Source organism: Boleophthalmus pectinirostris, unplaced genomic scaffold, assembly GCF_026225935.1.
Source record: "Boleophthalmus pectinirostris isolate CB_2022bp ecotype Guang Dong unplaced genomic scaffold, ASM2622593v1 HiC_scaffold_7, whole genome shotgun sequence".
Classification (NCBI taxonomy): domain Eukaryota; kingdom Metazoa; phylum Chordata; class Actinopteri; order Gobiiformes; family Gobiidae; genus Boleophthalmus; species Boleophthalmus pectinirostris.
Genome location: NW_026571473.1, coordinates 40,462,734 through 40,563,696, shown reverse-complemented (window position 1 = coordinate 40,563,696; position 100,963 = coordinate 40,462,734). Strand labels below are relative to the sequence as shown.

The 100,963-nt window shown below is 45.1% G+C and overlaps 2 protein-coding genes, 1 long non-coding RNA gene and 2 other non-coding genes across 5 annotated transcripts; 3 read left to right on the top strand and 2 right to left on the bottom strand.

Moving 5' to 3' along the window:
- The first annotated feature begins 6,327 nt into the window (after positions 1-6,327).
- dph5 (diphthamide biosynthesis 5) lies at positions 6,328-29,735 on the top strand. Its single transcript, XM_055164823.1, has 7 exons — positions 6,328-6,523; positions 8,068-8,192; positions 13,027-13,135; positions 18,121-18,241; positions 26,289-26,328; positions 27,079-27,182; positions 29,388-29,735. The coding sequence occupies exons 1-7, from the start codon at positions 6,386-6,388 to the stop codon at positions 29,618-29,620; spliced, it is 870 nt and encodes a 289-aa protein (XP_055020798.1). The 5' UTR covers positions 6,328-6,385; the 3' UTR covers positions 29,621-29,735.
- Positions 29,736-31,310: 1,575 nt separating this feature from the next.
- trnas-aga (transfer RNA serine (anticodon AGA)) lies at positions 31,311-31,392 on the top strand. The gene has a single exon. It is a non-coding gene; the product is annotated as a tRNA-Ser (tRNA).
- A 2,850-nt stretch (positions 31,393-34,242) lies between these two features.
- trnas-aga (transfer RNA serine (anticodon AGA)) lies at positions 34,243-34,324 on the top strand. Its single transcript has one exon. It is a non-coding gene; the product is annotated as a tRNA-Ser (tRNA).
- Positions 34,325-38,034: 3,710 nt separating this feature from the next.
- Positions 38,035-76,047, bottom strand: slc30a7 (solute carrier family 30 member 7). Its single transcript, XM_055164820.1, is given in 13 exon segments — positions 38,035-38,491; positions 44,045-44,194; positions 46,043-46,133; positions 55,501-55,636; positions 60,437-60,484; positions 60,606-60,719; positions 60,722-60,901; positions 62,943-62,990; positions 62,993-63,074; positions 65,175-65,262; positions 68,137-68,250; positions 75,487-75,588; positions 75,894-76,047. Coding segments are annotated over 13 exon segments (1,281 nt in total). The 5' UTR covers positions 75,974-76,047; the 3' UTR covers positions 38,035-38,443.
- Positions 76,048-80,170: 4,123 nt separating this feature from the next.
- Positions 80,171-86,161, bottom strand: LOC129412053 (uncharacterized). Its single transcript, XR_008633551.1, has 3 exons — positions 83,078-86,161; positions 80,777-82,313; positions 80,171-80,697 (listed from the first exon to the last, which is right to left on the bottom strand). It is a non-coding gene; the product is annotated as an uncharacterized LOC129412053 (long non-coding RNA).
- Between the last annotated feature and the right edge of the window lie 14,802 nt (positions 86,162-100,963).

Sequence of the window (100,963 nt, the reverse complement as noted above, 5' to 3'; positions counted from 1 at the left end):
AAGGAACGGAGCGAGGAGAGAGCAGAGAGGAGAGAAAAGAGAGAGAGGAGAGGAGATAGAGGAGGAGAGAAGAGAAATGAAGAGAGGAGACAGAGAGACAAAGAGAGAGAGAAAAAGAAGAAGGGAGGAGAGAAGAAAGGAGAGAGAGAGAGAAGAGAGGAGAAAGAGAAAAGAGAGAGAGGAGAGGAGAGAAATGAAGAGAGGAAACAGAGGAGACAGAGAGACAAAGAGAGAGATAGAAAGAAGAAGGGAGGAGAGAAGAAAGGAGAGAGAAGAGAGGAGAGAGAGAGAGAAAAGAGAAGTGAGAGAGGAGAGAGAGAAGAGAGACAAAGAGAAAGAAGAAGGGAGGAGAGAAGAAAGGAGAGAGGAAACGAGAAAGGAGAGGAGATACACAAAAACAGAGAGACAAAGAGAGAGAGAAAGAAGAAGGGAGGAGAGGAGGAGAGAGAGGAAAGAAAGACACAAATTGAGAGATTAAGAGAGAAAGAAGGGATTTATCTGGAGAGAGGAAGGAGAGATCGAGGGCTGAGGACTAAAACTCACTCGTAAATCACTGAGGAGCTTCTCGGGCTTCCACCTGATGATGTCATGAGGTGGTTCAGTGTTTTTGCGGTGCATTTCTAACAGAGTGAATCCTGTTTTCCACCCCTGTTCTGCTGAAAAAGACACAAATACAGCGCCCCCTGCTGGACACGACGGACAAAACGGCTCAAAACGCTTCACGAATACACAAACGTTCTACAAAACGAGTAAAAAAAACAACACTTTATGGAGTTAAACGAGTGACAGGTTCATTCTGGAACACGACACGGCGTCTGGGAGGGCATCTGACGCACACACAGCCCGGTAATCGAATGACTTCCTGTTGAAATATTCATGTCAGATGTAATACGCTTAAAGCTCCGTCCTGGATTGAATCGATCGGTGAGTTTCCTGTTTATGTTCCTCATTAAAGTTTCATCTGCAGCATTAAAAAACTAAACGTCGAGTGAAAACAAAACCTGAAGAACAAAACCCGAACGACTAAACCCGAACGACTAAACCCGAACGACAAAACCTGAACGACAAAACCCGAACGAACAAAACCCGACAAAACCCGAACGATAAAACCCAACGACAAAACCCGAAAGACAAAACCCGAACGACAAAACCCGACAAAACCTGAACGACAAAAACCGAATGACAAAACCCAACGACAAAACCCGAACGACAAAACCCGAACGACAAAACCCGAACGACAAAACCCGAACGACAAAACCCGACAAAACCCGAACGACAAAACCCAACGACAAAACCCAACGACAAAACCCGACAAAAACCCGAACGATGAAAACCCAACGACAAAACCCGAACGAAAAAACCCGACAAAACCCCGAACGACAAAACCCGAAGACGACAAAAACCCGAACAAACCCGACAAAACGACAAAACCTGAAGAACAAAACCTGAATGACAAAACCCAACGACAAAACTGAAAAACCGACAAAACCCAACGACAAAACCCGACAAAACCCGACAAAACGACAAAACCGAACGACAAAACCCGAAAACGACAAAACCCAAACCCACGACAAAACCCGAACGACAAAACCTGAACGACAAAACCCAAACGACAAAACCTGAAGAACAAAACCCGAACGAACGACAAAACCTGAAGAAACAAAACCCGAACGACAAAACGACAAAACCTGAACGAAAACAAAACCTGAACGACAAAACCCGAACGACAAAACCCGACAAAACCTGAACGTCAAAACCCGAACAACAAAACCCGAAACGACAAAACTGAAACGACAAAACCCGAACGACAAAACCCAACGACAAAACCCAACGACAAAACCCAACGACAAAACCTGACAAAAACCTGAACAAAACCCGACAAAACAACCTGAAGAACAAAACCCGAATGACAAAACCTGAAGAACAAAACCCGAACGACAAACCTGAAGAACAAAACCCGAACGAAAAACCTGAACGACAAAACCCGAACGACAAAACAAAACCGAACGACAAAACCCAACGACAAAACCCAAACGAAAAACCCGAACACAAAACCCGACAAAACCTGAACGTCAAAACCCGAACGACAAAACCGGACAAAACCCGACAAAACCCGAACGACAAAACCTGAAGAACAAAACCCGACAAAACCCGAACGACAAAACCCGACAAAACCTGAACGAACAAAACCCGACAAAACCGAACGACAAAACCCAACGACAAAACCTGAACGACAAAAACCCAACGACAAACCCAACGACAAAACCCAACGACAAAACCCAACGACAAAACCCGACGACAAAACCTGAACGACAAAACCTGAACGACAAAACCCGAACGACAAAACCCTGACAAAACCCGAACGACAAAACCCGAAACACAAAACCCAAACGACAAAACCTGAAGAACAAAACCCGAACGACAAAACCTGAAGAACAAAACCCGAACGACAAAACCTGAAGAACAAAACCCGAACGAAAAAACCTGAACGACCAAAACCCGAACGACAAAACCCGAACGACAAAACCCAACGACAAAACCCAACGACAAAACCCGAACGACAAAACCCGACAAAACCTGAACGTCAAAACCCGAACGACAAAACCGGACAAAACCCGACAAAACCCGAACGACAAAACCTGAAGAACAAAACCCGACAAAACCCGAACGACAAAACCCGACAAAACCTGAAGAACAAAAAAACCCGACAAAACCCGAACGACAAAACCCAACGACAAAATCTGAACGAAACAAAACCCAACGACAAAACCCAACGACAAAACCCAACGACAAAACCCAACGACAAAACCCGACGACAAAACCTGAACGACAAAACCTGAACGACAAAACCCGAACGACAAAACCTGACAAAACCCGAACGACAAAACCCGAAACACAAAACCCAAACGACAAAACCTGAAGAACAAAACCCGAACGACAAAACCTGAAGAACAAAACCCGAACGACAAAACCTGAAGAACAAAACCCGAACGAAAAAACCTGAACGACAAAACCCGAACGACAAAACCCGAACGAACAAAAACCTGAAGAACAAAACCCGAACGACAAAACCTGAAGAACAAAACCCGAACGAAAACAAAACAAAACCGAACGAAAAAACCTGAACGACAAAACCCGAACGACAAAACCCGAACGACAAAACCCAACGACAAAACCCAACGACAAAACCCGAACGACAAAACCCGACAAAACCTGAACGTCAAAACCCGAACGACAAAACCGGACAAAACCCGACAAAACCCGAACGACAAAACCTGAAGAACAAAACCCGACAAAACCCGAACGACAAAACCCGACAAAACCTGAAGAACAAAACCCGACAAAACCCGAACGAACAAAACCCAACGACAAAAAATCTGAACGACAAAACCCAACGACAAAAACCCAACGACAAAACCCAACGACAAAACCCGAACGACAAAACCCGACGACAAAACCTGAACGACAAAACCTGAACGACAAAACCCGAACGACAAAACCTGACAAAACCCGAACGACAAACCCGAAACACAAAACCAAACGACAAAACCTGAAGAACAAAACCCGAACGACAAAACCTGAAGAACAAAACCCGAACGACAAAACCTGAAGAACAAAACCCGAACGAAAAAACCTGAACGACAAAACCCGAACGACAAAACCCGAACGACAAAACCCAACGACAAAACCCAACGACAAAACCCGAACGACAAAACCCGACAAAACCTGAACGTCAAAACCCGAACGACAAAACCGGACAAAACCCGACAAAACCCGAACGACAAAACCTGAAGGACAAAACCCGACAAAACCCGAACGACAAAACCCGACAAAACCTGAAGAACAAAACCCGACAAAACCCGAACGACAAAACCCAACGACAAAATCTGAACGACAAAACCCAACGACAAAACCCAACGACAAAACCCAACGACAAAACCCAACGACAAAACCCGACGACAAAACCTGAACGACAAAACCTGAACGACAAAACCCGAACGACAAAACCTGACAAAACCGAACGACAAAACCCGAAACACAAAACCCAAACGACAAAACCTGAAGAACAAAACCCGAACGACAAAACCTGAAGAACAAACCCGAACGACAAAACCTGAAGAACAAAACCCGAACGAAAAAACCTGAACGACAAAACCCGAACGAAAAAACCCGAACGACAAAACCCAACGACAAAACCCAACGACAAAACCCAACGACAAAACCCGAACGACAAAACCCGACAAAACCTGAACGTCAAAACCCGAACGACAAAACCGGACAAAACCCGACAAAACCCGAACGACAAAAACCTGAAGAACAAAACCCGACAAAACCCGAACGACAAAACCCGAACGACAAAACCCGAACGACAAAACCCGACAAAACCCGAACGACAAAACCTGAAGAACAAAACCCGACAAAACCCGAACGACAAAACCTGAAGAACAAAACCCGAAAAAACCCGACACAAAAACCCGAACGACAAAACCCGAACGACAAAACCTGAAGAAAACCCCGAAAAACCTGAAGAACAAAACCCGAACGAACGAACAAACCCGAACGACAAAACCCGAACGACAAAAAACCTGAACAAAACGACAAAACCCGAACGACAAAAACCCGAACGACAAAACCCGAACGACAAAAAACCAAAACCCGAACGACAAAACCTGAATGACAAAACCCGACAAAACCCCGAACGACAAAACCCGAAAAACCGACAAAACCCGAAACGACAAAAACCCGAACAAAAAAACCCGAACGACAAAACCCGAACGACAAAACCCGAACAACAAAACCCGAACGACAAAACCCGAACGACAAAACCTGAAGACAAAACAAAAACCCGAACGACAAAACCAACGAAAAACGAAAACCCGAACGAACAAAACCCAACACAAAACCAAAACCTGAAAAACCCGACAAAACCCGAACGAACCCCGAACGACAAAAACCGAACGACAAAACCCGAACGACAAAACCCGAACGACAAAACCCGAACAACAAAACCCGAACAACAAAACCCGAAACACAAAACCCGAACGACAAAACCTGAAGAACAAAACCCGACAAAACCTGATCAACAAAACCTGAATGACAAAACCAGAACAACAAAACCCGAAACACAAAACCCGAACGACAAAACCTGAAGAACAAAACCCGACAAAACCAGAACAACAAAACCCGAACGATATTTACTGGATTGTTTGCATCATTGTAGTATTGTTCTTTGCTGCTTGTACAGCACTTTGTAAACCTTGTTTTTGAAAGTGCTTTATAAATAAAGATGTATTGTTATTATTATTAGTAGTAATAGTAGTAGTAATAGTAGTAGTAATAGTAGTAGTAATAGTAGTAATAATAGTAGTAGTAGTAGTAGTAGTAGTAGTAGTAGTAGTAGTAGTAGTAATATTATCCCATCTCACACAGTACAGTGAAAAAGTGGATTTCGTGTTTAATTACAATTATAAATCAGTTATTGTGAATGATTATATTATTTTCATGTTAAATTTACAAAAGAAAATCCACAAATTTTGAACCTAATTCATTCCAATTAACAAATTCAATTAAGTTTTTGTTATAACTTTATTACCAAACCCGAAATGCGTAAGACAAATACATGTTTAATTTACATTTACCTAAACTGTATGCCTTAAAAGCTTTTATTATTATTATTATTATTATTTTATTTTTATTATTATTATTATTATTTTTGTTTTATTATTATTATTTATTTTTTTTACGTGTTTCCATCTACCTGCCGTATCTCGGTCCTTTCTGTCGCAAATATAAACACTTCACGACAGCCGTATTCCGTTGTGCACTGAGAGCTACACGTGAAAACAACTTCAACTCAACAAACTCAAAGAAATCTGATTTTATTTTTAATTATTGTTGTTTAACTTTAGGTTTTATTTCACATTTATCGTGAGTCTCCGTGAGTCTCCGTGCTCCCCCGCTCTTGTCCTCGCTCCTCTCCCCCGGCTCTCCCCGGTTGTTTCGCTTCTACCCGGGTTTCCTCGCTCCTCTCCCCCGGCTCTCCTCGCTCCTCTCCCCCGGCTCTCCTCGCTCCTCTCCCCCGGCTCTCCTCGCTCCTCTCCCCCGGCTCTCCTCGCTCCTCTCCCCCGCTCTCCTCTCCTCTCCCCCGGCTCTCCTCGCTCCTCTCCCCCGCTCTCCTCTCCCCTCTCTCCCCGGCTCTCCTCGCTCCTCTCCCCGCTCTCCTCGCTCCTCTCCCCCGGCTCTCCTCGCTCCTCTCCCCCGGCTCTCCTCGCTCCTCTCCCCGGCTCTCCTCGCTCCTCTCCCCCGGTCTCTCTCCTCTCGCTCTCCTCGCTCCTCTCCCCCGGCTCTCCTCGCTCCTCTCCCTCTCCTCGCTCCTCTCCCGGCCATGGTGCTGTACCTGATCGGTCTGGGGCTCGGGGACGCCCAGGACATCACGGTGAAGGGTCTGGCCGCGGTGAAGCGCTGCTCCCGGGTTTATCTGGAGGCCTACACCTCCATCCTGACCGTGGGCAAAGACAAACTGGTGAGACCCGGGACTAAACCGGGACTAAAACAAGACTAAAACAGAACTGAACCGGGACTAAAACAAGACTAAAACAGGACTAAACTGGACTAAAACCGGACTAAAACCAGGACTAAAAAACCAGGACTAAAACCAGGACTAAACCAAAACCAGGACTAAAACTGGGACTAAACCGGGACTAAACCAGAACTTAAACCAGGACTGAACCGGGACTAAATCAGGACTGAACCGGGACTAAACCAGGACTAAAAGCTAAACCAGGACTAAAACCAGGACTAAACCAGGACTAACCGGGACTAAACCAGGACTAAACTGGGACTAAAACCGGGACTAAAACCAGGACTAAAACCAGGACTAAATCCAGGACTAAACCGGGACTAAACCAGGACTAAACCAACAGGACTAAACTGGGACTAAACCAGGACTAAACCAGGACTGAACTGGGACTAAACCAGGACTAAACCAGGACTAACAGGACTAAACCGGGACTAAACCAGGACTCAACTAGGACTAAAATAAGACTAAAATGCCACTGAACCAGAATAATGAAATAACAAACAGTTTTCCCAGTTAATTTTTTGAAAAAGAACAAATCACCCACGGACTTTTAACGCTGATCAATAAACATTTTCTGATTCCACTTTTGGTAAACGGGGCTCAGACGGACGGAAGCGCAGTTTGAGCTTTCAGGAGTAAAGAGACGAGCATCGACTTTTATTTGTGTTTTTGTTCAGGGGGAGTTTTATAGTAAAGAGCTGATGGAGCGTTCTGTAGATTAGTCCTGGTTTAGTCCTGGTTTAGACCTGGTTTAGACCTGGTTTAGACCTGGTTTAGTCCTGGTTTAGTCCTGGTTTAGACCTGGTTTAGACCTGGTTTAGACCTAGTTGAATCCTGGTTTAGTCCTTTATAAATCCTGTTTTAGTCCTGTTTTAATCCTGGCTTAGTCCTGATTTAGTCCTGGTTTAGACCTGGTTTGGACCTGGTTTGGACCTGGTTTAGACCTAGTTTAGACCTGGTTTAGACCTGGTTTAGTCCTGGTTTAGTCCTGGTTAAGTCCTGGTTTAGACCTAGTTGAATCCTGGATAAATCCTGGTTTAGTCCGGGTTTAGTCCTAATTTAGACCTGGTTTGGACCTGATTTAGTCCTGGTTTAGACCTGATTTGGATCTGATTTAGACCTGGTTTAGACCTGGTTTCAGACCTGGTTTAGACCTGGTTTAGCCCTGGTTTTGTCCTGGTTTAGTCCTGGTTTAATCCTGGTTTAGTCCGGGTTTAGTCCTAATTTAGTCCTATTTTAGACCTGGTTTGGACCTGATTTAGTCCTGGTTTAGACCTGATTTGGATCTGATTTAGACCTGGTTTAGCCCTGGTTCAGACCTGGTTTAGCCCTGGTTTAGACCTGGTTCAGACCTGGTTCAGACCTGGTTTAGACCTGGTTCAGACCTGGTTCAGACCTGGTTTAGACCCGGTTCTGGTCCCTGGTCCGGGCTTTGGGGACCTCTGCTCTTACACGACTCGGTTTTATTTGTGTGTTTTCTGGTTCAGGAGGAGTTTTACGGTAAAGATCTGATCCTGGCCGACCGGGACCTGGTGGAGCAGGGGTCGGAGGAGATCCTGAAGGACGCAGACACGACGGACGTGGGCTTCCTGGTGGTGGGAGATCCTTTCGGGTGAGTCCGGACCCTGAAACCACATCAGAATAATCACGAAATCAGCCCCACAACAATCCTGAATCCAAATCCCATCACCAAATCCTACAGCTTCAGTTTCAGGTGACGTCATTCTACATTCTACAGATTAATACTTGAGACGAGTCCAAACGCTGTCGAGAACAAGACGAGACCAAGTCCAAACGCCTTCAGCTCCGAGACAGGACCGAGTCCAAACGCGGTTGAGTCTGAGATGAAACCAAGACCGCAAAAAAATTGGTCTCGAGGCCGTTCTTTGTTTCTCGACCGGCTTCAAGACAGTTTTTTTTTTTCGTACTATGACAATATTTACGACCACAAACAGAACCCAGAGGAAGTTGTCGTCACATGTTTCCAAACGTCATCTTGATTTGTGACGTCAACATGAATAGAGATTATACTTGATGGCCTCAGTGAGCTTCATTTGACTGGAGCTGAATGACATGACATGTTGTTTTATCAAATCAAAACTTCAGTGTGTCGACGTTTGTATCGTATCAGCAGCTTCACAAGTCACTAATCCAAATAAAAGGGTCAGAGGGTCAGTGTTCTTCTCCATGAGCTCTGCATAAATCTGTCTGACCCCTGACCCCTGACCTCTGACCTCTGAACTTTGCTCTAACCAGGATTAGACAAGACCAAGACCAAGACCCGTCAAGACCAAATCAAGACCAAGTCGAGACCATCTTTGTCGTTTTTGACATTTATTTGGATTTTACAGTTTTGGCGCAAATATCTCAATGTTTTTATAAATCTGTCTTTATTTTATCAAAAGTCGAGTGTCAGACCGAGACAAGACCGAGTCCAAGCACCTTCAAGACCGAGACGAGACCGAGTCCAAGCACCTTCAAGACCGAGACGAGACCGAGTCCAAGCACCTTCAAGACCGAGACAAGACCGAGTCCAAGCACCTTCAAGACCGAGACGAGACGAGTCCAAGCACCTTCAAGACCGAGACGAGACCGAGTCCAAGCACCTTCAAGACCGAGACGAGACCGAGTCCAAGCACCTTCAAGACCGAGACAAGACCGAGTCCAAGCACCTTCAAGACCGAGACAAGACCGAGTCCAAGCACCTTCAAGACCGAGACGAGACCGAGTCCAAGCACCTTCAAGACCGAGACGAGACCGAGTCCAAGCACCTTCAAGACCGAGACGAGACCGAGTCCAAGTCAAGACCGAGACGAGACCGAGTCCAAGCGCCTTCAAGACCGAGACGAGACCGAGTCAAGCGCCTTCAAGACCGAGACGAGACGAGTCCAAGCACCTTCAAGACCGAGACGAGACCGAGTCCAAGCACCTTCAAGACCGAGACGAGACCGAGTCCAAGCACCTTCAAGACCGAGACAAGACCGAGTCCAAGAGAACAGACCGAGTCCAAGACCTTCAAGACCAAGAGACAAGAGTCCAAGACCTTCAAGACCGAGACAAGACCGAGTCCAAACATTTTGAGACTGAGACAAGACAGAGTCCAAGCACCTTCAAGACCGAGACAAGACTAAGACCGAGACAAGACCGAGTCCAAGTGTGCTTGAGTCTGAGATGAGACCAACACCGCAAAAAAGTGGTCTCTAGGCCGTTCTTGGTCTCGAGACCAGACCGAGTCCGAGACCAGACCAAGTCCAAAAGCTTTCAAGACCGAGACAAGACTGAGTCCAAACGCGGTTGAGTCCAAGACAAGACCAAGACCGCTTAAAAAAACCTGTCTCGAAGCTGTTCTTAGTCTTTCGACCGACTTCAAGACCATTTTTTTTCATACTACAACAATATTTACGACCACAAACTAGAGCCCGACCGATATGGATTTTGTTGTGGCCGATATGAAACCGATATAATGGGAGTTGGAGCTGCCGATATAATCGCCGATATATTTAGTGATGTAAAAATTCACTGTAAATGTTGAATTGTTTAAAAAACTTAGGTTTGGCTCTGGTGGATTTTAAATTGGGTTTATTTAGGCAACATTTATTGTTATTCTGCCTCTTTACATCATATTTACAGACAGTTGGACTAATGGCATTTTTGCATCACATTCTAGACACTAGTGATGTTTATTCCAGTTCTTTTTAGAGAACCGGCTCTTTTGGCTCGACTCACTAAAAGCTGCTGGTTCTTTTGGCTCCCAAGTGGCTCTTCAGATTGTTTTGTTGCAAGCAGGACTAAAGCAGGACTGAACCAGGACTGAAAAAGGACTAAACCGGGACTTTATTTTAAACTGTCTATGCTCTTTTTTTTTTTTTTAATCCTACGTACACGCAAATTTCTCAAAGTTTCGTTTTTAGCCGCTGCCGCTGTCAAACCACGAATCTGCACGCGGCGTGAAGAGAAAAAAAGTGAGAGAAAGAGAAAACACGGCTCCCAATAAGGATCAGGCTCCCGTCGTTCCCTTCAAAGAGTCGGTTCTAAGAGTCATTTCGTTCGCGACCGACCCATAACTAGTAAAGAAAGTAGCGCTATTAGCCTTTAGCCGTAAATACGTGCGCGCCGCGGTAATTAATTATATGTGCAAATGTCATAATTCACACGTCTGTTCACAGCTCATTTACATCAGTGCAGGTCCAGTAGCAAATATACGAAACAATATAATCACTTTAGAACAAACCAATAGAAAACAGTCTGTTTATGTGCGGGAGCTACAGCAGCTAACCCATAACAAATGACAAAAACTAGCTTCAGAGTCGACATATTTCCAACACTCACCGCTCACACAGGCTCCTCCCACATCACAAATCTGCACTAATAAATGTCCTTTTAATCCAGACTCAAACCGATTGTCCGTAAAAAGAAAATAATCTCAGTGTTTGGATCTGTGTCTGCAGGTGTAAACAAACACACGTGACTCTGTGGTGTGTTCAGGGACAGTACGACACACACAGACAAATGACTCCGTAGATAAATACTGATGTGGAGCCACATATTAGGACATTTATCTGTCTGTAAATTGGATTAAATGAACAGAATGTAGAGAGTCTAAGCTTTATAACGAGGTATAACATGCCCACGTGAAATATCGGCCCATATCAGCAAGCATATCGGCCGATAGCCGATATGCCTCCAGGTGCCCATATCAGCCGATAATATCGGCCAACCGATATATCGGTCGGGCTCTACCACAAACAGAACCCGCCGGAAGCTGTCACCACATGTTTCCAAACGTCTTCTTGATTCGTCTCTTGTGATGAATAGAGACTGCAGGCCTCAGTGAGCTTCATTTGACTGGATGTGTTGCCGTGGGGACGTCTCTTTCCCTCCGTCCACGTCTGTAAACTTTCTGCGGTCGAATCCTCTGCTGCCGGTTCAGATTCTGACAGAGACTCGTTCTTTCGTTCTGTAATTACAGTTTGTCTCGTGGTTTCTTCTCTCGTTTCGTGCTGGAAGTTTCTGGAGTGAAATCACCCGGTTTGATCCAGGAGAAGAACATGAGACGTCTCCATGGAAACGAGTCCTGGAAAAATCCCACAGACTCCGAGCGACCACAGCAGCAGCAGCAGCTTCTTCTTCTTCTTCTTCTTCTGCACTCAGACCCTCTGACCTCTGACCTCAGGAGACTGGAGATGACCACGTCTCCACTCTGCTCTCTCTCTCTACACCTCCTTTTACTCTCTCTGTTTTCTCTCTCTACACCTCCTTTTATTCTCTCTGTTTTCTCTCTCTCTTCTCCTTTCACCCGCCGATCCATCTCTCTCTCTCTGTCCTCTTTTTTTCTCTTGCTTTCACTTCATCTCTTTTGTTCTTTTTCTCTCTTCTCTGCCCTTTCATCACTCTCTCTCCCTCTCCTTCTCTCTCTCTGTTCTTCTCTCTCCTCTCTTTCCTGCTCACTCTTTCTCTGTCCTCTCTCTCTCTTTCCTTCTCTCTCTCTGGCCTCTCTGTCCTTCTCTCTTTGTCTCTTTCCTTCTTTCTCTCCTTCTCTGTCCTCTCTCTCTCTCTCTCTCTGTCCTTCTCTCTCTCTCTCTGTCCTTCTCTTTTTGTCTTTCCTTCTCTCTCTCCTCTGTCCTGCTCTCTCTCTTTATTTCTCTCTCTGTCCTTCTCTATCCTCTTTCCTTCTCTCTCGCCTCTCTGTCCTTCTCTCTTTTTCTCTTTCCTTCTCTCTTCCCTTCTAACTCTCTGTCCTTGTCTCTCTCTTTATTTCTCTCTGTCCTTCTCTCTTTTTCTCTTTCCTTCTCTCACTCTGTCCTGCTCTCTTTTTCTCTCTCCTTCTCGTTCTGTCCTTCTCTCTCTCTCTTTCCTTCTTTCTGTCCTCTCTCTCTCCTTTTCTTTCTCCTTCTTTCACTCAATCTCTTCTGTTCTTTTTCTCTCTCTCTCTTCTCTGCCCTTCCTTCCATCAGTCCTCCCTTCTCTCCTCTTTCTCTCCCCTTTTCCAGCACCCTCTCTCTATCATCCTCCCTTCCCACTACTCTCTCTCTCCTCCTCTTCTCTCTCTTCTCTTTATTTTGTCTCTCCTCCGTCTTCTCCTCTCTCACTTTCCTTTCTTCTCTCTCCTTTCACTCGCCATCACTTCTCTCCTCTTTTCTTTCTCCTACTTTTACTTGGTCTCTCTCGATCAATCGCTCTCTCTTCCTCATCCTTTCTTTTCCCTCTGTGAATCTCTTCTCTTTCTCTCCCTTTTCCAGCACCTTCTCTCTCTCCTCTCCTCTTTTTCTCCATCTCTCTCTCTGGCTCAGATCAGATTTAACCTCAGTGTTTTGTTTTTTCATTTCTTTTACTTCACAAATGGTCTGGAAACACCTGGAAACACCTGGAAACACCTGTGAAACACCTGTGAAACACCTGGAAACACCTGTTCTGTTTTAAAATCTGTATTTGTTTTGTTTTTTCAGAGCCACGACTCACAGTGACCTGGTGCTCAGGGCCGTTCAGGCTGGGATCCCCTACAAAGTCATTCACAACGCCTCCATCATGAACAGCATCGGCTGCTGCGGACTCCAGGTGAATGACAGGTGACAGACAGGTGACTGACAGGTGAAATGACAGGTGACAGACGGGTGACAGACAGGTGACAGACGGGTGAATGACAGGTGAAAGACAGGTGACAGACAGGTGACAGACGGGTGAATGACAGGTGACAGACAGGTGAAAGACGGGTGAATGACAGGTGACAGACAGGTGACAGACAGGTGAAAGACAGGTGACAGACGGGTGAAAGACAGGTGACAGACAGGTGAACAGACGGGTGAAAGACAGGTGACAGACAGGTGACGGACGGGTGAAAGACAGGTGAAAGACAGGTGACAGACAGGTGACGGACGGGTGAAAGACAGGTGACGGACGGGTGACAGACAGGTGACAGACAGGTGAAAGACAGGTGACAGACGGGTGAATGACAGGTGAATGACAGGTGACAGACAGGTGACAGACAGGTGACGGACGGGTGAAAGACGGGTGACAGACAGGTGAAAGACGGGTGAATGACAGGTGACAGAGAGGTGAAAGACAGGTGACAGACAGGTGAAAGACGGGTGAAAGACAGGTGAAAGACGGGTGAAAGACAGGTGACAGACAGGTGACAGACGGGTGAAAGACAGGTGAATGACGGGTGAAAGACAGGTGACAGAGAGGTGACGGACGGGTGAAAGACGGGTGACAGACAGGTGAAAGACGGGTGAAAGACAGGTGAAAGACGGGTGAAAGACAGGTGAAAGACGGGTGAAAGACAGGTGACAGAGAGGTGACGGACGGGTGAAAGACGGGTGACAGACAGGTGAAAGACGGGTGAAAGACAGGTGAAAGACGGGTGAAAGACAGGTGAAAGACGGGTGACAAGACAGGTGACAGACAGGTGAAAGACAGGTGACAGACAGGTGACGGACGGGTGAAAGACAGGTGAAAGACAGGTGAAAGACAGGTGAAAGACGGGTGACAAGACAGGTGACAGACAGGTGACGGACGGGTGAAAGACAGGTGACAGACAGGTGAAAGACAGGTGAAAGACGGGTGAAAGACAGGTGAAGACAGGTGAAAGACAGGTGACAGACAGGTGACGGACGGGTGAAAGACAGGTGACAGACAGGTGAAAGACGGGTGACAGACAGGTGAAAGACGGGTGAATGACAGGTGAAAGACGGGTGAAAGACAGGTGAAAGACGGGTGAATGACAGGTGAATGACAGGTGAATGACAGGTGAAAGACAGGTGACAGATGGGTGACAGACAGGTGAAAGACGGGTGAATGACAGGTGACAGACAGGTGAATGACGGGTGAAAGACAGGTGAATGACGGGTGAAAGACAGGTGACAGACAGGTGAAAGACAGGTGACAGACAGGAGCAGGAGCAGACAGGTGACAGACAGGTGACAGACAGGAGCAGGAGCAGAGACAGGAGCAGAGACAGGAGCAGAGACAGGAGCAGAGACAGGAGCAGAGACAGGAGCAGAGACAGGAGCAGAGACAGGAGCAGAGACAGGAGCAGAGACAGGTGCAGAGACAGGAGCAGAGACAGGAGCAGTGCAGAGACAGGAGCAGGACAGGAGCAGATGACAGGACAGACAGAGCAGAGACAGGAGCAGAGACAGGAGCAGAGACAGAGCAGAGACAGAGACAGAGCAGAGACAGGAGCAGAGACAGGTGCAGAGACAGGAGCAGAGACAGGAGCAGAGACAGGAGCAGAGACAGGAGCAGAGACAGGTGCAGAGACAGGAGCAGAGACAGGAGCAGAGACAGGTGCAGAGACAGGAGCAGAGACAGGAGACAGGAGCAGAGAGAGACAGGAGCAGAGACAGGTGCAGAGACAGGAGCAGAGACAGGAGCAGAGACAGGAGCAGGAGCAGGAGCAGAGACAGGAGCAGAGACAGGACAGGACAGCAGAGACAGGAGCAGAGACAGAGAGACAGGAGCAGAGACAGGAGCAGAGACAGGAGCAGCAGACACAGGAGCAGAGACAGGAGCAGAGACAGGAGCAGAGACAGGAGCAGAGACAGGAGCAGGTCACGGCTCTGTGTCTGTGTTTCTGTTGTTGTTTGTGTTTGTCTTGAGTCGGTGCAGAGACGCTCACCGAAACTTCAACGAAAAAAAAAAAACGTCCCACAGAGAATTTTTCTCACAAAGCAAAAAGTAACACAAACTGTTTATGTTTGCCTGACAGGGGTTGACAGGGGTTGACAGGGGTTGACAGGGGTTGACAGGGACTGACAACTTTCAAAAATGTCAGATTTTGTGGTGATTTTTACCAGTTTTCAGATCCTAAACTTTTTCTCAGCTCAAAATCCTTCAGTTTTCTTAAAAAAACTCTTTATAATCGTTCGCTCTGCCCAACCAGTCCACATGTGTTTTGTGGATCTGGAGAAGTGTTGGACCGTGTCCCTCGTGTGTCCTGTGGGGGGCGCTCTGCGAGTCTGCTGCGAGTCTGGGGTCTGGTCCCTGTGTGACCGGAGCAGGAGCTGTGTCTCTGCAGTGAGTCAGACCTGTTCCCGGTGCATGTTGGACTCCGCCAGGGCCGCCCCTGTCGCCCCTGTCAGCGGTTCTGTTCATTGTTTTTATGGACAGAATTTCAGGGTCCGGAGGGTCCGGTTTGCGGAGCACAGGATCGTCTCTGCTGTTTGTAGATGATGTCGTCCTTTTGCCGTTGGTTCTCGACTGGAAAAAGGCGTTTCGTCGTCTCCGGGTGGAGAGTCTCTGCCCCAAGTGGAGGAGTTCAAGTATCTCGGAGTCTTGTTCTGGAGTCAGAGGAGGACGGAGTGTGAGATTGACAGGTGGACAGGTGCAGCGTGGGCAGATTGACAGGTGGACAGGTGTGGCAGTTGGGCAGATTGACAGGTGGACAGGTGCAGCGTGGGAGATTGACAGGTGGACAGGTGCAGCGTGAGATTGACAGGTGGACAGGTGCAGTGTGAGATTGACAGGTGGACAGGTGCGGCGTGGGCAGATTGACAGGTGGACAGGTGCAGCGTGAGATTGACAGGTGGACAGGTGCGGCGTGGGCAGATTGACAGGTGGACAGGTGCAGTGTGAGATTGACAGGTGGACAGGTGCGGCGTGGGCAGTGATGTGGTCTCTGTATCTTTCGTTGTGGTGAAGATCAGCTGAGTCTGGATTTAGCGTCAGTCTCTGTTCCTCCCCTCACCTCTGGTCATGACCCGAAGGACCAGATCCACGATACAAGAGACACAGATGAGTTTCCTCCACAGGGCGACCGGGCGTCTCCCTTAGAGACAGAGTGAGGAGCTCGGAGTAGAGCCGCTGCTCCTCCACGTGGAGAGGAGCCAGTTGAGGCTTGGGGAAGACCCAGGACACACTGGAGGGACTGTGTCTCTGGACTGGCCTGGGAACACCTCGGGGTCCCCCTGGAGGAGCTGGAGGAAGTGTCTGGGGTGAGGGAGTCTGGTCGTCCCTGCTTAGACTGATGTCCCTGAGACGCGACCTCGATAAGCTGAAGAAAATGGACGGATAAACCAGAACTAGAGGAGAAAGTCAGAGTTTTTCGTAGGTCGTTAGTGTGATTATCATAATGACCTGGGGACATGGACAGATCACTAATTGTCTTAAACTCTCTGGACTCTGGACTCCATCTGCTCCAGGGACGTTGGATTTAACTGAGTCCCCGAACGCATCCACCGCCGCCTCAGCACATCAATAACACTGCGTCCGAACCGACCAATCACAGCGCGGCGTCCTCCTCGCCTCATTAGCATACGCACACACAGAGGAGCAGTTAATATGCAAATGAGGGGGAGGGGCATGCAAATGAGACTCCGCTGGGAGCTTTAAACCCAGAGTGCAGGGCTCCGTACGACGCCCCTCCCCCTAAAACATCACAGAACTACAGATTTATCTTTTTATTCTCTACAAAGATCATTTTTTAAACACGTCCAGAAGAAACAACATAAAAAAAAGAAGAAAAATGAACAAATAAAGACGCTGAGACACATTAAATAAAAACGATTTAACCAGTTTAACATGAAAAACTAAATTCAGTATTATTTTTTCCATGGAAACTCGAATCAGTCAATTAATTTGGAATTAAAAAAAAAAAACTCATGTAAATTAATCCATGTGTCATTCGTTCATTTGTTTTTCAAAATAAAACCAAAAATAAGAAACCAAAAAAAGAACAGTTTTCTTCATTATTTGTCTCCAAAACCAAAATGAAAAAACAGAAAATGATTTGTTTTTTTTTTCAGTTTTTGATTTTGTGTTTAAATGAAAAATGGAAAAAACTTAACGGCTGTTTCCCCTTTACGTGACTTAAACTGCAATGCCGGACTGAACCAGAACTAAACCAGGACTAAAAAAGAACTAAACCAGGTCTAAACCAGAACTAAACCAGGATTAAACCAAAGAACTAAACCAGGACTAAACCAGGAACTAAACCAGGACTAAAAAAGACTAAACCATAAACCAGGACTAAACCAGGAACTAAACCAGGACTAAACCATAAACCAGGACTAAAAAACTAAACCAGAACTAAACCAAACCAGGACTAAACCAGGAAACTAAACCAGGACTAAAAAAGAACTAAACCAGGACTAAACCAGGAACTAAACCAGACTAAACCAGGACTAAACTAAACAGGACTAAACCAGAACTAAACCAGGACTAAACTAAACCAGGACTAAAAACTAAACCAGGACTAAACCAGGACTAAACCATAAACCAGGTAAACCAGAACTAAACCAGGACTAAACCAGGACTAAACCAGGACTAAACCAGGAAACTAAACCAGGGACTCTAAACCAGGTCTAAACCAGGACTAAACTAAAACCAGAACTAACCAGGACTAAACGAGAACTAAATCAGGACTAAACCAGGACTAACCTAAACTAGGACTACAGCAGGTCCAAACCAGGACTAAATCAGGGTCTAAACCAGGACTGACCTAAACTAGGATACACCAAATTCAAACCAGGGACTAAAACCAGGACTAAACCAGGACTAAACCAGGACTAAACCAGGACTAAACCAGGTCTGGTCTGTTTCAGTTGTATAACTTCGGGGAGACGGTCTCGTTCGTGTTCTGGACGGACTCGTGGAAACCTGAAAGTTTCTTCGACAAAATCTGTAAAAATCGAGCCATGGGTCTGCACACGCTGTGTCTGCTGGGTGAGTCAAGATGTCCTACTGTCCTACTGTCCTCATGTCCTACTGTCCTCATGTCCTACTGTCCTACTGTCCTCTGTCCTACTGTCCTACTGTCCTATGTCCTCTGTCCTACGTCCTCTGTCCTCTGTCCTCTGTCCTACTGTCCTCTGTCCTCACTGTCCTACTGTCCTCATGTCCTGTCTACTGTCCTCTGTCCTACTGTCCTCATGTCCTACTGTCCTATGTCCTCTGTCTACGTCTCTGTCCTCTGTCCTACTGTCCCCATGTCCTGTCTCTGTCCTGTCCATGTCTACTGTCCTACTGTCCTCAAGTGTCTACTGTCTTGTCCTACTGTCCTCTGTCCTACTACTGTCCTGTCCTGTCTCTGTCATGTCCTCTGTCTGTCCTGTCTCTGTCCTACTGTCCTCTGTCCTCTGTCCCTGTCCTACTGTCCTACTGTCCTCATGTCCTGTCCTACTGTCCTCATGTCCTACTGTCCTCATGTCCTACTGTCCTACTGTCCCTGTCCTCATGTCCTACTGTCCTCTGTCCTCTGTCCTACTGTCCTCTGTCCTACTGTCCTATGTCTCATGTCCTACTGTCCTCTGTCCTACTGTCCTACTGTCCTACTGTCCTCATGTCCTACTGTCCTCCTGTCCTACTGTCCTCTGTCCTACTGTCCTACTGTCCTCTGTCTCATGTCCCTGTCCTACTGTCCTACTGTCCTGTCTACTGTCTCTTGTCCTCTGTCCTACTGTCCTCCTGTCCTACTGTCCTACTGTCCTAATGTCCTACTGTCCTACTGTCCTACTGTCCTCTGTCCTACTGTCCTCTGTCCTCATGTCCTACTGTCCTCATGTCCTACTGTCCTCACTGTCCTACTGTCCTCTGTCCTACTGTCCTCTGTCCTCTGTCCTACTGTCCTCTGTCCTACTGTCCTCTGTCCTCTGTCTCTGTCCTACTGTCCTCTGTCCTACTTGTCCTGTCCTCTGTCCTACCTGTGTCCTACTGTCCTACTGTCCTCTGTCCTCTGTCCTCTGTCCTACTGTCTACTGTCCTACTGTCCTCACTGTCCTCATGTCCTACTGTCCTCTGTCCTACTGTCCTACTGTCCTACTGTCCTCCTGTCCTACTGTCCTACTGTCCTCATGTCCTACTGTCCTCATGTCCTACTGTCCTCATGTCCTACTGTCCTCTGTCCTACTGTCCTCATGTCCTACTGTCCTCATGTCCTACTGTCCTCTGTCCTACTGTCCTCTGTCCTACTCTTGTCCTCCTGTCCTCTGTCCTACTGTCCTACTGTCCTCTGTCCTACTGTCCTACTGTCCTCTGTCCTACTGTCCTCTGTCCTACTGTCCTACTGTCCTACTGTCCTACTGTCCTACTGTCCTACTGTCCTCTGTCCTCACTGTCCTCTGTCCTCTGTCCTCTGTCCTACTGTCCTCTGTCCTCTTGTCCTCTGTCCTACTGTCCTCTGTCCTCTGTCCTATGTCCTGTCCTCTGTCCTCTGTGTCGTCTACTGTCTGTCCTGTCTCTGTCCTCTGTCCTACTGTCCTACTGTCCTACTGTCCTCTGTCCTCTGTCCTACTGTCCTACTGTCCTCTGTCCTACTGTCCTACTGTCCTACTGTCCTACTGTCCTCTGTCCTCATGTCCTACTGTCCTCTTGTCCTCTGTCCTACTGTCCTACTGTCCTCTGTGTCCTACTGTCCTACTGTCCTCTGTCCTCTGTCCTACTGTCCTACTGTCCTCTGTCCTACTGTCCTCTGTCCTACTGTCCTCTGTCCTACTGTCCTCTGTCCTCTGTCCTACTGTCCTCTGTCCTACTGTCCTCTGTCCTACTGTCCTACTGTCCTCTGTCCTACTGTCCTACTGTCCTACTGTCCTCTGTCCTCTGTCCTACTGTCCTCTGTCCTTGTCCTCTACTGTCCTCTGTCCTACTGTCCTCTGTCCTCTGTCCTCTGTCCTACTGTCCTACTGTCCTCTGTCCTACTGTCCTACTGTCCTCATGTCCTACTGTCCTACTGTCCTCTGTCCTCATGTCCTACTGTCCTCTGTCCTACTGTCCTACTGTCCTGTCTGTCCTACTGTCCTCTGTCCTACTGTCCTACTGTCCTCTACTGTCCTACTGTCCTCATGTCCTACTGTCCTACTGTCCTACTGTCCTACTGTCCTCATGTCCTCACTACTCACTTCCTGTCCTACTGTCCTGTCTTACTGTCCTACTGTCCCTCTGTCCTCTGTCCTCTGTCCTACTGTCCTCATGTCATGTCCTACTGTCCTACTGTCCTACTGTCCTACTGTCCTCTGTCCTCTGTCCTCTGTCCTCTGTCCTGTCCTACTGTCCTCTGTCCTACTGTCCTCTGTCCTCATGTCCTACTGTCCTCATGTCCTCACTGTCCTACTGTCCTACTGTCCTCTGTCCTACTGTCCTACTGTCCTACTGTCCTACTGTCCTCATGTCCTATGTCCTACTGTCCTACTGTCCTACTGTCCTACTGTCCTCTGTCCTACTGTCCTGTCCTCTGTCCTACTGTCCTACTGTCCTACTGTCCTACTGTCCTCTGTCCTCTGTCCTACTGTCCTGTCCTGTCCTACTGTCCTCATGTCCTACTGTCCTGTCCTACTGTCCTACTGTCCTCTGTCCTACTGTCCTCTGTCCTACTGTCCTCTGTCCTACTGTCCTCTTGTCCTACTGTCCTACTGTCCTACTGTCCTCTGTCCTCTGTCCTACTGTCCTACTGTCCTACTGTCCTACTGTCCTCTTGTCCTCTGTCCTCTGTCCTACTGTCCTACTGTCCTCTGTCCTCTGTCCTCTGTCCTACTGTCCTCTGTCCTACTGTCCTACTGTCCTCTGTCCTCTGTCCTCTGTCCTCTGTCTCTTGTCCTACTGTCCTACTGTCCTCTGTCCTACTGTCCTACTGTCCTCTGTCCTACTGTCCTCTGTCCTACTGTCCTCTTGTCCTCTTGTCCTCTTGTCCTCTGTCCTCTGTCCTCTGTCCTCTTGTCCTCTGTCCTCTGTCCTCTTGTCCTCTTGTCCTTTGTCCTCTGTCCCAGTGACCATGACGATAATTCGATCCGTTTGTTCTTTTGTGTTTTTCCTCCTCAGATGTGACTTCACTTTATTTTACTGATAAATAATAAATCTGAAACTCATGAAAATCCCACACACACGCAGACCCTGAACGCACCACGACAACACAGTCCTCATCATCATGGTCTTCATCAGGACTAAACCAGGACTAAACCAGGACTAAACCGGGACTAAACCGGGACTAAACCGGGAAACCGGACTAAACCAGGACTAAACCAGGACTGAACCGGACTGAACTAAACCGGACTAAACCGGGACTGAACCGGGACTAAACCAGGACTAAACAGGACTAAACCAGGACTGAACCAGGACTAAACGGACTAGACCAGGACTGAAACCAGGACTGAACCAGGACTGAACCAGGACTAAACCAGGACTGAACCAGGACTGAACCAGGACTAACCAGGACTAACCAGGGACTGAACCGGACTAAAAACCAGGACTAACCAGGACTAGACCGGACTGAAACCAGGGACTAAACCAGGACTGAACCAGGACTAAACCAGGACTAAACCAGGACTAGACCAGGACTGAACCAGGACTAACCAGGACTAACCAGGACTAGACAGGACTGACCAGGACTAACCAGGACTAGACCAGGACTAGGACTAGGACAGGACTGAACCAGGACTAGACCAGGACTAGACCAGGACTGAACCAGGACTAGGACTAGACCAGGACTGAACCAGGACTAGACCAGGACTAGACCAGGACTAAACCAGGACTAGACCAGGACTGAACCAGGACTAGACCAGGACTAGACCAGGACTGAACCAGGACTAAACCAGGACTGAATCAGGACTAAACCAGGACTAGACCAGGACTGAACCAGGACTAAACCTGTACTGAACCAGGTCTAAACAAGGTCTAAACCAGGACTGAACCAGGACTTAACCAGGACTAAACCTGGATCACAAACCAGGACTAAACCTTTACTTAAACCATGCCTAGTCTAACCCAGGTCTAACCCCGGTCTAACCCCGGTCTAGACCCGGTCCTGTGGTCTTCGTCTTGGTCTTCATCAGGTTAAGAGACTCTTGATAAACGATGCCTTCACTGTCGCGTCTCGGCTCGTTTATTTCACGTTCAGTCTCACAGCTGAGTCCAGTCCCAGAGGACGAGTCAGGATCACGACCGGGGTCCAGACCGGGACTCGGGGGGGTCCTGTCCTGAGGGGGGCTAATTAGACGGGTCCTGTTTGTGGTCCACAGGGACCCGGGTTAGACCTGCTTTAGACCAGACAATATCAGGAAGTGCTTCATTAGCATATTTTTACAATTGTGTACGACGCCCGAAGATTTAAATTTAATTTAACAAATATTTACGACGATTCAGAATCAAGAAGCTCAAAATACAGGCAAATATTTTATTCACTTTAGACCTGGTTTAGTCCTGGTTCAGTCCTGGTTTAGACCTGGTTTAGTCCTGGTTCAGTCCTGGTTTAGACCTGGTTTAGTCCTGGTTTAGTCCTGGTTTAGACTGGTTCCTGGTTTAGTCCTGGTTTAGTCCTGGTTTAGTCTGGTTTACCTGGTTTAGTCCTGGTTTAGTCCTGGTTTAGTCCTGGTTCAGTCTGGTTCAGTCCTGGTTTTAGACCTGGTTCAGTCCTGGTTTAGTCCTGGTTTAGTCTGGTTTAGTCTGGTTTAGTCCCTGGTTTAGCCTGGTTTAGTCCTGGTTTAGTCCTGGTTTAGTCCTGACCTGGTTCAGTCCTGGTTTTAGTCCTGGTTTAGACCTGGTTTAGTCCTGGTTTAGACCTGGTTCAGTCCTGGTTTAGTCCTGGTTTAGTCCTGGTTTAGTCCTGGTTTAGTCCTGGTTTAGACCCTGGTTCAGTCTGGTTTAGTCCTGGTTAGAGTCCTGGTTTAGTCCTGGTTTAGTCCGGTTTAGTCCTGGTTTAGACCTTTGGTTTAGTCCTGGTTTAGTCTGTCTGTCCTGGTTTAGTCCTGGTTTAGACCTGGTTCAGTCCTGGTTCAGTCCTGGTTTAGACCTGGTTTAGAGTCTGGTTTAGTCCTGGTTTAGTCCTGGTTTAGTCCTGGTTTAGACCTGGTTTAGACCTGTTTTTTCCTGGTTTAGTCCTGGTTAGTCCTGGTTTAGACCTGGTTTAGTCCTGGTTTAGTCCTGGTTTAGTCCTGGTTTAGTCCTGGTTTCAGTCCTGGTTTAGTTTTAGCCTGGTTTAGTCCTGGTTTAGTCCTGGTTTAGTCTGTTTAGGGTTTAGTCCTGGTTTAGTCCTGGTTTTAGTCCTGGTTTAGTCCTGGTCCTGGTTTAGTCCTGGTTTAGTTGGTTTAGTCTGGTTTCCTTTTCCTGGTTTAGTCTGGTTAGTCCTGGTTTAGTCCTGGTTTAAGTCCTGGTTTAGTCCTGCCTGGTTTAGTCCTGGTTTAGTCCTGTCCTGTTTAGTCTGGTTTAGTCCTGGTTTAGTCCTGGTTAATGTCCTGGTTCAGTCCTGGTTCAGTCCTGGTTCAGTCCCTGGTTTTCAGGTCCTGGTTAGTCCTGTTTTTTAGGTTCAGGGTTAGGTCCTGGTTTAGTCCTGGTTCAGTCCTGGTTTAGTCCTGGTTTAGTCCTGCCTGTTTAGTCCTGTTTAGACCTGGTTTCCTGACCTGGTTTAGACCTGCCTGTTTAGTCTGGTTTAGACACCTGGTTTAGACCTGGTTTAGTCCTGGTTTAGTCCTGGTTTAGTCCTGGTCTGGTCTCTTGGGTCTCTATTCTATTGTGGCTCAGTTAAAGTGACTGGAGGTGATTGATGGAGGTTTGAGCGCTGCAAAAACAAACGCAGCAGGAGACCGTAAACGCACCACGACAACCGACCGCGACACGAGACCATAAACGCACCACGACACGACACGACGCGACGACGACCGACGACACGACCGACCATAAACGCACCACGACGACCGACCGCGACACGAGACCGTAAACGCACCACGACGACCGACCGCGACACGAGACCATAAACGCACCACGACGACCGACCGCGACACGAGACCGTAAACGCACCACGACGACCGACCGCGACACGAGACCATAAACGCACCACGACGACCGACCGCGACACGAGACCGTAAACGCACACGACCACGACCGAACCGCGACACGAGACCATAACGCACCACGCGACGACGACGCGACACGAGACCGTAAACGCACCGCGACGACACACGAACCGACGGAACGAGATAAACGCACACGACCGACCGACCACGCACGACGACCGACGCACCACGACGACCGACCGCGACACGAGACCATAAACGCACCACGACGACCGACCACGACACGAGACCATAAACGCACCACGACGACCGACCACGCACACGAGACCGTAAACGCACACGACAACGACAATTGATTCGACGCGCACGATGTGAACACGTCTTAAAGCGACAAGTCTTGGAGACGACTTTGCGAAATAAAAATTAAAGATTCCTCAAACACAGTGATGAACCGTGGACCTGGACCTTTGACCTTCACAAGGACCAAGTACCGACTATCAAGACATCATTTATTAGAAAAATAAATTAAAAAATTAAATGAAGCTTACTTTTATATTTCTTTAATAATCATTCGTCGTTCTTTCCTCTTCTCTCTGACATCCCCGACGCGTCCAGCGGGTTTTTGGACGCTGCCGTCTTGATTATTTTTACTCTCACCGTTGTATTCGCGAAGGTCCGGAAGATGATGTCATGTTTTGATCCCGCCCATAACTCCGTGAAATCTGATTGGCTCAGACAACTGTCAATCTCAAACTCATCCCCACACTGACTTGAGTTGCTCGGGTCGTCGTTCCAGCCACCGAAGCTCCTGCAGGTGTTTGTTTAGTTCAGCGCTGCAGGGGGAGTCACTGATTTACCCGGATACAGTTGGAAGAAAAACTGTGATTGGTCCATTTCCATTTCCATTAATTAAAGGTTGTATAGAGGATTTTTTTAAGGGAAGTGAAACACAGCGACAGTTCTTTTTCAAATGTTGTGCATGTGTGACTCCACCTTCCTCCTCCACAGCCTCAGTAGAAACACCTCCTCCTCCCGCCTTTTTACTCTAGAAATCACGTTTGTTTACATCCAGTGCGCGTTCAGAATTACCGTTGAAGTGACCTGTCTAGAAATAATTCAGCGACTGACGTGTCTTTAGTTTTTAGACCCTTCGTCCGCTTCGTTCGCGCCATCGCTGGACGACATCTCCAAGAATCACCTCGGTTTGTCTTCGCTCCTTTTCCCCTTCTTCTCTTCTTCTTTCAGCGACCTCAAAAACCGACTTTGGTTTGCGGCGAGCTGCTCGTGGATTCTCGTCCGCCGTCTCGACAAACTCTGTGCGAACTGCGAGGAAGAGACAGTTCAAAAAAGCCTCAAAGAACCGCCGCATAAACCACGAAATCCCCGCGCGCCGACGAGTCACTTACACTAGAAACGTAGGGAGTTTGATTGACGACCCAACAGCCAATAGAAAATGAGGGAGTCTCGTTTTCTATTGGCTGATGTTTATCTGGCCTCAACACGTCCACAGTTGATTGATTTTCATCCTTTTTTTTTTTTTTTTTTTTTTTTTTCATCATAATTACAAAGCTGCTGCGTCTCTGTAACGGTGTTTTAAACTTTCAATGACAGTTGGAAACAAAAACTAAAAAATCCTCCATACAAACTTTAACCCTTTGTTTCCCAAGAAATGTCAGTCCAAGTTTATAACACTGATCTAGAAATGATCACTAGTGTCGTGTTTATTACTCACTGAATAAAAAATATTGAAAAAATATATTAGTAGTACAAAAATGTATTCAGTATTTTTTCCAGCTAAACTTCAGAGGGTCAGAGAGAAGAAACGACTAAAACACGGAGAAAAGATCTGAGAAGAACAGTTTAATAGAATAGTCTGATTAAATGCCGCACTTTGGAACATTCCAGGCAGAGCTTTGACATCTCCATGGAAACGAGCGTGTGGGTTTGTTTGGTGTTTTTAGTTTTATTTAATGTAAAATCTGTTGTGGTTTCAGACATAAAAGTGAAGGAGCAAACGATCGAGAACATGATGAGGTACGAGAACTAAACCAGGACTAAACCAGGACTGAACCAGGACTGAACCAGGACTAAACCAGGACTAAACCAGGACTAAACCAGGACTAAACCAGGACTAAACCAGGACTAAACCAGGACTAAACCAGGACTAAACCAGGACTAAACGGAAACCAGGACTAACCAGGACTAACCAGGACTGAACCAGGACTAAACCAGGACTGGACTAAACCAGGACTGAAACCAGGACTAAACCAGGACTAAACCAGGACTAAACCAGAAACCTGGACAAAACCAGGACTGAACCAGGACTGGGACTGAACCAGGACTAAACCAGGACTAAACCAGGACTAAACCTGACTGAAACCAGGACTAAACCAGGACTGACTGGACTAAAACCAGGACCAACTAAACCAGGACTAAACCAGGACTAAACCAGGACTGGGACTAAACCAGGACTAAACCAGGACTAAAAGCAGGACTAAACCGGGACTGAACCAGGACTAAACCAGGACTGAACCAGGACTTAAACCAGGACTGGAACCAGGACTAAACAGGACTCTAAACCAGGACTAAAAACCAGGACTAAACCAGGACTAAACCAAGGACTGAACCAGGACTAAAACCAGGACTGAACCGGGACTGAACCAGGACTAAAACAAGGTCTAAACCAGGACTGAACCGGGAATAACCCAGGACTGAACCAGGGACTGAACCAGGACTAAACCAGGACTGAACCGGGACAAAACTTGTGTAGTTGTTTTGTTTCAGGGGGAGGAAGATCTATGAACCTCCTCGGTTCATGTCGGTGTCTCAGGCGGTGGAGCAGCTCCTGCAGATCATCCAGAGGAGACGAGAGGAGGGGGAGGAGCTAGGTGAGGAGGGGGAGGGGCTGGGAGGAGGGGAGGAGGGGGAGGGCTTGGGTGAGGAGGGGAGGGCTGGGTGAGGAGGGGAGGAGCTGGGGAGGAGGGGGAGGGGCTAGGTGAGGAGGAGGGAGGGGCTAGGTGAGGAGGGGAGGGGCTGGGTGAGGAGGAGAAGACATGAGGGACCAAAAGAGTGCCTGAGATGATGTTAAACTCTTGATTCTTTTGTGTGGTCTCACCTCTCCACAGACCTGACTTGTCACTAAAGCCCGAGCGTCACAGCGTCCAGTTCACACGTAAAATCTGGGGACGCGTGTTTCGGGCGTCCTGTGTTTTTGCGGCGCGTCTTGAATGTTCAGGTGCCGGACGAGCCGTGTCAACCAATCAGGAACAACGATCCCGTGATTCAGCCATGTTATTATTCAGAAAAAGAAGAAAGAGAAAGACCCGAGAGCAAATCTACGTAGAAATTTACACCGAGTCATTAGTGAAGAATAAATGTAAACACGCCGCAAACGCTGAGCCGATCTCCTCCTCTGATGTGTTTATGTAAAAAAAAAAAAAAAAAAAAACAAGTCTCTCAGTCTGGTTCATCCTTCGGGGAACTGGCATTTGTTTCCAGGGCAACGGACGCACATCAAGTATTTTTCTCGACCTTAAATGTGACTTTAACGGTGACGCCAAAACTTTTTATTGGAAAGTAAAGTAAAGTAACCGGAAAATGCAAATACAGTGAACCCTCGTTTATCGCGGGGATACGTTCCAAAAATAACCCGCAATAGGTGAAATCCGCGAAGTAGTCAGCTTTATTTTTTACTGTGATTTTACAATGCAATACTGAACTGCAGAATGAAACAAAAAATAAAACCTCTTTTCAGGCCCAACATGTGTTAAAGAAATAGAAATATTAACGTTTTCTTACAAATAACTATAATAGTTTAAAGAACGGTGTTGTAAAACAATATTTTTATATAGTAATGAATACAAGGTAGGAAACATTGTCACTCGCGTATTTCACAGTCCCTCCAGCTGCGCCTCTTCGTCCTGACTCCTGTAGCTGTAGCGTCTTTTTCTACTGAAGGCTGCGCAGGGGTCTTTCTCCGAGAGAAGAACATCGTTATGGGTAGTTGTTGGCCTCTTTCTTTTTCTGAGCAAGAAGATTTTTATAAACGTTTCTTTGACATTGTGGGTTTTGTCACGGAGAAAAATTGCGAACGTAAATTTGGCAGAATGTACAGAAACGAAAACTGTTGGCATGGGTGTAATGAAAAACCAATATAAACCTTTTTCACTTCTAGACAACAGTAACGCCCCTAAGCCAATCAGGATTCACTGTAAAAAATAAAGCACTGTAAAAAATTCCGCGAAGCAGCGAGGCCGCGATAGGTGAAGCGCGATATAGCGAGGGATCACTGTAAGTATAATTCAGACAAAGCTGCTAAAATTCCTTCCATATCTAAACTACTGTGAGGAAATATTGGGGAAATACTTCTAAATGTGTTTACTCCAAGATTATTAGGATTATTAATCATGTGAATCACCGACAAATCCTCTTTTTGTTAAGCTAAAAGTACTTAAGGTTTTTGATCTGGTCGACCTGAGTACAGCTGCAGCGACGTACAAACCGAGAATCATCTGCTTCCTCCTCGTTTACAGGATTTACCTGAGCAGAGACTCACTAGAACCTGAGAGGAACATGAAGAGAAGAACTCATAAAAAAGATTGTATTTCTACTCGAGTGGTTAATTTATGGAACAACATGATGTTTTGAAAGATCTAGAGCTGTGGGAATGAACGACTTACACATTAAATTTAATTTGTTTTAATTTATATTTTGTCTCTTATAATTACAGTAACTTATAACTGAAATAGTAAATGTTAACTTGCTGTTCATGTGCTGTTTTCTTTCTTGAATTCTGTCAACAAAATGAGGAAAAACTTTGGAGCACGACAACGTTCATTCGTAAATTGACCCAGTTGTGGTTTTTTTTGGTGTTTTTTAAAATCTCGATCTTCTCGTACCCGACGTCGTTCTTCTCGTACCCGACGTCGTTCTTCTCGTACCCGACGTCGTTCTTCTCGTACCCGACGTCGTTCTTCTCGTACCCGACGTCGATCTTCTCGTACCCGACGTCGTTCTTCTCGTACCCGACGTCGTTCTTCTCGTACCCGACGTCGTTCTTCTCGTACCTGACGTGGGTCTTGTCTCCTGCGCAGGTTTGACGGAGGACACGGTCTGCGTGGGCGTGGCTCGGCTCGGCTCAGACGACCAGGTGATCCGCTCGGCTCGTCTGCGCGACCTGGCGTCATGTGACCTGGGGGAGCCGCTCCATTCGCTGGTGGTGACCGGGAGGCTCCACCCCCTGGAGGTGGACATGCTCAAAGTGAACGCCCAGCAGGGGGCGCTGGACGGGCTCAGGATGGCCGACAGCTCCACCTTCATCTCGTGAACGACGACGAGAAACGACGAGAAACAAGAAACGACGAGAAACGACGAGATCTGATAAAGATTTAAAGTCTAAGTGTCTGAGTCACTTTTATATTAAAGTGTTTAAACGTGTTAAAGTGTCTCATTTCACTTAAACAGGATTTATTCACTTTTACTGGAAACACACGGACGACGACTTCAGCTGGAGTTTATTTTAGATCCATGATTCACACTGAATTCACACGAGCAGGGGCGGAGCTACCATCAGGCAAACGCAGGCAGCTGTTTGGGGCCCCAAACCTGGAGGGGCCCCAAACAATTTCCCTCAGTGTCACTAATGTCCAAGACCTCAGAGTGATTTGATTTTCTCTCAATATGACATTAAATGAGAGGAGTTTTACTTTTAAACAAACAAAAAAAAAAAAAAAACATCAAAATATTATCTGATTGTCAAACATATTTTAACTGTCAAAGCAAAACTGTCGGCTCTTTCACATTAGAACAAACTCGTCCGTTTGACCCTGATTTAAACAGAATCACAGCAGAATAAAAATCATATGTAATAGATTTAAACAAAAATGTAAATGTACCAGAGAAAAAATAAATAAATACTATCAGTTCTGGTTTTCTAGTCGGCGACCGAACTAATAAGACAAATTTCCAATCCACCATAATTCAAATAGAGATGTGTGTGTCTCCAGAACAAAACAAAAAAAGACAGACAATAAATATTTTTAAAAATACATTATAGTGGGGGCCCCAAACTCAAGGTCACCCAGGGCCCCTGAATTGTTAACTCCGCCCCTGCACACACAACACAAAATACAGAAAACTTCAAAAACTCTAATCAGAAACGACTGTGTCATTTAAACAGGTTTAGTCTGTGTTCACATTGTGGTTGTTGCTCAGCGACAGAATCACCTCAGCAAATTTAAACTAGACAAACATTTTTATTTTTTTTCCCCTCTTCTCTCTTTCTCTCCGTCTTGTGTGTGTCTCTGTGTGTCTGTGTGTACTTGTGTGTGTGTGTGTGTGTGTGTGTCTGTGTGTCTCTCTGTGTGTGTGTGTACTTGTGTGTACTTGTGTGTACCTTGTGTGTATTGTGTGTGTATTGTGTGTGTGTGTGTACTTGTGTGTGTGTGTACTTGTGTGTACTTGTGTGTATTTGTGTGTACTTGTGTGTGTGTGTACTTGTGTGTGTGTGTGTGTGTGTACTTGTGTGTGTACTTGTGTGTGTGTGTGTGTGTGTACTTGTGTGTACTTGTGTGTACTTGTGTGTGTGTGTGTGTGTGTGTGTGTGTGTACTTGTGTGTACTTGTGTGTGTTGTGTGTGTGTACTTGTGTGTGTGTGTGTACTTGTGTGTACTTGTGTGTACTTGTGTGTGTGTGTGTGTGTGTGTGTACTTGTGTGTACTTGTGTGTGTGTGTGTGTGTGTACTTGTGTGTACTTGTGTGTGTATTGTGTGTGTGTGTGTACTTGTGTGTACTTGTGTGTACTTGTGTGTGTGTGTGTACTTGTGTGTGTGTGTACTTGTGTGTACTTGTGTGTACTTGTGTGTGTGTGTGTGTGTGTGTGTACTTGTGTGTGTGTGTACTTGTGTGTACTGTGTACTTGTGTGTACTTGTGTGTGTGTACTTGTGTGTGTACTTGTGTGTACTTGTGTGTACTTGTGTGTACTTGTGTGTACTTGTGTGTACTTGTGTGTGTGTGTGTTGTCGTGGCCGAGTGGTTAAGGCGATGGACTAGAAATCCATTGGGGTTTCCCCGCGCAGGTTCGAATCCTGCCGACAACGATGTCTTTTCCTTCTGCCTCGACCCTTGAGCAACACACTTGAGAAACACGAGACCAGAGACGGAGACGGTTCATGTTTGGTGTGATTCTGATCTGCGACTTTTGACTCAAACTGAAGAAAAATCAAAGTGTAAACGAGAAACTCTGAACCTGAGATTTGAACTGATCATTTTTACTGACGACATTTAAAGCCACAGTACGTCACTTTTTAATCAAAAACACTCAAACTGAAATAACAGACTTGGTCCAGTTCTGGTTTAGTCCTGTAATGTTTTTATTTTTTCCTTTCATTAGTCGTGTTATTAAAGTTTTTATAATTATGTTACTGACCTTCGTTTCGCCGCCGACGTCTCAAAGACGAATCTGTGAAAAAAAACAGCAACTTGGGACAAAAACTGAGTTTTTTTGGGGTTTTTTTTCAAATATAATGAATCTTCACAATATTTGTGCTTCACATTTAGTTCAGAACCTCACTGAGGAGTGTGTAGTAGTAGTAGTAGTATTAGTAGTAGTAATACTTGTAGTACTTGAGCTACAGCTCCTCTCTCTCTCTGCTCTCTGTCGTTCTCCCTCTTTCTAATTCTCGTTTTCTTATTCTTTCTCGTTCTCTCACTCTCTTTCTTGTTCTCTTTCTCTCTCTTTCTCGTTTTCTCTCATTCTTTCTTGTTCTCTCTCTTTCCCTTTTCTTCTCTCTAGCCCCCATCCCTTTGTCTCTCTTCTCCTCCCTCACTCTGTCTCACTCTAACTTCCCTCCCTCCCTTTTCTTTCTCTCTCTCCGTGTGTGTACTTGTGTGTACTTGTGTGTGTCTTGTGTGTGTACTTGTGTGTACTTGTGTGTGTACTTGTGTGTACTTGTGTGTGTGTGTGTGTATGTGTGTGTACTTGTGTGTACTTGTGTGTGTACTTGTGTGTACTTGTGTGTGTACTTGTGTGTACTGTGTGTGTACTTGTGTGTGTACTTGTGTGTACTTGTGTGTGTGTGTGTACTTGTGTGTACTTGTGTGTACTTGTGTGTACTTGTGTGTACTTGTGTGTGTGTGTGTACTTGTGTGTGTACTTGTGTGTGTACTTGTGTGTACTTGTGTGTGTGTGTGTACTTGTGTGTACTTGTGTGTGTGTGTGTACTTGTGTGTACTTGTGTGTGTACTTGTGTGTACTTGTGTGTACTTGTGTGTTGTGTGTGTACTTGTGTGTGTGTACTTGTGTGTGTACTTGTGTGTGTACTTGTGTGTGTACTTGTGTGTGTACTTGTGTGTACTTGTGTGTGTGTGTGTGTACTTGTGTGTGTACTTGTGTGTACTTGTGTGTGTGTGTACTTGTGTGTACTTGTGTGTGTACTTGTGTGTACTTGTGTGTGTGTGTACTTGTGTGTACTTGTGTGTGTGTACTTGTGTGTGTGTGTACTTGTGTGTACTTGTGTGTACTTGTGTGTACTTGTGTGTACTTGTGTGTGTGTGTGTGTGTGTGTGTGTGTGTACTTGTGTGTACTTGTGTGTACTTGTGTACTTGTGTGTACTTGTGTGTGTACTTGCGTGTGTTGTGTACTTGTGTGTGTGTGTACTTGTGTGTACATGTGTGTACCTGTGTGTACTTGTGTGTGTGTGTGTGTGTACTTGTGTGTATTTGTGTGTACTTGTGTGTGTGTTGTCGTGTGTGTGTACTTGTGTGTGTGTGTGTACTTGTGTGTACTTGTGTGTACTTGTGTGTACTTGTGTGTACTTGTGTGTGTGTACTTGTGTGTATGTGTGTGTACTTGTGTGTGTGTGTGTGTGTGTGTACTTGTGTGTGTGTGTGTACTTGTGTGTGTTGTGTGTGTGTACTTGTGTGTGTGTTGTGTGTGTGTGTACTTGTGTGTGTACACTTGTGTGTACTTGTGTGTACTTGTGTGTACTTGTGTGTATTTGTGTGTACTTGTGTGTATGTGTGTGTACTTGTGTGTATTTGTGTGTACTTGTGTGTACTTGTGTGTACTTGTGTGTGTGTGTACTGTGTGTGTACTTGTGTGTACTTGTGTGTACTTGTGTGTGTACTTGTGTGTACTTGTGTGTGTGTGTACTTGTGTGTACTTGTGTGTGTACTTGTGTGTACTTGTGTGTACTGTGTGTGTGTGTACTTGTGTGTACTTGTGTGTGTACTTGTGTGTACTTGTGTGTGTACTTGTGTGTTGTGTGTGTGTACTTGTGTGTACTTTGTGTGTGTACTTGTGTGTGGTGTGTGTGTGTACTTGTGTGTGTGTGTGTGTGTGTGTGTACTTGTGTGTGTACTTGTGTGTACTTGTGTGTACTTGTGTGTACTTGTGTGTGTACTTGTGTGTACTTGTGTGTGTGTGTACTTGTGTGTACTTGTGTGTGTACTTGTGTGTGTGTGTGTGTGTGTACTTGTGTGTGTGTACTTGTGTGTACTTGTGTGTGTGTGTGTGTACTTGTGTGTGTGTATTTGTTTGTGTGTGTGTGTGTGTGTGTATTTGTGTGTACTTGTGTGTACTTGTGTGTGTATTTGTGTGTGTACTTGTGTGTACTTGTGTGTATTTGTGTGTGTGTGTGTGTACTTGTGTGTACTTGTTGTGTGTGTACTTTGTGTGTATTTGTGTGTACTTGTGTGTGTGTGTGTACTTGTGTGTGTGTGTACTTGTGTGTACTTGTGTGTGTGTTGTGTGTACTTGTGTGTGTGTGTGTGTGTACTTGTGTGTACTTGTGTGTGTGTGTGTGTGTACTTGTGTGTACTTGTGTGTACTTGTGTGTACTTGTGTGTGTGTGTGTGTACTTGTGTGTACTTGTGTGTACTTGTGTGTACTTGTGTGTACTTGTGTGTACTTGTGTGTACTTGTGTGTGTATTTGTGGGTACTTGTGTGTTGTCGTGGCCGAGTGGTTAAGGCGATGGACTAGAAATCCATTGGGGTTTCCCCGCGCAGGTTCGAATCCTGCCGACAACGACGTCTTTTCCTTCTGCCTCGACCCTTGAGCAACACACTCCACGTCAGAAATAACACACCAGACATTTAATCTGAACGACTCTGACCCGTGTCAAACTCAAACTCAAACTGAAAACACAGAATCATGTGACAGAGAAAGTTTTTAAAAACACATTTGAAGTGTTTCTGTGGTGAAACGTTTCTGTGAATCTGAGTTAAATGTTTTTGTTTTTATGTCGTTTAAAGTTTTAAAGTTTCAGAAAATCTCAACATCTGTTTAAATGTTTAACACGTCTGGAGGCCTTTTCAAAGTCCTGGTCTAGTCCTGGTCTAGTCCTGGTCTAGTCCTGGTCTAGTCCTGGTCTAGTCCCGTTTCAGTCCAGGTTGAGTGCTAGTTTGGTCCTGGCTTAGTCCTGGTTCAATCCAGGTTTGATCCCAGTTTGATCCCGGTTCAGTCCCGGTCTAGTCCCAGTCTAGACCCGGTTCAATCCCAGTTCAGTCCAGTTTCAGTCCCATCTCAGTCCTGGTTCAGTCCCAGTCCATTTCTGGTTCAGACCTGGTCCAATCCTGGTTCGATCCAGGTTCAGTCCTGGTTTAGTCCTGATCTAGTACCAGTTCAGTTCTGGTTCAGTCCCAGCTCGGTCCCGGTCTAGTCCCGGTCTAGTCCTGGTCTAGTCCCGGTTCAGTCCTGGTTCAGTCCCAGTCTAAGCCTTGTTTAGTCCCAGTTCCGTCCTGGTTCAGTCCCGGTTCGATCCAAGTTGAGTCCTGGCTCAATCCCGGTTTATTGCTGGTTTGGTCCAGATTCAGTCCTGGTTCAGTCCCGGTTCAGTCTGGGTTTGATCCTGGTTCGATCCAGGTTCAGTCCTGATTTAGTCCTGGTTCAGTCCTGGTTTAGTCCTAGTTCAGTCCCAGTCCAAGCCTTATTTAGTCCCAGTTCGATCCCAGTTCAGTCTTGGTTCGATCCAGGTTCAGTTAACATTGGATCCTGGTTCAGTCCCGGCTCAGTTCTGGTTTGGTCCTGGCTTGGTCCCGGTTCAGTTCTGGTTTGGTCCTGGCTTGGTCCCGGTTCAGTCCTTATTTAGTTCTGATATAGTGTTAATTCAGTCCTAGCTCAGTCCCGGTTTAGTCCCGGTCTAGCCCTGATTTAGTCCCAGTTCAGTCCCGGTTTAGTCCCGGTCTAGCCCTGATTTAGTCCCAGTTCAGTCCTGTTTTAGTCCCGGTCTAGTCCTGGTTCGTCTCTTGGGTCAGAAAGTCTCAAACACAAACACAAAGTGCAGAGGAACTTCATACACAAATAAAAACGACTCTTTTCCTGAAATGTTCCGTGTTATAATCCTGTAAATATTTTTTTTATAAATAAAATTAAACCCGGAGTCTGGACTTTGTCGTTTGTGAATCTTTAATCTGGTCGCGTGTGGACAGAACAAACCCACACCTCATCGTTTGGTCACATGGTTTTGGCACAGTAAAAACAAAATAAAAATTGGTCCCAGATAAAAACACGAGCGACTTTCGATTGTCTCTGAACAAAGAAACAAAAAACAAAAAACAAGGCACTTTTTTTTTAACCCAGAATGCACTGCACCGGGGGCGGAGTCCGAAGGGGGCGGAGTCCGGAGGGGGCGGAGTCCAGAGGAAGCCCCGCCCCCGCCCTGATGATGCGTACGATCCAAACGAACCCGCGGTGGCTCTGAGGTGACGAGAGACGAACGGGAGCGGAAGTCGACGGGACGAGGACGGTTCACAGCTCCAGAAAAATGAAATACTTTTGTTTTGATACTGACGGAAAAAAAAGGAAAGAAACGCACGATTCTTCTGATAAAACGAAAAATATAAATTAATTAAAATAAAACCACGTACAACAACAAAAAATAAAACTGTTCAATTCAAAAGTTTTTCATAACCGAGATGAGAAACTCTAGTACCTTCAGTAAAAAACAAGACTAAACCAGGTCTAAACCAGGTCCAAACCAGGTCTAAACCAGGTCCAAACCAGGTCTAAACCAGGTCTAAACCAGGACTAAACCAGGTCCAAACCAGGTCTAAACCAGGTCCAAACCAGGTCTAAACCAGATCTAAACCAGGTCCAAACCAAGTCCAAATTTGTGTTCACACTTGGCGTGTTTAGTCCTGATCGAGTTCTGGTCTAGTCCAGGTTTAGTCTCAGGTTTACTCCCAGTTTTATGTGTTAAGTAAACATCAACATATCCTAAGTCTGGACCAACACGGGTCTAAGCCAGGACTATATCTGGACTAAACCAGGACTAACCTAGGTCCAAGGTTGTATTCACACTTAGTTTAGCCCAGTTCTAGTGTGGTTCTGGTCTAGTCCAGGTTTAGTCTCGAGTTTAGTCTCTCCCAATTTTTATGTGTGAAGTGTAAACATATCCTATGTCTGGACTAACCCAGGACTAAACCAGGACTAAATCTGGACTAAACCAGGTCTGAATCAGGTGCAAGGTTGTGTTCAGACTTGACCTGGTTTAGTCCTGATGTAGTTCTGGTCTGGTCCAGGTTTAGTCTTGTGTTTAGTGTAAATGTAAACGTTCCTTATTCTGCAGTAAACCAGAACTAAACCAGAACTAAACCAGGTCTAAACCAGGTCTAAACCAAGTCTAAACCAAGTCTAAACCAGAACTAAACCAGGTCTAAACCAGGTCTAAACCAAGTCTAAACCAGGTCTAAACCAGATCTAAACCAGGTCTAAACCAGATCTAAACCAGATCTAAACCAGGTCTAAACCAAGTCTAACCCAGATCTAAACCAAGTCTAAACCAAGTCTAAACCAGATCTAAACCAGGTCTAACCCAGAACTAAACCAGGTCTAAACCAGGTCTAAACCAAGTCTAAACCAAGTCTAAACCAGGTCTAAACCAGGTCTAAACCAGATCTAAACCAAGTCTAAACCAGATCTAAACCAAGTCTAAACCAGGTCTAAACCAGATCTAAACCAAGTCTAAACCAAGTCTAAACCAGGTCTAAACCAGGTCTAAACCAAGTCTAAACCAAGTCTAAACCAGGTTTAAACCAGGTCTAACCCAGATCTAAACCAAGTCTAAACCAGGTCTAAACCAGATCTAAACCAGGTCTAAACCCAGATCTAAACCAGGTCTAACCCAGATCTAAACCAGATCTAAACCAGATCTAAACCAGATCTAAACCAGATCTAAACCAAGTCTAAACCAAGTCTAAACCAGATCTAAACCAGGTCTAATCCAAAACTAAACCAAGTCTAAACCAGATCTAAACCAGGTCTAAACCAGAACTAAACCAAGTCTAAACCAGGTCTAAAACTGGTTTAAAACTGCTCAGAACCAGGCCTAACTCAGGCCTAATTTAGGTCTAACACTGGTTTAAACTCAGGTCTTAACCCAGGTCTAAACTCAGGACTAAAGTCAGGTCTTAACCCAGGTCTAAACTCAGGTCTAAACTCAGGTCTAAACTCAGGTCTAAACTCAGGTCTAAACTCAGGTCTAAACCAGTTCTACACCAGGTCAAAACTGGATCTAAACCGGATATAAACCAGGTCTAAACTCATGTCTAAATTTGATCCAAACCAGGTCTAACTCAGGTCTAAACCAGGTCTAAAACTGGACTAAACCTCTTCTAATCGTTATCAGACCCAAACCTGAAGTCCACTTCATGTGCCTCGGTATTTTTCAGTTTTCCTCATAGTTAAAGTTAAAGTTGTGAGTTTGATTCCCTCTGGTCTCTGCTCTGTTGTTGTTGTGTGTCCTTGGGCAAGACACTTCGTACAGTTTAAATGTGTGCGTGTTTTAGAAAAGACTCGAGAAGTTTCTGAAGTAAAAAAAAAAAAAAAAAAAGAAATCTTAAGTAAAAAGATGAAAATTAGACTGAAATAAAAATATTCACTTTATGTCTCAATTAAAATCTGTTTTTTTCTCGTCGACTTCCGTTCACGTTTTCAGATTTTCTCCCGACGTCGCCGCTTTAAAAATCCAAACTCGTTCCTGCGTCAAACGGGAACAGAAACGGGAGAGTGGGAGGAGCCTCGGAGTCCGTCACAGTTTAAGCCCCTCCCACCCGATCACGTGACCTCCCGAGAGTCCGGCCCCGCCCCGGCTCAGCGCGGGTCAAAGGTCAGGCTTTGGTCCAACGGGAGGAAGGGGGGGCGGAGCTTCACATGGCGGCGACGTCGATCTGAACGTAGAGCTGCCGGACGCCCGCCTGGAGACAAACACAGACACAGAGACACAGAGCGGGTTAGTCCAGGGTTAGTCCAGGGTTAGTCCAGGGTTAGTCCAGGGTTAGTCCAGGGTTAGTCCAGGGTTAGTCCAGATTCAGTCCTGGTCTAGTCCAGTTTATGGCCAAGTCCAGGTCAAGTCCGGTTCTAGTTTATTTCTAGCCCAGTTCTCATCCAGTTCTAGTCTAGTTCTGGTTTATTTCAAGTCCGGTTTGAGTCCAGCTCGAGTCCGGTTGGAGTCCAGTTGGAGTCCAGTTGGAGTCCACTTCTAATCTACCTCGAGTCCGGTTCGAGTCCACTTCTAATCTACCTCGAGTCCGGTTCGAGTCCAGTTCTAATCTAGCTCGAGTCCAGTTCTAATCTAGCTCAAGTCCGGTTCGAGTCCGGTTCTAGTCCAGTTTTCTAACAGTTCTAGTTCAGTTCTCGTCCAGTTCTCACATCTGACTCTTCTTGTCTCTTCCAGTCCTAGTCCAGTCCTAGTCCAGTCCTAGTCCAGTTTTAGTCCAGTCCTAGTCCAGTCCTAGTCCAGTCCTAGTCCAGTCCTAGTCCAGTTTTAGTCCAGTTTTAGTCTCAGTGTTGTTGTATCTCAGGAGCTTCCAGCCCAAACAGTTCACCCAGAGACTCCTGAAGGGCATCTGGTTTAACGGGGACTCACATACAGAGGGCCAAGTCTGAACTGGGACTAAAGTAGATCTAAACCAGGTCTAAACCAGGTCTAAACCAGGACTAGAGCAGGTCTAAACCAGGTCTAAACCAGGTCTAGAGCAGGTCTCGAGCAGGTCTCGAGCAGGACTAGAGCAGGACTAGAGCAGGTCTAAACCAGGACTAGAGCAGGTCTTGAGCAGGTCTAAACCAGGACTAGAGCAGGTCTTGAGCAGGTCTAAACCAGGTCTAAACCAGGTCTAAACCAGGACTAGAGCAGGTCTAAACCAGGTCTAAACCAGGACTCGAGCAGGTCTAGAGCAGGTCTAAACCAGGACTAGAGCAGGTCTCGAGCAGGACTCGAGCAGGACTCGAGCAGGTCTAGAGCAGGACTAGAGCAGGACTAGAGCAGGACTAGAGCAGGTCTTGAGCAGGTCTAAACCAGGTCTAAACCAGGACTCGAGCAGGTCTAGAGCAGGTCTAAACCAGGACTAGAGCAGGTCTCGAGCAGGACTAGAGCAGGTCTTGAGCAGGTCTAAACCAGGTCTAAACCAGGACTAGAGCAGGTCTAGAGCAGGTCTAAACCAGGACTAGAGCAGGTCTCGAGCAGGACTAGAGCAGGACTCGAGCAGGACTTGAGCAGGTCTAGAGCAGGACTAAAGCAGGACTAGAGCAGGTCTAAACCAGGACTAGAGCAGGACTAGAGCAGGACTAGAGCAGGTCTTGAGCAGGTCTAAATCAGGACTAGAGCAGGACTAGAGCAGGACTAGGGCAGGACTAGAGCAGGACTAGAGCAGGACTAGAGCAGGACTAGAGCAGGTCTAAACCAGGACTAGAGCAGGTCTAAACCAGGACTAGAGCAGGACTAGAGCAGGTCGAGAGCAGGTCTAAACCAGGTCTAGAGCAGGTCTAAACCAGGTCTAGAGCAGGTCTAAACCAGGACTAGAGCAGGTCTAGAGCAGGTCTAGAGCAGGACTAGAGCAGGACTAGAGCAGGACTAGAGCAGGACTAGAGCAGGTCTTGAGCAGGACTAGAGCAGGTCTAAACCAGGACTAGAGCAGGTCTAGAGCAGGTCTAGAGCAGGTCTAAACCAGGTCTAGAGCAGGTCTAAACCAGGACTAGAGCAGGTCTAGAGCAGGTCTACAGCAGGACTAGAGCAGGTCTTGAGCAGGACTAGAGCAGGTCTAGAGCAGGTCTAAACCAGGACTAGAGCAGGTCTAGAGCAGGTCTAGAGCAGGACTAGAGCAGGACTAGAGCAGGACTAGAGCAGGACTAGAGCAGGTCTAAACCAGGACTAGAGCAGGTCTAGAGCAGGTCTAGAGCAGGTCTAAACCAGGTCTAGAGCAGGTCTAAACCAGGACTAGAGCAGGTCTAGAGCAGGTCTACAGCAGGACTAGAGCAGGTCTTGAGCAGGACTAGAGCAGGTCTAGAGCAGGTCTAAACCAGGACTAGAGCAGGACTAGAGCAGGACTAGAGCAGGTCTAAACCAGGACTAGAGCAGGTCTAGAGCAGGTCTAGAGCAGGACTAGAGCAGGTCTAAACCAGGACTAGAGCAGGTCTAGAGCAGGACTAGAGCAGGTCTAGAGCAGGACTAGAGCAGGTCTAGAGCAGGTCTAAACCAGGACTAGAGCAGGTCTAGAGCAGGACTAGAGCTAGAGACTAGAGCAGGACTAGAGCAGGACTAGAGCAGGACTAGAGCAGGACTAGAGCAGGTCTAGAGCAGGTCTAAACCAGGACTAGAGCAGGTCTAGAGCAGGTCTACAGCAGGACTAGAGCAGGTCTTGAGCAGGACTAGAGCAGGTCTAGAGCAGGTCTAAACCAGGACTAGAGCAGGACTAGAGCAGGACTAGAGCAGGTCTAAACCAGGACTAGAGCAGGTCTAGAGCAGGTCTAGAGCAGGACTAGAGCAGGTCTAAACCAGGACTAGAGCAGGTCTAGAGCAGGTCTAGAGCAGGACTAGAGCAGGTCTAGAGCAGGACTAGAGCAGGTCTAGAGCAGGTCTAGAGCAGGTCTAGAACCAGGACTAGAGCAGGTCTAGAGCAGGTCTAGAGCAGGACTAGAGCAGGACTAGAGCAGGACTAGAGCAGGACTAGAGCAGGACTAGAGCAGGACTAGAGCAGGACTAGAGCAGGACTAGAGCAGGACTAGAGCAGGTCTAGAGCAGGTCTAAACCAGGACTAGAGCAGGTCTAGAGCAGGTCTACAGCAGGACTAGAGCAGGTCTTGAGCAGGACTAGAGCAGGTCTAGAGCAGGTCTAAACCAGGACTAGAGCAGGACTAGAGCAGGACTAGAGCAGGACTAGAGCAGGACTAGAGCAGGACTAGAGCAGGTCTAGAGCAGGACTAGGGCAGGTCTAGAGCAGGTCTGTATCAGAGCTGCTCTTCTGTTCTGAACAGGTTCTGTTTAAAGTCTGAGCTGCATAAACAAACCTCAGACTTTGGCCGTGGACCTGTTTCCATCTCACAGTTTATGGATTTGGTGGGTGGTGTTTTTTTTTTTTTCCAGACGAGCTGCAGAGATGATCGAGTGCGGCACAAATAATCACATTACAGATTTTAAAAGCTCCAAATACGACCGCGATACGACGTCCAACAGCAGCTCCATCCGTCACAGATAAAAGCTCCGACGTCTCACTAATGGACTCACATGAACTTTAAACCAAGTTGTAACGCCGCTCCCTCGTCACAAACAAACCCAACAGACCTGCACCTGCGTTCTGTTTCATTCACACGTGTTTGTTTAAATCTGTATTATTAGAGTTTGTGAGATAAACACGTGTGAGTGAAACAAAACACACGTCCGGTTCTGTTTGTGACGAGGAAACGACGTCAGAAAAGATCAGAGACGCTTCATATTTAAATCATAAACTGTTCACAAAGTCCAAGTGTCTGGGTCTTGTTCTGTGGAAAACCAGGTCCAAGGCCGTGTTCACACTGGTCCTGGTATAGTTCTGGTCTAGTCCAGGTTTAGTCTCGGGTTTATTGTAAACGTGTCCTAAATCTTATTTTATTTGTTTAAAACAAGGACACAGTGCACAGAAAACATCTCTGAAGAAAGAGGCTCTGATAGATTTAGCTCCAAGCTCCTTTCCATCTGCAGGTCTAAATCTGGACTAAACAAGGTCTAAATCTGGACTAAACAAGGTCTAAACCAGGTCTAAACTAGATCTAAAACAGGTCTAAATCTGGATTAAACCAGGTCTAAAACAGGGTCTAAATCTGGACTAAAACAGGTCTAAATCTGGACTAAACCAAGTCTAAATCTAGATTAAAGCTGGACTAAACCAGGTCTAAACCAGTTCTAAACTAAGTCTAAAACAGGCTTAAAATCTGGGCTAAACCGGGTCTAAATCTGGACTAAAGATGGACTAAACCAGGTCTAAATCTGCACTAACCTAGGTTTAATCCAGGTATAAATCTGGACTAAACTAGGTCTAAATCAGATCTAAATCTGGACTAAACCAGGCCTAACCCAGGTCTAAACCAGGTCTAAACCAGGGTCTATATCTGAACTAACCCAGGTTTAAATCAGGCCTAAGTTTGGACTAAACCAGGCCTAACCCAGGTCTAACCCAGGATCTAAATCTGTATTAACCTAGGTTTAAACCAGGGTCTAAATCTGGACTAACCCAGGTCTAAATCTGGACTAACCCAGGTCTAAATCTGGACTAACCCAGGTCTAAATCTGGACTAAACAAGGCCTAAACCAGGTCTAAATCTGCACTAACCCAGGTGTAAACCAGGTCTAAATTTGGACTAAACTAGGTCTAAATCAGGTCTAAACCTCGTCTAAATCTAGACTAACCTGGGTCTAACCCAGGTCTAAATCTGGACTAACCTGGGTCTAAACCAGGTCTAAATCTGGACTAAACCAGGTCTAACCCAGGTTTTTCACTTCTCTTTAGAGTCAGGTTCCAGTTTGACACAGTAAAACCTTTACTTTAAACCTCTACTGTTCTGAAACTCAATACTGCTCTGGGATTCTCCTCATCTCGTTCAGATCTGAGTCTTTAGTCAAACATTAAAACTCTTGGACATGTTTTTATAAAGTTCAGTCGGATCAGAATCAAACTTTATAAACACTGGGAGATTTTATTAAAACAGCTTCAGTCTCTGAGTTCTGCTCCTTTAACCCTCTGACATTTTTAGAGCTTTGGACTTTTCATCGGTTCATCATTTTGGGCACGTTCAGGCAAACAGCATGAGAGATTTGGTGAGGTTTTGGCGAGGTTTTTGGAGAAGTTTTAGTGAGGTTTTGTGTGGATGTGGTTTTTTGGAGAATGTTTAAACTCTCTGCTCATCGACCGCAGCAGAGGATCAGTTAATCAGTTCACCGAGTTCATCAGTTTTTCACTATCGCCTCATTAAGAGCAGAAAATGTGCAGTTTTTGAACATCCAGGAACTTTTTTTTAATTTTATTTGACCGTTTTGGGCTCATTCTTTTCGGACACTTTTGCTCTACATTTTGGTATAAACTATTTAGATTTTTTTAATGATTTCAACTCTTTAAATGCAGTTTCTTATCATAAAAAACTAATATTGTGTTGATAAAAACACACATTTTGTCCTTTTCCGATAACTACAGAGCAGGTCAGTCTGTGCTGGAAAAGATCAATAATCTGCACACAACATTTGAGTTTTTTTTATGTTTTTGTGTGCGTTTGTAGATTTTTTGTGGTTTAAAATACTCACATTTGTGTTGTTAAGAGCAGAAAACGTTCACGGTGTTTGGACATCCACACATTTTATTTCTTCCATTGTGTATTGTTTTTCTTTTCAGATCATCTCAACACGTTTTGTTCGTCGTGTCACTCTGGTAACTGCTGAACATTCTGTCATAGGCATACACGTAGAGTCCCCCCCCCAGCCTGACGTCGTGTCGTTTCGTTTCGTACCTGTGTGAATATATTGTGCGCTTGGCTCTGTATCCATCTGGTGTCTGCGTCTGGAGACACCAGGAGTTTGATGGTGCCGATGTAAACGTCCGTGCACAGGGTCCAGAAGTGAGGGTCCTGCAGGTTATACACGCCCTGGAGCTGCTGCACCTGAGGGGGGGGGGCACAGGGCAAGGGTCAGAGGTCACCAAATTCATATCAGTCATTATCTAGTCCTTAGTTTGACTTTAGTTTCATTATTTTACTCACAAGAAACTTAAAATATTATCTGTTACTCTTCCTTCATTTAAGATAAACAGAGTTAAAAAAGTATCAAAATAAAAATCCCGTTAATTTCTTTTAGCAGTTAAATGTGGAGTTAACACAAATGCCGGGCTCATATATTTAACTTAAAATAAACATAATAAAAATAACTCTAAAACCTCTTGGGATATTTTTGATGATGGAACATTATATTATTACATTATAACAGCTGAGGACAAGACAGGGAGAAAGGGGGAAAAAAATTATAAAACAAATAAATTTGGCCTGTAATTAAGCCTATCTAACATTTAACTTCTTTTTTTTATTAAGAAAATTATCTTTTTTCCAATAAATGTACAGAACCAAACAACCGGTTTAGTGGTGGTAAGGGGCCCTTCAATGTCGCTTGCGGCTCTAACTGCCTGGCATTGTTTGTTCTGATAAATCACAGCATCATGGGAAATGTAGTTCTTTATGTATTAGCTATAATCATTAATAATACTCAGGCAGGGCATTATGGGTAGTGTAGTACTCACTCTTTAATAATACTCAGGCAGGGCATTATGGGTAGTGTAGTTCTCACTCTTTAATAATACTCAGGCAGGGCATTATGGGTAGTGTAGTTCTCACTCTTTAATAATACTCAGGCAGGGCATTATGGGTAGTGTAGTACTCACTCTTTAATAATACTCAGGCAGGGCATTATGGGTAGTGTAGTTCTCACTCTTTAATAATACTCAGGCAGGGCATTATGGGTAGTGTAGTACTCACTCTTTAATAATACTCGGGCAGGGCATTATGGGTAGTGTAGTTCTCACTCTTTAATAATACTCAGGCAGGGCATTATGGGTAGTGTAGTACTCACTCTTTAATAATACTCAGGCAGGGCATTATGGGTAGTGTAGTACTCACTCTTTAATAATACTCAGGCAGGGCATTATGGGTAGTGTAGTTCTCACTCTTTAATAATACTCAGGCAGGGCATTATGGGTAGTGTAGTACTCACTCTTTAATAATACTCAGGCAGGGCATTATGGGTAGTGTAGTACTCACTCTTTAATAATACTCGGGCAGGGCATTATGGGTAGTGTAGTACTCACTCTTTAATAATACTCAGGCAGGGCATTATGGGTAGTGTAGTTCTCACTCTTTAATAATACTCAGGCAGGGCATTATGGGTAGTGTAGTACTCTGATAATACTCAGGCAGGGCATTATGGGTAGTGTAGTTCTCACTCTTTAATAATACTCGGCAGGGCATTATGGGCATTATGGGTAGTGTAGTACTCACTCTTTAATAATACTCGGGCAGGGCATTATGGGTAGTGTAGTACTCACTCTTTAATAACTCAGGGCAGGGCATTATGGGTAGTGTAGTACTCACTCTTTAATAATACTCAGGCAGGGCATTATGGGTAGTGTAGTTCTCACTCTTTAATAACACTCAGGCAGGGCATTATGGGTAGTGTAGTTCTCACTCTTTAATAACACTCGGGCAGGGCATTATGGGTAGTGTAGTACTCACTCTGATAACACTCGGGCAGGGCATTATGGGTAGTGTAGTACTCACTCTTATAACACTCGGGCAGGGCATTATGGGTAGTGTAGTACTCACTCTTTAATAACACTCGGGCAGGGCATTATGGGTAGTGTAGTACTCACTCTTTAATAACACTCGGGCAGGGCATTATGGGTAGTGTAGTTCTCACTCTTTAATAATACTCAGGCAGGGCATTATGGGTAGTGCAGTACTCACTCGTTGATAGCACTCGGGGAGGGCGTGGTCTAAAGACGGGGGGGTTCTCTGCATCAGGATGCCGATAGATTCTTTGAGCAGAGGCACCACACTACGGGAGGAGAGACGGGACAAAAAGTGAACACGAAGAACAGACACAACATCGACAATGGAGTAAGAAGTTTTCAGAAATATTCACGTTCAGAGGATAAAAATCTGTGCGTATTTGTTTGTAGTTGAGTGTAAAATAAATATTCATAAACTCTGGAATGAGTCGAGTCGAACATAAAATGTGTTGTGTTGTTTTATCATCAGAATATGAAGTTAGAAGTTACAGCGACAAGAATTAAAATCACCAAATGAAAATTTATGATGATTACAATTTATCCAGTACGAACATGAATTCACAGACTCGACTCAAAAATACAACATCACTTCACAGAACTGAACCAGGACTAAAACAGGACTGAACTAGGACTAAAACAGGACTAAACTAGGACTAAAACAGGACTAAAACAGGACTAAAACAGGACTAAACAGGACTAAAACTAGGACTAAAACGGACTAAAACAGGACTAAAACAGGACTAAAGGACTAAAACTAAACTAGGACTAAACAGGACTAAAAGGACTAGGACTAAAACTAAACAGGACTAAAAACTAGGACTAAAACAGGACTAAAACAGGACTAGGAAAACTAGGACTAAAACAGGACGGAACCAGGACTAAAAACTAGGACTAAACTAGGACTAAAACAGGACTAAAACTAGGACTAAACTAAAACAGGACTAAAACAGGACTAAACAGGACTAAACTAGGACTAAAACAGGACTAAACCAGGACTAAACCAGGACTAAACTAGGACTAAAACAGGACTAAACTAGGACTAAACCAGGACTAAACTAGGACTAAAACAGGACTAAACTAGGACTAAAACGGGACTAAACCAGGACTAAAACAGAACTAAAACAGGACTAAACTAGGACTAAAACAGGACTAAAACAGAACTAAACCAGGACTAAAACGGGACTGAACCAGGACTAAAACAGGACTGAACCAGGACTAAACCGGGACTAAAACGGGACTAAACCAGGATTAAAACGGGACTAAAACAGGACTGAACCCGGACTGAACCCAGGACTGAACTAGGACTAAAACAGGACTAAATCAGGTCTGAACCAGGACTAAACCAGAACTAAACCAGGACTAAACCAGGACTGAACCAGGACTGAACCAGGACTGAACCAGGACTAAAACGGGACTAAAACGGGACTAAAACAGGACTAAACCAGGACTAAACCAGGACTAAAACAGGACTAAACTAGGACTAAACCAGGACTGAACCAGGAGTAAACCGGGACTAAAACGGGACTAAAACAGAACTAAACTAGGACTGAACCCAGGACTGAACTAGGACTAAAACAGGACTAAAACGAGACTGAATGAGGACTAAACCAGGACTAAACCAGGACTAAAACATTTTCACAGTTTTGATGAGTAAAATTTATGTTTTGACATTTTCTAATTTTCTCTTTCGAACAAAACAGGAGTCGCAGATTTTGCCGTTTATTTATTTATTTTGTTTTGTTTTGTCAACCAACTTTTATTTATTATTCCAAAATATTTGATTTGAAAACCTGAGATTGTAAATATTTTCTGAGTTTTGTTTCTGCCCAATTTCACTCGTTGAATCTTTTATTTGAGTCACAATAATGAAGTCGTTTCCGTGACGTGTTTCGACTCCGCGTTTGTTTCGTGTTTGGATTTTTCTGGTGGAGTTTGAGAGAATCTTTCACCGACTCTGTTCCATCTTTTTCTCTCTCTCTGTTTTTTTTTTTTCTCTGGATCCGGCTGCACCAAATTCTTCTGGTTTTGGCCTGTTACGAGACCACTGACCACTGACCTCTCACTCTCTCTCTCTCTCTCTCCTCTCTCTCCTTCTCTTCTTTTCTCTCTTCCCACATTTTCCAGCCCATATCATGTGGTTCGTGTCACCCTCTTTGCCCTGACCACTCTCACCTCTTTTCTCTCTCCTCCTCCTTCTCTTCCCTCGCTTCTGTCCTTCTCTCTCTCTCTCCTCCTTTTCATATTTTCCAACTCAAATCATGACCACCGTCTCCCCCTTTCTTTCTCTCTCTCGTCTTTCCATCTTTACCAACTCGTATCATGAACATTCTCTCCTCTCTTCTCTCCCTTCTTTCTCTCCTCTCTTTCTCTCTCTCTCTCTCTTCCCTATTCTTTCTCGCTTCCCTCTTTCTCTCCCCCATTCTCTCTCTTCACCCCCTTTCTCTCCCTCGCTTCTCCCCTTTTTGTCCCCCCTCCTCTTTCTCTCTCTCTTCCCTCTTTCTCTCCAACCCCCCTTTTCTTTCTCTCTCTTCTTCTCGTCTTTCTCTCTCTCTCTTCCCTCCTCTTTCTCTCCCCCGTCTTTCTCTCTCTCACCCCACTTTATCTCTCCTCTTTCTCTCCTACCCCCTTTTTCTTTCTCTCTCTTCTCTCGTCTTTCTCTCTTCCCTCCTCTTTCTCTTTCCTCTTTCTCTCTCTCTTCCCTCCTCTTTCTCCCCTCCTCCATCTCTCTCTCTCTCCCCCGTCTTTCTCTCCCTCACCCCACTTTCTCTCTCCTCTTTCTCTCCTACCCCCTTTTTCTTTCTCTCTCTTCTCTCGTCTTTCTCTCCCCCTGCTTTCTCTCACATCCCCCCTCTCTTCCTCTCCTCTTTCTCTCTCTCACCCCTCTTTCTCTTTCCTCTTTCTCTCTCTCTCTTCTCCCCTTTCGCTCTTCCTCCCTCTTTTTCTCTCCTCTTTCCATCTTTACAAGCTCATATCACAACTACTCTCTCCACCTCTTTCTCTATTCCCCTCTTTTCTTTCTCTCTCTCTCTCTCTCCCCCTTTCTCACTCTTCCCCTTTTCTTTCTCTCCTACCCCCTTTTTCTTTCTCTTCCCCTCTCTTGTTCTCTCCTACCCCATTTTTCTCTCTCTCTTCCTCCTTTTCTTCCTCTCTTCCACCCCCTTTCTCTCTATCCTCCTCTCTCTCTCTTCTCCCATTTATCTCCCTCTTCTTCCTCTCTCATAACCCCTTTTTTTCTCTCTTCCCCTCCACTTTCTCCCTCTCTCCTACTCCTTTCTCTTTCTCTCTCTTCCCCTCTTTCTTTCTCTCTCCTACCCATTTTTCTTTCTTTCTCCTACCCTCTTTCTTTCGGTCTTCCTCTCTTCTTTCTCTCTCTCTCCTACCCCCTTTTTCTCTCTCTTCCCCTCTTCTTTCTTTCTCTCTCCTACCCTGTTTTTCTTTCTCTCTCTCTCCTACCCCTTTTCTCTCTTCCTCTTTTTTTTCTCTCCTACCCCGTTTTCTTTCTCTTTCTCTCTCCTACCCTGTTTTTCTTTCCCTCTCTCTCCTACCCCCTTTTTCTCTCTCTTCCCCCTTTTCTCTCTCCTCTTCCCATCTTCACCAACTCATCGTGACCATTCTCTCCTCCTCTTTCTCTCTCTTCCTCCCTTTATTTCTCTTGTGATATCTCTAAACTTCTTCACCGATCTCTCTCTCCTCCCCTCTCTCTCTCTCTCTCTTCTTTTTCTCCTTACTCTCTCTCTTTTCCTCCCCTCTTTTCCAGTTCTTGCGGTTCTTCTAACTCTTCTACCAACTGACCACATCGTTCTTCTCTCACTTCGTCTTTCTCTTTCCATCATTCTTGTGGTTTCTCTCTCTCTCTCTCTTTTCTTTCTCTCTCTCTTCCCTCTTTCCACATTCCTCCATTATTCCGTCTGATGTCATTACTTTCACTCTTCTGACCGATCCCTCGTTCTCTCTCTCTCCTCTTTCCGTCCAATTCTTGTGGTTCTTTGCCCCTCGTCTCTCTGACCTCGTCTTTTTCCGTCCCTCCTTCTCTCTCTTTTCTTCTCTTTTCTATCGTTTCTCACCTACTAAACTTTCAAACTCCATTTCAGACGCAAAAAAAGTTTCATTTCTGTTTTGTCGATTGGAGTTTTTTAATATCGAAACCTGCGAAAAACGAGGATCTGGTTTCGATATTAGCTTTAGTATCGATTGGTGTGTGATTTTCGATATTTTTGACTCTTTCACTCTTCTCTTTCTCTGTGTCTCCCCTACTCTCTTTTCCACGTCTTGTGCGTCTCTCTCCCCTCCTCTGTCTTGTTTCTCTCTCTCTCATTTTCCATGTCTTGTCTCTCTCCTTCTGTCTCGCTCTTCATCTCTCACTCCTCGCTTTCTCTCTCTTTTCCATGTCCTGTGGTCTCTCTCTCCTCCTCTTCTCCGCCTTGTCTCCCTTTTTCTCTCTCACCCCTCTCTCTCTTTTCCATGTCTTGTGTCTCTTTCTTTCTCTGTCCTTTGTTTTATCTCTCTTTTTTGTCTCTCTCTCTCTTTTCCATGTCTTGTATCTCTCTCTGTCTCTCTCTCTCATTTTCGTCTTGTCTCTCTCTAGTTCTCTCTCTCCCGCTGTCTCGCTCTCCATCTCTCCTTCGTCATCTCTTCTCTTCCATAACTTGTGGTCTCTCTCTTTCTTTCTCTGTCCTTTGTTTTGTCCCTCTCTTTCTCTCTCTCTCTCCTTTCCATGTCTTGTGTGTATCTCTCTCCCCTCCTCTGTCTTGTCGCTCTCTTTCTCTCTCTTTTCCACCTCTTGTGGTCACTCCCTCTGTCTCGTTCTCCATCTCTCCCTCGTCATCTCTCTGTCATTCATTCACTCTCTCTTCTGTTGTCTATCCGTCTTCCCCTCCCTCTCTCCCTCTCTCTCCCCTCCCCTCCTCTCCTCTATCTGTCTCTTTCTCTCTGTTCCATGTTTTGTTCTCTTCCTCTCTCCTCCTCTTGTCTGTCTCACTTTTCTCTCCCCCCTCCTCTCTCCTCCCCCTCTTCTTGAGGTCCCTCTTTCCCTCCCTCTCTCTCTCTCTCCATCTCTCCTGTGACCACATCTCTTCTCCTCTCCCTCTCTCCCTCCTTCATCCATTCTCTCCTCTGTTGTCTCTCCCCCTCTCACTTTTTCCACCTCTTCTGGACCCCCCCCCCCTCTCTCTCTCGCTCTTGTCCTCTCTCTATCTCTCTCTCCTCTCTCTCTCTCTCGCTCTTGTCCTCTCTCTATCTCTCTCTCTCCTCTCCTCTCTCTCTTCTTCTCTCTCCCTCTTCTCTCCTTCCCTCTTCTTGCAGCCCCTCTCTCTCTCCCTCCCTCCCTCCCTCTCTCTTCTGTTGTCTCTCTCTCTCTCCCCCTCTCACTTTTCCACCTCTTCTGGACCCCCTCCCTCTCTCTCCCTCCATCTCTCTTCTGACCACATCTCTCCCTCCCTCCCTTTCTCTCTCTCTCTCTCCTGTGACCACATCTCTCTTTCTCCCCTTCTCTATCTGTTTCTCTTTTTTTCTCCAGACCACATCTCTCCCTCCGTCTCTCCGTCTGTCCTCCCTCCCTCCATCCTCTCTCTCTCCTGACCACACGTCTTCTGCTCCGTCTCTTTTCTGCTGACTGATACAAAACGTGTTCGATCGGAGAGAGTCGCCCCTGAGGATTCTGGGAAGTCGTTTCGTTTGTTTTGTTCCGATCGGTGCCACGTCTGAGCCGAGACTCCGGCGCTCGGAGAATTCAGCCGGACTCTACGGGAAATTATGAACCGGGTTTTCACGGGTTTAATGTGACGAGATGAGACAGAAAATCTGAGTTTAACACAAGAGAAGAGTTATTTACATAATACTCAGGGTCTGGTCTGGGTTTGGACCTGGATCAGACCTGGTTTGGACCTGGATCAGACCTGGATTAGAGACATGATTTAGACCTGGTTTAGACCTGGTTTAGACCTGGTTTGGACCTGATTTCTAGACATGATTTAGACCTGGTTTAGACCTGGTTTAGACCTGGTTTGGACCTGGTTTGGACCTGGTTTTGACCTGGTTTAGACCTGGTTTAGACCTGGTTTTGACCCATTTTAGACCTGATTTCGACCTGGTTTCGACCTGGTTTGAACCTGGTTTGAACCTGGTTCAGACCAGGTTTAGACCTGGTTTAGACCTGGTTTTGACCCATTTTAGACCTGATTTCGACCTGGTTTGGACCTGGTTTAGACCTGGTTTAGACCTGGTTTACACCTGGTTTACACCTGGTTTACACCTGATTTACACCTGATTTAGACCTGATTTAGATTTCTAGACATGATTTAGACCTGGTTTGGACCTGGTTTAGACCTGATTTAGACCTGATTTCTAGACATGATTTAGACCTGATTTAGACCTGGTTTCGACCTGGTTTCGACCTGGTTTCGACCTGGTTTCGACCTGGTTTCGACCTGGTTTAGACCTGGTTTAGACCTGGCTTCGAGACATGATTTAGACCCGGTTCAGACGTGGTTCAGACCTGGTTCAGACCCGGTTTAGACCTGGTTCAGACCTGGTTCAGACCCGGTTCAGACCTGGTTCAGACCTGGTTTAGACCTGGTTTAGAGCAGATTCACTGTGGATCCCTCTGACGTAAAAAGTGGGATTTTCAAACTAAAATAAAACTTTCTGAAGTAAAACATCTGTACGTCGGTAAATGATCCCCTCCGTCCTCAGTCCGTCCATCGTCTCTGACCTCACGCAGATGTTTTGGTTCACATGTGGCTTCGCTCGCATGATTGACAGGTCGGATTACAGCCTGTAGTAAACCAGAGGGGGCGGGGCTTGGACCACATGACCACAGCGAGTCGTGCAGCTGGGATTTCCTCGTTTCGCTTCCATTTTTGTCTAATCTCTTTCCATTTTTACCCGACTCTAGAATCTCTGTCGATCTCCGTGCGAAGAATCGTTCAAATAATCATCAGTAAATGTTTCAAAAATGAACAGCCGTCTTTAAGAACATGAACATCTTTTTATAATCTCAATAAAAAGTGTTGAAAGTGTTGATTGATGTTGATTTTAATGGCTCTTTAACTCGAAAACTACACGATTACACAAAATAATTTAATTGCAAATGTATTTATTTTATTTTACTTTTTTATTTGGTATTTTGAATTATACTTTTTTGATTTTTTAAAAGTGTTTTTTGAACTACTGAGACCTTGGTTCAGACCTTGGTTCAGACCTTGGTTCAGTTCTTGGTTCAGTTCTGGTTCAAATGTGGATTTGTCCTGAATTAGACTTGGTTTAGTCCTGGTTTAGTCCTGGGTTCAGACCCAGATCAGATGCGGATCAGACCCTGGTTCAGTTCTGGATTCAAGACCCGGTTCAGACCTTGGTTTAGTCCTGTTCTGACTTGGTTTTGAGACCTGATTTAGACCTGATTTAGACCTGATTTAGACCTGATTTAGACCTGATTTAGTCCTGATTTAGTCCTGATTTGACTTTGTTTTAAGACATGACAGACTTGGTTTAGACCTGGTTTCGAGACCCAGTTTAGACCTGATTCAGAGACTTTGTTCAGTCCTGTTTAGACATGATTTACTCATGATTTACAGACCTGCTTCAGACCTATTTTGAGTTGGTTTTGAGACCTCATTTAGACCTGGTTTAGACTTGGTTTAGTCCTGCTTTGACTTTGTTTTAAGACATGACTTAGACCTAGTTTAGACCTGGTTTAAACCTCATTTAAACCTGGTTTAGACCTGGTTTAAACCTGGTTTAGACCTGGTTTAGACCTGGTTTAGACCTGGTTTAGACCTGGTTTTTTTAGACCTGGTTTAGACCTAGACCTGGTTTAGACCTGGTTTAGACCTGGTTTAGACCTGGTTTTAGACCTGGTTTAGACCCTGGTTTTGACCTGGTTTAGACCTTTTTAGACCTGACCTGGTTTAGACCTGGTTTAGACCTGGTTTAGACCTGGACCTTTAGAACCTGGTTTAGACCTGGTTTAGACCTGGTTTAGACCTGGTTTTAGACCTGGTTTAGACCTGGTTTTGGTTTTGAGACCTGGTTTTGACCTGACCGTTTAGACCTGTGAGTTTTAGACCTGGTTTAGACCTGGTTTAGACCTGGTTTAGTGGTTTAGACCTGGTTTAGACCTGGTTTAGACCTGGTTTTAGACCTGGTTTAGACCTGGTTTAGACCTGGTTTAGACCTGGTTTAGACCTGGTTAGACCTGGTGGTTTAGACCTGGTTTTTAGACCTGAGACCTGGTTTAGACCTGGTTTAGTGGTAGACCTGGTTTAGACCTGGTTTAGACCTGGTTTTGGTTTAGACCTGGTTTAGACCTGGTTTTTAGAGACCTGGTTTAGACCTGAGACCTGGTTTAGACCTGGTTTAGACCTGGTTTAGACCTGGTTTAGACCTGGTTTAGACCTGGTGTTTAGACCTGGTTTAGTGAGACCTGGTTTAGACCTGGTTTAGACCTGGTTTAGACCTGGTTTTTGACCTGTTTTAGACCTGGTTTAGACCTGGTTTTAGTAGACCTGGTTTAGAGACCTGGTTACCTGGTTAGACCTGGTTTAGACCTGGTTTAGACCTGGTTTAGACCTGGTTTAGACCTGGTTTAGACCTGGTTTAGACCTGGTTTAGACCTGGTTTAGACCTGGTTTAGACCTGGTGACCTGGTTTGACCTGGTGTACCTGGTTTAGACCTGGTTTAGACCTGGTTAGACCTGGTTTAGACCTGGTTTAGACCTGGTTTAGACCTGGTTTTAGACCTGGTTTAGACCTGGTTTAGACCTGGTTTAGACCTGGTTTAGACCTGGTTAGACCTGGTTAGACCTGGTTTAGACCTAGACCTGGTTTAGACCTGGTTTAGACCTGGTTTAGACCTGGTTTTAGACCTGGTTTAGAACCTGGTTTTAGACCTGGTGTTAGACCTGGTTTAGACCTGGTTTAGACCTGGTTTAGACCTGGTTTAGTTAGACCTGGTTTAGACCTGGTTTAGACCTGGTTTAGACCTGTGTTTAGACCTGGTTTAGACCTGGTTTAGACCTGGTTTAGTGTTTAGACCTGGTTTTAGACCTGGTTTAGACCTGGTTTAGACCTGACCTGGTTTACCTGGTGTTAGACCTGGTTTAGACCTGGTTTAGACCTGGTTTAGACCTGGTTTAGCCTGGTTTAGACCTGGTTTAGACCTGGTGACCTAGACCTGGTTTAGACCTGGTTTAGACCTGGTTTAGACCTGGTTTTAGACCTGGTTTTAGACCTGGTTTAGACCTGGTGTAGACCTGGTTTTGACCTGGTTAGACCTGGTTAGACCTGGTTTAGACCTGGTTTAGACCTGGTTTAGACCTGGTTTAGACCTGGTGTTAGACCTGGTTTAGACCTGAGACCTGGTTTAGACCTGAGACCTGGTTTTAGACCTGGTTTAGACCTGGTGACCTGGTGTAGACCTGGTTTAGACCTGGTTTAGACCTGGTTTTAGACCTGGTTTAGACCTGGTTTAGACCTGGTTTAGACCTGGTTAGACCTGGTTTAGACCTGGTTTAGACCTGGTTTAGACCTGGTTTAGACCTGGTTTAGACCTGGTTTAGACCTGGTTTAGACCTGGTTTAGACCTGGTTTAGACCTGGTGTAGTCCTGTTTTGATCAGAACACAGTACAGACTGTTACCTGACTCCTATGAGCAGAGCGATGAGCATGGAGCAGATGGGGTCTGCGATCATCAGGTCGTATTTCTGCATCAGAATGGCTGAAATAATGACTCCGATACTGCCCAGAGTGTCTGCGATGATGTGCAGCAGGACGCCTGGACCAAACAGCAGAGACAGACAGAGTTACTGCACAAATGACAACTATCCACAACTATCCACAACTATCCACAACTATCCACAACTATCCACAACTATCCACAACTATCCACAACTATCCACAACTATCCACAACTATCCACAACTATCCACAACTATCCAGGTACGAAAGGCGAAAGTCGTTAAAAGATCCTCTGTCCTCCTCCAGGATCAACGCTTCTGTCTCGGCCTCTTGAAATTTTATTCTACAAATTTTACACTCTGAAGTTTGACTGTTGAATTTAAAGGAACTGAAAATATCTGTGCTGAGTATTTATTTATTTACATATATTTTTTTCTTTTCGTTTACGGTCGTACAAACTAATAATGTTAACAGAGGCACAGCAGTTTATCGTTTATAATCGCGCAAAATAAATCACAATGAGAATGAAAAATCGTAAGGACATTTTTGTTTTCGTTCACGGTCGTACAAACTAATACAAACATGAACGAAGGCACAGAGGTTTATCGTTTATGATCGTACAAAATAAAAGGTAATGTTCAAGAAAATTTAAAGAAAAGCAAGTGTTTCGTAGTTAATAGTCGTGTTTTGTTTTGTTTTGTTTTTTCTGTGCTGAATATTTAAAAAGGTGACATTTTTATTTGGAATTTGAAACAGAAACAAAAGATACACTTAAAATTTCAGCAACTAAACTCCTGAATAAAAACTATTCTAAAATTAAGTGAGAAATTCAGCGGTATTTAAAATTCAAACTGTAATTGAACAGATTATCTTCCATAAACCCGCCGCACACAGACCTCTCTATTCTGATGAACTGGCTCCCTCTAGTGGTCGTACTGAGAATCACAGCGTAGTGTTTTGTGCTGGGAGAGTCGAGAATAAATCTAACTGGAACTGATGCTGAGTCTGACAGCGACACAGAAGAGGAAGCAGCACAACGTTTGTTCTGTTCTATTCTTATTACTAGAACTTCATCTTTATTATGTATTTTTGGGCTGGTGTGACTTACACTCCAAAAATACAGTATATTAAATCATCATATTGTTGCACTGTCTTCTTATGAATTCTTGTATAAACCTGAGATTTTATATTTTATTACTTATTTTACATTTTATTTTGACTTATGTCTTATTTCACACCCGTCTCTTGCTCTTTTTACTACTTATTTAGAATTTACCATTTATATATTTTTCTCTTTGTTATTATTTTATATACGTGAGTTCCTGTGTCCAAATCATTTCGGACAAGAATCCACGAAAGAAAGAGGGAAAGAAAAGAAAAATGGGAAAAGGAGCGAAGCCTAACGAAGGTGATTCTTGGAGATTCTTTAAAGCGATGGCGCGACTGAAGCAGACGAAGGGTCTAAACTAGGGTGACCATATTTTGCGTTCTGTCCTGGGCGTCTGTTTTGTTTTTTGTTTTTTTTAAGTGATGCAAATGTCTGAGTTTTCATTATCGTTCACTGGGGGCATTAAACTGAGCGTCTGTGACTCAGAAGGAGCGTTTAACAACGACTTGTACAAGAAACTCTCCGTATTCCGTCCCGGTGGAGACAAGTGTGAGTCCATGTGCACAGGCTGAGGTGAGAGGACAGTGTCCCTCGTTTATCGCTAAAAATAATCTGCGACAGGTGAATTTACAATGATTCTGTCTGTTTTAAGTCTGTAAAACCTCAGCACAAACTTTATACACTTTTCTCCGACAGGATCGACAGGTGCAACACTTTTTACTTCCTTCTTCAAACTTGTTTCTGTTGTCGTCCTTTTGTTATTTTCCTCCTTCTTTATGTAACGAACTGAAGATTCATTTATTCTGTAATGGAGCCGACAGAGCAGAGTCCTGCACCTGCCAGGACAGGACCACACCTGCCAGGACAGGACCACACCTGCCAGGACAGGACCACACCTGCCAGGACAGGACCGCACCTGCCAGGACAGGACCACACCTGCCAGGACAGGACCGCACCTGCCAGTACAGGACCCGCACCTGCCAGGACAGGACCGCACCTGCCAGGACAGGACCACACCTGCCAGGACAGGACCGCACCGCCAGGACAGGACCGCACCCGCCAGGACAGGACCACACCCGCCGGACAGGACCGCACCCACCTGCCAGGACAGGACCGCACCTGCCAGGACAGGACCGCACCTGCCAGGACAGGACCGCACCTGCCAGGACAGGACCGCACCTGCCAGGACAGGACCACACCCGCCAGGACAGGACCGCACCTGCCAGGACAGGACCGCACCTGCCCGTTAACCCAAGATTATATCAAACTTTTGCGCTGCCCACGACACGGACTGAACCAGGACTAAACCAGGACTAAACCAGGACTAAAACCAGGTCTAAACCAGGTCTAAACCAGGACTAAACCAGGACTAAACCAGGACTAAATCAGGACTAAACAGGACTAAACCAGGACTAAACTAAACAGGTCTAAACCAGGACTAAACCAGGACTAAACCAGGTCTAAAACCAGGTCTAAACCAGGTCTAAACCAGGACTAACCCAGGACTAACCAGGACTAAACCAGGACTAAACCAGGTCTAAACCAGGACTAAACCAGGACTAAACCAGGACTAAACCAGGACTAAACCAGGTCTAAACCCAGGTCTAACCCAGGACTAAAACCAGGACTAAACCAGGACTAAACCAGGACTAAACCAGGACTAAACCAGGTCTAAACCAGGACTAAAACCAGGACTAAACCAGGAACTAACCAGGACTAAACCAGGACTAAACCAGGACTAACCCAGGACTAAACCAGGACTAACCAGGACTGAACCAGACTAAACCAGGACTAACCCAGGACTAAACCAGACTAACCCAGGACTAAACCAGGACTAAACCAGGACTAAACCAGGACTAACCCAGGACTGAACCAGGACTAAACCAGGACTGAACCAGACTAAACCAGGACTAACCAGGACTAAACCAGGACTAAACCAGGACTAACCAGACTAAACCAGACTAACCCAGGACTAAACCAGGACTAACCCAGGACTAAACCAGGACTAAACCTAGGACTGAACCAGGACTAAACCAGGACTGAACAAGACTAACCAGGACTAAACCCAGGACTAAACCAGGACTAACCCAGGACTAAACCAGGTCTAAACCAGGTCTAAACCAACAGGACTAACCAGGACTAAATCAGGACTAAATCAGGACTAAACAGGACTAAACCAGGTCTAAACCAGGACTAAACCAGGACTAAACCAGGTCTAAACCAGGTCTAAACCAGTCTAAACCAGGACTAACCCAGGACTGAACCAGGACTAAACCAGGACTAAACCAGGTCTAAACCAGACTAAACCAGGACTAAACCAGGACTAAACCAGGACTAAACCAGGTCTAAACCAGGACTAACCCAGGACTAAACCAGGACTAAACCAGGACTAACCCAAGACTAAACCAGGACTAAACCAGGTCTAAACCAGGACTAACCCAGGACTAAACCAGGACTAACCCAGGACTAAACCAGGACTAAACCAGGACTAACCAGGACTGAACCAGGACTAACCCAGGACTGAACCAAGACTAAACCAGGACTAAACTAAACCAGGACTAACCAGGACTAAACCAGGACTAAACAGGACTAACCCAGGACTAAACCAGGACTCAGGACTAAACCAGGACTGAACCAGACTAAACCAGGACTAACCAAAAGGACTAAACCAGGTAAGGACTAACCAGACTAAACCAGACTAACCCAGGACTAAACCAGGACTAACCCAGACTAACCCAGGACTGAACCAGGACTAAACCAGGACTGAACCAAGGACTAAACCAGGACTAACCCAGGACTAAACCAGGACTAACCAGGACTAACCCAGGACTGAACCAGGACTAACCCAGGACTGAACCAGGACTAAACCAGGACTGAACCAGGACTAACCCAGGACTGAACCAAGACTAAACCAGGACTAACCCAGGACTAACCCAGGTCTAAACCAGAACTAAACCAGGACTAAACCAAGACTAACCCAGGATTAAACCAGGACTGAACCAAGACTAAACCAGGACTAACCCAGGACTAAACCAGGACTAAACCAGGACTAAACCAGGACTAAACCAGGACTAACCCAGGACTAAACCAGGACTAAACCAGGACTAAACCAGGACTAACCCAGGACTGAACCAAGACTAAACCAGGACTAACCCAGGACTCTAAACAACCAGACTAAACCAGGACTAAACCAAGACTAAACCAGGACTAAACCAGGACTAAACCAGAACTAAATCAGAACTAAACCAGGTCTAAACCAGGACTAAACCAGGTCTAAACCAGGTCTAAACTAGGTCTAAACCAGGTCTAAACCAGGACTAAACCAGAACTGAACCAGGTCTCACTGTGGGGTTGGTCTTGGAGGTGACGCAGGAGAAAGGAGCGGTTCAGCTCTGCACCTCACGGAGTTAAACGCGGCAGTTGCCCGATCGCGCTTTGCAGACAAACTGCTCGGTGTTTTCTCTCTTAAGTCCAAGATTAGTCCTGGTTTAGACCTGGTTTAGTCCTGACCCAGCCATTTGTCCAAAAAAAAAAAAAAAAACATGCAAAATTGACAAAAAAAAAAGAAAATCCGGGAAACGGCGAGACCACACAAGGTGAACCGCGATATATCGAGGGCCGACTGTAGCTCAGTGTCGAGGCCCCAGCCCCGGGAAAGTGTCCGGGTTTTCACAAACGGAAATATGGTCACCCTAATTTAAAGACTAAAGACACATCGGTCACTACATTACACCTTTAATGTGAGAACAGAGAAAAGTAGAAAAACACGGAGGTTCAGTTCAGTCTCACCTTGTAGAATCTGTTTGCTGGAGCCTTTTCCCGGTGTCAGAGGTTCGTCTGGAAAAGGAAACACATTTTTTATTAAATATTCTGAAAAGTAACGTCATTCTGAACAGTGGTGTAAATTCCAGGTGAGTGATGAACGTGTCAGAGTCCTCAAAATGGCGTCCGTCGTTACCGTGGCACTGGTGGTCGTCGTGGCTGTGTCCTCCGTGGTCGTGCGCGTGTCCGTGTTTCTCGTGATGGTCGTGTGAGTGGCCGTCTGCTCCTGCGTGACTGTGCCCGTGTCCCCGTGTCCTCCGTGTCCTCCGTGTCCTCCGTGTCCTCCGTGTCCTCCGTGTCCTCCGTGTCCTCCGTGTCCTCCGTGTCCTCCGTGTCCTCCGTGTCCTCCGTGTCCTCCTCCGTGTGAGTGTTTCTCCGAGTGGCTGTGGCCGTGGCTCAGGCCGTTAAACAGGGAGTGACTGTGACCGTGACCTGAACACAGAGAAACAGAGAAACGGAGGAGATCAGAGTTTTGATAATCGATACCGATACCGATACCACGAAGATGAATGATTCTTTTGACAATCTCCTGTGATTTTCTACATTAAATGGTCGAACTTTCTTTTCTATTTTCATGTGTCTTTATGTCTGTGTGATGCAGGTCAAAACCAGGTCAAAACCAGGTCTAAACCAGGTCTAAACCAGGTCTAAACCAGGTCTAAACCAGGTCTAAAACCAGGTCAAAACCAGGTCTAAACCAGGTCTAAACCAGGTCTAAACCAAGACTAAACCAGGTCAAAACCAGTCAAAACTAAACCAGGTCAAAACCAGGTCAAAACCAGGTCAAAACCAGGACTAAACCAGGACTAAACCAGGACTAAACCAGGACTAAACCAAGACTAAACCAGGACTAAACCAGGACTAAAACCAGGTCTAAAACCAGGTCTAAACCAAGGACTAAACCAAGACTAAAAAACCAGGTCTAAACCAGGTCAAAACCAGGTCAAAACCAGGTCAAACCAGGTCAAAAAAACCAGGACTAAACCACTAAACCAAGACTAAACCAGGACTAAACCAGGACTAAACCAGGACTAAACCAGGACTAAACCAGGACTAAACCAAGACTAAACCAGGACTAAACCAGGACTAAACTCTGCAGCTCGGGTCCTGACTCCAAACAGGAAGTCTGAGCACATGTGTCCTGTGCTCAGGTCTCTGCACTGCCCCCTGTGGCTCAGGTCTGTGGCTCAGGTCTGTGGCTCAGGTCTGTGGCTCAGGTCTGTGGCTCAGGTCTGTGGCTCAGGTCTGTGGCTCAGGTCTGTAGAGACTCTGTTTGTCCAAATCTGTCAACGACCGAGCACCAAAGTCTGTGACATGTTAGAGCCACGTGAACCATCTGCACTCTGAGGAGCTCAGGGACCAACCTCCTGCTCTAGTCCTGCTCTAGTCCTGCTCCAGTCCTGCTCCAGTCCTGCTCCAGTCCTGCTCTAGTCCTGCTCTAGTCCTGCTCAGTCCTGCTCTAGTCCTGCTCCAGTCCTGCTTCAGTCCTGCTCCAGTCCTGCTCCAGTCCTCTCAGTCTCTCAGTCCTGCTCCAGTCCTGCTCTGTCCTGCTAGTCCTGCTCTAGTCCTGCTCTAGTCCTGCTCCAGTCCTGCTCCAGTCCTGCTCCAAGTCCTGCTCTAGTCCTGCTCCAGTCCTGCTCCAGTCCTGCTCCAGTCCTGCTCCAGTCCTGCTCTAGTCCTGCTCCAGTCCTGCTCCAGTCCTGCTCCAGTCCTGCTCCAGTCCTGCTCCAGTCCTCCAGTCCTGCTCCAAGTCCTGCTCTAGTCCTGCTCCAGTCTGCTCCAGTCCTGCCAGTCCTGCTCCAGTCCTGCTCCAGTCCTGCTCCAGTCCTGCTCCAGTCCTGCAGTCCTGCTCTAGTCCTGCTCCAGTCCTGCTCCAGTCCTGCTCCAGTCCTGCTCCAGTCCTGCTCCAGTCCTGCTCCAGTCCTGGTATAGTCCCGGCTTCCTGCTGGTGCCCAGAGTCAGGACTAAACTCGGGGAGTCAGAGTTTCAGGTTCATGCAGCTAAAACCTGGAACAGTCTGAACATGTGAGACAAACTCGACTCTTGACTCTGTTTAAATCCAGACTCAGAACGTTTGTGTTTATCTGCGTGTGACTGAAAGGTTTTCATTTGTCATTCTCCGCTCTTCTCTCATTTATGTAATTAATGTCTCTCTCTTTTTAATTTTATGATGATTATTTATGTTTTGATTTGTTTTTTATTGTGATTTTTACGTTTTTCTTATTCTGTAAAACACTTTGAGTTACTTTGTGTACGAATTGTGCTTTACAAATAAACTTGCCTTGCCTTTTTTTTTTTTTTTTCCCTAATTCTGTTACTTAAATTTACTCCAAACTCTGCCAGAGCTGAGGAGTCATGTTTTATGTTGTTATATCTTTGCGCTGTGTGTTCTAATAAAGTTTTCTGGATATTCTTCAGACAGCAGGTCAGACAGAACAAAATATCGGTCTGGGTCAAACGCAGAGTGACCCACCTGCGTCTCCTCCGTGCGAGTGTCCGTGGCCTCCGTGCTGAAACACAAGATTCCGACCAGATTGACCAGGAGCCCGGCGACGCTGACGGGCAGCAGCCGCTCGTGGTGCACGTCCGGAGGCTCCAGAGCTCTCTGAGGAAAACACAACACCAGCACAGTTCAGATTTCTCTACTCGCAGTTTGTAAATCTACACAATCTGATTTTGATTTTGGCAGCATTTGTGTTCAGTCTTCTCAGTTTAGATGTTAAAAACCATGTAAAAAATTGACACTTACAGTCTGAAAAATACAGTACATGCATTTCAAGGTTCAGTTTAATGTTTGTTGGAACTGTAGAAGATTGATTTATAAATCTATGTGCCGTGGAGTAATTCACCGCCACAACGTCAGGAGGCGAGGATTTAAAACTGGCATTTATGTTTACAAAATGAAACGGGAAAAAGCAGAGCACCGGAAATGTCTGTAGAGCTGATTTAGAGACGACCAATCACAGCCCTTATTGTCTGCGTCGGTTCGACATGTAGTTACAAAATTTCAGAGTAGTTTACCAAAGTCATACTAAAACATTTGAGAGATTTTTGAGTGCCGCGTACAGGCTCGAACTGGCAATCTGTACGACCGGGCAAACGCCTGGTGGGCCGGTGCAGGCCAGTCCACCACACCTGATCTTCCATTCCAACTGACCTGACGGGCCTAGGCCCACCCACAACCACCAAAAAAAATCCATAATGTACTGTATTTTCTGCACTATCAGTCGCTCTGGATTATGCGTCATTAATTGGTCTATTTTCGAACTTTTTTCACAAATAAACCATGTGGGACTTTAAATGAAACCCAACAGTGTGATGGGTGAGTGGTTTTGTTTGTTTGTTTGTTCACGGTGACTCTGGGCTTTGTTCAGTTGTGGCGTGTAGGGAGTAGTGTCTGGGACCAGTGGATTGTCTGCGTGTTCGCAGTGACTCAGTTGTTCAGTCGTGTCTAGAAGCGGCTCGTCGCGCTCTTCGCTTTTTTGGTTCGTTCCTCCGTTCCGTTCCTCACATTTTTAGTTCTTTTTATTGTTTTGTAAACAGTATAATCACCCGCAACAACAGATTAACATGTTTTATAAGTTTCGGTTTTGCTGCTAAGTCGCTCCCCCTTCAGAGCGCGATCACAACACAATCACTGTGCGTCCCGTCTAACGAAACTACTGCGGTTTTCTGTCATGTTTTTGTATTATTTATGGAGAATTTTCGTGTTTATTGTCGTATTTATGGAGAAATCTCATACAGAGAGATCGCTAGATTACTCAAACACGCGTGGATGTCTCTAAAACCTCTTCAGACTTTTTTTTAGACTATGGAATGTTATAACATGGGAGAAAGCTCCAAAAATACCCCGTCTTTAAGCACAGTTTTCCATTCATCTCGACAGAAATTCTAATCTTGGTAAACGAAATTTCAGTTTTGTCCATCGTTATCGGTCATTTCTTACATTTTAAAACTTTCGTGTAGGGAGGGTGTGTCTGGGACCAACAGATTGTCGGCGTGTTCGCAGTGACTCAGTTGTTCAGTCGTGTCTAGAAGCGGCACGTCGCGCTCGCCTTTTTTCGGTTCGTTCCTCCGTTCCGTTCCTCGTCGGCGTGGAGCGATGAGTGTGTGTGTGCGGTCGCTGTCTGCTCCGTGTGTGTTTGTGTGTTCTGTGTGTGTGTTTGTGTGTTTGTAGTTCACTGAAGTCGTGCTGGGACACCCGAGTGGATTCGTGTATGGGGCGCTCTGGATCGTGGGGCATGTTCACTCGTATTTTGGCTTGACTAAGCACCACTCAAAATACAGAAAGTGCAGAAAATGACGGCTGTCACTGGTCCCAAACAACACCTCCCCTTAAAGCATTGAGACCAACTTTATAGGTCGATACAGTATTTTAAATTTGTCAAGTATTATTAAAAATCAGGAAATAATCACATAATTTGTGCTAAAACCATCGAGATCTGTTTTTTTTCTTTAATAAAAAAGTTGGGTTATGTTGATTTTTGAGAAAATTAAAGGATTTTAAGTGCGCCTTATAGTCCAAAAAATACGGTAACCCTTTCAACCAAATCCAAATGTAAATACGTAGAAAAAAATCTCACAAGATAATTTTTGTCTTGTGGCACAAGATCTTGTACCATCCTTAATAACGACATATTTGACATCGGCGAACGGGTGTTTCTGTGTAAAACTCCAGAACCTGGGGGAAAACGGCGACACTCACCTCGACTCCTTCAGAGAAAATGAAAAACGCCGTGAAAATGAGAAACAGCCCGTTCACGAATCCGGCCAGAACCTCGGCTCTCACGTATCTGCAACGAGAAGAGACGACAGAGAGTCAAACAAACATCACATTTCAGTCTTGTCTCAAATATTAAAGGTGCACTATGTAACTTTTTGTTTTGTACGGCATTAAATAAATATATGTAGTTTTTATTCAATTAGAGGAGTTTTTATTTCTTTAAAACTACCACTTTATTACGGCAAGGGGGCCCTTTTCTCCACAGATCTGACCTGTAACTTGGCCCGGTGACGCGGCTCTTTGTTTCCAGGGCGACAGCACCGACGCGGAGTCAAGCAGGCGGCGGATCGTGGACCAGAAAAGTTACGCAACGGACCTTTAAAGCTCCCGGACGCGTTTAAATCGTGCGTCGTGAACAGAATCCCGACTCTAAAGCTGCACTGTGTAACTTTTGGGGGCCGTCAAGTTCTTGTTTCTATGGAGATGTCATCGCTCTGTCCCTGGAATGTTCCGCAGTGTGACATTAAACAGCTCTACTTTACGTTTATTCAATTACAGATGGTTTTAAAGCTCAAGAAAACAAAAGGAGGCATGTAAAACCGTCTGTCACCAACTTTGATTTTAAATTTGACAAAAAGTGAACACGGTGGTAAAATCTGCTTTTATCACTTGCGACTTTTAGGGCTCGTTTAGGGCTAAACCAAGTCTAAACCAGTCTAAACCAGTCTAAACCAAGTCTAAACCAAGTCTAAACCAAGTCTAAACCAAGTCTAAACCAAGTCTAAACCAGGTCTAAACCAAGTCTAAACCAAGTCTAAACCAAGTCTAAACCAAGTCTAAACCAAGTCTAAACCAAGGTCTAAACCAAAACCAAGTCTAAACCAGTCTAAACCAAGTCTAAACCAAGTCTAAACCAGTCTAAACCAGGTCTAAACCAAGTCTAAACCAAGTCTAAACCAAGTCTAAACCAAGTCTAAACCAAGTCTAAACCAAGTCTAAACCAAGTCTAAACCAAGTCTAAACCAAGTCTAAACCAAGTCTAAACCAGGTCTAAACCAAGTCTAAACCAAGTCTAAACCAAGGTCTAAACCAAGTCTAAACCAAGTCTAAACCAAGTCTAAACCAAGTCTAAACCAGGTCTAAACCAAGTCTAAACCAGGTCTAAACCAAGTCTAAACCAGGTCTAAACCAGGTCTAAACCAAGTCTAAACCAGTCTAAACCAGGTCTAAACCAAGTCTAAACCAAGTCTAAACCAAGGTCTAAACCAAGTCTAAACCAAGTCTAAACCAAGTCTAAACCAGGTCTAAACCAAGTCTAAACCAAGTCTAAACCAAGTCTAAACCAGGTCTAAACCAGGTCTAAACCAAGTCTAAACCAGGTCTAAACCAAGTCTAAACCAGGTCTAAACCAAGGTCTAAACCAGGTCTAAACCAGGTCTAAACCAGGTCTAAACCAGTCTAAACCAGGTCTAAACCAGGTCTAAACCAGGTCTAAACCAGGTCTAAACCAGGTCTAAACCAGGTCTAAACCAGGTCTAAAACAGGACTGAACCAGGAAAAGAAAAGTAAAAAAGTTCTAAACCAGGCCTAAAAAAGTTCTAAACCAGGCCTAAAAAAAAGGTCTAAACCAAGTCTAAAAAAAGTTCTAAACCAAGTCTAAGAAAAGTTCTAAACCAGGTCTAAAACCAGGCCTAAGAAAAGGTCTAAACCAGGTCTAAAACAAGTCTAAAAAAAGGTCTAAACCTGGACTAAACCAGGTGTAAACGGGTCTAAACCAGGACTGAACCAGACCTAAATTAATCTTAAATCAGGTCTAAATAAGTTCTAAAAGAGGTCTAAACCTGGACTAAATCGGGTCTAAACCTGGACTAAAACAGGTCTAAACCAAGATTAAAACAGCTCTAAGCCAAGTCTAAGCCAGGACTAAACCAGGACTAAGCCAGGACTAAGCCAGGACTAAGCCAGGACTAAACCTCTTTTCTACTGAACTGAAGGTAAAAGTTAAAAACTACCACTTCATGACATCACAAGGTGGATCAGTGCGTATTGAATTCTGGAGATAGACAGACTAACAATACGTCGCCTCTCCACAGATCTGACCTGTAACTCGGTCTGACCCGATCTGTTTTGGTCTCCGTGACGACAGAAAGGTTTAATGCTGCACTGAGGAACATTCGAGACAAAGCGTGGACGCCGTCTCCCTGGAGAAGAGCGTCGGTGCGGAGCGGAGACCGCCCCCGCCCCCGCCGGAACCGGAACAGACCACCCCCCGCGGAACGACCACCCCCGCCGGAACGGAGCCCCCGCCGGAACAGACCACCCCCCGCCGGAACAGACCGCCCCCCCGCCGGAACAGACCACCCCCCCGCCGGAACAGACCACCCCCCGCCGGAACCCCCCCCGCCGAACAGACCACCCCCCGCCGGAACGGAGCGTCCCCCGCCGGAACAGACCCCCCCCCCGCCGGACAGACCGCCCCCCCGCCGGAACAGACCACCCCCCCGCCGGAACGGAGCGTCCCCCGCCGCGGAACAGACCACCCCCCCGCCGCCCCCGCCGGAACAGACCACCCCCCGCCGAACAGACCACCCCCCCGCCGGAACAGACCGCCCCCCGCCCACCGGAACAGACCCCCCGCCGAACGGAGCGTCCCCCGCCGGAACAGACCACCCCGCTGGAACAGCCACCCCCCCGCCGGAACAGACCACCCCCGCCGGAACAGACCACCCGCCGGAACAGACCCCCCCCCGCCGGAACAGACCACCCCCCGCCCGGAACAGACCACCCCCCCGCCGGAACCCCCCGCCGGAACAGCGCCCCCCCCGCCGAACAGACCACCCCCCCGCTGGAACAGAGCGCCCCCCGCCGGAGCGGAGACCGCCCCCGCCGGAACAGAGACCGCCCCCCGCTGGAACAGAGCGCCCCCTGCTGGTCCCTCACTCACCCGTAGGAGAAGCTGTCGTTGGATCTCCAGCGCGAGATCACCGACGCGGCGAGTCCGGCCAGGAGCGCCGTGCAGTCGAAGAACATGTGGAAGGAGTCCGAGATCAGACCTAAACTGGAGACAAAAACACAAACACGGGGAAAAAAAACACGACGTTAATAAAAATTTAAAAAAAATTAAAATTAAATCAACTAAACGAAAACTCTTCATCTCTGTTCTAAAGTCATTTCCTCATCACAAACAGACCTGGAGTTGGGTTTTTTGTTGTTTTTTGTTCTCTTCTCTCAAACTGAAAACATTCTGTTCCACCTTGTGATGTCATCATGTGTTGATACAGGCTGTTGTGTTTTTAAAGTCCACACACCTTCACTAGAATCACCTGGATCATTTCAGTCCTGGAACTGACCAAACTCTACTGAACTAAAGAGAAAAGGAGCTGTTCACTTTAAACCAGGACTGAACCAGGTCTAAACCAGGACTAAACCAGGACCAAGCCAGGACTCAACTAGGTCTAAACCAGGTCTAGCCCAGGCCTAAATAATTTCTAAATAAATCTAAACCAGGTCTAAACCAGATGTAAGACAGGTCTAAGCCAGGACTCAAACAAGTCTAAACCAGGACTAAACCAGGACTGAACCAAGTCTAAACCAGGACTAAACCAGGACTGAACCAAGTCTAAACCAGGACTAAACCAGGACTGAACCAAGTCTAAACCAGGACTGAACCAAGTCTAAACCAGGACTGAACCTGATCGGAACCAGGACTAAAACAGAACTGAACCAGGATTAAACCAGGTCTAAACCAGGTCTAAACCAGGACTAAAACAGGTCTAATCTAGATCTAAATTATGTCTAAATCAGGTCTAAACCAGGACTAAAACAGGTCTAAATTAGGTCTAAATCAGAACTAAATCAGCATGAAACCAGGTCTAAACTAGGACAAACCAGTTCTAATCTAGATCTAAATTACATGTAAATCTGGGCTAAATAATGTCTAAACCAGGTCTAAACCAGAACTTAAACTCTTCTCTACTGAACTAAAGGTAAAAGTAGCTGTTAAACCTGAAAACTAGCACTTCATGACATCACAAGGTGGACCAGAGCGTTTGGAGCTTTGTAGACGTAAACAGACTCATAATAAAGATTCACTCAAACACAAAACTCAAGTCCAGCTCTGTTTTTGAGGAGAGAACAACATTATAAACACGACTTAAAGCTCATAAAAAGTCCATTTTGCGAGACATCAGGACCTTTAAATAAAATTCTACAGGATTTCTCTTTAGAAATGTTTGAAAAATCCTACAAAACAATAAAAACTCTTTCCGTGTATTTCCTGTGCAGGTCATGTGGGTGAATCAGATAAGTGTCACGTAACCATGGTAACGGTGGTAACAGTAGTAGTTCACATGAGATAATAGATCATAAAAACTCCCTCACGACGGAATCACAATGAACCCGAGGAACACAAAGAGGAAGGAAGTGTCCACACCGAGACTCACGCACGACTTCTGCTCTAAACGTTTTACTCTCTCCATGTCACGTCTGCGGGGGGTTCCTCTTCACAACCGACGGACAACAGCAGATAAAAGGAAAAGGAAAATCTGAAAATCTGATTCTGATCGGAAATAGAGCCTCATTTTTCACAGGTATCGATGCTAAAAATGTCCCACTGACAGTGATTAGTCTAAACCAGGTCCAAACCAGGTCCAAACCAGGCCAAAACCAGGTCTAAATAAGTTCTACAACAGGTCAAAACCAGGTCTAAACCAGGTCCAAACCAGATCTAAACCAGGCCCAAACCAGGTCTAAATAAGTTCTAAAACGGGTCTAAACCAGGACTGAACCAGGACTGAACCAGGACTGAACCAGGTTCATACTTGGTCTAAACCAGGTCCAAACGTGGTCTAAACGTGGTCTAAACGTGGTCTAAACGTGGTCTAAACGTGGTCTAAACGTGGTCTAAACGTGGTCTAAACGTGGTCTTAACCAGGTCCAAATGTGGTCTAAACCAAATCTAAACCAAGTTTAATCTAGATCTAAATTATGTCTAAATTAAGTCTAAACCAGGTCTAAACTTGGTCCAAGCCAGGTCTAAACCAGGTCCAAACCAGATCCAAATAAGTTCTAGAATGGGTCTAAACCAGGACTGAACCAGTACTGAATTTGGTCTAACCAGGTCCAAACGTGGGCTAAACGTGGTGTAAACCAGGTCCAAACCAAGTTTAATGTAAATTACGTCTAAATTAAGTCTAAACCAGGTCTAAACTTGGTCCAAGCCAGGTCTAATCTAGAGCTAAATTATATCTAAAACCGGTCTAAACCAGGACTGAACCAGGACTGAACCAGAGAATTTGTGTGTTTCTTCTGCCATTACACATTAACACAAATTGTGCTTGTTTATTTGCAGAAGATACAATGTGAAAAGAGTTATTTTGCATGAGACGGGACATTTAAACATAAAATAAGAAATAAAAATAAGAAAAATAATGAATAAAAAATAAATAAAAGAAAAAATTCAATAAAAATACGCCCACGGATCACTACGGAATCAGTTATAAGGACACGTGGGAATAGAAAAGAAAGTTTTATCATTTAATATTGAAAATCAAAGGAGATTGTTTCAGGAAAGAGTTGTTTTTTTTAATGGTATCAGAATCAGTATTGAGGATTGAGTCTGTTCCTTTTTACTGAAATCCAGTTTGAGTTCAGTCTGGGTGCGGTGTTTGTTTTGGTTTCTTTCCCTCCTTTTATCAGGTTCAAACATTTGTTCAGTGAATTCTTAAATCACTGTTTGAACCGGTTTGGCCACATTTCAGCTTGTCATTTATTTATTTACCTATTAATTGTTATCCCTTCCTTTTAGAGTTTATGTTTCAGGGCACAAGTGACAAAAGAGGCGGCGATTCTCACAGCTTCTGCTCAAAATATGGCATACTTAGGTTATGTTTAAGTAAAATACAGAAAAGCAGCGTGAAGAATCCCTCAGTCGTCCAGGTAGAAAACATGTCAAGGAGAAAATTCAGTTTGTCGACTGGACAAAAGTTAGTTTGGTTTGAAGACGTTTCTCAGTTCGTCCAAACTGCTTCTTCAGCTCTGGTCAGACGCTGGTGGACACTTCCTTATATCTGTCTGCAGGGAGGAGCTAACTACACTGAAACTACTCTGAAACTACACTGAAACTACATTAAAACTACACCGAAACTACATTAAAACTACACTAAAACTACCTTAAAACTACACTAAAACTACACTGAAACTACACTAAAACTACAATGAAACTACACTGAAACTACACTAAAACTACCTTAAAACTACAATGAAACTACAATGAAACTACAATGAAACTACACTGAAACTACCTTAAAACTACACTGAAACTACACTGAAACTACACTAAAACTACACTAAAACTTTTCTGAAACTACACTGAAACTGTAAACAAGTGTGTGTGTTAGTTTCAGAGTAGTTTCAGTGTAGTTAGCTCCTCAATACAGACAGATATAAGGAAGTGTCACCAGCGTCTGACCAGAACTGAAGAAGCAGCTTGGAGCTGAGAAACGTCTTCAACCAAACTAACTTTTGTCCAGTCGACAAACTGAATTTTCTCCTCGACAATACAGAAAAGCAGCTTAAAAAAATGACCAAAACACAAAGGAAATGTGACTATACTGACTCATGTTTGTCACAAATGGGCCGAGTGTAGAACAATTCTCCTTAATCACCCTAAAATAACTCGATTCACAATGTTGCACAGTTATTTTAGGGTCCAGTCAAGTGTTAACGGAGGAAACAGGGTCAGATTTTTGACATTCAAATGTCTCTTATTCAGAAACTAGAGGAACTATTGAAATAAGTAAAGTATCAGAATGTAGGAAAGAGTTACACTCCAACAGGGTCAAGTTAAACCTGTGAGATTCTTTCAAGTTCAAGACAAAAAAATTTAAAAAAACTCATGTCGGTAACGGAGGGAATGAAATATGCAGCACTTTTTGGTCAATAAATCCAAACAGTGATAACTCTTGGTTCTCACTTCCATATCCTTAACAAACTGGTTTGAATATTTGCTTCATATAGTTTTCTACCATATGGTACAAGATTAGGTTGAAAAACCTCTGACTTTTTGACTCATGAGATTTTTTATTAAAAAAGTCATGGTAACGGAGGGAAAAGTAACGGAGGGAAAATTGTACAAACAAGTAGAAGGTGCAGGATTTTACATCATTTGTCGCTTTTTTCTTCCGAATATTTTAATATTACTTCAAAATGAAAGGAAACTATTTCTATAAAATATGTCAGTCCTTCCAAGCAAATTTTTATCATTTTAAATACTTTTTTTTTTAAAATCATGTCACTTCATCAACAGTTCAAAGATGGAATAACACAAGATATGATGAAATACATCCATTTATTTACATGATTTTTGGGTCTTTGAAATTTGGGAAATAATTTTTGTTCCATGTTTCATTCATGGTCTGTTTAAAACGTATGGAACTTTAGAACCAAAAATGGTCCAGAAAAAAGGTCAACAGTTTCATAAACTAGAGTACATATGTATCTGTTCAATACATTTTTATATCAGATGAATTAACTTGAGTTTTTGGCCTTGTTGTTTACTTCTGCTTGACCGGGCCCATTATTATACAGATTATAAAAGAGTGAAAAACATAAAGCAGACATTTTAACAGTGACCTATTTTTTTAGAACATGGCGTAAACAGTGTGTTGATATGATACGAGTTTATTGTTTAATGGATTTTTATGGTGGGTTATAAGGAAGCTCTCAGGACGGCTCGAACGACTGATGTAAACAACGCAACACTCACTAAACATCTTTTTTTTTTAAACTGCTCCAAACTCACAGCCCACAGCTCCCACACACCACTGCTCCTCAAGCTCTTTGTGTTGCATTTTTTTGTATGAAAAACACTCTATAAATAAAGTTTGATTGATTGATGATGATTGATTTCTCTGTCCTTGTTTTAGTCTCACTTTATTGTGAAGCATCTTTGTGGTACCGTGTAAAGCGCTAAAAATACCCATGTATTATTACTGTTATTATTATTATTAAATGTATAGAATTTAGTTTACAAACATTTCAAATTTCAATGTTACTAGAGATTTGATGCAATTTGAAACTAACCAACTAGCTGACCCCCATCTGTATGAATTAAAGGTTTATGGGAGGATTTTTATTTTTTTTTGTTTCAAATCGTCAGTGAAAGTTTAAAATACAATTACAGAGATGCAGCAGTTTTGTAATTATGATGACCAAAAAATAAATAAATAAAAGAATGAAAATCTATCAACTGTGGACGTGTTGAGGCCAGATAAACATCAGCCAATACAAAACGAGGCTCCCTCATTTTCTATTGGCTGTTAGGTCGTCAATCAAACTCCCTATGTTTCTAGTTTAACTGACTCGCCGCCGCGCGGGGATTACGTGGTTTATGCGGCGGTTCTTCGAGGCTTTTTTAATTTGTAGCGTCTTCGCAGTTCGCACGAAGTTTGTTGCGACGGCGGACGAGAATCCACGAGCAGTTCGCCGCAAAAGAAAGTCGGTTTTTGAGGTCATGAAGAGAAGGGAAAAAGGAGCAAAACAAAACTGAGGTGAGTCTTGGAGATTTCTTACAGCGACGGCGCCACTGAAGCGGACAAAGGATTTTATTTCTAAACAGGTCACTTCAACAGGAATTCTTGAACGCGCTCTGGATGTAAACAAACGTGATTTCTAGAGTAAAGAGGCGGGAGGAAGAGATGTTTCTACTGAGGAACTGTGGAGGAGGAAGGTGGTGTCACACAAGAGCAACATTTGAAAAAGAACTGTCGCTGTATTTCACTTCCCTTAAAAAATCCTCTGTACAACCTTTAATATAGTCGTACAGGATATTGTGACCAGTGACTGTTTAAGTGAGTGGTAATTGGATTACAGTTACTTTGTTGAAATAAATGGATTACACAGAAGTATTTTCCTGTTTTCACATTTTGGGCTATTCATTTTATTTATTTTTTTTTGCTTCGGTAATTAAACTCATTGCCGAACACTAAACCAAGTCTAAAACCAGGTCTAAACCAGGACTAAAACCAGTTCTAAAACAGGTCTAAACCCAGGTCCAAACCAGGTCTAAACTAGGTCTAAACTAAGATTAAACCAGGACTAAACCAGGTCTAAACCCAGGTCCAAACCAAGTCTAAACTAGGTCTAAACCAAGATTAAACCAGGTCTAAAACAGGATTTAACAGGACTAAACGATGCTGCATAGACCGTGCCTCCTCGTCTTCTATCAATAATATTTTTTGTATGTTTAAGTAAAGTCTGGGCTTTTTATTTTCTTTTATCAGACAAAACATTTTACGTGACGATTTCCTCGTCTTTGTTTCTCTACAGCAAATCAAGTAATCCAAAGTATTCAGATTACATTACTCACTTTAAGTAATTTAATGGATTACATTACAAACTACATTTTGGGGTAAGTAATCTGTAATCTGTAGGGCACAGGTGTCAAACACAAGGCCCGGGGGCTGGATCCGGCCCTCCAAGACCTTTAATCTGGCCCTCAGATGATTTTCTACTAAAATATTTGAATGATATCTTCTATTAAAATCTTGTTAATTTTCTGTGGTGTTTATCACAGCAGCGTCTCCAGCGTCTCTGTACGTGGCCCCTCCCACCAGAGCAGCACAAATGAAGACTTGTCTCTTTCCAAACGCTCTTAAAGGACGATCGTTTTGACTGTTGACCGTGACACCCTCATCAGAAAAATGTCCAACATGAGAAAAGTGGAGCCGAGTGCAGGATTTTACAACAAAAATGGACTTATTCCTGTTTGCAAACAAGTTCATGTTCAAACTTTGTGTTGAAATTGTATTTTTCTTAAAGTTTCAGGTTGTTCATAATATTATAATATTTTGTAAAAGAAAGAGTTCATCAATTAAAAAAGATTTCTGTAATAGATTTGTGTTTCTCTGCACAAATATTTGAACTTATTGTTATTTTTGGGGTTTATATGACATGAGTTTTCTGATCCGGACACTTTGGGATCAAAGTCGGTTGGACACGACCCACGGACCAAAATGAGTTTGACTCTCCTGGTGTAGAGAAAAACACTTTAAAAGTCACCTTCCCAACACTGATTGTGACGTCATCTGAAACCCAGCAGTCAGTTTGGTTTCGCTCTTTGTCAGCAGCATGTCCTTTTCTCTCTTCTCTTTTCTCTCTTCTGTGTTTGTGAATGAGCGTAAGAGGAGCTTAGACCTACGTGGCACATCCAAACCCCCGCACACACACACACACACAAACCAACCACCACCTCCTGCCCCTGCTCCTGCCCCGGCTCCTGCCCCTGCCCCGTTACCTGTTACTCCACAGCCCGTAGGCCAGCTCCACGAAGGCGAAGGACAGATTCAGGCACAGGAACGAGAACAGATTCCTGGAGGTTTTGTCTGCGAGAATGGACCTGAAGATGCAGAAATAAACACGACAAAACAGACAAAAATAAGCCCAAAAAACACGCGGGGTTCACTGTTAAGCATTTGATCAAGCCCAAACACATTCCGGTACATTTGTAAACTGTTGTCAGGGTGATTTTAAGTGTTTGTGAAGTTAATTTAGTCAGATTGTGCAGAGTTTAGCCGCCGTTAGCATTCCATCATTCACCCAGAACAGCTGGCACTTAGCCGCTTTAGCATTTTAGCATCACAGGTGTCGCTTTCTGGCGGATGAAATTGTTTTTTGTTTAGTTTTTTTGGGTTTTTTTTTTACCTGAACCATCCCGAAATCTTGAGCAGCAGGTTGAACTTGGCAGGTTTGTACTCGTCGTCTTTGATGGAGAGCGGTAACATTTTCACAGCTGAGCCGGACTCGGGGTTAGCTCCGGAGGCTAAAGCTAACGGCAACACAGCGGCGCTTCCGGTGGAGCGGCGCTTTCACAATAAAAGAGCCGAAAGACGATTTAAACTTCAAAGTAAAGTTTGAGGTTATTATTATTATTATTATTATTATTATTATTATTGAGAGCTGGGCAAACATTTTAAAAAATTAATCGCGATTAATCGCATGTTATACGCAAAACCAGTTAATGAATTAAAAAGTAGAGTATAGCGACTTTTATTGGAAATGTAAATGAAAGAGCCACACATTGCAAACAGCATTTCTTTCACAGGGGAACCTCAGAGTCTTCAAGGTATTCAGGGAAGAAAAAATATTGCATGACGTTTGTACTACTAATATATTTATTGAATATTTTTTATGCTGTGAGTAATGAACACGACACTAGTAATAATTTCTAGATCAGTGTTATAAACTTGGACTGATATTTCTTAGGAAACAAAGGGTTAATATAATGGAATGGAAATGGACCAATCACAGTTTTTCTTCCAGTGGTATCTGGGTAAATCAGTGACTCCCCCTGCAGCACTGAACTAAAGAAACAAGCTCAGCTCAGAGCCAGAGCCCGGGACTGAACCTCGCGGAGGCTCAGGCACGTTGCATCTCACGTGGTCAGAAAAAAGTGAAAAAAGTGTAAAGAAAAGATGTCAAACTTAAAGAAACTCTCGCGGTGGACTTTTTCAAAATAAAAGCCAGTGAGAAACAGACGTTTACAATAAAATAAATAAATAAATAATTAAAAACTGCGTTAACGGCGTTAAAATAATTGTCGGCGTTAATGACTTAATTAGTTAACGCAAAGTTAACGCGTTAACGTGCCCGGCCCTAATATTATTCAATTGTTTTTACTGACTTTTATAAATGTTTAAACATACATACAAGATATTATATCGATGTCTAGAAGTCATATTAGTTATATAAACAGTGTTGGGAAGTTTACTTTTAAAATGTAATCCCCTACATATTACAGATTACAGATTACAGATTACGTACCCCAAAATGTAGTTTGTAACGGAAGAAATTACTTAAAGTGAGTAATGTAATCTGATTACTTTGGATTACTTGATTTGCTGTAGAGAAACAAAGACGAGGAAATCTTCACATAAGAAGTTTTGTCTGATAAAAGAAAATGAAACACCCAGACTTTACTGAACCAAATTAAAAATATTATTGATAGAAAACGAGGAGACACGGTCCACAAGGCCTGGTTCAGTCCTGTTAAATCCTGTTTGAGACATAGTTTAGACCTGGTTTTAGTTCTGGTTTTGTCCTGGTTTAGTTCTAGTTTAGACCTAGTTTAGACCTGGTTTTAGACCTGGTTTAGATCTGGTTTAGATCTGGTTTAGACCTGGTTTAGTTCTGGTTTTAGACCTGGTTTAGATCTGGTTTAGACCTGGTTTAGTTCTGGTTTTAGTCCTGGTTTTAGTCCTGGTTTAGACCTGGTTTAGACCTGGTTTAGATCTGGTTTTAGACCTGGTTTAGTTCTGGTTTAGACCTGGTTTAGTTCTGGTTTTAGACCTGGTTTAGTTCTGGTTTTAGACCTGGTTTAGATCTGGTTTAGACCTGGTTTAGTTCTGGTTTTAGTCCTGGTTTTAGTCCTGGTTTAGACCTGGATTAGACCTGGTTTTAGACCTGATTTAGTGTCTGGCAATGAGTGGAATTACCAGGGAAAAAAAAGAAAAAAAAAAAAAGGGATATAACCCAAAATGTGAAGACAGGAAAATCCCTCTGTGTAATCCATTTATTTCAACAAAGTAACTGTAATCCAATTACTACTCACTGAAACAGTAACTGTAACTGAATACAGTAACTCATCATTTGTACTCTGATTACGTAACTCCGGTACATGTAATCTGTTACTCCACAACACTGTATATAAATTAGCAAAAGAAAAAAAAAAAAGATAAAATAAAATAAAATATATACATACATATACTTACATAATAAATAAATGAAGGGGGAAAACAGATTAATAACAAATAATAATAATATACATTAAATTCATAAATAATAATAGTAATTATAACAATAATAATATTACCAACAGCAATAATGACAACAGTAGTCACAACAATAATGATCATTTGTGTTATTACTTAAATCAAATTAAAGAAAAGGAAAAATAAGAAGGGAAATAAGGGAACTTTAAAATATGAAGTAAGTGAATAAAGGAGGAACTGCTGCCGGGTTTGAATTGATCCATTTACAGTTCACAGAAGTTTACTTTTAAAGTAATCCCCTACAGATTACAGATTACATATCCTAAAATGTAGTTTGTAACGTAATCCATTAAATTACTTAAAGTGAGTAATGTAATCTGATTACTTTGGATTACTTGATATTGTCGTGTTTTTTTAGGTGTCATATTGTTTAGTCCTAGTTTAGACCTGGTTTAGTCCTGGTTTTAGTCCTGGTTTAGTCCTGGTTTAGACCTGGTTTAGACCTGGTTTAGTCCTGGTTTAGTCCTGGTTTTAGTCCTGGTTTAGTCCTGGTTTAGACCTGGTTTAGTCCTGGTTTAGTCCTGGTTTTAGACCTGGTTTAGTCCTGGTTTTAGTCCTGGTTTAGACCTGGTTTAGTCCTGGTTTTAGTCCTGGTTTAGTCCTGGTTTAGACCTGGTTTTAGTCCTGGGTTTAGTCCTAGTTTAGACCTGGTTTTAGTCCTGGTTTTAGTCCTGGTTTAGACCTGGTTTAGACCTGGTTTTAGTCCTGGGTTTAGTCCTGGTTTAGACCTGGTTTTAGTCCTGGGTTTAGTCCTAGTTTAGACCTGGTTTTAGTCCTGGTTTAGTCCTGGTTTAGACCTGGTTTAGTCCTGGTTTTAGTCCTGGTTTAGTCCTGGTTTAGACCTGGTTTTAGCCCTGGGTTTAGTCCTAGTTTAGACCTGGTTTTAGTCCTAGTTTAGTCCTGGTTTAGACCTGGTTTAGTCCTGGTTTAGTCCTGGTTTAGACCTGGTTTAGTCCTGGTTTTAGTCCTGGTTTAGTCCTGGTTTAGACCTGGTTTTAGTCCTGGGTTTAGTCCTAGTTTAGACCTGGTTTTAGTCTTGGTTTAGACCTGGTTTTAGTCCTGGGTTTAGTCCTAGTTTAGACCTGGTTTTAGTCCTGGTTTAGACCTGGTTTTAGTCCTGGTTTTAGTCCTGGTTTAGACCTGGTTTTAGTCCTGGTTTAGACCTGGTTTTAGCCCTGGGTTTAGTCCTAGTTTAGACCTGGTTTTAGTCCTGGTTTAGTCCTGGTTTAGACCTGGTTTAGTCCTGGTTTTAGTCCTGGTTTAGACCTGGTTTTAGTCCTGGGTTTAGTCCTAGTTTAGACCTGGTTTTAGTCCTGGTTTAGTCCTGGTTTAGACCTGGTTTAGTCCTGGTTTTAGTCCTGGTTTAGACCTGGTTTTAGTCCTGGGTTTAGTCCTAGTTTAAACCTGGTTTTAGTCCTGGTTTAGTCCTGGTTTAGACCTGGTTTAGTCCTGGTTTTAGTCCTGGTTTAGTCCTGGTTTAGACCTGGTTTTAGTCCTGGGTTTAGTCCTAGTTTAGACCTGGTTTTAGTCTTGGTTTAGACCTGGTTTTAGTCCTGGGTTTAGTCCTAGTTTAGACCTGGTTTTAGTCCTGGTTTAGACCTGGTTTTAGTCCTGGTTTAGTCCTGGTTTAGACCTGGTTTTAGTCCTGGGTTTAGTCCTAGTTTAGACCTGGTTTTAGTCCTGGTTTAGTCCTGGTTTAGACCTGGTTTAGTCCTGGTTTTAGTCCTGGTTTAGTCCTGGTTTAGACCTGGTTTTAGCCCTGGGTTTAGTCCTAGTTTAGACCTGGTTTTAGTCCTGGTTTAGTCCTGGTTTAGACCTGGTTTTAGTCCTGGTTTAGTCCTGGTTTAGACCTGGTTTTAGTCCTGGGTTTAGTCCTAGTTTAGACCTGGTTTTAGTCCTGGTTTAGACCTGGTTTTAGTCCTGGGTTTAGTCCTAGTTTAGACCTGGTTTAGTCCTGGTTTAGACCTGGTTTAGTCCTGGTTCAGTCCAGCATCAGAGTCACTGAAGTCACGTAAAGGGGAAACAGCCTTTATCCGTTTGTTTTTTTTCCATTTTTCATTTAAACACAAAATCAAAAACTGAAAAAACAAATCATTATCTGTTTTTTTATTTTGGTTTTGGAGACAAATAATGAAGAAAATAGTTGTTTTTCTGTCTTCTTTGGTTTTTTATTGAAAAACGACACACAGATTCCAGTGCTGCACAAAAAGTGAATTCAAAAAGTTGTTTATATTTAAAATATATCACTCATTTTACCAGATCTTTGGCATTTTTTTGTCCTAACAACATGAAACTTGGTTCTGTGATCAACAGGGAAACGTGGCTTTAAAGCCTCTAAAGTTCCATACAGTCTTGTTACCATGGCAACTCGGCCATGTCCCGCACCAGTTTCGAGGGGGACAAACCAGTGGTAAACAAGAGTGTACCACTTTACACCACGCCGAATCACAGGCTCAACGAGATCGCCAACACAGCCAGAAAATTCTTTATGTGCTGCTGTCGGCCGCGTGATCAGACACTCTCCCCTGAAGAGGAAACGTCTAATGGTCACTCAACTTCTCAGGACACACTAAACTCACGTGTTCGCTCAACACCTCAGGACACTTTACCTTCTCCTGTTCCTGACACAGCTGAAGAGGGCACTACATCTCTGAAGGAGATGAAGGCCTCTCCAAAACCTGTGGACATGGACGAGAGAATCAAGCGTTTCAAGGTTGCAAGAGAACTGAGACGGAATGGGTTGGGAGTGACACCAACCTCTGAAAACCAGCAGCGCTGTGCATCATGGACTCGGTCTCCCCTGCAGCTTAACGTGAGACCTGGCACTGCACCCAGTGGGAGAACACTCGACCCCTTACTCCCACATGAAACCCAGACATCCGTAGATGAACAGGATGAAGACTCAGCACCAGCCGAACAGAGGACTCAGATCTGTGGTGCTACATCTTTGCCGGAGCCCACATCTGCCTCTTCAGCCTCTCTGGATCAGGAGGAGCAGGAGAGGGTCCAGCGGCTTCAAGAGAAACTGGTTCAGAGCTGTGCACCTTGTTACCAGAGTCAGACTAAGACTGAGACTGGGACTTTTGAGAGTGTGCAGACAGCTTCAAAGATCACTCTGAACAGGCTCCTCTGCTGTTACCCACATCGTGCTGTGGAACCAGAGGAGAAGGCCTCGACTGTTCCAGATCAGGACCCAGGACAGACCTCACCCACCTCCAGCACCAGGTCTGCAGTTGAACAGGTGAAAAAGATCCTGGAGGAGGCAGCATTGAGGGTCACTAAATCTGCGTGCCTCAGCAGAGAGGAGGAGCAGGAGCTGTTGGACAGTGTGAGCTCCTACAGTGACGAGGCTGCGGAATCTATTATCACCATCAAGTGTGATGAGATGGGTTCCTCTCACCACGGCAGCTCCCAGGGCTCCAGTCCTGCCGATTGCTTTAGCAAAAAATCTTTTTATGGAGTTTTACACTGGGTCCAGTCTTTCCTCACCCTGTGTCATGCTAAGACCTACTTCAGACAACACGTCATCAAACTCGCCAGAGAGCGCCAAGTCATTGTTGACCTGGACACGATTATGGAGGACGCCTCTGCTCCTCTGAAGAAGCTGGTCCAGCTGTCTCCAGACATCCAGGAGGGCAGTTTCTATAAGAGACTGTCCCAGGACATCTCCAACAGGCATCACAAAGACGTGAGCCGAGACCTCGCTCAGGTTCTGATCAACCACATGAGCCCCAAAAGCTATTTTGGAATCTGGAGATTTTCTCAGAAAGCCCGAAGTACAGTCTTCGACTTCATGACCAGCCTGATCGAGTGGCTCGACACGCTGGATCATCAGCCCTCAAACACAGATCCAGTCAGAAGGTCCCTTCATAAGATCCACAAAGTGGCCTGGCTCTCTGTCCCTGCACCAGCACCAGAACACCCCAACTGTCACAAGTCCCCAACGTTCTCCTGGACATTCTCAGAGTGAGTGTGTAACGCAAAATGTTTTAGGGCTAGGGGCAGACTACGGCCACAAAAGCAGCATCAGAAGAAATGTCCTTTGAGGAGCCTGAGTGTGAATGAAGACACGTAACACATGGATATGAAGTTGGGTGGAGTATATTGAAAATAAATTGACAGAACAACAATAACAAAAAAATAAATAAAAAAACGAAAACAGTCCAGTTATTTAGTGTTTTGATTTAGGCTAATCTAAGTTCAGGTTGGGTAAACTCGCCATCATGCATTTCCTTGTTGAGTTGAGTGTTTCTGCAGAGCTGGAGTTGAATCAGTCCATTGAAAAAAACCTGACCTATAAAGGCCAGAAAACACAAATGAATATCATTTAAATAAAACATTAACAAGTCTTAAATAACCAAAAATAAATTAAATGTATGCATAACCATGCAAGCATAAATGAATCAATACATTCATAGTATTAATTAATTAATTCAGAATACACATTAATAACACAATAAATTAAATGTAGTCATTTACCAATGACCCAACAATTCAAAAGGATTAACAATTAATTACAATATTCAATAAGTAATTAAGCTTATCATTAAATTATTAAATTAAATTAGATTAAATGATTAATTAAGCTGGTTAATAAATCAAGGAAATTGTAAAGTGAATTCAAATAAGTTTATCCCAATTAAGTTAGTTATTATATTATAAGTAAAATAAATTCAATAAGTGATCATAATAAAGTTAATAAATTAAATTCACTAAGTGATCAAAATTAAGTTAAAGTAATTTCACTGAGTGATCAAAATTAAGTTAAAGTAATTTCACTGAGTGATCAAAATTAAGTGCACTTAAATCAACAGTTATCAAAACAATGCCCAAGCAGAGGCCGATAGACTCAAATATTGCGCAATATGTTCAAAATAAAGTGCGTGGCTACGCACAAATTCAATTGATGAACTCCACCGGAGTTTTAATGAACAGGGAAAAACAAGCTAAAACTGCACAAATTAATCAAAGGCACGAAAAACAAAGTTAGCGACTATATTAATAAATTTGTTACCTTCGGTTCGGTTTTCATAATAATGCATAAGGAAAAACGGGTACCTTCGAATTTCCCGTTTCGATTTCCTCTCCATACACGGCCAGGTGAGTATAACCTATATGGCGGCTCTATGAGGATTGGAGACGTGGGATTAGCGGCATTATTAAACGGGGTTATTGAATCGGCAGCATTTTAATGGTAAGGCAAAACACTCACCCAATTGTGGATGTTAAAGGATTCCTGGTTTAAAAGTTTATTGCAATAGTTTGCCGACGCCCAGACCACGCCACAGCCACAGCGGAGCGGAGGAGGAGGAAGTGATACTGTGACCCCGCAACTTAAAGTGGGGAGATCGGGGTGAAGCGGAAATGACCCGCAACAATAAGAGTCTCAAATGCGGGTTATAAGTGGGAGGCAAAACATATCTTGTGCTTGGCTTATGAGGTGAACAAGCGCGTCCTTCAGACCAAAAACATGTTTGAAATGCGCTCCATGTTCATCAAACTGGTTGTGCTGCTGAAGTCAAACATGTGTGAATGGAACGTGAGGGTGAGACCTGACAGAGAGAACATCGTGGAAGTGGCGGAGGCCGTGTACAAAGACCTGTGCACAGGCTCCACAAAGAAATTAGTTAAATTGAAGGCCTTCATCAACGAGGATGAGTTTTTACAGACCACGATGGACACCATCCGGAGACACCTGGAGACGCCACAGAGAAGGAGCAGACTCAGCTCCTTCTGCCGAACACTGCGCCGCATTTTCTTCAGGCCAGTTGTTGTTTTGATTGTGTTGTGGGTGTTGGATTATTTGTGGCCCTCGTGACTAGCAAAGTTAGCGGTGAGGGGTATTGTTCTTCGTCGGTTTCTTTTATTTTTTTTTTTTTTTTTTATTTTTCCCCACATTGAATCGCATTGAACCCCTGAACATGGACGAAAAGTCCCCAAACCGGGGTCCAGATCGATTGTCCCGGCGAAAAATTCGATAAAATGGGCATCGCAACAATGACCCGAGTGACCCGACTCAACAGCGCCGCCTAGAATTGGACCCCTATGGGACTAGGGACAGGCAAAGTTTGTCGCAGGGAAACGAAATTCGGGACAGTGATAGAGAACAATGAAACACGACAAAAGATGAATTGGAGCATGACCCTATGACGAACAGGAAGTCGGCCATATTGGATCAAACATTCGGCGCCGTTTTGACTTGGGGGTCTACAAAAAGATTCAGGTCCCCGGGGTTTAGTCCAAATAACCTCAGATTTGACATGTCACATCTAGAGACATGAACTCACAGAAATTTTCAACTTTTTTTGAGATACTCCTGCCGTAGCACGCCGGCGAATAACGCCTTCATTTCCTGTTTTTTCGGTGACCTGTCGGCCACAGGCATTGTCCTACAGAACTCAAATTCAAATCACAATTGTGTGATCCAAGTCTGAATGTAATGAAATATGAAATTTAATAAAAGTGAACTCTATAGCGCCCCCTAGCATAGACGTGAAACATCAACATTATCGGATTAGTACCAAATTCGCAAAGCAAAAAAGTTCATAACGGACATGATGCATTTTCCACCATTGGCCAGCAGGGGCGCAAAGACTCCACTGAAAAATATTTTTAAAATTATTACAGAGACACGCTTAGTTTGATTGTGCTGAAATTTGAATCACTTATGCGGGATATTGGTCTGAATATAATAAATTATAAAACATATGAAAAGTGAACAGTATAGCGCCCCCTACCTTTTTGTGATTGTGATGACATTTCTATCAGTTATACACTGCATGACCCTTATTCCATTGATATGTCAAATACAGTTATCAGGGATACAGCGCCACCTATATGAATGCACACAATTTATTATTGTGTGACATAAAATTAGTTTTACATTCATTTGTAAAACTTTGCCAGAACATTCACTGACGTACTCCTCATCATAAAAGTCAGTAAGACCTATGCCCTAGTTTTACACTTTGGCCTCTAGAATAATTTCACTTCTGAGAAATTTAAAGCCGCACTATGTAACTTTTCTGGTGGAGGATGTGTTTTCATGCACTTAGTCTTAGTGTGACAGTGCTCTTGACCATTAAAGTCACGTGACCTGTGGCTTAGTGTCTACAGTTTGTCTCTAGAATCATTCACTTTATCCTATTTTAAAGGTACACTATGTCATTTTTCTGGTGGACGAGCTGTTGGCCTCGGGAGCTGTCGGGAAGAGACAGCGGTGTGTCGGGGCGGTCGCGAGTCCCCGGCATTCGCCAGGGGGGGCGTTGCGTGTCCGGGGCGAGGGCCACCATCGCCGCGCGCGGCCTTAATTTTATGTTTATTATTGTATTTTTGTTAAATGTTGATTATTGTATTTTGTTAAATGTTATATAAAAAAAAAAACATGCGCTTTCCCTTTTCAAATCGACTTTTCTTCATCACTTGTTCAGTTCAGTTAAATTTGCGTATTCGATCGTGAGTTTATCTGAAGAATTGTGACAAATAATCAGCGAATAAAATAACTATTATGACTATTTTGATTTGAATTTCTTGACTTTAAAAGGCTTAAAAACAAAAACAGTGGCATTTTCACGTCAAAATTTCAAAACAGAATGAGCGATTAGTGAGTTTCACCAATAATACACGTGGTTTTATGTTTTTAAATGTGGTTTTCGGTGTAAAGCAGCGGCTCCAGTTGCGCCCCTGTTACATTTCGACTCGGTTCGGTAATTATAATTGTGCCACATGTTCCCGTGTCGTCCAGCAGGGGGCGATAGAGCGCTGTGCCTCTGCTCAGGTGAACGATCTGGAGGTCAGAGTCTGAGCTGCAGAATCCAAAACAAACACAAACACTGAAGCGAGTCAGAGCGAAGCACAGACCAAAGTCCTGGAGACAAACACAGATCCACACGCAGAACATTCTCACCACCGTCTGCACGTTCTCCCTGTGTCGCTGTGTCTGTGCACTTTCCTCCAGGTCGTCTTCTCTCCATTCTCTCTCTTCTCTCCATTCTCTCTCTTCTCTCCATTCTCTCTCTTCTCTCCATTCTCTCTCTCTCTCATTCTCTCTCTTCTCTCCATTCTCTCTCTTCTCTCCATTCTCTCTCTTCTCTCCATTCTCTCTCTTCTCTCCATTCTCTCTCTTCTCTCCATTCTCTCTCTTCTCTCTCTCTCTCTCTCTCTCTCTCTCTCTCATTCTCTCTCTCTCTCTCATTCTCTCTCTTCTCTCTCTCATTCTCTCTCTTCTCTCTCATTCTCTCTCTCTCTCTCTCTCATTCTCTCTCTTCTCTCTCATTCTCTCTCTCTCTCTCTCTCATTCTCTCTCTTCTCTCCATTCTCTCTCTTCTCTCCATTCTCTCTCTTCTCTCTCTCTCTCTCATTCTCTCTCTCTCTCTCTCAGATTAACACAATTATGAAACATGTCAAAGCCAAAATAAAAATGTTGATTTTTGTTTTATTGTATAAACAGATATTATCTGTTTTAATTAGTTGTTTTTAGTTAATTTTTACTTTTTATTTTTTTATTTTAGTTTATTACTTTTACTAAACTTTGAGCTTTCGTGTCATTAATATTTTAATATATAATATTATATATTATATAATAAAATGGATGTAATGAATTCTATTGTTCTACTGGGGGACTTCAGTGTCCACATGGGCGACGACAGAGACACCTGGAGACGGGTGACACCTGGAGACGGGTGACACCTGGAGACGGGTGACACCTGGAGACGGGAGACACCTGGAGACGGGAGACACCTGGAGACGGGAGACACCTGGAGACGGGTGACACCTGGAGACGGGTGACACCTGGAGACGGGTGACACCTGGAGACGGGTGACACCTGGAGACGGGAGACACCTGGAGACGGGAGACACCTGGAGACGGGTGACACCTGGAGACGGGTGACACCTGGAGACGGGTGACACTGGAGACGGGTGACACCTGGAGACGGGTGACACCTGGAGACGGGTGACACCTGGAGACGGGTGACACCTGGAGACGGGAGACACCTGGAGACGGGTGACACCTGGAGACGGGTGACACCTGGAGACGGGTGACACCTGGAGACGGGTGACACCTGGAGACGGGAGACACCTGGAGACGGGTGACACCTGGAGACGGGTGACACCTGGAACGGGTGACACTGGAGACGGGTGACACCTGGAGACGGGAGACACCTGGAGACGGGTGACACCTGGAGACGGGTGACACTGGAGACGGGTGGAGACGGGACCCTGGAGACGGGAGACACCTGGAGACGGGTGACACCTGGAGACGGGTGACACCTGGAGACGGGTGACACCTGGAGACGGGTGACACCTGGAGACGGGTGACACCTGGAGACGGGTGACACCTGGAGACGGGAGACACCTGGAGACGGGTGACACCTGGAGACGGGTGATTGGGAGGAACGGCTTCCCTGATCTGAACCGTTGTTCTGCTGTGTTGTTGGACTTCTGTGCGAGTCACAGTGATGGATTCAACATTTATATTAATCTCACTGTGTATGTAATGGTAATGTAATCTTCACTTTTGTTATTCAATCATATTGTAATCAATATATAAATATGTGCACTTAAACGATTCTGTTTCTGAGTATTGCAGATTTCATGAGTTTGCAGAAGGTCACGAAACTGTATTGGTGATATTTCTCAACATTTGTTGAGTGGTGCCTCCAAATGTACTTCTAGTCAGAGTGAAACACTCACAAAGACCACGAGAATCCTGCAGCTTTAACTTAGAACTAAACTCTTAGAACTAAACTCTTAGAACTCCTAAACTCTTAGAACTCCTAAACTCTTAGAACTTCTAAACTCTTAGAACTAAACTCTTAGAACTCCTAAACTCTTAGAACTCTAAACTCTTAGAACTCTTAGAACTCCTAAACTCTTAGAACTAAACTCTTAGAACTCCTAAACTCTTAGAACTCCTAAACTCTTAGAACTCTTAAACTCTTAGAACTAAACTCTTAGAACTTCTAAACTCTTAGAACTTCTAAACTCTTAGAACTCCTAAACTCTTAGAACTCCTAAACTCTTAGAACTAAACTCTTAGAACTAAACTCTTAGAACTAAACTCTTAGAACTAAACTCTTAGAACTAAACTCTTAGAACTTCTAAACTCTTAGAACTCCTAAACTCTTAGAACTCCTTAGAACTCTTAGAACTCCTAAACTCTTAGAAACTAAACTCTTAGAACTAAACTCTTTAGAACTAAACTCTTAGAACTAAACTCTTAGAACTCTCTAAACTCTTAGAACTCCTAAACTCTTAGAACTAAACTCTTAGAACTCCTAAACTCTTAGAACTCCTAAACTCTTAGAACTCTAAACTCTTAGAACTAAACTCTTAGAACTCTCTTAGAACTAAACTCTTAGAACTCCTAAACTCTTAGAACTAAACTCTTAGAACTCCTAAACTCTTAGAACTAAACTCTTAGAACTAAACTCTTAGAACTCCTAAACTCTTAGAACTAAACTCTTAGAACTAAACTCTTAGAACTCCTAAACTCTTAGAACTCCTAAACTCTTAGAACTCCTAAACTCTTAGAACTAAACTCTTAGAACTAAACTCTTAGAACTAAACTCTTAGAACTCCTAAACTCTTAGAACTAAACTCTTAGAACTAAACTCTTAGAACTTCTAAACTCTTAGAACTCCTAAACTCTTAGAACTCTTAAACTCTTAGAACTAAACTCTTAGAACTAAACTCTTAGAACTTCTAGAACTCCTAAACTCTTAGAACTCCTAAACTCTTAGAACTAAACTCTTAGAACTCTAAACTCTTAGAACTTCTAAACTCTTAGAACTCTAAACTCTTAGAACTCCTAAACTCTTAGAACTCCTAAACTCTTAGAACTAAACTCTTAGAACTAAACTCTTAGAACTTCTAAACTCTTAGAACTCCTAAACTCTTAGAACTAAACTCTTAGAACTAAACTCTTAGAACTCTTAGAACTCTCTAAACTAAACTCTTAGAACTCTCTAGAACTCTAAACTAGAACTAAACTCTTAGAACTAAACTCTTAGAACTCCAAAACTCTTAGAACTAAACTCTTAGAACTCCTAAACTCTTAGAACTCCTAAACTCTGGAACATCAATGACCCAAACATCTGCTGGTGCCTCCACGTGAGCCCAGGGACATTCACTACAAGATTTAATAAATCAAAATCTACCAGTGATTGTCCAGTCAGGTTCATTTGGTCTCAGATATTTGATGTCATCAGGTTCATTTTTTAGATCAGAGGTGCTCAATACGTCGATCGTGATCTACCAGTCGATGGCCAAGGTCGTGTGGGTAGATCTCCGTGTCTCGTGTCGGACTCGTGTTTGGACTCGTGTTTGGACTCGGTCTTGTCTCTCACTCGAGGTCTGACACTCAACAAGTGTGATCATGTTTCATTGCGGCCGCTGCTGTTGGTAATAAACTTGTAGCGGGTGCAGGAGCGTGTGGTACCTGTTGTAGTACTCGGTGGTAGAAGTGTAGTAGTAGTAGTAGTAGTAGTACTTGTAGCGGGTGCAGGAGCGTGTGGGGCGTCTCAGTGCAGCCTGTGCGCTCATTTGAAACCCGCGGAGACTCTACGGCGCATCACAAACACACACGCTCCCTATGCACGGCTCGTCTGCGACAGCGTGTGCCCTCGTGTACCAGCGTGCATCACAGGGCAGGTTCAACTTCCTAAACATCCTACCTGTCCACCTGCCTCACGTCAGCACGCCGCCCCTCGCCTTTTCACGCTCTCGCTCCTTCCTGCGTACAGCCAACACAAGCCCCTCCCACAGTGCGGCTGATTAGAAGAACAAGACCAAACGTGAAGCAAAAACCAGTCTAAATTTGTGTTCCAGTGTTGGCACAAAGCAGGTCTACAGCATAGAGCGGATCTACAGAACAGACCTACTGCCACATTTGGCTGAAGTTTGTGTAACAAAAGTGACAAATGCATCTGTGTTTGTCACGATGTGCGTTTGGTTTGGTAAACGTGCAGAGGCTGGTAAATATCACTGCAAAACCACAAAAGAATGAAACTCCAGTTTGGAACTTTAAAAAAACAGGTTTAAAAATCTTCCTTCAGTTTTTTCACAGTTTTGTGTAAAGTGCCAGAGGAAGTTCTCTTAAAGAAGAGGTTCTCAAACTGTGGGGGAGGGTCCAAAAAAGGGCCACAGAGTGTTTCAGTGCAGTTTGTTTGACTTTGTATTAGGTCGATCATTTTGACTTGGTCATTTTATAAGTCGCTCACATGATGTAAAAGTGTGAACACCTCTGGTCTACAACAAGAGTTTGTTTTCCTCCTGACAGTTTGTTCTGCTCCTGCTCCTCTTCCTCAGAGTCTCCGGATGTTTCTGTGTCCTGGTTCAGTCCTGGTTTAGTCCTGGTTTAGTCCTGGTTTAGTTCTGGTTTAGTTCTGGTTTAGTCCTGGTTTAGTTCTGGTTTAGTCCTGGTTTAGTTCTGGTTTAGTCCTGGTTTAGTCCTGGTTTAGTCCTGGTTTAGTCCTGGTTTAAACCTGGTTTAGTCCTGGTTTAAACCTGGTTTAGTCCTGGTTTAGACCTGGTTTAGACCTGGTTTAGACCTGGTTTCCTGGTTTAGACCTGGTTTAGACCTGGTTTAGACCTCCTGGTTTTAGACTTGATTTAGACCTGGTTTAGACCTGGTTTAGACCTGGTTTAGTCCTGGTTTAGACCTGGTTTAGACCTGGTTTAGTCCTGGTTTAGACCTGGTTTAGTCCTGGTTTAGTCCCTGGTTTAGTCCTGGTTTAGTCCTGGTTTACCTGGTTTAGTCCTGGTTTAGACCTGGTTTAGTCCTGGTTTAGACCTGGTTTAGACCTGGTTTAGTCCTGGTTTAGTTCTGGTTTAGTCTGGTTTAGTCCTGGTTTAGTCCTGGTTTAGACCTGGTTTAGTCCTGGTTTAGACCTGGTTTAGTCCTGGTTTAGACTTGATTTAGACCTGGTTTAGACCTGGTTTAGTCCTGGTTTAGACCTGGTTTAGACCTGGTTTAGACCTGGTTTAGTCCTGGTTTAGACCTGGTTTAGTCCTGGTTTAGTCCTGGTTTAGTCCTGGTTTTAGACCTGGTTTAGACCTGGTTTAGACCTGGTTTAGTCCTGGTTTAGTCCTGGTTTTAGACCTGGTTTAGACCTGGTTTAGATTTAGAACCTGGTTTAGTCCTGGTTTAGTCCTGGTTTAGACCTGGTTTAGTCCTGGTTTAGACCTGGTTTAGACCTGGTTTAGTCCTGGTTTAGTCCTGGTTTAGACCTGGTTTACCTGGTTTAGTCCTGGTTTAGTCCTGGTTTAGTCCTGTTTAGACTTGATTTAGACCTGGTTTAGACCTCCTGGTTTAGTCCTGGTTTAGTCCTGGTTTAGACCTGGTTTAGACCTGGTTTAGACCTGGTTTAGACCTGGTTTAGACCTGGTTTAGACCTGGTTTAGACCTGGTTTAGTCCTGGTTTTAGACCTGGTTTAGTCCTGGTTTAGACCTGGTTTAGTCCTGGTTTAGACCTGGTTTAGACCTGGTTTAGACCTTTTGTCCTTTTGTCCTTTTGTCCTTTTGTCCTTTTGTCCTTTTGTAAATGAATCCTCTGTTGATGATGATGGACGAGCGTGTGTTCGTCCGTTTGTTCGTCGGATAAAACATTTTGCACATTTGAATGTTTCGGGGGAATTCTGCGCGCGGACTCAGCTGAATCCAACGCTAACAGGAAGCATGTGAGTGTCTTTACCCCGGACCTCTGACCTCTGACCCCGCGTGTGCAGCTGAGGCATTTCCTGCTCTTCATCGGGACGAGGACGAGGACGAAGAGGACGAGGAGGACGAGGAGGACGAGGAGGACGAGGAGGAGGAGGACGGAGGACGAGGAGGAGGACGAGGAGGAGGACGAGGAGGAGGACGAGGAGGACGAGGAGGAGGACGAGGAGGAGGAGGAGGAGGACGAGGAGGAGGAGGAGGACGAGGAGGAGGAGGAGGAGGACGAGAGGAGGAGGACGAGGAGGAGAGAGCGAGGAGGAGGAGGAGGAGGCGAGGAGGAGGAGGAGGAGGACGAGGAGGAGGACGAGGAGGACGAGGAGGAGGACGAGGAGGAGGACGAGGAGGAGGACGAGGAGACGAGAGGAGGAGAGAGGACGAGGAGGACGAGGAGAGAGGACGAGGAGGAGGACGAGGAGGACGAGGAGGAGGACGAGGAGGAGGAGGAGGACGAGGAGGAGGAGGAGGAGGACGAGGAGGAGGACGAGGAGGAGGACGAGGAGGAGGACGAGGAGGAGGACGAGGAGGAGGAGGACGTGGAGGAGGAGGAGGACGAGGAGGAGGACGAGGAGGCGAGGAGGACGAGCGTGAGTCTTATGTAACGGCCGGTGTGTCCGTGCGACGCCTTATTTGGTCGTGTGCCGCTGCTTCCTGTTTTCTCTGCGCTCTGATTGGTTTAACCTCTGACCCTTTGTGCTTCTGTTGGTTTGAAAAATAAAACAAAAACAAAAACATGAAAAACAGAAATGTGAAAACGACGAGACGATTAAAGCTCCAAGATCAAACTAAACACCGTGTTCACCTCAAAAACAGACACATGGTTCACTGTTTAAGACCAGATTTAAGACCTGGTTTAGACCTGGTTTAGTCCTGGTTTAGTCCTGTTTTAGTCCTGTTTTAGACCTGGTTTAGACCTGTTTTAGACCTGGTTTAGTTCTGGTTTAGACCTGGTTTAGTCCTGGTTTAGACCTGGTTTAGTCCTGGTTTAGTCCTCTTTTAGTCCTGGTTTAGTCCTGGTTTAGTTCTGGTTTAGTCCTGGTTTAGACCTGGTTTAGTCTTGGTTTAGTCCTGGTTTAGTCCTCTTTTAGTCCTGGTTTAGTTCTGGTTTAGTCCTGTTTCAGTCCTGTTTTAGTCCTGGTTTAGTTCTGGTTTAGCCCTGGTTTAGTCATGGTTTAGACCTGGCTTAGTCCTCTTTTAGTCCTGGTTTAGTCCTGGTTTAGACTTGATTTAGACCTGTTTTAGACCAGATTTAAGACCTGGTTTAAGACCTGTTTTAGTCCTGGTTTAGACCTGGCTTTAGTCCTGTTTCAGTCCTGTTTTAGTCCTGGTTTAGTCCTGGTTTAGACTTGATTTAGACCTGTTTTAGACCAGATTTAAGACCTGGTTTAAGACCTGGTTTAGTCCTGGTTTAGACCTGGTTTAGTCCTGGTTTAGACCTGGTTTAGTTCCTGGTTTAGACCTGGCTTAGTTCTGGTTTAGACCTGGTTTAGGCTTGATTTAGACCTGTTTTAGACCAGATTTAAGACCTGGTTTAGTCCTGGTTTAGACCTGGTTTAGTTCTGGTTTAGACCTGGTTTAGTCCTGGTTTAGACCTGGTTTAGTCCTGGTTTAGACCTGGCTTAGTTCTGGTTTAGACCTGGTTTAGGCTTGATTTAGACTTGTTTTGGACCAGATTTAGAACTCATTTATATCTAGATTAGACCTGGTTTAGTCCTGTTTCAAGCCTTTGTTAGACCTGGTTTAAGACCTGGTTTAGACTTAATTTAGACCTGGTTTAGACTTGATGTAGACCTGGTTTAGTCCTAATTCAGTCCTGTTTTAAGCCTTTGTTAGACCTGGTTTAAACCTGATTTAGACCTGATTAAGATCAAGATTAGACCTGGTTCAGTTCTGGTTTCAGATCTGTTTTGGACCAAATTTAGACCTAATTTAGAGCAAGATTAGACCTGGTTTAGTTCTCTTTTAGTTCTGTTTTAGTCCTGTTTTAGAACTGGTTTAGACCTTGTTTAGACCAGATTTAGATCTCATTTAGACCGAGTTCAGTCCTGGTTCAGTCCTTATAGACCTGGTTTAGACCTGGTTCACTTCTGGTTTCAGACCTGTTTTTGACCCAGTTTAGACCTAATTTAGAGCTAGATTAGACCTGGTTTAGTCCTGATTTAGTTTTGTTTTACACTTGATTTAGACCCAGTTCAGTCCTGGTTCAGTCCTGTTTTAAGCCTTTGTTAGACCTGGTTTAGACCTGGTTCAGTTCTGATTTCAGACTTGTTTTAGATCCAATTTAGAGAAAGATTAGACCTGGTTTAGTTCTCTTTTAGACCTGTTTTAGTCCTGCTTTAGAACTGGTTTAGCCCTGGTTTAGACCCGGGGAAAAAGCGAGAGTTTTAAATGCAAAATGAACCAAAAAATCCCTGTGACTTTTTAGAAACAAACAGATTTTTGGTAAACAGACTTTTTTTTTCTGAACAATTGTTGGTGTTTCCTGCTGGATTCTCTGGACTCAGACCCTGGGACTGTGGCTCGGACTCGGACTCGGACTTGGACTGTGGCTCGGACTGTGGCTCGGACTGGGACTGGACTCGGACTCGGCTTGGACTGTGGACGGACTGTGGCTCGGACTGGGCGGACTCTGGACTGACTCGGACTCGGACTCGGACTTGGATGGACTTGGACTGTGGCTCGGACTCGGACTGTGGCTCGGACTTGGACTCGGACTTGGACTGTGGCTCGGACTTGGACTTGGTCTGTGGCTCGGACTCGGACTGGGACTTGGACTGTGGCTAGGACTGGGACTTGGACTTGGACTGTGGCTAGGACTGGGACTTGGACTGTGGCTCGGACTGGGACTTGGACTTGGACTGTGGCTCGGACTGGGACTTGGACTTGGACTGTGGCTCGGACTCGGACTGTGGGACTGGACTGGCTCGGACTTGGACTGTGGCTCGGACTCGGACTTGGACTGTGGACTCGGACTTGGACTTGGACTGTGGACTGGACTGGACTGGACTTGGACTGGGACTTGGACTTGGACTGTGGCTCGGACTCGGACTTGGACTTGGACTGTGGCTCGGACTGGGACTTGGACTGTGGACTCGGACTCGGACTGGGACTGGACTTGGACTGTGGCTCGGACTGGACTGGACTCGGACTTGGACTGTGGCTCGGACTGGACTGGACTTGGACTGTGGCTCGGACTTGGACTTGGACTGTGGCTCGGACTCGGACTTGGACTTGGACTGTGGCTAGGACTGGGACTTGGCTTGGACTGTGGCTACTGGGGACTGGACTGTGGCTCGGACTGGGACTTGGACTTGGACTGTGGCTCGGACTGGGACTTGGACTTGGACTGTGGCTCGGACTGGGACTTGGACTTGGACTGGACTGGCTCGGACTTGGACTGGACTTGGACTGTGGCTCGGACTTGGACTGTGGCTCGGACTCGGACTTGGACTGTGGCTCGGACTTGGACTTGGACTGTGGACTCGGACTGGGACTTGGACTTGGACTGTGGCTCGGACTCGGACTTGGACTTGGACTGTGGCTCGGACTGGACTTGGACTTGGACTGTGGCTCGGACTCGGACTGGACTGTGGCTCGGACTCGGACTGGGCTCGGACTCGGACTCGGACTTGGACTGTGGCTCGGACTTGGACTCGGACTTGGACTGTGGCTCGGACTTGGACTTGGACTGTGGACTGTGGCTCGGACTGGGACTTGGACTTGGACTTGGACTGGACTCGGACTCGGACTTGGACTGTGGCTCGGACTGGGACTGGACTTGGCTCGGACTCGGACTTGGACTGTGGCTCGGACTCGGACTTGGACTGTGGCTCGGACTTGGGACTTGGACTTGGACTGTGGCTCGGACTCGGACTTGGACTGTGGACTGTGGCTCGGACTCGGACTTGGACTGTGGCTCGGACTTGGACTTGGACTGTGGCTCGGACTCGGACTTGGACTCGGACTTTGGACTGGACTGGACTGGCTCGGACTGGACTTGGACTTGGACTGGGCTCGGACTCGGACTTGGACTTGGACTGTGGCTCGGACTGGACTCGGACTTGGACTGTGGCTCGGACTTGGACTTGGACTGTGGCTCGGACTGGACTGGGACTTGGACTTGGACTGTGGACTCGGACTGGACTGGGACTGTGGCTCGGACTGGGACTGGACTTGGACTTGGACTGTGGCTCGGACTCGGACTTGGACTGTGGCTCGGACTGGGACTTGGACTTGGACTGTGGCTCGGACTGGGACTCGGACTTGGACTGTGGCTCGGACTTGGACTTGGACTGTGGGTCGGACTTGGACTCGGACTTGGACTGGGACTTGGACTGGGACTTGGACTGTGGCTCGGACTTGGACTTGGACTCGGACTGGGACTTGGACTTGGACTGTGGCTCGGACTTGGACTTGGACTGTGGCTCGGACTGGGACTCGGACTTGGACTGTGGCTCGGACTGGGACTCGGACTGGACTGGACTCGGACTTGGGACTGTGGACTCGGACTCGGACTCGGACTGTGGCTCGGACTGGGACTCGGACTTGGACTGTGGCTCGGACTGGGGACTCGGACTTGGACTGTGGCTCGGACTCGGACTTGGACTTTGGACTGTGGCTCGGACTGGGACTTGGACTTGGACTGTGGGCTCGGACTCGGACTTGGACTGTGGCTCGGACTCTTGGACTTGGACTGTGGCTCGGACTCGGACTTGGACTTGGAACTGTGGCTCGGACTCGGACTTGGACTGTGGCTCGGACTCGGACTCGGACTTGGACTGTGGCTCGGACTGGGACTTGGACTTGGACTGTGGCTCGGACTTGGACTTGGACTGTGGCTCGGACTGGACTCGGACTCTCGGACTTGGACTCGGACTGGACTGGACTCGGACTCGGACTTGGACTGTGGCTCGGACTCGGACTTGGACTTGGACTGTGGCTCGGACTGGGACTTGGACTTGGACTGTGGCTCGGACTTGGACTTGGACTGTGGCTCGGACTTGGACTGGGACTTGGACTGTGGCTCGGGACTCGGACTGTGGGGACTCGGACTGGGACTCGGACTTGGACTGTGGCTCGGACTGGGACTTGGACTTTGGACTGGACTGGCTCGGACTCACTGGGACTCGGACTTGGACTTGGACTGGACTGGACTGTCGGACTTGGGACTCGGACTGGACTGGGACTTGGACTGGGACTTGGACTTGGACTGGCTCGGACTTGGACTTGGACTGGACTGGACTGTGACTCGGACTTGGACTGTGGCTCGGACTGGGACTCGGACTTGGACTGGACTGTGGCTCGGACTGGGACTCGGACTTGGACTGTTGGCTCGGACTCGGACTCGGACTTGGACTGTGGCTCGGACTGGGACTCGGACTTGGACTGTGGCTCGGACTCGGACTTGGACTTTGGACTGTGGCTCGGACTGGGACTCGGACTTGGACTGTGGCTCGGACTGGGACTCGGACTTGGACTGTGGCTCGGACTGGGACTTGGACTTGGACTGTTGGCTCGGACTCGGACTTGGACTTTGGACTGTGGACTCGGACTTGGACTTGGACTTGGACTTGGACTGTGGCTCGGACTTGGACTTGGACTGTGGACTCGGACTCGGACTTGGACTTGTGGGCTCGGACTCGGACTTGGACTGTGGCTCGGACTCGGACTTGGACTGTGGCTCGGACTCGGACTCTGGACTTGGACTTGGACTGGCTCGGACTGGGACTCGGACTGGGACTGGACTTGGACTGGGACTGGGACTGTGGACTTGGACTGTGGACTCGGACTCGGGACTTGGACTTGGACTGGGCTCGGACTTGGACTTGGAACTGTGGCTCGGACTCGGACTCGGACTTGGACTTGGACTGTGGCTCGGACTCGGGACTTGGACTGTGGCTCGGACTCGGAACTTGGACTTGGACTGTGGCTCGGACTGGGACTTGGACTTGGACTGTGGACTGGACGGACTCGGACTTGGACTGTGGCTCGGACTTGGAACTTGGACTGTGGACTCGGACTGGGACTGGGACTTGGACTTGGACTGTGGCTCGGACTGGGACTTGGACTGTGGCTCGGACTGGGACTTGGACTGTGGCTCGGACTCGGACTGGGACTGGGACTTGGACTGGGACTTGGACTGTGGCTCGGACTCGGACTGGGACTGGGACTTGGACTGGGACTTGGACTGTGGCTCGGACTGGGACTCGGAAGCGTTTCTCTTGGACTGTGGCTCGGACTCGGACTGGGACTTGGACTGGGACTTGGACTGTGGCTCAGACTGGGACTCGGACTTGGACTTGGACTGGGACTGGGACTTGGACTTGGACTGTGGCTCGGACTGGGACTTGGACTTGGACTGGGACTCGGACTGGGACTGGACTGGGACTTGGACTGTGGCTCGGACTGGGACTTGGACTGTGGCTCGGACTCGGACTGGGACTGGGACTTGGACTGGGACTTGGACTGTGGCTCGGACTCGGACTGGGACTGGGACTTGGACTGGGACTTGGACTGTGGCTCAGACTGGGACTCGGACTGGGACTTGGACTTGGACTCGGACTGGGACTCGGACTTGGACTCGGAGCGTTTCTCTTGGACGCGCTGATGGAGTTTGTGGAGTTTGTTTGTCCAGGCGCTTCTCACCTCCGCTGCAGTTTCCATGGAGACGCACTCAGAGCCTCGCCAAAATAAAAGACCCACAAAAAAAAAAAAAAAAAAAAAGAGAGGAAAATAGAGACGTCTCAGTCCGAGGAAAAACAGGACTGAGGATAATGAAGAAAGAGTTTAGACCTTGAAGCCTGAACCAAATGGTGAAGTTTTTTGATGTGCATATTAAACATTGAATTTATATATTTGTTTGACTATTACACATTGAGGTGTTTAACCACTGAAATCTTCTGTATGTTTAAAGGCACCACTGTGTGAAACATGTATGTTTTTGAGGACATCCTTTGCAGATACAGGTTGTGTCCTTTTAAGGAAGTTCATTGTAAAGCAGCAGTGGAGATGGTTCGTCCTGGTGAGAAACTAAACAAACTGGTGATTTACATTTGGCTGATGTCAACTTCCTAAACCTAAAGGAACAGAGAGAAACTCCAGAAGATTCAAGGTGTTTCCTGTTCAACATGTTATCTGCATATTCATATGGATGTTTATAAAATCTGATTTGAGGGATTCAGAGGCGTCAGATTTGCCTGATTGAAGACGTGTGCAGCCGCAGGCGTCAGGGACAAAGATCTGACCTGAGCTCTGGATTAGAACTGTGTTGTTTAGGGAATAAATTCTTTTTGATTTTAATCGATCGATTCCAGTGGTTATTTTTAAGAGAACAACGCTGAATGGATTTTTGAGGAAACCTGAACCTGGTTTAGACCTGGTTTAAACCTGGTTTAGACCTGGTTGAGTCCTGGTTTAGACCTGGTTGAGTCCTGGTTTAGACCTGGTTGAGTCCTGGTTTAGTCCTGGTTTAGACCTGGTTTAGAACTGATTTTAGACCTGGTTTAGACCTGGTTGAGTCCTGGTTTAGTCCTGGTTTAGACCTGGTTTAGACCTGGTTTAGTCCTGGTTTAGTCCTGGTTTAGTCCTGGTTTAGACCTGGTTTCAGTCCTGGTTTAGTCCTGGTTTAGACCTGGTTTAAACCTGGTTCAGACCTGGTTTAGACCTGGTTCAGTCCTGGTTTAGCCCTGGTTTAGACCTGGTTTAGACCTAGTTTAGACCTGGTTTAGACCTGGTTTAGTTCTGGTTTAGACCTGGTTTAGACCTGGTTGAGTCCTGGTTTAGTCCTGGTTTAGAACTGGTTTAGTCCTGGTTTAGTTCTGGTTTAGTTCTGGTTTAGTCCTGGTTTAGACCTGGTTTAGACCTGGTTCAGACCTGGTTGAGTCCTGGTTTAGTTCTGGTTTAGTCCTGGTTTAGACCTGGTTCAGACCTGGTTTAGTTCTGGTTTAGACCTGGTTTAGTCCTGGTTTAGTTTCAGGAGTAAAACTGTTTGTGTTTCGTGTTTGATTCTTCTAACTTTGACCCTGAGTCTGGAGTCTGGAGTTTTTCCAGACAAAACAAAATGTACAGATTTTTTTTAAATTTTTTTATAAAGTCGAGTGTTTTTATCTCATGACTGTTCAGCTTTAAAACACAAAACTACAAATGTCTGACCCCCGAGTGAACCAGACCAGGTCTAAACCAGGTCTAAACCAGGACTAAACCAGGTCTAAACCAGGACTAAACCAGGACTATACAGAAAAAGGGAGAGAGACTCGTTGTTATTATGACTCTGCCTACAAACTCCAAAGCTCCAAACGCTCTGTTCCACCTTGTGATGTCATGAAGTGGTAGTTTTGACATTAGTCTGGACGAAAATGAGTCAGTTTCGTCACATTTTCTTTGTGTTTTTGGTCGTTTTTAAGCTGATTTTTTTGTATTTTACCGAAACAAAGTCAGTTTATGTCTCTCTTTACTGTTGAGGATCAGATTTGTCAAAAATAGAAACACCCGGGACATTTCTTGTGTAAATCTGGACGCTCTACTTTAAGTTTTTGGTTTTTTTCTTCTATCGATCGTTGCGGAGAAACTGTTCACGGAAAATACAGAACTTTTAATTGAATCAAGGCACTCGGGCTTCAGCAACAACACTCACTTTGGATCTTGGATGTGATTTGAAGCTTTACTTTCACTTTCGCTTTCGCTTTCATTTTCCGCCGTTTAACAAAAAACAGAGACACATTGAAACATCACGAGCCCCTGAAATATTCTTCTTATGATCTTATTATTATTGCAGATTTATCCACAGCAGCAAAATGTGTCAGTCACAAAAAAACGTCATTTCATTCAGAATTTCTAAAAGTCTAAGATTCTTACATCATTATTATTATTGTTTCACAAGAAAATACTGTGAGATTATAGCCAAAAGTTAAAGGTGCACTGTGTAATATTTCTTGTGGAGAGTACAAAGTCACTTCACGTTTCACAATTACATAAAACTCGTTTGATTAAAGCGTCTTTTTCGATCAACGCTAATCTAAAAGTCCACGATTTTTTTATTCATTAGCAAAAAAAGAAACAAAAAAAGGCCAAAAATTGCGTCAAGACCGATTCATATTTCATCAGAACTTAAAAACATGATGTGGTTTTGTTTTGGAGGCGTTGTCCCACATCTTCGCTCTGATTGGTTGGTTTTGTGGGCGTGGTTTATCTGATTCTTTGCCGGTGCGGAGAAAAAAAAAATCGTTCATT

Coding starts and splice junctions, on each gene's coding strand:
- dph5 (XM_055164823.1), top strand. CDS start 6,386: ATGGTGCTGTACCTGATCGGTCTGGGGCTCGGGGACGCCCAGGACATC. Junction 6,524..8,067: donor CCGTGGGCAAAGACAAACTG/GTGAGACCCGGG, acceptor TTTCTGGTTCAG/GAGGAGTTTTACGGTAAAGA. Junction 26,329..27,078: donor ACGATCGAGAACATGATGAG/GTACGAGAACTA, acceptor GTTTTGTTTCAG/GGGGAGGAAGATCTATGAAC.